This window comes from Salvia hispanica, chromosome 1 (assembly GCF_029641045.1).
Source record: "Salvia hispanica isolate PSC_SH4W2 chromosome 1, Shi_PSC_v1, whole genome shotgun sequence".
Taxonomy (NCBI): domain Eukaryota; kingdom Viridiplantae; phylum Streptophyta; class Magnoliopsida; order Lamiales; family Lamiaceae; genus Salvia; species Salvia hispanica.
In genome coordinates, this window is record NC_142692.1 from 20,704,617 (window position 1) to 20,848,795 (window position 144,179).

The 144,179-nt window shown below is 37.0% G+C and overlaps 11 protein-coding genes and 1 pseudogene across 11 annotated transcripts; 2 read left to right on the top strand and 10 right to left on the bottom strand.

The window, feature by feature from the left end:
* Positions 1-2,263: 2,263 nt before the first annotated feature.
* Positions 2,264-2,955, bottom strand: LOC125224453 (non-specific lipid-transfer protein 1-like). The gene is made up of 2 exons (XM_048127853.2): positions 2,575-2,955; positions 2,264-2,480 (listed from the first exon to the last, which is right to left on the bottom strand). The coding sequence occupies exons 1-2, from the start codon at positions 2,901-2,903 to the stop codon at positions 2,471-2,473; spliced, it is 339 nt and encodes a 112-aa protein (XP_047983810.2). The 5' UTR covers positions 2,904-2,955; the 3' UTR covers positions 2,264-2,470.
* Positions 2,956-9,370: 6,415 nt separating this feature from the next.
* LOC125224078 (non-specific lipid-transfer protein 1-like) lies at positions 9,371-10,211 on the bottom strand. The gene is made up of 2 exons (XM_048127425.1): positions 9,800-10,211; positions 9,371-9,643 (listed from the first exon to the last, which is right to left on the bottom strand). The coding sequence occupies exons 1-2, from the start codon at positions 10,144-10,146 to the stop codon at positions 9,634-9,636; spliced, it is 357 nt and encodes a 118-aa protein (XP_047983382.1). The 5' UTR covers positions 10,147-10,211; the 3' UTR covers positions 9,371-9,633.
* A 14,412-nt stretch (positions 10,212-24,623) lies between these two features.
* Positions 24,624-27,068, bottom strand: LOC125221053 (uncharacterized). Its single transcript, XM_048123182.2, has one exon. It carries the CDS (start codon positions 27,066-27,068, stop codon positions 24,624-24,626), a length of 2,445 nt encoding a protein of 814 aa, XP_047979139.2.
* Positions 27,069-34,356: 7,288 nt separating this feature from the next.
* LOC125219609 (non-specific lipid-transfer protein 1-like) lies at positions 34,357-35,105 on the bottom strand. Its single transcript, XM_048121631.2, has 2 exons — positions 34,716-35,105; positions 34,357-34,593 (listed from the first exon to the last, which is right to left on the bottom strand). The coding sequence occupies exons 1-2, from the start codon at positions 35,054-35,056 to the stop codon at positions 34,584-34,586; spliced, it is 351 nt and encodes a 116-aa protein (XP_047977588.1). The 5' UTR covers positions 35,057-35,105; the 3' UTR covers positions 34,357-34,583.
* Positions 35,106-46,409: 11,304 nt separating this feature from the next.
* Positions 46,410-47,300, bottom strand: LOC125224402 (non-specific lipid-transfer protein 1-like). Its single transcript, XM_048127799.2, has 2 exons — positions 46,881-47,300; positions 46,410-46,581 (listed from the first exon to the last, which is right to left on the bottom strand). The coding sequence occupies exons 1-2, from the start codon at positions 47,225-47,227 to the stop codon at positions 46,572-46,574; spliced, it is 357 nt and encodes a 118-aa protein (XP_047983756.1). The 5' UTR covers positions 47,228-47,300; the 3' UTR covers positions 46,410-46,571.
* Positions 47,301-50,796: 3,496 nt separating this feature from the next.
* NPU (ATP-dependent helicase/deoxyribonuclease subunit B) lies at positions 50,797-54,901 on the bottom strand. The gene is made up of 10 exons (XM_048120987.2): positions 54,715-54,901; positions 54,564-54,626; positions 54,428-54,483; positions 53,577-53,670; positions 53,324-53,384; positions 52,364-52,445; positions 51,948-52,003; positions 51,688-51,751; positions 51,492-51,573; positions 50,797-51,190 (listed from the first exon to the last, which is right to left on the bottom strand). Exons 1-9 carry the CDS (start codon positions 54,820-54,822, stop codon positions 51,510-51,512), a joined length of 648 nt encoding a protein of 215 aa, XP_047976944.1. The 5' UTR covers positions 54,823-54,901; the 3' UTR covers positions 50,797-51,190; positions 51,492-51,509.
* A 97-nt stretch (positions 54,902-54,998) lies between these two features.
* Positions 54,999-62,035, top strand: LOC148933413 (uncharacterized; annotated as a pseudogene).
* Positions 62,036-66,383: 4,348 nt separating this feature from the next.
* On the top strand, positions 66,384-70,351 carry LOC125222528 (putative serine/threonine-protein kinase WNK11). Its single transcript, XM_048125195.2, has 5 exons — positions 66,384-66,991; positions 68,112-68,759; positions 69,037-69,304; positions 69,375-69,671; positions 69,747-70,351. Exons 1-5 carry the CDS (start codon positions 66,905-66,907, stop codon positions 70,112-70,114), a joined length of 1,668 nt encoding a protein of 555 aa, XP_047981152.1. The 5' UTR covers positions 66,384-66,904; the 3' UTR covers positions 70,115-70,351.
* Positions 70,352-84,086: 13,735 nt separating this feature from the next.
* Positions 84,087-84,992, bottom strand: LOC125185102 (transcription repressor OFP1-like). The gene has a single exon (XM_048081580.2). The coding sequence runs from the start codon at positions 84,979-84,981 to the stop codon at positions 84,187-84,189; it is 795 nt and encodes a 264-aa protein (XP_047937537.1). The 5' UTR covers positions 84,982-84,992; the 3' UTR covers positions 84,087-84,186.
* A 4,146-nt stretch (positions 84,993-89,138) lies between these two features.
* On the bottom strand, positions 89,139-91,587 carry LOC125222058 (CBL-interacting protein kinase 2-like). The gene is made up of 2 exons (XM_048124466.2): positions 91,331-91,587; positions 89,139-90,901 (listed from the first exon to the last, which is right to left on the bottom strand). The coding sequence occupies exon 2, from the start codon at positions 90,558-90,560 to the stop codon at positions 89,250-89,252; it is 1,311 nt and encodes a 436-aa protein (XP_047980423.1). The 5' UTR covers positions 90,561-90,901; positions 91,331-91,587; the 3' UTR covers positions 89,139-89,249.
* A 126-nt stretch (positions 91,588-91,713) lies between these two features.
* Positions 91,714-95,196, bottom strand: LOC125222059 (uncharacterized). Its single transcript, XM_048124467.2, has 6 exons — positions 95,042-95,196; positions 94,219-94,292; positions 93,428-93,615; positions 92,844-93,041; positions 92,227-92,286; positions 91,714-92,050 (listed from the first exon to the last, which is right to left on the bottom strand). Exons 2-6 carry the CDS (start codon positions 94,289-94,291, stop codon positions 91,886-91,888), a joined length of 684 nt encoding a protein of 227 aa, XP_047980424.1. The 5' UTR covers position 94,292; positions 95,042-95,196; the 3' UTR covers positions 91,714-91,885.
* Positions 95,197-102,422: 7,226 nt separating this feature from the next.
* LOC125218803 (WEB family protein At2g38370-like) lies at positions 102,423-105,121 on the bottom strand. The gene is made up of 2 exons (XM_048120575.2): positions 104,871-105,121; positions 102,423-104,060 (listed from the first exon to the last, which is right to left on the bottom strand). The coding sequence occupies exons 1-2, from the start codon at positions 105,000-105,002 to the stop codon at positions 102,597-102,599; spliced, it is 1,596 nt and encodes a 531-aa protein (XP_047976532.1). The 5' UTR covers positions 105,003-105,121; the 3' UTR covers positions 102,423-102,596.
* Positions 105,122-144,179: the final 39,058 nt, after the last annotated feature.

Sequence of the window (144,179 nt, forward strand, 5' to 3'; positions counted from 1 at the left end):
AACCAAGATCCACTACAATTCCGTTGGTAATTTATTACCAGCAACATTTTTCTGTTGATAATTACTCGTGGACCATATTTTGTTGCTAATGTATTTTATTGCCAACGGCATTTGTTCGTTGATAATTACTTATGAACCATTTTCCGTTGCAAATTTGTTGGTAACATATTACTAGCGACATTATTCGTTGTTAATTAGTCGCTCACTGTTCGTCGTTGCTAATTTGTTGGTAATTTATTACCAACGACATTTGTTTGTTGCTACTTAACAATGAACATTAGTCTGCTATAATTCTGTTGGTAATTTATTACCAGTGACGTTTGTTTCTTGCTACTTACTAGTGAAAATTAGACCGTTGTAATTTCGTTGGTAATATATTACCAACGCCATTTGTCTGTTTCTACTTACTAGTGAATATCAATTCGTTGCAATATTGTTGATAATTTATTGCCAACGACATTTGTTTGTTGCTACTTAGCAGTTCAAATTAGTCTGTTGTAATTCCGTTGGTAATTTATTACCAACAACATTTGTATGTTGCTACTTACTAGTGAATATCAATCCGCTTCAATATTGTTGGTAATTTATTACCAACGAAATTTGTTTGTTGTTACTTAGCAATGTAAATGAGTCCGTTGTAATTCCGTTGGTAATTGTTTACCAATAACATTTGTCTGTTGCTACTTACTAGTGAATATCAATCCACTGCAATATTGTAAGTAATTTATTACTAGCAACATTTGTTCGTTGCTACTTACTAGTGAATATCAATCTGTTGCTATATACGCTGCTAACTATGACATGTGATTGAGGAATCAAAATCCATCATAAATTTGCTACTAATTTCGCTAGTATAATTACTAGCGGATATTCCGACCCCAATCCGCTACTAACAGCAACATACTATATCTGCTACCAATTTTCGCTGGTAAATTGACAGTTTTTTGTAGTGTAATAATTAATTGTTTTCTAGCCCTTCATATACAATCATTTGCCGTGACTGTATATTTGGTCAGTACACCGTTATGAGTCGGATTTGAAAAAATATTATAAAAAATAAATTAAAAAATTAGCAGAAGAAGATAAGTTCACTCGTATATACATCCTTGTTCCATTATAAACATATGGAATTTAGATAATTCAATCGTATATTCTTTAAGAATTAATTAACTGAACAAAAATTCATGTTTGTATAAAATCCTTCACTTGCTCAATTTTATCAATCTAATTCATTAGGTATTAGAAACGGATGTTTTAAGTTTTAGTTAACCATTAAAAACTTTGATATGCAGATCAACTAGAGAGAACTAAATCATCAAATTCTGTTTTAATATTGATTCAGTGAGCTAGTTTTTGTTATTTTTTATTTTAGCTGGGCGAGAAAATATATTGCAAAGAGATTATAGCATAAGAGAGTGCCACATGTTAATTTTTCATCTCATCTCAGTTGTACATACCTGTCATAATTTATAATTTATTCATGTTCAAGAGTATAATAACTTAGACCATCCATCTTTAATAGTATACTAAAATGTAAAATGGGTAAATCAGCGCCAATGGTACTTAATAAACACTAAAACAAAACCAAAAATCTTTTTAAATATTTTGACGTAAAAGAAGCATAATATATTATTTTTTTTAATTCTGTGTAAATAGTTAGAGTAAAATCATATCTGAAGTGACATATACACTAAAATAAATATAAATTTAGTGTAAATGTTCGAAGATGCTCTTAGCTAGCTGAACTTATATTGTTTGGTATATTATATGGGAATCGTCAATCTCGGGTTTAACTTAGCCAGATTCATATATAGGCCATAGCCAGCCCAAAAACTAATATTCCTTCTGTTCCACTCTAAGTGGAGTATTCCTAATTCGACACGAGATTTTATGTGGTACTATTATTTTGTAAGTAAAGTGGTGATAATAAAGTAAGAGAGTGGAAAAAAAATAGAAATAGTGATGTTTCTATATTTAGAAATGTGCATGTCATTTAAAGTGAGACATCTCAAATAGAAAATATATGTCACTTAGAGTTGTACACAGGGAGTAATTTAATTGATGTATATTGCTATGTCGAATTTTTTACTTTTTTAATGTTTGGAAATTGTGATATTACGTCGATTCACTTTCATAATAATTATTATTATTTTTTATTGACTTTGGATATACTGGTGAAATATTCACTCCTTGCATTTTTTTTTCTTTCGTTTGCTGCTAATTATAACTTGCCACATTTCCATTAATGTAGTACTACAAGAAATCAAAGGCAACAAGAAATATATTACTACCACCACAGTCCACACGTATTATTACAAAAGGCGAAATTAGTAGTAGTAGACAAATAAACCAAACCACCACACGTGTTATTACAAAAGGCAGAAATTAAAAATCGAAAACATAAATATTAGTTCTACATAACAAACCCTAATCGATTATTCCATACTCCGAAATCACACATTTCCACAACTCAATGGATACTGCAAAAACACACAACATTTATTAATAAACACACATATATATCTATAAAAAAATTATTAATAAATAAATTAATTAATAAATAAAATAATTTACCTGGTACAGTTAACGGAGAAGCTAATTGGATAGCCAACGTTAACCTTACACTTCTGAGGCAAGCTTGAAGCATAATTTGAGTTAACGCCCAAAGATTTGGCCTCAGATTGCAGACATTTGCAAAATTGCTGCTTCTTAGCCGCCGTGGTGGCGGCCTTGTTCAGCGTGGTAACGCCCTTGCAGCAGTTGGCGGGGACGTTACCGCCCGATTTCAGGTAGTTCCTGCACGGCTGCAGCTGCGTAAGCACCTGCTGGCAATCGTCTGCGCTGATCGCCACTACGCAAGCGCAGATAGCCATCACCAAGACAACCTTACTCACATTCGACATTCTTGAATTTTTTTTTTTGTGTGTTATGTTGTTGTATTGTGTGATGCTTGGTTGTGTTTGGGAAGAGATGGTTATATAGGGGATGTCAAGCCAGGTTTTGGTCGTATTACTAGTACAACTTCATTATTTTTGTGTGTAATCTATGTATGTAGGCTGATTAAATGTGTTAAGGGCTAGGGTTATTAGTTGCCCCTATATATGAAATAATGACTATTAGATTCTTTAATAAGTATGAAGAAAAATAACAAAGGTGTATGGTATAATATTTTCTCCGTACATCCTGTACCTCCAAGTAGGGATGTCAATTGGGCTGGGTTTGGGCCAATCCACTCGTGTTGTCGACTTATTTGGGTGTGGGTTATTCGGGATATGAATTTTTGGGTTATAAATTTTCGGCCTTAACCCTAAGTCTCTGGGTTTCGAGCTAACCCACGGGCTATTCGGGTCAAAAGTTATCTTATGTATTACTTTCTATCCAATCCAATATTCTAACTTATTAAAAAAACAGATTGTCGCAAATAGTAAAGTATCATCAAAGTGATCAAGAGAAAGAAAATAATGGCAATTGAAAATTGAAATAAAATATATAAACATATCGCTTAATTAGTAGCACACGTGAATCTGACTACAATTAAATGGAAATCATGCATTTCATTTAAGAGAGAAGACACACATACTTCATATCAATATTGTGTTTAATATTGATATTACCATATAATATGCTTCATATAAGTATATAATCCAAAATTTTAATTATATTTTTATTTTAAATGCTAAATCTATGGGCTAACCCACAACCCACCCGGGCTAGCCCCATAACCCACCGACCCAAACGGGTCAGCCCGTGTAGCTCAATTCTGCATTTGAGTTATGATTTTCCGGCCCTAACCCTATGTTTTTACCGGATATTCGGGTCAACCCACGAATTTCGAGGAAATTGACATCCCTACCTACAAACATTAGCTTCATAAGTGTATATAGTTTGTTACTAGCTAGCTAGTCGCTCGACCACATAGGTTTTCTAATTCAAAAAAAAGTTATATATCTTTATATATTTCTATTTCATCAAATTGTTATATATTTATGTTAAAACTTGGTATTCTTTTTTATTTGAAGAAATAAATCGAACCGTTGAATCATAGTACAATATTTGGTTATCTAGATTGGGTAATAGAGTTATCAAAGAGTTGTGCCGGCCCAGTCCGACCCATGTCCATTCCTGGCCTGGTACCTTTATATTAGGCTTGACCTAGGCCCATCACAAAAACGGGCCAAGTTGGGTTAAGCTTTTTCTATAAATTGGACTAAGGCCATCATGTGCCCACTTGATAACTAAGTTGATCTGGACTGAGCATAATACTAGTAATTTTTTCTTGCTTTTTAAATTATGTTATTAAATATTATAACTAATCTTTTTTAGGACTGTACTATTTATAGAATTTTATATATTCAAATGGTTATTGGGCATTGATACTAGATATACATGAATTACTAAATTATCGTTTAATATAAAAAGTACATATTCAAATTTATCTTAGAGCATCCACAATGGTCGGCAAGCGACCGGCTAGCCGATTCCCGGTGCTAGCCGGTACGCTCGCCGAACCATTGCAATCGACGAGCGTGGAATCGGTGAGAAATTCGGCGAGCGCTCGCCGATTAACGGGCGCTGGGCGATGCGCTCGCTAATGCGCTCGCCGCCATTGTAGGCTGGTGATCGGCCATCGAATTTTATTTTATTTTTAATTAAATTTTCGAAACACTATATATGCGCATTTTTCACGTCATTTTCATTCGCACCACTTGTTTTAACGAGTTTTCTCTCTCTCTTAATTTCTGTCCAAGAGCAACAACGCAAAATGAGTAACGCAGGTGGTAGTAGTGGTAGTAGTGATGAGGAGTACGAACGGCAAATGGACGAAGCATTGGAGGCCTATACGGAGGGTGAGATAGACTAGCTGCTACAAAGGGCTATGCAGCTGGCGGTACCTCGACCTCCATCCATTGTCCACCGCCGAGCAGTGATTGCTCGGGATCACGTAGCTGCACATCAGCGGCTATATGACGACTACTTCGCAGAGAAGCCGCGGTTTAACACCAACCTGTTCAGGCGGTGTTTTAGGATGCGCAGGGAGCTGTTTATGCGTATCGTTGACGCTTTGGAGCGTCGATATAAGTGCTTCCGCTTCAGGCACGATGCGGCTGGCAGACCCGGCCACACCCCTATTCAAAAGTGCACTGCGGCAATCAGGCAGTTGGCCTACGGAGGCGCGGCAGACATGTGGGACGAGTACCTCCACATCGGTGAGAGGTCTGCCCTGAAGTGTCTGTTCAGTGAGAGCGTCGTTGAAATATTCAAGGACCAGTATCTTCGAAGCCCTACCCCGACAGACTGTCAGGATCTGATGCAGATGCACGGGGAGAAGCATGGGTTCCCGGGGATGTTAGGAGGTTCCGCTGCCTGGAAGAGGTTCTACACCACCGGCTACAAGGGAAAGAATCCCACGATGATCCTCGAGGCCGTAGCTGATTATTGGTTGTGGATTTGACAGGCGTATTTTGGGGTAGCCGGGTCGAACAACGACCTCAACGTCCTCAACTCGTCACCCCTTTTCAACGAGCAGTGCTAGGGCGTCGGTCCGACCATCAGTTTTGTCGCCAACGGCAACCGGCATGATATTATTTGGCGGATGTGATATACCCTAGGTGGCCCGTCTTTGTGAAGACGATCAGATGTGCAAATGAGGACAGGAAGACCTACTTTGCGGAACGGCAGGAGTCGGCGCGCAAGGACTTGGAGCACGCATTTGGTGTGCTCCAGTCCCGATGGGCGGCAATTAGGGGTCCAACGCATTTGTGGCATGTCGACTGCATTGCTTCTATAATGTACGCATGTATTATCATGCACAACATGATAGTCGAAGACGAAGGTGTACAACTGACTAATTGAGCCAATGACGATGAAGCCGGTCCAAGCCACGGCGTGGCCACCCCCAACGTACGAAGGGGGGTACCTCACGATGAAGCCATCCGCCTCCAGGCACATGCCGACATGCGCCAAGTGGATGCGCATATACAACTCCAAAAGGATTTAATTGAAGAGTTGTGGGCGCGAAGGACTGCACGACGATAGTTTTTTTGGTTTTATGTATTTTTTTTATTATGGTAATTTTTTTTATTTTAATGAAGTTAATGAATTTTCCCGTATATGTGTCGTATGTTTAATTCTGCATTTTGTGTTTAATTTCATAAATTTAGTTGGTTTTTTTTAAATAGTGCTGATGATGTCCTATTGCTTGTCCAGTTGTTTGTCCTGATGATGTGGCAGGAGAAGAAATAGGCTAGCCCATAACTGGCCTATTTACCATTGTGGATGCTCTTATTGCATTTATTTAGTTATGATTGACCTTAATTAAGATGCTCTTATTGCATTTATTTAGTTATGATTGACCTTAATTTAATTAAGTAGAAGTATGTTAGGATTATGTCTATCCAAATTTCCTTAGATCCATATCCAAACAATACTTTTTGAGAATTTTGTCTCTTATTAAAATTTTCTCTTTCCTACATATTATATTGGCCATGCGATATTCAAACTTCTAGTTAAGGTAATTGACTAGAAAATTTGAGCTCTGATAAAATTGGTTGAGTGTCTGGAGTTTAGCTTCTGGTCTGATAAAACTGGTTGAGTGTCTGGAGTTTAGCTTCTATTTTTGCTTGTTTTTATTAAGTTGGTAGTTGCGGGTTTTTTCTAATGTATTCTTTGCTCGCTATTATTTGGCTTGAGTATTTTAGTTTATATAAAAAAAAACAACAAAACTAGTGGAATGTCTGGAGTGGTTAGCATTTATCTACAAAAAGTAAAACTTGCAATGAGATATTTTCAATTGATCTGTAGGAGTATGTCTATAATCCTGTTATTTAAAGTCTAGATATATTCGTGAATTAAACATGTAATTTCGGAAGTAATCTTATGAAATACCCATATTTTTATGTGACAAAGAAAATTCTGAATAACAGATTATAATAATGAGAAAATTTAAAAAACTGAGATTTATGCTCAGAATAATTTTATTCGGAATTGGATGCCATCATGTAGATCCAAAAACAAATCATGCAGCCCCATATAGCATGCATTAATATTCTATGGGATGCAATTAATGTATTTATCCAATTCATGTTGTTTTTGCAGGTTGCAATTGTATTTTTTTTACTTTTATATTGCTGCCAGATTTTGCTTATTGCTGAAGTCAAGGATTAGGATTGGTGGGTGGATATGTATTTATGTGAGTATGCGAGTGTAATTGTGTGTTGTGAGTGCGTGTGTGTGTGTTTAACTCTATGTGTGTAACTGTGTGTATGTATGTGTGTGAATCTGTGTGTGTCTGTATGTGTAAATGTGTTTGTATATGTAGGTGTGATTGGGTATCTTTGTGTGCAACTATATGTCTATGATTGTTGTAGAGTGTGCTACGTTTATTGTTTATGTAGCGTGTGAAAATGTTCAATTTTATAACTATTTGGAATTTTAATATTTTATTTTTGATATGGAATTCAAATTGTGAAATTGTAAGGAATTAGAATTGTAATTTAAATTTTAAATCCAGATATTTTGCGGTATCAAACATCAGATTTGAATTGAAGGCTCCTATTTCAATTCCACAACCTCAATTCCGTAACACCGAACGGAGCCTAAATGTCAATTATAAAAAATTTCGAATTTCCCATTACTTTTCGAGTTACTTAATCACCCTCCTCCATATTGTTACTTAAATTAAAATTATACTGTGCAGATAGTTTCACTTCTTACTTTTGTTTAAAATCCCAGTAGCAACAAATTAATGAATCAAACAGACATGCAAATGAAAATATCTACATAATCAGTAAAGTCTTTCTCTCACTTCATTAATCAATATGACAGTTCACATTTATTAAATTGGTCTTGATTGAAGGACCATATGTCCATAGCTGCTTTTGCAAAATCAAATTTTAAAATAAAATATTAGTTGTAAATTGTAATACTGTATCTATATAGTAAAATCCTTATCCCGCTTTGCAAAATCAAAATTTAAAATAAAATATTATTTGTAAATTGTAATATTGTATGTATATCGTAAGATATCAACATTTGATTTGGATTGATTTTAACTTAAAACCGGTAAAGAAAGAGAGATAAATGATAATGTAAATAGTGTTAACGAAGAGTGGATTATATATTATTAATAGTGTAATGTAATAATATAAGTTGTAAATAAAATGATGGATAAATATATTTATTTTTTAACTATTCCTAAATTTAAAAGTTTATATATTTTAAGAACGGATGAATTATATTGGAAAACCATTTTTATGCTATTTTATATTTATCCGTTTTAAATAATATATTCATACAACTGCTTAAGGCACTTGACAAATGAAAGTATATTTGGATTAATAAATTCAATTTCCAAATATTTTTATAGGATGATTTTTGAAAATTCATTGTTGAATTCATGAAATTAAATTTATTTTAAATTATAATTTGATAGATAATAGACCGGATAAAATAAGCAAGGAATACTATTCCTTATCAAAGAAAGACCTTTTATACAAGGGAAGAGAAAAATATCATAAGATGGAGAAGAACAATTTTCGAAATATCCTATATGGGAATTTTGATTTTGTGACAGAATATGGATAATTTTGATCTTATTATCTTCTTCTATTTATTGAGTTGTGTTGGATATAGCTACGGATATAATATAATGATATTTTGACACACATTATCTGATTATCTTCCTTTATTCCTCAAAGTCTTTTAAGGATTATTAGTAAGTGTCACTATAGTGATTAGTATTGATTTATCGTCTAACTTCATATTACAAAATTTTGCTTACTTTTTTTTAGTTTAATTTATTTTTTGTGTTCATGTTCATAAGTAATTCGAGTGTGTTGCTAGTTTAATATAAATAATTTCGCTATTCAAAAAGTGCAAAGAGTTCTAAAAGACCTTTTATATCGTATCGTAATAATAAGATATAATTTGAAGTAAATGATAACTAGCTAGTTTTATGTCAATAAACTTTATCAAAACGTGTCTAAGAAAAATATCAACTTTGGAATGGACGAGACACGATTACATAAAGAATCTTTATTAGCATAAAAACAGACATTTTGCTAATTAACTTTTTTCCAATTACATTTTTTAATATTTTCTAAAACTCATTAAGCCAAGAAATGAGACTCTTATTGTCGGACAAGGAAATATTAGTTAGAAGTTGTTAGGGTGATATAAGTTTGATATGAAGTAAATGATACGAATTCATGCAGACATATATTTATGGTTTGTGTTTTTTTGATGGAGAAATAGATTATGTCAGTATAAAATAAAATAATCTGCAAAACTGTGACCTGTAATTCTGTAAATTGAAATAGCAATAGATTATGTCAGTATAAAATAAAATAATCTGCAAAACTGTGACCTGTAATTCTGTAAATTGAAATAGCAATAACTCCATTAAATTTGATGAGAATACATAAGCGCAGACGTGACTCGATAAATGAAGGAGAAACTGACTCGATACATAACTAAAAAGGTGATGGGAAAGTTTTACTTTCACCCCAAGGTGAAATAAAACTTGCCAACTGGGTCCCAAAAACTCTTTATTCACTAAACATGACTATTTATTTTAAAGAAACATTAACGTAGACAACTCCTTCAAAATGATCTCTTCCAAATTCAAACTCAAATTCACCTCACCCTGCAGCAGCAACGACAATAAGTCAGCATTTCTTTTTCGACACAAAATTTTATATAGTGATAATAAAAGAGTGTTACATATTTCTTTTTTTAGAAATGTGTGACATATATAGTTAAAAAGGAAACGTGTCACTTTAAATAGGACAGAGGAAATTACTTGGCGCAATCGGTGGAAGGGCTAATCTTGTAAGGGATGTTGACACCACATTGCTTAGGGAGTCCGGCGGCCTTGTTGAGGTTGATACCGGAGTAGGAGCTCGCGAGAGATTTGAGGCACGTGCACACGGACTGGCGGTCCGGGGTGGTCCTGGCGGCGCCGTAGAGGCTCTTAACTCCGCCACAGCAGTTGCCAGGGGGGCCCCGGTTGGTTACAAAAGGGAGGCAAGGGGTCAAGTATGAGATCACCTGGCCACACCCGAGGGCCGCCTCAGCAGCCGGTGCGGCCGAGGCCACCAGCACGGCCGCGATGAGGGCCACACACAATGCCTTGGTCATGGAAGCCATTGGTTGATAATTGATGTGGTTTTGTTTTGAGTGATGAGAAGGTGAGATGGTTTGAGTGTGTGGAATTGGAGTGGTTTATATAGGAAAAAATTGGTGATGATTTTTGGGGTGAAAAATAAAATTATCTGTGGAAATGGGAAAGGTAGTTGTGTGGAATTAATGCTGCGTTTATTTGGGGGTACAAATTCAGGACTGCAAAGTCCAATTTTGAGGCCCTGACATTGGATAAATGTGTGTCCATACAATTTTTTAAAATTGGCTATTATTGATTCTTTTGAGATAACTCAAATCCTCAATTTATTGACTTGTGGTGATAGATTTTCAATCGGTGCGTGGAACTTGTTACGTGTTAGGCTTTTTTCCACTATTCGAGGTGGAATTTACTATTTGGGGTATACTATATAGTACTACCTTCATCTAATATATTTAGTTGGATATAAATATTATTGCATATAATTAATAAAATAAGAAAGAAAAAAAAATAATTAAAATATTATTAGTGGAGATTAGATATATATACTCTCATTAGAGTGAAATGAGTTTTGAAAATTAAAAAAAAATGCATATTTTTATAAAATAAACTGAAAATGAGAGATTTTAATTCTTATGAGACCGATTAAAAATAAAAGAGAACATATTTTTGTGGGATGGAGGAGGGGTGGTTTAGGGTTGGGTAAATGTCACAATTCTTATGTTAGGCAAACAAACATGTGACTATGGTCTAATTTTTTTTAATCTCGAGTCGGTGCAGAATAATACTGGTTAAATGTGTAGTTTTTTTACCTAGAAATATAAATAAATAAATGGGTAAATAGAAAACAGAAGATGATGGCTGCATGTGAGACCACATTTAATATGTCGATTCAGCATTTTGTTTTAAGATGGCATGGGGTGAAGATTAAATATATTCAAATTTAATTTAAAAAAAATGTAAAATCAATATTTTGCGATTTGAAAGTTAACATGCGTGCTCTGGCAGCTTCTGATTGCTTCTTTATTCCACGGACTATACATTTTTTAATTAATTTTTAATAAATATCTTTCGTATTAATATCTGGGTAGTAAACGCCTTTTAGTAGAAAATAGTCCAGCTACAAAAATTATTAATCATCGGAAGTTTCAAAAGTAACTAATGCGTTTAGGTTATAGACTTATAGTTGGAAATCAGAACTAGATTGCTGTATATTTATTACTCCATACCTAACAAATTATTCAAAATATATATTTTTCTTTGTCGCTTGATGTATTTTCCTTATATGTGTAGAATTTGGTGGAGAACGCATAGAAATTTGAAAAAGAAAACCTTTATTTGTTGGTCTGACACATTTTGTTCTTGGACTATTCCTTCCGTCTTACATTTGGAGTGACAATTAGTTATGGCACGGGTTTTAAAAAATTGATAGAGTATGTAATTAATGAAGTGAGAGGTGGAGTGTGTAATAAATGAAGTTAGTTGGTGGAAAGTGAGATGAGTAGACTTTTAGATTTTGATTTATGTTTTGGTTTATTTTTGTGTATATAATGACATTTGGGTGTAATTTGAGTGAATAATGGGATAAAATGTTATGTGCAAATATAGTAAATTCTAAATGTTACTCCAAATGTGGGATGGACTTTTATGGCAAAATGTCACTCCAAATTTGGGACGGAGGGAGTACTACATTCGTCAAAATTTTTTTAAAACGTCACGAGTTTTAATGCACAATTAATTAAAGTAGGAGAGCAAAATTGATAAAGTAAGTTAGAAGGAAATTTTTTTTTGATAAAGTAAAAGAGATGATGAGAAAAATTAGTGGAAATAGTGTTAGTGTATTGTGAAATCTACGTCCAAAAATAGAAGGATTCAAAAATTTCTATTTCTATGGTACGGCCCAAAATGAAAATAGTACTATCTATTTTTAAGGCGGAGGTAGTACTCCACCCATCCCCCATTAATTGGCATTGGTTGACATGGTGCGGGTTTTAGTAAATTTGTGGAAAGTTGATGGAAAAAAGTAGGTGAAATGTGTGTCCTATTTTTATATGTTAATTTTATAATAAAATGAGAGTAGAATGAGTTAGTGAAATATGAGATCCATTACCAAAAATAATAAAAAGTAATGGTGTCAATTAATTGGGGACGAAAAAAAGAAAAGAAAATTGGTGTCAATTAATGAAGGACGAAGGGAGTAGTATTTAAGTTGTATAGAATAATTAATGAAGCCCTTAAAGCCCACTTTATTCCCAAACCTGTGTCTTTTGGGAACGACATGTGTTTTAATGCAAAAATGGTAAATCATGAGAAAGATATATAGAGAGAAAAAGTGATTGGATTGTTATAAGTGGGGAATAGACCCACCTAATAAGAGAGAAAAGGAGACAATTTTTATAGCACAACAAAAGTATATGACGCCGATTATATATGATACAAAATTTGCAATCATATCTTTCCTTATATTATATACTTGCAGTTGGTTGTAGTGCTAATAAAAAGTGCATCTTAGTAATATGTGTTCAATTTGATTAATATATATGTAAATTGATATACAATATATTTATGTACTACAATGTAATGGCAACGTCTTTTATCATATGTCATGAGCAGACTCCATCAGTTATGGTCACGAAAATCTTAATCTATTATGTTTACAACCGCATCATATAACTAGAAGCATCGTGGCATTGCATAAATGCAATCCTATCCAATGACACAAATTGGGTGGAAAATTTAGGGAGATATGATACTCCTGTAACATCCCTAACCTGAAACTTGCATCATTTTGTATATTGGTATAGTTTATTTTGTAATTGCAGATTTATTTATAATGTTAATTGTAATAATTATATGTTGTACTCCTTCCGTCCCATAAAAGTTGAGTCGTATTCCTGTTTAGTTCGTCCCAATAAAGTTGAGTCATTTCCTTTTTTAACTAAAAACAAAACATCTAATCACTCTTACTTTATTCCATCAATTACTTTACTCTCTCTTATCTTTACTACTTTTTTCATCTCTCCTATTTATTTAATATAAATTCTTAATCTCCGTGCCCAAAAGTTTTGTATTAACTTTTATGGGACAGAGAGAGTATATATATATATAAGTGGGTATGTTTAGGTGTATTTTAAGTAGTAAATAAATAATTTTAAAGTTTGGGCATGTGTAATAACGTGAGTGTGTGCATGGACTAGTGTGATCTCATTTTCTTATATCTATCCTATTAGGTAATACAATAATAGTATTAAGTTTTTAGTAGTGCATGTGTGATGAGTATAGGTAAAGATAAGCCAAATTATTTTTTTTTATACAGCTTAAGTCGGCAGAACATAAACTTAACCTTATATATTTATATACGTGAGTGAGGTATTAGGAGGAAAGACAGAAACAAAAGTTCTTAGAAGAAAAAAAAAAAGGAGGCGAACAAAAGTTATAAGAAGTGGAAATGGAAATAGAAACAGAAATAGATTGATGATAAGGGGTAAATTAGTAGATGGAATTAGGAGCTTAATCAGTTAACCTATCGTATTCAGGTGTGTATTAATCACACTTTTAATTTTACATATTTTATGTGATTGATCGCTATGTGTTAGAGTGGAGTAAATATTTAGATTATATGATATGAATTTGATATAGTAGTGTTATTTGGAATTATTTTGTGAAATGTGATATGGATATGTGATTGGTGCAATGAATATGTGAGTGGTGCAATTAATATGTTTTTATATGGCATTAGAATATCTTCAATCGTTGAACTAAAGAGGATATGTGACAGTCTTGCCCTGGGTTCTACGGGTCAAAGAAAATAATCAAAGAGGGGCCTTCGTGGAAAGGTCAAATCAAAGAGGGGCCTTCGTGGAAAGGTCAAATATTTAAAAGGGACCTTCGGGTCGTATACAATGAAAATCCCAGGCAGATACCAGACTTGATTTGTCACAGAATAATGAGAAGGACGGAGAGACATATGCATATGAATATTAAATTGTTTATGATATTTATTACTTCCGGTGATATATGTTGGTGAATGAATGTATTTGATATCTGGGATTTGGAATTAAAGGTAGGGTTAAATACACTGAGTTGTGGCTCATATAAACCACTAATATTTTTCAGGAATAAGATATCAATGATGTGTGGGTTGATGTGAGTTACAGTTATTATAAGGGTTGGCGGCTGACGCGTTTTGGCAACCTTCTCCTCCTCATCATTGTTGATCGCTTTCATTTTAGTATTGTGATGTATGATTGTTGTTTGCCAAAATTGCTTCCACACACATGTATTCAAGCTTGATGCTCTAGTCTCACGCATCTGGTTCAAATATTTATCGATCGTCGTGAATATCTATAGCATATGTTGTTGATTATTACTCTGCAATTTTCCCTTCTGATATTAGTAGGTACTGTATATATTTTTCATTAAATGTTTTCTTATTTTGCAACTTCTTCTGGATGTTTCTCTTAGGATCTCATTGCCACTGCTGGGGCAGACTCGAATGCTGTAGTTTTTGATAGATCATCAGGCCAAGTAGTATCTACTCTCACTGGCCACTCAAAGAAGGTTGGCACTGAACATTGTCTTGTTTGGACTCTTTCATAAAGATGGATAAAAACATTCTTTGGTTCTTCTCTAGGTTACAAGAGTCAAATTTGCTGATAAGGTAATAGCTACCATGATTTCAGCCCATTTTAATCTCTTTTAATACAGCTCTATATTGGTACAATTTAGCTCATTGTTTCTCTCTTGTTTCATTGTGCCACTAGAATCACAACGTGCAGGGTCTATGAATCGCTCATTATCAGAAATTTCATGAACTTCCACTTCATCTTCTTGAAAAGCTGCATCTTCTTCTGCTTCTTTCATAGTGGTGTAACTAGGATCGAATTTCTTTGCTCGAACTTTGAGCACTGCTCGCCAATTTACCTTATCTTTTTTCTTGCTCGGAAAAGGTACAAAGTAAACTTGAGATGCTTGTTTAGCTAAGACGAAGGGATCATATTTCGAGTACTCCTTCAGTGTATTCACTTCTACAATTTTGTACTTCGGATGAACAATTGTACCACCATGTGGATGTGGAGTCGGATCAAACCATCCAAAATTGAACAAAACAACTTTCTTAATCGGTCTTGCACGATATTCCTGATGGGGTTTGGTGCCCCTTGCACAGCGGAAGACTTGTACAAAACAAATAAATCAGACGTAGGATCTATTTGACCGATTATGCGATTAATCAATTCACATGTTAAACAGATAATTGCATGCTAGAACGCAAATAATTCATGCTCAAAGAAAGTAAATCCTAAAACATGAATTCTACGGTTTAGAGTTACCGATTTTGATTCTCCAAAGAATCGTCGATTGCTCGCGCCTTCTCCACGTGATGATCTTCAATACTAGACCACGGATCTTCTGACTGGTTCCCGAACTGTATCTCGATATCAGGGTGGGCTGATCTTATCAAAATACTAGGACTCGAATAAAGAAGACAGAAGAAATCCTTTTGGGAAAAGGTGTGGAATTCGAAAATTCCTACAGCTGATGGGGCTGATATTTTCGAAAATTTCAGTAATGAAAATTGTGATTATTCTGTCTCCTTTATTCTCCTATTTATATTAAGTTCCTTTTGGGCCCAGACAGGGATCTATGGAAGGTTTTGGATATGGGCTCGCCCAATTAGCTTTTTACTAATTAAATTGAACCCACAATTTAATACAAGCTTATATTGGAATATTACGAGCAGCCACTACAGAAGTAATATTGAACTCTCCCCATCCAAATCCGAAATTACAAGTAATCCGGGTTTCCACTTTTATTATTTATTTCCCGCGCTTAAGATATAAATGTCCATTAATTAATTAATGTCTGCTATGGACTTAATTAATTAATATCTTATTAATTCCAAGAGTGGACATAGCAAGAAACATTTATTTATTATTCATAGAGTAATAAAACTCCAACTGGCCAGTTTTCCGAATAATAAAACCTTGTTCGAGCTCCTCTTGAGGACATTATCAAACGAGACTCACCTCGTGCACGTTTCAACATAATAGCAATCCTAGCACCGCTAGATATTAATCACCACTACCCAGTATATCAGGATTATTGGGTTGCGAAAAACCCGCACCATTTGATAAGTCAAAGTAGTGCATAATCAATACCGTATGCTCAATGCTAACATATGTAGATTAAGAAATAATATTTTATCAAGACCTAGTCTTTCAGTAGATAGCATAAAGATACGTCTTGCTGTTAGATCCGTTCAGTGCTATACCACACCAATGTCAAATTATTTCAGTAAGGCTTAGAAATATGCGGACTGACATTGCAACCTTTCACGATAGGTAGCCAAAGCCTATCTAGGTTGTGAAATTCTTCTTTTTCTTTTGCAAAGCATTGCATAGATCTGACCGTGTTACCTTAAAGTGGACGACGCCCACAACCGGTCTACTAAGCAAAAGACTTAGACTTTGTTTACTTCTTATGCATTTAAATGTTTGTAAAACATCTTATAAATGCACAAGCAAACACAATGTAATAATAATAGTGATTCTATTCGTGCGAGACTGCTCGAATAATACTGAATCAGGTTAAAAGTGGATTATAGAGTTTTACGTATACAAGCAAGATTCTATTCGAGCGAAACTTGCTCGAAACATGTTTTTCAGTATACCAAACCTAACAATCTCCCACTTATACTCAAAACATGCTTTCGAGTATACCCACTGCCAAAAACTCTCCCACTTATACACAAAGCAGGTATTGATTTTAGATATATCGAACTACCATTCATTTCACCAAGTGAAAGAAAAAATCTGCTTGGTTGTTCTCTGATAATATCTTTGTCACCATAATGTCTTTGCTGCGTACTTGATCTTTAATTAATTTCATCCCCATATGTGATTGTTTAGCTTAATAAACTCGTGTGTCCCTTGAGTTAGCCTTCACTAGAGTAATCAAAAAATAATACTCATAGGCATACTCAAACTTACGATTAAAGCTATTAGGAAGATATTCCTAAGGTAAACACATATTCAGAGGATGACTTACTCGATCACTGATTAGTCATAAAACTAAGACAGTGTAACCCCAAGGACATTACATGAATGACTGGTAAACTAGAATATAGTTACTAGTCTTTCTCAAGCACTAGGGTATATTCATTACCTCAATCAAAATCCTTTGCCATGGTTAATATGATATATACTTGCTATGTATAAGCATAACTAATATCAAACTTAGTACACATTATAGCATATATGAGACAACTATCTCCGAACTAGTCTCATAATTCTTGATCTCACTAAGTGTCAAACGACACTTGACTAGAAACAAGACAATTCCATCTTGAGAGGTATAAACCTTTTCATGGAATTTCTAATGCTTAAATGTTCCAAGCAATGTGTAGATATAGGATTCCTAAGAGAATCTCAACATTCTTTCTAGCAATCTTAAAAGGACTTAGATGCTAAGAATGTAATTAGTTTCTCTTAAATCATTTATCTTAAACTGGGTAGACAACCAGTTTCCTACGCCAGATGCCAATCTTAGTTGTTTGCAACTTTTGTAGATTTCATCATCGTAGAGTACCAATAATACCATACATAATGCACTTTCAACTTCCTTGTGCTTAAAGCACTGTTAAGGACACAAGTCAAATTCCAAATATTTGACAATTTTGATAAAATGCATATACTATGATTTAGATGCTTGCCTAAGACCACGAAGGTCTATATGAGCTTCCAATCATGCGTTTCTTGCCCTTAATTACATATCTATTAGAATGTTCTAGTAGATGATTTCCTCAAGACTTCTATTTATAGAAGGCTGTCTTGACAATCATAATACATACATTCTAATTTATGTAAGTTCTAATAGACAATAGGATCAAATAAATCCTGGCACAACGATAGCGAGAAGATAATTCTCTTTGGGCATAACCCATTGTCATTGTCTAGCCTTTTGAGATCCATATTTACACTTGCAAATATACTAGCTCCCACTGACTGACACAGCCTATAGGTAGTTTTGCAAGTCTTGTAAAACATGTTGTCTATCTTAGATTGTAGTTTGAAATCTATCACCTTTTCAAAGATGAATATCCAAATGAACCAATACTACATTGTAGTTAAAGGGATTATGTTCAAGTTGATCTAAGACTGAGTCTTACGACACTCTTAGACCCATGAACTTGTTGTGTTCCAGTGGAACGCTCCCACTACGATATGGTTCTTACAATCTTAGGTACTGAAGTTGATTTTATTAGTGCAAAAGTTTCTAATGGTATGACTTCTTGGTAATGTGGAAAATCCGATATCTCTCTCTTTATTTTGAGAGTTATCACGCTGTTAGGCTTGTAGTTCATCTCTTGATCTTCATACAAGAATTATATCTTTGAAGATTACAGAACTTATAACCTTACATCATTTGGGACAAACCTTAAAACATGCCTCAGTACTCAACTCCAATTTCTTGGACACTTTTCCAACACGTGTTGGAACAACATTCCACCTTGAGATGTGCTAGACTAGAGACGCTCTAGTCCACAACTCGTGTTTTGTAGAAGGTACTGATGTTGGTAGTTTCTTTAATGTTTATCCCATCAATGATAAGATTTTAATGAGTACAACTCATCACTTAATCAAACTTGTCTTAGAAAGACTTTGATTCCTTCTTACATAACTATCCCATTCATTAGATGAATGCTTGGATTCGTTAATGGAGATTAGACTCCCACTACTGATCATAACCCTTTGCTCGTCTCCTTATGGTGTAAACCATTAAGACTTGCTAGTCTTTCTATGTTGCACTTCTATAAGTATTCTGAATCTCTTGAAAAATCAAATGATTCTAACTCAAAGTGCATTAAACAGACTTTCTCAACTGTCAAGCTATTTAACGAAATGTTAAAATCTTGATAGTCTAGATCAGTTCGAACAATTTCTAAGTATTTTCTTGGCCTTAAGACTAAGAGCAATAAATACTTTATCATTCAATGATTAAGAAGTTGATGTGTTGTTGAATACTCAACCTTGTCGCAATTATATTATTTTAATACTATGATGCCTTAAGCATCAACCATAAAACAATAGTTGAGCATTAATAGCTCCCACTGCAACAAAAACCTAACTGGATCAAGATCTCTTATTTAGAAGTTGCATTGTCATGTAAGTCATTGTCCTTCTATAAAATAGGTCAATCCAACTCACAAAGCATCTTTTCTCGCTTTAAACAAACATTGATGACAATCCAAGCTCTCCCATTTCCATATCTAGTCTTTTGTTCAAATGAACTAGGACTTAAGAAAAATGCAGCCTTTATGAATTCGTCATCTATCATGTTACTTTCCTCTAATAGTAACACAAAGACTATTATTCTGAAGATTTTCTACTTTTCAGTTAAACCTTCTTATAGTCATTTCTTGTTACTTTAGGCGATGACTTGTGTCAGAAACTATTTAAGTGATCAAAAGATCCTCAAAACATTCTGTCACTTTAGGATATTCCAATCGAATCATCTTGACAGATTCTATTGATATCCATCTTTCATTGTCATTAACCAAGACTTGTCGAGCTACTTAAAGGAAAATAGCTTGACCTTATTCCTCAAAGAGTTTGTCAAGTACATGCATAATGCATTCTTGAACATTCTTCGTGGAATTATGTCGAGGAAATGGAGGACATGAATCATTTGAGTATAAACTTCAAGCTTTCAGCTATGAGAATCTTATCCACTTTCGTTTTCGGTCTACATAATTTAGGCATTCGAGTTTACTTTCTATAAGGATCGCAGACAAATATTAAAAGACATAATGAAGATTTGGCAAATAAACTTATTATCACATACTCATGCTCAATACATAATCACAAATAACCACAAAACAATTATGTATCTTACAACTGCAAAATTAATAAATTGTATCCTCCTCTGGAGGTTAATACGCATTAAAATTTTGACAATTTTACTGGTCACAACACCAACGCATCAATAGCTTCCTCCTCTGGAGGTTGACACGCCTAATGCTGCCTAAGCGCGACCATCAGATTTAGCATTACAGAATTTTATTTCTACAACACACTCCCATAACAATGTTCATGTGTTGATAACAAAATCAAGCTATCTCATAAATTCTGATTGAACCCTGAAACTCGCAGTTCCTTAGGATTATTGTCCCCACTCTGCAGGTGGCAATAATATTGGGAACCACTTTCTAGTTCATTCTATTTATTATGTGAGAAGTCTGCCCTTATGAACTTACTGTTTTCGTAGGATTATTGTCCCTACTCTGTAGGTGGCGATAATATTAGAAAATCAGCTTCACAAAATTTTACAGTCCAACCGATGGAGACCATATACAACGCACTTGTTGTAATCATCACTTAGATATTTTTATATGGTTTTTGCATAATTATCACATAAGCAGATAAAGCAGATAATCCACTTAAAATAGATAAACACCAAATAAACAGATAAATCCATCTAATGCATGGCATTTAAACACAGGATAATTATCGACAATTATTTAATCTAGTCAAGGGAGAATTAATTAAATAATTAATTTTTATATTGGATCATAATTATCCAATTACTGATAGGATTTATCAAGATAGAGTTAACTATCTAAATCCATTTAGGATTATTCAAGATTTTATTTCGATAAAATCAATCCTACAATTCAAGATAACGTTGATCTAAGATTATCATTATTTAAATCGTACTAGGATATTACTAGATAGAATCAGTTCCATCATTATCCATAAGATAAAAATAAAATCCTATCAACCAAGATTTATACAAATCTTTATTCTATTTAGAATAGACATCCAGAATATATTAAACATTTCTTAGGATTTCTTAGATAAATAAATTTATCTAAATTCAATTAAATAAGGATTTCTTATATATCATCTTTATCCTAATCTATCTAGGATATAAATCCATAAGATAAGGATAAATTGGATTAATACTTATTTTAATCCATCTAAGATTTGTCTTAATAGAATTAAATCTATTCAAATCTATGGGAATAAATAAATTAATATAAATGTTTATCCTAATTCATCTAGGATTTATCTTGGAATAAATCCATACAAATCCATAGAATAAGATAATATTATATTATAATCATTCAAATCTATCCAAGATTTATCAAGGAACAAATCCATATAAATCTATAAGATAAGAATAAAATATTATATTATCATTATTCAAATCCATCTAGAATTTATCTATGAAAAAATTCATATAAACTCATAGGATAAGAATAAAATAATATTATATTTATCTAAATCCAACTAGGATTTGTCTAGGATATATCCACATTAATCCATAGGATATAAATAAAAATTAAATTGTCATTATCCAAATTTAACTAGGATTCATCTAGGATTTAAATCCCTACAAATCCATAAAATAAGGATAAAATCTATAATTAATCCATGATTTAATACAAAATCAAATCTTATATAATATATAAAGTCCACAAGATATATTCAAATCTTATTTCCAAATTAATCCGGAATACTTTCCAAAATTAATGCAAGGGTTAGGAAACCCTAATCAAATTTGGAAAGCGAAGTCACGGAACGAGGTAATGCGACGTCAAACTCGAGGCCGGGAAACTGCCCGCGAAGAGCTCCCACTCGAATCACAGCCGCTGTTATGCTTCACGCAAACTGTCAAGCTCGAGAGCTTGAGCTGCCGATGCAGCTTGGCCAGCCTGACTTCTCCGACGCCGGCTGCTCACGAAGGTCGCTGTCTTTCGAGCCCGGGAACTGCCCACGAAGGGCTCCCACTCAGACCGCCATCGCCGCCTGCATCAAGCTAGCCTTCCCTCTCCGTCTCACGCATCCACCGAGCCTGACGTCTCCGACGCTGCTGCGTCGACGTCGCTCCGCTGGAGCTGCTGTCGCGTCTCCGGCGTCAGCGGTGCTGCTGCCTCGTGAAACCACCATTGCTGCTGCTGCGACATCTCCGACGTCGCTGCCGCCGTGTCGCAGCTGCTCCGGTGTTGCTGTTCACTGTTGCGACGCCTCTGGCGCTGCTGCTGCGTCGTCGCTTGTGCGACGTCGTCTCTGCAGCCGCCGGCGCTGCTGCCCGGTGATCTCCGACGCTGCTGCGTCGACACCTCTCCGCAGCAATTCTCCGCAGCTGTCGCGAATTCCCGACAATCTATTACCGAAGGCGGTGAACACGCAGCAGTTCTTGAATTTGCCGACTTGGAAATTTAGTTCACGTAAGGCAAATAATAAACAAAACTCATCTAATCCAAGTAATCATTGCAATATTGCAATGATTGCTTTATAAATGAATTAGATTCCACCGAATTAGTTTCTTCGATGCTTCGTGTTTTACGTTTTGTCAATTAAAACTAAACAACAAACAAACAAACACGCGGCGAAGAAATCATGCATTCAAGCAATTCACATAACATGAAATTAATTCACATAATCAGAGCCAAAAATTGGCTCTGATACCAATTGCTGGGGTTTGGTGCCCCTTGCACAGCGGAAGACTTGTACAAAACAAATAAATCAGACGTAGGATCTATTTGACCGATTATGCGATTAATCAATTCACATGTTAAACAGATAATTGCATGCTAGAACGCAAATAATTCATGCTCAAAGAAAGTAAATCCTAAAACATGAATTCTACGGTTTAGAGTTACCGATTTTGATTCTCCAAAGAATCGTCGATTGCTCGCGCCTTCTCCACGTGATGATCTTCAATACTAGACCACGGATCTTCTGACTGGTTCCCGAACTGTATCTCGATATCAGGGTGGGCTGATCTTATCAAAATACTAGGACTCGAATAAAGAAGACAGAAGAAATCCTTTTGGGAAAAGGTGTGGAATTCGAAAATTCCTACAGCTGATGGGGCTGATATTTTCGAAAATTTCAGTAATGAAAATTGTGATTATTCTGTCTCCTTTATTCTCCTATTTATATTAAGTTCCTTTTGGGCCCAGACAGGGATCTATGGAAGGTTTTGGATATGGGCTCGCCCAATTAGCTTTTTACTAATTAAATTGAACCCACAATTTAATACAAGCTTATATTGGAATATTACGAGCAGCCACTACAGAAGTAATATTGAACTCTCCCCATCCAAATCCGAAATTACAAGTAATCCGGGTTTCCACTTTTATTATTTATTTCCCGCGCTTAAGATATAAATGTCCATTAATTAATTAATGTCTGCTATGGACTTAATTAATTAATATCTTATTAATTCCAAGAGTGGACATAGCAAGAAACATTTATTTATTATTCATAGAGTAATAAAACTCCAACTGGCCAGTTTTCCGAATAATAAAACCTTGTTCGAGCTCCTCTTGAGGACATTATCAAACGAGACTCACCTCGTGCACGTTTCAACATAATAGCAATCCTAGCACCGCTAGATATTAATCACCACTACCCAGTATATCAGGATTATTGGGTTGCGAAAAACCCGCACCATTTGATAAGTCAAAGTAGTGCATAATCAATACCGTATGCTCAATGCTAACATATGTAGATTAAGAAATAATATTTTATCAAGACCTAGTCTTTCAGTAGATAGCATAAAGATACGTCTTGCTGTTAGATCCGTTCAGTGCTATACCACACCAATGTCAAATTATTTCAGTAAGGCTTAGAAATATGCGGACTGACATTGCAACCTTTCACGATAGGTAGCCAAAGCCTATCTAGGTTGTGAAATTCTTCTTTTTCTTTTGCAAAGCATTGCATAGATCTGACCGTGTTACCTTAAAGTGGACGACGCCCACAACCGGTCTACTAAGCAAAAGACTTAGACTTTGTTTACTTCTTATGCATTTAAATGTTTGTAAAACATCTTATAAATGCACAAGCAAACACAATGTAATAATAATAGTGATTCTATTCGTGCGAGACTGCTCGAATAATACTGAATCAGGTTAAAAGTGGATTATAGAGTTTTACGTATACAAGCAAGATTCTATTCGAGCGAAACTTGCTCGAAACATGTTTTTCAGTATACCAAACCTAACAATTCCACCTCCACAACTTCTTTCAAAATTCCATAGAAGTCATCCTCCTCATAATTGTAATTCGATCCTCTGATACATACCCCACTATTGACGGTGGATTTACTCTTCCCATAAGAGTATGTGTGGAATTTATATCCATTGACTATACAAACATTATAGCTTGTGACCTCGGTCAACGGTCCTTGTGACAGATAGTACAAATGACTATCATGAGGCAAGTTGTTTTGGACCTGTATACCAAAAACTTGGTGAATAAATTATAATTTTTTGACAATTAAAAACATATAAAACTAAATATTATAGAAAACTTACATATTCATTGAACCATAATGCATAGTGATCTTCTAATTGTTACTCTATCTGCGGCAAAGTTATTCCTGGATACGACTCGCGCAATTGCTCGATGAACATACTCCATTATTAAAAGAAATCAATAACTAAGTAACAAATATTTAATTCAATAATCGATTATTGATGAAATCAAACTTACTACTCAAATTCCTTCGCTTCTTGAGTATTAAGCAATATGTAAGTATGCGCCGCTTTGTACTCGGCTTCTAACAAGAATCGTGTTCGTCCCTTCTCAACACATCTGGTATCATATGTGAAAATCTGAAGCATATCTTCGGGGTGAGTAGATCCTCCCCCGTCGTCATTACGAGGGACATCTCTACCTCGGCAACGAACATGTGACTCGAAGTAATGTGTGCAAAAATGAGATGCTTCCTCGGTCAAATACGCATTACATATTGATGCTTTTACAGCAGCCTTTTTCTTAACATTTAACTTCAGTTTGCGCATGTACCGTTCAAATGGATATATCCATCCAAAATGCACTGGTCCAGCGATCAATGCCTCATATGCTAAGTGGACTGGAAGATGCTCCATTGAGTCAAAGAAAGACGGGGGAAATATCATCTCAAGCTTGCACAAGGTAACTACAATCGACTCACTGTATTTTTTCATATCAACCTCCCGTATCACTGTGGCAGTAAGATCTCTAAAAAAATTGCTCAACTCTGTCAAAGGTTCCCATACAGTGTGTGGGAGTAACTCACGAAGTCCAATCGGTAGCAATCGTTGCATAAACACGTGACAGTCGTGACTTTTCATACCGTACAAATTATGTTTCTTCTTATCAATGCATCTTGATAAGTTAGAAACATAACCATTTGGGAATCTCAAAATGTTGAGCCACTTGAGCAATAAATTCATATTTTCTTTGTCAAGCGTGAAATTAGCCTTATGATATTTCCCGTCATATGGCCATAGTTCAGGTCGTATGCCAAGCTCTTCCAAATCTCTTCTTGCATTGGCATTGTCCTTCGTCTTGCCTTCTACATTCATGATGGTATTGAAGATATTGTCGAAAACATTCTTCTCTATGTGCATGACATCCAAGTTATGACGAATCACATTTGTCTTCCAATACGGAAGATCCCAAAATATGCTTCGTTTATTCCATCCAAAAATCTTGCTCAACTTAGAGTTTATTTCCGCACCTTCATCAAATACTCTCTTGAATTCAAATTGTTCCAGATGATCAAGTATTTGTTCTCCATTTAAGAATGGAGGAGGACCAGAACGCTCAGTTATGTTCTTTCTAAAGTTCTTTTTGTCTCTGCAGAATCGATGATTTCTGTTGAGAAACCTCCTGTGGCAATCAAACCAAGTGGTTTTCCGTCCATGATTCAAGGAGAAAGCTTGTGAGTCCTCCATACAATATGGACACGCACGGTGTCCAGATGTGCTCCACCCTGACAACATTGAATACGCAGGGAAGTCACTGATAGTCCACATCAACGCTGCGCGTAGCTGAAAGTTCTGTTTTCTTGATATATCATATGCAGGGATTCCTTCGGTCCATAAATCGTTAAGCTCTGCGATCAGGGGTTGTAGAAACACATCAATATTCTGCTTGGGATTCTTTGGACCGGGCACAATCACAGTGAGAAACATGTATGGATTTTTCATGCACATCCACAGAGGCAAATTGTATGGAATTAAAATCACCGGCCATACTGAGTATTGTGAACTAGATTGACCAAATGACTGAAATCCATCTGTGCTAAGTGCTAACCTGACATTTCTTGATTCAGAAGCAAATAGGGGATGTGTCTTGTCAAATGTTTTCCAGGCTGCAGAATCCGCCGGATGACGCATCTCCCCTGAAGTCTGGGCGTGCTCTGCGTGCCATCGCATTGATTGAGCTGTAACTTCAGATGCATACAAACGTCTTAATCTTGGGCCCAAAGGAAAATAGTACATCTTCTTGAATGGACGACAGCCATTACCCTTAAATCTAGCATGACCGCAAACTTTGCATTCAGTCCTATTTTCGTCTTCTTTCCAATAGATCATGCACCCTTTCATGCAACAATGTATCTTGAGAACGGGCATATCTAAAGCCTGCATCTGTTTCTTGCACTGATAAAAACCGTTAGGCATACGATTCGGTTTCGGCAAACGCTCTTCCATAAACTGACACAACTCGTCAACAGCTCGCTGAGATAATCGATGTTCAGACTTCATAGTCATTAGTCGAGCATTTGTTGACAACTCAGAATAATCACATCTCGCCCACAAATCAGACTTAGACGCTTCTAACATATTATAAAACTGTTGCGACTCATTAATGGGGGGCTCTGGCATGTACGTAGGCGGAACATATTGCCAAGGCTCGTGAGCACTTGATTGTCCCCACGCATTGTGCACCATATGCTGGTATGGATTTGATGTTGTATCAAAATCCATCGATTTTGCCTGTGACGATGCTGCGACATCAGAAGATGCTCCGACATCGTAATGATATCTCCAATCATAATAATTCCGAGTAAACCCCTTCTTCACAAGATGCTCCCTCACCGTGTCCGTATGAAAATATTTGTTATTATCACAGCGTTTACATGGACATCTAATTTTCGAGCCATCCATTTTAGAAGGGTGTTGAATAGCAAAATTTATAAACTCATCTATTCTATCAATAAAATCCTGATTGAATTCTCCAGTGGGAAATTTTCTCTTATACATCCACTCTCTTCCCGGAATAATATTCATTTTCACTATCCTATCATAAATACAAAAAAAAAATCAAATCAAATCAAATAAAACAAATCGTTTTCCCCTTAATGAACTGTAAATCTAATTGAGATTTTATACAAGAGCCAAGTAGAGCCACTCAATTATCCAATGTCCTTTCTTTCTAAGCCACTAAATATATAATCCAGAGAGTTCAAGACTTTTACAAGTAATTAATTACACATTTTATCAGTATTTTTATTTGGAAGAAAATGGCTAACTAGATGAAGCTTGTTAGTTACTATAATAAATTGTTAATTCTAAATGTTGAGCCCGAGATTAGGTTATCACTATATGGGCCTAATTCCATCTTCTACAATAGCTAATGATGGAGTATTAATTCAGTTATTCCAATATTCATTTAAAATTTTAGCATTTCTCACCTTGAACAAACTATTTAAACCATAGAATTAAAAGAGCAAAAAATAAAAATAAAAATTGTACCTTGTAATAATAGGAAAATGGCAAGCTTACCCAACCACGAGCAATGAAACACGTTCAAATCGAAAAAATCGCTAGGAAGAAGGAAGAAAAGAGAAGAAAGAAGAAATGAGAATGGTAAAGAATGAGAGATGCAGCAGGTACAATCTGGATTAGATCTAATATTTGCGAGCACTAGAAAGTGTGCTAGCAATTTTGCGAGCACATTTGCAAGCACTATAAAGCGTGCTAGCAAAACAGCGACCAAATTGCAAGCCAATTAGTTTACTCGCATATTGTCGGCGATTGCGACCTAACATTATTTTGCTAGCACTGTGTGCTCGCAAATTAGCAAGCATAATTAGTTTGCTCGGAAAAGTTGTCGCAACTTATTTGCAACCATGTATTTTTGCATTTTGGTCGTTATTTTGGTCGCAATTCTGCCAGATTTTGCAAGTGTAATAACGTGAGTGTGTGCATGGACTAGTGTGATCTCATTTTCTTATATCTATCCTATTAGGTAATACAATAATAGTATTGAGTTTTTAGTAGTGCACGTGTGATGAGTATAGGTAAAGATAAGCCAAATTATTATTTTTTATACAGCTTAAGTCGGCAGAACATAAACTTAACCTTATATATTTATATACGTGAGTGAGGTATTAGGAGGAACGACGGAAACAAAAGTTCTTAGGAGAAAAAAAAAAGGCGAACGAAAGTTATAAGAAGTGGAAATGGAAATAGAAACAGAAATAGATTGATGATCAAGGGGTAAATTAGTAGATGGAATTAGGAGCTTAATCAGTTAACCTATCGTATCCAGGTGTGTATTAATCACACTTTTAATTTTACATATTTTATGTGATTGATTGTTATGTGTTAGAGTGGAGTAAATATTTGGATTATATGATATGAATTTGATATAGTTGTGTTATTTGGAATTATTTTGTGAAATGTGATATGGATATGTGATTGGTGCAATGAATATGTGAGTGGTGCAATTAATATGTTTTTATATGGCATTAGAATATCTTCAATCGTTGGACTAAAGAGGATATGTAACAGTCTTGCCCTGGGTTCTACGGGTCAAAGAAAATAATCAAAGAGGGGCCTTCGTGGAAAGGTCAAATCAAAGAGGGGCCTTCGTGGAAAGGTCAAATATTTAAAAGGGACCTTCGGGTCGTATACAATGGAAATCCCAGGCAGATACCAGACTTGATTTGTCACAGAATAATGAAAAGGACGGAGAGACATATGCATATGAATATTAAATTGTTTATGATATTTATTACTTCCGGTGATATATGTTGGTGAATGAATGTATTTGATATCTGGGATTTGGAATTAAAGGTAGGGTTAAATACACTGAGTTGTGGCTCATATAAACCACTAATATTTTTCAGGAATAAGATATCAATGATGCGTGGGTTGATGTGAGTTACAGTTATTATAAGGGTCGGCGGCTGACGCGTTTTGGAAACCTTCTCTTCCTCATCATTTTTGCATGTAGATAAACGTATAGTATATAGAGTGGTGAGAGGGTCCCACTACGGTTTAGAATGTTTGGAATTATGTACTTGATAAATGTTGGCTTTTGAAATATTATAATACGTGCGTTTTATGTACTTGAGGCGTGGGTTAATTTATTTAATATTTAAAATTTATTTATAATAAGTGCATATGTCATAAGGGTTGAGGTGTGACAATTCCACGTGAACTAGTTCTGGAACACATGTCCTGAATGAGAATGGGGCATATATTGTTTTTAGTAGTTGAAGACATTGGACCATCAACTATTAGTAGAGTAAGGAAGTAAGGTAACTCAGAATGCATTCCAGCTCTCTTCGGTCCCCGCATACTATTGAGACATACCCATGAGAAACATTCAATGTCTTACCCTCATACGGATCTTCGGCTGATTTTTCCCTCATTTCTTTTATGCTTTTTGATTTCTCTGACAAAGAGTGCATGACTGAGTCATTTGAATCGGAACTATCACTACTAATTACATGCTTGGTCCTATCCATTTTAATGCCAAAATTAGGGTATTCATCATTAACTACACCCTGCCCTGACGACCCGATATCATATGTTACCGTCTCTTGGGATCGTTGTTGTGCCCCTTCGAGATTGATAGCTTAAAATCGTTTGTTGAGTTTGTTTTGTGTAAATTAAGCTCTAAGTTAATGAATAACTTAGTGTGACTTATTTGAATAGTTGCTGCAAGCATATACTCCATTTGTCCATAATTTAAAGAGTCATTTTGACTCGGCACATGTGTTAAGAAATTGCTTGACTTTGTAAAATAAGTAAAATGGAGGAAGTGAGTGAAATGTGAGACCCATTTTTTATAGTATTAGTTTTATAATGAATTGCGAGTGTAAAAGGTCAGTGAAATGTGGGGTCCACATACCAAAAAAAGTAAATGGTTATTTAAATCGTTGACAACCCAAAATGACAAAAACGGTACTTTAAATGGAGGACTGATCGAGTATCTCGTATATATCTCCCAAAGTCGAATGATATTCATCACACAAATAAATAGTATGCTTCCACGTTAAAGTAATCTTATACTCCCTCTGTCGTGTTAGAAATGAAACGTTTTCCTTTTTAGTTTGTCTCATTAAAATTGAAACGTTTCCTAAAATGGAAACATCTATCTCTACTTTTTCATCTCTCTTACTTTACTCTCTTTTCATTAACTCACGAAATAACACTATATAGAAATCCGTGCCAATTCTCAAATGTTACATATTTAATGGGATGAAGGGAGTACACATTAACATTCATTCTATATACATTAACATTGATTCTCCTATGATCACAAATTTTGTAATCAACTCATCTTACGAAACCGAGTTATCACAAGGTATGCATTTGCCACACAGTAAGCTCATAAAGACAAATCAATTCTACCTATTTGTACTATTCTTCCATCCAATATAAAAGAAAACACAAACAATTTGTATTCTTAAGCATGCAATACATACACATATTTTCTCATAATATTTGAACAATTCAAATCCACTATATTCCAAACCCTAAAATTTAAGTAACACTAAATAATACTCCATCCGTCTCATAGTAGATGTCACACTTGAGAGATGACACGAGATTTTAGATGTTATTTTGTGTGTTAAGTGATGAGAGAAAATATAATTTTATAATTGATGTGAGAGAGAACTTTTTAATGTGTCATCTTTTGTGGGACAAACTAAAAAGGAAAGTGTGACATATACTATGAGACCAAGGGAGTAAAAATTGTTAGTAAATACCGAACATACCTTAGTTTTGTAAGATTCGTCAATATCTTTCTTGTATTTGTCCGAAAATAGGTTAATTTTAAATTTATTTCGCGAAATGGGTATGTTCTGCTAGGGGTCTTTCCTTTTAATCCACCTTAAGGGATTTGAGAGCTAAGAAAAGAGGCCTATTTAAGAACACACAGTTTCCAAACACACTTATTTTGAGAATTTTGGCCTAACATGGATCGACGTGGGTAAAATGCACACAACCACCCGCTGACTTAACTCAATCAAGCCTTGCGCAATTTTTAGCCATTTTAAGCTGATCAATCTCTTCCCTACTTCAGATATAGTCGTAATAATTCAAATCCTTTGAGATCTGAGCCTTTCCACACGTATAAAATGATCTCTTTGGCATATAAATATGTTCTTTTATTTGATATTATATCTTATCTTTGGTTTGATAGACAGAAAATCCAAGGATCCCCGCAAGGGAGGATTGAAGGCTGTCGTTTTCTTATCCGGTTGAAGATTATTCATCCACTTTAGTATTTTTTATGTAGAATATTTTTATCACGCCATATGTGGCTATGTTTTTAAAATACTTCTAGCTAGTACCTAGTAAGAAATGTTTTGAAATTTGTTTTCCAGAAAACTATACTCAAGCTATTCAATTCGTTCTATTGTGTTTATAATTATCTGTGTGATTTAAAAGACGTCTATCTAACATAGTTTTAGAATTTAAATAAATGAAATCATACTTGAAAGATATTGTGTAAATTTAAAATAAAGCCCACCTCATTTACTTAAAACCTTGACTTGTCGTTTCGTTTCGTTCTCGAATTGCGTGCGTGAAGTAACCCTTGATTTAATTCAGCCCCATCTTCCTTTTTCTTGAACGAACCACCCAAGTATTGCAACTAGAGCAGCCCAAACTCTTCATTCCTCTTTCCTCATCCGGATAAACCATCCCACCACCTTTTCAATTGAAATAACTAACTGGCCCATAAGTTTATTCCCAAAAATTGAGTCCAACTTGGTTTAAAAAATTTTGATAAGGGAAGGAGAGTGATTTCGAGAGGATATACACATCTATATATACTACAGCTTGTATTTCTGTTATGATTTGGTGAATTTAATTTGTTCCATGATGGTGCAAATCGTGGCTGTAGAACAAGATTTGTGAATAGATGATTTGGGATCATAAAAAAAATAGTTTTCCTCAAGAGAAAGAATTGAGCTTGATAAAAGTAAAAAAAAATTGTGACCCAATAGGGATTCTATCGACGAAAGGAGAAAATCAAACAAAATGTACAATTCAAACAAAATATTTTCCACTCTGTTTTATATTGATACAAAAACTTAAAGTTTAATATAAATCATATAAAAAGTTAATACATTTCATTATATTTGCTTGGAAGTCATTAACTTTTTATTTATATGAAATATAAAATGTTTCATCGTTTTTTATGTTGGTACACAAAATTTTATCATTGTTTAATATTAATACAAAATATTTAATTATTATTTCATATTTTGTACGTCAATTAGATAAAGAGTTGGTTGTTTCATATTTTGTACCTCAAGTAGATAAAGAGTTAATCATATTTAAACACGTATATACGATGGAATGTATTAAATTGAAATGCGGATCAAACATTTTGTATGATTGATGTAAATTTCAAACATTTTGTATGAATATGAAATAAATGTAAAATATTTTGTATGAATAGTGTAAATATTCTTCTTTACATTAGAATTTTAAGATTTCGATTCATTTCTTTTAATTAACCAAGTAAATATATGATTAATACAAATTTTGCATGGTTTTAAGATTTATATTTGGCCAATTTTGATTATCTTTCATGCAAAATATGTTCATAAATTATAATATTACTATTTAGTATTTTGACGTGTTTTCATGGATCATTTTTTTCTAGAAAAAATAAAATATTTAATCACTCTTACTTTATTCTATCACCTACATACTTTACTTTTTCTTTATTTTTCCTACTTTATTCTTCTCTCTTATTTTTCAAACATAATTTCTTAATCTCCTTTTCTAAAAGTTTTGACTCAATTTAGTTGGGACATTCCGGGGAGTACTATTTTTTTATTTTAGAAATAAATTTATCCTTCTAAATAGCTTTTTTCATTTGGAGTTTTTTACTTTTTGGAAGGGTGTATTTCCATTTAGAGAAGGTAAACAGATGATACTCCCTTCGTCATGGTCACTTTTCTGCACTCGTTTTATAAAAATGATACTCCCTCCATCCACAAGAATATGCACTCTTTCCTTTTTAGTCCGTCTCACAAGAATATGCACTTTCCAATCTTAGAAATTCTCTTCTCTCTAATGAGGTGGGTCTCATTCTCTACTAACAATATTTTAATTACTTTATCTCTTTACCTCTTTCTCACTTACCAATTTCTCATTAAGAGAGAGAATAAAGTAGAGAATACTCTTCTCAATACTATTTTATCTCTTACTTTACAATTTCTCCACTTTATTGGGACTCCTAAAGTGAGACTCCTAAAGTGAGACGAAAGGAGTATATATTTCTATATATATGCATTCCCTCCTTGGAAATGCTTAGGAATTTTCCAATCAATTAATTACTGCTCCCTTCATCCCACAAGAGCAGAGACATTTGAGACGATATGGATTTTAATGCATTACTGATAAAGTAAGAGAGATATAAAAGAAATAATTGGAGTATTGTCAATACAGAATGTGTCCTCCTTATTAGAGAACAAAATAACCAAAAATAGAAAGGGCTACGAAGCAAAATGAAATATGTCTCTATTTATATGAGACGAATTGAGTATTTTTTACGTTATTCTTTTGTACATTAGAATTATTTTTATGGGATTTATTACTTAATTATTACTCCCTCCGTCCCACATAATTTTATCCAGTATTCCATTTTGGACCGTCCCACATAATTTTACTCATTTCACTTTTACCATTTTTAGTAGTGGACCCCATATTCCACTAATTCATTCCTATTCATATTTTATTATAAAACTAATACTTTAAAAGTAGGACCCACATCCCACCAACTATTTCAACTCACTTTCCATTTCATTTCTTAAAACCCGTGCCGGATCAAAGTGTGTAAAATTATGTGGGACGGAGGGAGTACTACATATTTATTATTTATATCTTATAATTTACAAAAAGGTATTGCATAAATAATTTACTTAATTATTACTACTAGCAATTTGATTATTTGTTTACTAAAAAGTGTCGAGTTTGGCCTTCTTGATTTTAAGTACTAGGAATTAATTCAGATCACGTGTAACCTTCTCGTCTCGATCTCTAGTTTATTAGTTTAGCCTTCTTGATAGTATTTGTTAATTAAATTTAGATTAATTAAGAAATGCTAAATTAGTTAAGAATAATTTAGTAATTATAATACTACACAAATTTTTTATTGTATGTAATAAGAAATTAGAAGGATTAAAGAGATTAGACAGATAAAAAGCACACAAAGCAAGCTGATTTCAACATTAAGACAACAAATACATCAAATACTTAGACCCTAACTTTTCCCCCATAGGCATCAAATACTTAGACCCTAACTTTTCCCCCATAGGCAGAAGACAAAAACCCTAATATAAAACCTTAATTATTCTAGTAATAATAATTCTCCGTTGTACTGTCTTCTGGTCCGTCATTTGAGGAAAAGCTCCAATCTCTCTCCTAGCGAACTCTGCAAAATCAATTTTTTCAACATGTTGAAATAATAATTGAAATTATTCTAGTACTAATAATATTTTTGAATTATTTTAGTAATACTAATAATTGAAATATGTATGTTGTTGGGATGGTTACGTGGAGCAGTCAGTGGAGGGGCTGATCTTGTAGGGAATGTTGACGCCGCATTTGGAGGGGAGCGAGGCAGCGTTGGTGATGATGGTTGGGGTGGCGGAGTTGGCGACGGACTTGAGGCACGAGCACACGGTCTGGCGGTCCGGGGTGGAGGTGGCCTGGTTGTAGAGCGACCTTATCCCTTGGCAGCAGTTCACCGGTGGCAGCTGAGCTCCCCCGTACATCACGTAGTTGATGCACGGGGAGAGATCGGTCATCACCGTCGAGCACGACACCGCGGCCTCACTCTGCGCCCCTGCTACGGCCATCACTGCCAGGATTAGCATTATAGTGGCTTTCTCCATTGAATGTTTTCTAACTTCTTTTATTTTTTTTGTTGCAAATGTGGTGTGTAAGATATCTGAGGTTTGGTGGTGTTTAAATAGAGGATTTTTTGGTGGAAATGGTAGTACTATTACATTTATGAGTTTAGATAGATTTGTAGTTGGTAAGTAGTTGGATTTCATCAATGTGTTTATTAATGACATTAGCTGTGCTTTTGTGCTGATCGACTACCTATATTAAGATAAATTCGTACACTTCTTTTTTCAAAATTGTAAGTCATGTGCATGTTAATAATGGCAAAACTATTTTCGTTTATTCTGGCACAAGGGTTGAAACCCGAAGCCCAACGGTCTTCCACATGTTGGGTTACAAATCTATCACACGTTGGATGAGTGAGGAAAAGTGAAAGCAGTATATAAATGTTGTCTAACTCCAATTAGTTTGAGGCTTTGTGTGATGACCCAAAAATAAAACCGTGCAGACTTGGCTCAATCCAAAATGGAATACCAAATTAATGTGTAGTTAACGATCCAACAACTGGTATCAGAACCCGGGTGGCTCGGGTCAGGCCCTGAATGACCATGTTCAAGTGGAGCCAGGAAGACTCAAGTTTGAGTCAGGCCCGTAATGTCTCGATGTGTCGACTGTGTGTTCCCAATGTGGTCTCGGTTTGAAGAGAGGATTGTTGGGTTACAAATTTATCCCACATCGGATGAGTGAGGAAAGTTGGAAGCAATATATAAGTATTGTTCAACCCTAATTAGTTTGAGGGGTGACCCAAAACAAATCAATGCGCGTTTGGCTCCATCCAAAGAGACAATATCAAACTAATGTGCAGTCGACAATCCCAACACCACATACCTCGGTCCGACAGTATTGTGAGGAGTGCTCAAACTGGATACTCTAGCTGCTAAAGGGGAGAGTCGTTAACCCACGTCCTGTCAGAAGTCCATTTCCCAAGATTTTACACTTGTGCCCGAGAAATATTGCAACTGCACTACAATAGTGGGATAAATAAATTAAAATAGGATCATTAGTCCGTAAAATTTTGAATGTTCGGTCCCATATTATTTTTCAATTGAATAAGATATTAGACGAATATGGTTGTTGATATGGATTGCCTTAACTGACGTAGCACAATTGGGCAAGAAATTAAATGATGTTGCACTATATATACATTCTAAATTTTTATTGGTTGATTTCAAAACGCCATAAAAATTTATAGTTCTAAGAACACCACCTAGATTTTAAATGTTTAATGCTTATATGCAAAATTTTGTTGAAATTCAAATATATATATAAGAGAAATGATATGCTACGTACCTTATGTGAGCTTCTTATATGAGCACCATTCTCATTTGACACACATTTAGCATTGTTCGTTTCGATTTATCTAGTTGGTTTTACTCTAATACATAAAAAAATGTTATTACAATTTTTAATTTCACAAAACTCATAAAAATCAAAGATCTTTTTGCTCGATTTCTCTATAATTTCAAATAAATTAAATAAATGAATAAAATAATAAATCAAGCTTTAATTATTGAATTTAATATAATAATTGCATATACTTTTCGGTAAGTGGTAGTGCTATAATTGTAAAGGTGTAGAAAAAATCAATGTTTTTCCGAGAGAATGTATATATTCGGCCTAATTATTAACAGGCGAAGCTATACGTAGAAATAATAGCACAATATTATTTTTCATTAAAGTGATGATGATATGCTATAATTCCTATGGCCAAATTATTTAATAGTATTATTTTGTCCTGATTAATATTCATAAATGATCTATTTTTCGTATTTATTATATTAATTTTGTTTTTCTAGCATTACCCTCTCTAACATTAATACAATGGAATTTATTTTATAGATTATGAATATATAAGGCCGTATATGACCGATAACTTTTCCCGAATTATTAATCGATTCATTTAGTCCTCTAATTTCATGTTGACCGTCCACTTCGAAGACGGAAATTTTTTGGATTACAACACAATTAGAATGGTTATTTACCTCTCTTGCGTTGCTACATACAAATTCGATCAATCATGTTATTTAAGTAAGTTTATAATGTTTAGATCATCTTCAACCTTTTATATGAAACTTTGATTGATTTTAATGTAATATCACATTAAAATGGTGATTTTACTTCAATCATTTACATCAAATTCAAATTTATTTTAGTGCAAATATCACATCAAATAGTAATTTTACTCCAACCATTTACACTGAATTCAAACAATATTCTTTATCCACTACATTTTTATTACTTTCACTCTCAAGCTTTTTATCTCTCTAGCTCCCTTCTCAAATGCTCATAAACCTTATCAACATTACGTGGTGGAAGAAGTTTCAATGTACATGTTCTCTCTTCCAATATATAGGTGTACTCATAGGTGATGTTATTTTTGACCGCATGGTTGTCACACTCCCATGGTACCGAAGGAGCACGTGACAAACATTCAGTGGATCTATAGCGCAAAGAATGTCACAACCTATAGTATCAATCTGAAGAGGTACTGATACATCCACGGGTGTCGAGCCTCAAGAGTCACTATTACGCTGTGAGTTGTGGATAGATTGGGGCCCAAGAAGAAGGAAAGGCCATGACAAAGAGCTAAGATGTAGCTTGAGAAGGATTCAAACAGTAATTGCCCTATTGAGATGACATCCAAACGCTCTACTAAAGCCACAATGTCTCCATCTTTGAAAGAGCTTCTCGTTAGTATCTTGCACACTTCAATTGGAGTTTGGTGGAGAGAGTTAAGGTTGTTTTACTAAAGCCGTGCATTAAAGAGCAGGTACTCCAGAGAGATCGCGCGGCATGGGCTAAATGAGGGAGGAAAAACGTCCGGTCGGGCGTTTAGAATTTTTTTAGCCAATTACTCCAAAGAGTTTACACGGGTCGGGCGAAACGAGGCGTGGGAAACGCCCGGTCGGGCGATTTGCACTGTCTTGGCAATTTTTCCTATTTTGAACTCTTTTTCTTGAGTTTTCAACGCCAATTACAAATGAGATATTCCAATTACACTTTGAGGAATTAAAATTGTATCCCCTTTGTGAGTGTCCTCCTTTGAGTGGATTTATCCAATTTCTACTTTGAAAGTTGTTTGTTTCCTTATCTTTAATTAGATCAAATATACGTATGCATCCATAGCTTGTGTATCAATGGACTAGTGGAGCCATAGAGTGATATAGCATGGTGAAAGTTCTCTAGAGGTGCTTCCATCTTTTTGGTTGAGGTTTTGAGGTAACAACCTTCATTACTCCTCTCATGCACTTTTTCCCTTCTCTAAACTCTCATAAATTAATTTTGGATCTAGTTTTTGTGGATAGATCCACCATATCCTTATTTTGTTTGGCTCAATTATAGATCAATTACAAATGGACATATTTTGAGTTATTAATATGGATCTAAATCATATAGATTATGATCCATTGACCCAAGATTTATACCCTTTGATGATGTTTGATCTAGCAATTGAACACAAAAAACACAAAAATAATAAAAGGATAGGGTGGATCTAGCCTTAAAAAACTAGACCCAAAATGACTTGATGTGAGACGAGAGATGAAGAAATGTGAATTTGATATTAGCTAAATCCATTGATGGAGAAAACAACTCTAAGCAATCTTCAACATACTAGATTCAACTAATGGCTCCACTACTCAAAGGAATTCACAAACCCTTGATGCATACCTATACTTGATCATACTTGATTGAATCAATTGATGATCAAGCAACCTAGTATTAGAAGTTAGATAAAAACCCTTAAAGGGGTACAAATCTCTCAAGCATCTACTTACATCAACAACTAGGAATAAAATGAGAAAAGGTGCTATTTAGGCCCACAAAATCTAGTGATGCGTCATTTCACCCGGTCGAGTGAATTGTGAGGTGCAAAACGCCCGGCCAGATGTTCCTTCTGGAACATGGACTCTACGTGCCATTTCACCCGGTCGGATGATTTCAGGGTGAAAAACATCCAACTGGGAGTTCCCTCTAGAATCCCCCACATTTTCGCCAGGTCAGGCGATTTTCAAGGGCTAAACGCCTGACAGGGTTTTCCTTCTGCCTCGCCGTTCCTTGCACCCTCGTTTGGCCTTCATTCTTAAACAGGATCCTCATCGTCGGCTCCTCTGTCTTCATAGACTCCTCCCACATGGCCTTTTGAATGAAAGTTGAAAGCCCCTTTCGTAGCCGCCTCGCCATGGACCTCGTCGTGGGTCCTTCATGTAGGATTGCATCATTTACCCTCCAAAACCACATTTCTCTAGACATTGAAGATCATGTGGAATAGGATTCTCAACCACCTTCAAAGAAAGTATGGCCAGAAATCGCTCGCTTACCATGTTGGCATCACTTCTACCATCGATCATTACCAAGCATATCTTGGCACCATTGGAGTCTAGTCAGGGCTCAAGGTTGGAAGAACTCCAGTCGGCTTGCACTCTTCCTTGGCTTCATAGCCAAAGCCTTCACACTCGATATCTTGAAGTTTCTCATTTATACTTTAAATCACACTTTGAATTTGCACCATTAATAACTCAAAAGAACTCTTCAGGGAGACGATATGATGAGATGTTCTCATCTCCAATGGTGGAATACGACTTTTCGTATTGTCACGATCACAATATCGGGAACTAGATCCTCAACTGGCTTCACACACCTCTTCTGGTGATCATAATCTCCATTCCTTCTATGAAGAGGCTCTTCTTGAAGCCTTGAGACTCATTCTCCGTGCACCTTCTACCAAGTCTATCATTATAGCCCCTTGATTCATAAGCATCTATATCATGCCTCTCTTGGCTAAATCCTCTTAGAGCTCATAGTTTTGACGTCACTTATTTCGATCCTCCAACTCAAGTTCACCTCATCCCCAAGTATCCCACGATAACCTTCTTGCACTCTCTAATGGCCTAAGTTTCCAATTAAAGTTTTTAGTTATAGGAATGATCCTACACAAGCACTAAACACAATAGGAACTAGTCTAGGTGAGGTTAGCAAAATCACAACTCACACATACAAGAAAGGAGGATATACAAGAAGAGATCGGCTCTCAATGGTAATCCCTACCCCAATTCACTCACAAATGCCACTCGGAAGAATGTTTAGAATATAGTACGAGATAAGATCACTTACTCTCAATATGCAACTCCCAGTTGATGGTACTTGGATCAATCAATCATGGTAAACAACCAAGCAAGTAAAACCAATAATGTAGAACTATTAAGCACATGATTTAGCTAAAAATTCACTAAATTTTGGCTGAAACTTTAAGAATTTTTTTTTATAGTTTATCACCCTCAGGTTGGATTAATTTTTGCAAGGAGCTTCAACAACAAGTCATTCCAAAGGAAAAATTAAACCCAAGAAGTCATATTTATAATTAAAGTATGATTTGCAAAATTTTCTATAACTATGCGAAAACATGGCATAATTTTCAAACGATCAGATGACTAAGCAAATGGATATATTTTTGGCTCAGGTTTGCAGGAAAGTAGATCACACATTATAGATAATATAAATCGAATTTCAGCTATATCCAAAAACATTAACCAATTCGATCAACTATCCAAAATAGGCTACAAGAAAACAACAAGGGTAATGTTAAAGACAAAGAGAACATAAATCAAACACTTACAAAGCAACATATGACTCTAAATACCAAATGATCAGCCACCCCACTAATCGACCCGGCCTGGGTGAGTCTCATGTTCTCGGCTACCTCGCTAATCAACCCGGCCTGAGTGGAGACTCTGTCGGTCTTGGAAGCGTCAATGCACGACTTTCGTAAAACGACCATAAATCTCTCCATCGAACTTCGATTGAGGCGTGCAAGGTACTCAAGCGAAACTCTTTCAAAATCTTCAGTCAAATCACCCAGCCTGAGTGAAGAGGTTTGGATCCCACCGGGCCAGGTGAAGTGGTTTCGATCCCACTCGGCTCAGATGGAGAATCGATCGACCTTGGACACTTCTATGCGCAACTTTCATAAAATGATCATAACTCTCTCCATTGTACTCCGATTGAGAGATCGGTGGTCTTAGAAGAGCGTTTTGAAATCATCACGATAGGTTGGGTTACTATTTCACTACAACAAAAAAGTCGTTAAGGACGTTTTTTAATTGCATTTAAGAATGGTAATTTGTGTTTCTAAATATACCACCAACGCTTCAAAAATCGTCCTTATTATTGGCGTCCCAACTAAAATTAGAGGACGCAAATAAAAGCGTCCTAAACACAAAAGATTAAGTTAATTTATCATTATTTTAAGGATGCTTTATTTTGCGTCGTTAATATTATTATTTTAAAAAAAAATCCAACGCAAATATTTGCATCTGGATTTATATGTCCCTAAAAAGTACTCTCTTTGTCCCATTAAAAATGAAATGTTTTCCTTTTTAGATTGTCCCATTAAAAATAAAATGTTTCCTAAAATGGAAACATCTCTATCTCTATTTTTTAATCTTTCTTACTTTACTCTCTCTTCATTAATTCACAAAACAACACTACATGAAAACTCGTGCCGATTCCCAAATGTTGTATATTTAATGGGACAGAGGGAGTAAGTTTTTTGTAGTGCTTGAATGATGCTCCAACTGCAACTTAGCTCCGTGGGTAGTTGCAACTTAGCTATTTGGCATGGTTCGGCTTCTTTTCTTGGGCCTCAATCTATCCTAGGTTTACGTCAGGAGTGAATCCTTTGATGCATGACATCTATGATCGTATCACCGAGTCTGGTGAAAGATCTATGTAATTTTTTGAGATAAACGTTTTCATTTGGAGCTCTACCTTCCCCTTATAAATGCGTGTCCCTTAGATTCTTCTCTACTTTATTTTTTTTTATTTTAACTGTTTAATTATTTTTTTTCAGAAAACAGGTATTAAAAAATGATGCAACTATCTTATAATGAATGGAGTATATCATATATCGTCTCACACAATCATAATACAATTTCCACCACCACCCACCATATTTACGGGTCATGAGGAAATCACACAAAATACGAATAAGAAGCGATATCAATCCCTTCAGGTGTTTGTTTTATTATATTTTCTTCGTACATGTTTCTACTTGTTATGTTTTTCTCGGTCTTCTGTCGAGAGAGAGCTAATTCTGTTGGATTCTTGGATTTTATAGTATCAATTCAAAGGGATATAATCAAATGCAAACTATATATATTGTACAAAATCTAAACTATGATCTGGACCGTTAGAAAATGCCAACATATAATAAAATAGCATCAATAGAAAATATCAACACATTGTCAACGGTTGAGACCGTATTGATATTTTGTTGATATTGTATTGACATTATGTTGATATCAAAAGCTTGAAATTTTACACTGTATTGACATTGTATTGAAATTAAATTAAAAATTTTAAAATTTGTAAAATATATAGAATTTGCATTTTATCATTATCCTTTATTCAAATGTTATTTAGATTATTAAGTCAATGTTCTATTCGAAAATTTTACTTTAATTATTCTTGTATTCAATGCATGTGGTGGACTACATCTATACATTAGTCTACGCGTGTTAGGCAATAACTCAGGGGAGAATTGAATGAGTATAATGATTCATCTCTCTCACTTATGGAGGTTCAACAAATGTAGGCCACAGTTGTGTATGAACTGTGGGACACTTGGATAACGTATATATGCTTAAGCATAGTTCGACAAAAATCAAATTTTACCATGTCGTAATGATTTTCCATATGTATTTAAGTCTCAAAACACAAAAGCAACCTCTTTTGACAATTTTATCTTTTTTAAGTAGAACTTTCCATACATTTTGCAAAACTTAAGTTAATAATGTTCCATTTGTTGTAATTTTTCAAAAAGATTTATGATATCTTTATTAATTTTTTTAGAAAGTTTGTTATTTTTATATGTACGAAGTTAACTATAATTTTAAAGATATGAACAATCTCTCTTATATGAAAATTGAATGCAATTTTTCAATTTTCGATAGTTAAAGAAACAAACAAAACAGAAGTTATGATGATGTGCAGTGCCATTTCCCACTTGTGAAAGTTTATTAACTGTTCACTTGTAAATTATTATTATATGTGAATATACTTTATATTTTATGATTTTCTTGAATAAGCATTTACAAGCCATATATTAAATTCTATAATTTTAAATTTAAATACTCTTCCATCCCATAAAAATATGTACACTTTCCATTTTCGGCCGACCCAATATAATACTATGAACATTTTTATTTATAAAAAGTTATCACAATTTATTAGTCTTATGCATCAAGTTATTTTATACAATCATCAAAACATTAATTTTTACTATACTTCTCTTCCTCTCTCTTATTTTACCAATTCTCGTACCATATCATATGCTTATATTTGTATGGGATTGAGGGAATATAAAATTTATCGAGACAAACCAGCTAAAAATTCAATAAACGCAAATATAAAACAAATTGGAAATTAAATAAACTGTGTGTGTATACATAGTTATTTGGTTGACTAAAGTCAAAATGGGACACCATTGTCTAACCTTAATTTTGAGAATAATTATTGTATTTTGCTGGTGCTGTCATATTAATTACGCATAGAAGTGGTAATTAATGCCACGCTGCGACTATTAATTACAGTCGCGGATCCAGGACTCATAAACGGAGGGGCGAAATGCATATTAATAGGTTGGTTTAGGACAAAAATGACATTTTTTTCAATTTTTGGGGCGACGTCGGGGCAAACGGAGGGTCGGACATGGTAAATTTACGTCCGGCTAAGAAGAAATTAGTTGCACGGAGGGGGAGGGGGCGACCCCCCATCCGCCACTGATTAATTGTATGATTATGAATTCACCTAACTAATGCTTGCCACCCTCCCACGTGGAATTAATTATGTTGGAGAAATATAATTTCTTCACATTAAAATTTTCAGATAAATCTCTACCGCTATATATTGAGAAAAGGTACAAGCCATTTTTCAAAGTTGCTTTACAATAGTTTAAAAATCGAATCAGCAAACAAATTTATAAACCTATATATTCATGTTTCAATTGATCGAACTGGTTGAATCAATAGTCATGCCAAAATATTATAGCATACATTTATTTGTATGTATTCATTAATATTCAAAATTTAATAAAGGATAACCAGAGACGAAGCCAGAAACTTTACGTTGGGGGCCCGAGGCTTAGGTATTTTATAGTGTTGGCATCGTCGAAATTTTTTTTAGCATCAGCAATGGAGAATTGCAAAAGATATAGTAGATGAATAATGGGAGGAAAAAAAAAAAGAATGCATAATAGATATTAGAATTATGCTAGTACTATATGTGCTTATTATCCTTATAAAACAAGGTGCAAGTAAATTAGAGTAATATAAAACTAAAAGTTGGATATATGCAAATAAAATAACAGTTAGAGTAAAACTATTAGACATAAAAGTGTAAGAAAATAAAATAAGGATATTTTTTTTTAATAGGTAGAAGGATTTGAACTTGGAAACAAAAAAATATACTGTAATTAAGAAACTAAAACAAATTCTTGGAAGTAAAAGTGTAAAAATAATGATTTGTTACTTAATGAATTGAATTTTGGGAATATTAAACAAACTCCTAGATATAAGAGTGTAAAAAATAAATCAAAGAAAAAAAATTGAATTTTAGGCTAAGGGGGGGTCAACTTGGGAGCATAAACATGCAAGTAAATTGTGCAAAGGATAAAAAAATGAACAATTTGCTGGCTTAGGGATTCAAACTCGGGTAGTGCAAGACAATGACTTGGCCTAAAACCAACTGGGCTACTCACAATCTTTATCTTTGTAATACTAGTATATATATAATAATTGTATAAGCTAGGGGGCCCAGTGGCCCCCCAAGCCCCATAGTGGCTTCGTCACTGAGGATAACATATATAGCTAATTATAAAATTAATTACTCCATAAAATATGAAACTTAATTAATTACTTTATATATAAATCATTTTTTTTAATTTTGTAATTTACTTTAACTCGTGAATTCTTTTATTAAATTTCAATTTGTTCAATCATTACTACTTCTTATACTATTGTGTCCGTACATAAACATATATAGGCGCAGAGGCTCTTCAAATGTAGAGGAGTGTTATATTGCTAACTCAATACCTAATTGCTAACTACAACTAAATAATAGCCATTAGATATTCAAATTAAGGGCTTAGATTAATGTCAATACGATCAATAAAAAACGTCAATAAAGCCATAGGATTAATTCCATAAAGTATCAATAGGGATATTAATGTCAATTAACTACATATTTAGTTATAACTAACTTTTAAAAGAAATTCCAAAACGTTAAATTCATATAACATATATCAAATTAAAGATAATTTTATAAGGATTCCAACGATATCATACATGCATATGTTCCGACGTCAAAATTTGAAAAAAAATTCAAAATTTTTTCAATTTTTTCGTAAAGCTGAAATGTCAACATACTATATAAAATATGTCAATATAATACATGTAGAATGTCAATATAAGCAATGAGTTAACATTCTTAAAGTATTGTGTTGACATTCTCAAAGCATTGTGTTGATATTTCCGAAACACTATATTGACATTTTCATCTAAAAGCCTAATTTGGCGTTTTTTTATCTTTTTTGATTTTATTAATAAAAACGAAAATTACACGTGGCAAATTGTAGACCACACGTTTTCTAAAATCCTATGCCTTAAATTAGTTGTAGTTAGCAATTAAGTGATGAGTTAGCAATTAATCACTCCCCTAAAATGTATTTGTAAAATTTATAATTAATTTCTACTGATTTTATTGAATCCCATCACTTTTAAGGAATTAAAAATATTGCTAAATAAAGTAGAAATAATTAATTTTCAACCAATTTTATATATAATTTCAACCAAGATCGTTTTATCTGAGTACTTAAATTAATATATCAGCAAATTATTGAATGAAATGTATTGGAAAAATATTCATATTAGGTGTCGCCTGTGTCGTCATAAACTGTGGACAACTTTACAGCTATAACCAATTAACATAAATGGCTCACTCACACAGATTCAGGGCTACTTTACAGCAATGTCAAAAATATTTTGACTGAATTTTGTATTTATTGATTGAATATTATATATTTATTGAATTTCTAATTTATATTGATTGTGATTCTATAAGGTGACTTGAGTTCATAATATATTGATAATAATATTAAACGTAAAATTAATAATCATAACATACCATAGTAGATCTACGATTAAATTCAAATACAGATTCCATATAAATCAAGATCTTCCGAGCCATGATCAATTAAATTAGTTTGATAAAAAATATTTTCAAGATCACTTATAGTATTAACATAGTACTTTTTTTTAATCCCGCATAAGTAATTGAAACAAACTATAGAGAAAAATGGATATTTTCGTAATGAGATAGTATAAAACATAGGTTTTATATAATCATACAACAAAATTTAAAACGCTAGGAGCACCATATCATTATTTTTAAAAAGGGCAAACAGGGGATTTCACTTCATCTGAAGTCTAACACGATCACACTCCATATTCAAATAACCCTGCAAAAGAAAAACATTTTAAAATCATTCACTAGAATAATCCAAATAAATAACACAAATAAATAGTTGCCTTTGCATATTGCTTGATTTTGTGAGAAAAGTAAATGAAAAAAAATGTGATATATATTAATTTTATTAAAGATTGCAAGTGTAAAGAGTTAATAGAACGTGGTTCGTATAGCAAATTTTTTTAAAAAAATAAATAGTTCTATAAATCGTGAACAATTCCAAATGAAAAATTAGATAGTTCTTTAAATGGTAGACGAAAGGAGTATCATATTAGTATAATATATACACACCTTGAACAGTCGGTGTTAGGATTGATTTGGTACGGTATATTAACCCCACATTTTCGTGGAAGCCTCGCAGCGTTCCCCAAATCTATAATCCCACGCATCGATTGAGCGGCCGCCACCAAGCATCGGCATGCCACGCGGCGGTCGGCGGTGGTTCTGGCCGAGGACGCCACCGCCCTAACCCCAGCGCAGCACGGCGACGTTATTACGCCGCCGCGCAAATACCCTAGGCACGACCCTAGGTTATTGCGAATACGGTCGCACGATACAACCGCCTCCGACTCGGGTGACAATAGTGCAACCATCACAGCCAGGCACACTAGCATCCGCGCATGATTTTTCACCTCCATATTTTTAAATATAAAACTAGAATTAAAATAAAATATAATGTGAGATTGTTTCAGTAGTGCTATAACAATTTATGTATACATGAATAAATTTATAGGATGTCGTCAGTGAACTCTTCTGAAGTATAGTTGGTAGTTGAGGGAAATTTAATTTATTGCGTTTGACTATTGTTTCAATGTGTATAAGGTTACCATGCGACACGTGTTGATTTTTTGCATGCATGCAAAAGACGATAAAAAAGTGCACGTTAATCGAGGTCTATGTATGTACGATACAGTCGGTAAGAAATCATTATTGAGGACAAATTATTTTAATTTTGATAAAAATGTGAGGAAATAAGAAAGGCTTTAGCCTCTCTTTTTCTTTCCAAGTCCTTTTGGCTTTTCATCTAAGGTAATCAGTATAATCTACTGTATGGTTTACGAGGACTCTTGCCAAAAATTTTATGTGGTCTCTTCTATTCACGGTACTGTGTATATTATTCATAATAATATGCATACTATTCACAACATTATTCACGGGTCTTTTCATTTGCAGAAGTATGCTCCGAGAATTGGAGTTTTCCCAAAATAGAGCACCAGTCTTATGAAAAAGCCATAACTCATCTTTGTAACATCATAAATTATACACTAAATGTATTTTGTACTTGTGAAGAAAGTAGGGCCGGGTAAATATATCGAAATACCGCAATACCGCACTTACCGTACCGAAGTTATACCGAAAAGCGGTATACCGCAATTTGCAGTACGGTATGATACCTTACCGCTAGACTACAGTAAGGTAAATGTATAGATTCTCATATACCGTGGTATACCGCGATATACCGCACATTCGTTATATACCGACTATGTGGAATCATACTGTTATTAATTTATACCGAACATATGGTATATATCAAAAAAATGGGGTATTTACCGATTATATGTATTTATATATTTCAATTATATATTAATATAAATAATACTTAAAATTAACAATAATTTAAGAAATAGAAATTAGAAACCCTAAATCTCATATTGGGATCATTGCAAAAAGAAAAATCATTGCAATATGCAGTTTAAAAATAATTTACACGGAGAAACCTCCTCTAACTCCTAAAAAGAGAGGCGGTAGCCATATTGGGATCATTGCAAAAAAGCAAGAACGAAAATGGGTGATGGTAGTTTAAAACTAATTGTGATATACAACTTTTGTTGATTTAAATCTTATGAACAAGATTTGATTGTGATGGAGTTTTAATGTTTTGGACATTATTTAAATAGGTGAAATTTTATTTTAAATATTTGGTTATAAAATATGATTTTTTTTATATGAATCACATGTATAATGATATGTCATACCTTATTTCGGTATACCGTACTTGGTATGCCATACCTTATTTCGGTATACCTTAAAAGTACGGTATACCGAAATATGGTGTGGTATATCGCATAAATGGTATGGTAACGGTATCGGAAATTGTCATACCGAATTTGAGGTACACCGCAATGTCGTATACCGAAAAATTCGGTAAGATATAGATATGACATTTTATCATACCGCAATTTGAGATACGGTATGCGGTATGACATTCTCGATGAGGTATACCGTACCGCACCACCCCTAGGAGAAAGGACTCTTATATCTCTCACTTGTGGACAAACGGCTCTTGTATCTGTAAATGGTCATTTAATTTCCATTTGAGTTATAATTGTACACGGACAATTATTGATAACTTGTCGTATTTCTTGCACTTCAAACTCTGAGCAAAATACTTTCTCTCATAAGTATTTAATTAGCAACTAAAACTTATCAAGGATTTTAAACCATATTAAAATGGTACTTGACAAAATTACAACAACTTCGAAAAGACAAAGACTTGATATACTTATTGGTAGTTGATAAATATCATTAAGGGAATGAGGTATTAATGGTTGGGTCGTTATTATCGGGTCAACCTAATGTCAAGCCAATCCAAACCAACCTGAAATCATTACGTTCTTATTGTGTCGGTCTAATAGGGACCCAAATCCAATAAAATTTGGCTCAAACTCATTGACTTTGTGCGTGTTCGTATCGAGTTTTCATGTCGTATTGAAAATTTTCAACACCGTTAACTATTCGGTACATTCGAATTGATGGCACGATAACAAACCGAACTTAATATCACACAATAAAAACTTGGTAGCACCCAATAATATTTGAAATCATTCAATTAAAATTTTATCACATTAGAATCTAAATAATACTACTACAATTTAAGTATGATATGGTGTATACTTTTAAATAACTAAAATAATAATATTATTTTTTAATGGGTATCCAAATCTCCACAAACTCAACCCGAAACCATTACGTGCTTATTTGATCGATCTGATATGGATCCAACACGAATAAGGCTTGTCATAAACTTGTTAACTTCCAGCATATTCGCGTCAAATTTTCGTGTCAATCTCCAATCATTTACACCAAACTCAAACTCATTTTTGAGTATGTGTCACACTAAAAAGTAGTTTTACTCCAACCATTTACACCATATTTAAGTTTACACCATTTTTGAGTATTTGTCTAACAAAATTTTGGAGGAAACATCATATTTGGTGTTATTCCATTCAAAAACCCATAAATGAGTTTGCGTTTGGTGTACGGTTGGAGAAATTATCTACACCAAAAATGAGTTTTGGTGTATGGTTGGAGATGTTACTATTCTAATTCCAGTCAACCCATTCCAGCCAAGTTAATTGCTACTCCCTTGTCCCTAATGTGTATCCTACTTTAACTCAGCACGGATTTTGGAAAATATAATGGAAGTGGGTTAAAAAATTCGTGACATATGAGTCATATTTTTAAAAATTAGTATTGTAATAAAATGAGTAAATAATTTAGTGGATGTGAAATCCACTATCAAAAGTAGTAGAAATGAAGTAACAATTAATAAATGACAAACTAAATGAAAAACTATGACACATAACAGAGGATGGAGTGAGACTCCCTCTGTCCACCATTTAAAGAGTCATTTTATTGTTTTGGATTGTCCACAATTTATAGAATCATTTACTTTATTCTACTTTTATTATGCGGACCCAACATTATAAAACTAATTCTCCCTCTATCTCATTAAAAATAAAACGTTTTTCTTTTTCGGGTTATTCTATTAAAAATGAAATATTTTTTAAAATGGAAACATCATCTCTACTTTTTCGTCTCTCTTACTTATTCTCTGTTTAGTAACCCTCAAAACAATACTACATAAAATCTCGTATCAGCAACTAAAACAACATTCTCCCTTTACTTTTCTTTACATAGTAAAATAATTTCTTGAAATCCATACTAAGTCAAAAGGAGTCGTTAAACGATGGATGAAGGGAGTATTTTGATGTTAGTTTTATATATTTTAATGTTCAATTTTATTAAACGTAACGTTCCCAACGGTAAAAAATTGTCAGAAAATCTGCTCATGCTCATCAGTCATCAATATTGCCCCATACAATCAACATTTTCTTATATATTTGCACATAATTATATTTTCAAATACTACTATTTGTTGTTTTTTCTCCTGCATATTTTACAGAATATTGCACCACAAACAAGATAACTCAAAACAATCTTGTATTCAAGGGCATCGTCACATTACAAATGTAGATTAAGTTTCAATAACAAAGAAGAACACATAAAAACATTTTCCAAAAGCGTATATATTTCTTTACTCCATATTCATAATCATCAATTCATCGTCCACAAAATCCTAACAGGAAAATCTTATATCACAAAGGAATAATTGAAGTTATTACCTTCTCCGTCAAACCATTTTTAGACAATGCCCGTATTTTAATCTATTCAATGACTAGATTTTCTTGGCACAATTTTGCTCGCTGCATCATTACCATATACTTTGTGTCACAAGGCAGACCTCTCGATCCCTACACACTATGTTAGCTCACACTGCTCACCATATGACTGCAGTAGACTATGTCAACCCTGCACGACTGCAACGAACATAGTAGAGGTGGTACGTTAAGGGAAAAAGTCGAGATCACCTTGTGAAGGACTGAATGTAAAGAACTTAATCAGTTGATAATTGATATATGATGGTTTGTGGTCGAAGAGGGAACCAGTGGCAGAAGAAAGATGCTTATGAGAATATCCTTATCTTGGCTTAAATGCATTGAAGTATATTCCACAAGAAATGTAGGCTAGCTACCCTTTGAAACTTCTTGAAAATTGCAAATTGCATATTCCAAAGAGAAATCAGAGTGTCAATTTTTTGTTAATTACAGAAGAATGCACCTTGTATTTCAAGAAAGGTCATTCAACTTTAGCAACACCTCCAGCAGGCATGCTACTTTCAGCTACTGTCTCCTGCACAAACCTAGACGCAGCAACAAAAACAATTGCAGAAAACAACAAATTCAACATCTAATGCCTTAAAAAACCTGGTTGCAAAACCAAATATTGAAGGAGACATGATGAAGGGAAAACATACCTTGCCAGTTTATCTTTTGATGATTGTAAGACATAGATTGAGAGAATGAAAGAAAGCATCAGCCCTGGTTCAAAATCAATAGAATTAGAAATATGAAAGATCAATTATAATTAATATAATCGAAATGCAACAAGAACGTCAATCTGGCAAAATCTAACAGAATGCTCTACCACAGAGCAATAACAAGTCAAGGGCACCACTGAGAACAAGTTAAGGAGCTGCAATGAAAATTATATTTATTTCAAAGAAATGTACTTTACCTGATCCAAAGAGAACATAAAATCCAGAAGCCACATCCATCTCGGACTGCTCCTCCCTATATCAAGGAGAAAATAATAACCAACACTTTCTTCCTTAAGATTAAGCCATCAAGATATGAATCATGGAAAATGCTCTAGATCATGGATGCTGAAAACAAGCAAAGATTAAAGTTGAATTCTTCAAACTATAATCAATAAACTTTTGAAAACATATTCATGAAGTATATTCCCATCCCAACAGCTGCTGTCCATGAATTTCTACAGCACAATCTCCAGAAAACCTAATTCAAGAATACACTAAATGCTTTTTCAATATTTGTCACTGCTCGCAAGATTCAAATGCGAAGTTTGAACCATCCAAGTATCCAACAAACTAATGAAGTGATGATACTCATGAAACAGATTCAAAAACATACCAGGTGTATCTGACAAGAATATGTTTTGGCCATACTTGCTGATCCCAAAATTGTTTACGGATGTCGGGATGAAGTTCTACATCTATTCAATGTAAGAATTGATGAGAAACTTCATAATGTAGCTTTCAAACAATTTGATAGAGAGGACCGGATACGAAAACATGCAAATGTAAAATACAATCATAGAAGATCACAAAATTTCTCAGTAGGGGTGAGCAAAATAATCGAAACCGGATATCTAAACCGAACCAAACCGAAATTTTGAAATTCGGTTAGGGCGGAAAAAAAAACCAAAAACCAAAAAACCGAATTATATATATATTCTATTAATTTAATATTATATATATAATATATATATTCTTTTAATATATTATATATAATATGTATTATATATATTATATTAATTTAATATTTTATATATATATTTTTGTTAGTGGTATATATAAATAAAATATATTATATACATATATTAATATTTGTATTTTTTTCGGTTTTTCAAAATTACTTTGGTTTTTTCTGTTTAGTTCGGTTTTTGAAGTTTGGTTTTCGGTTTTTTGGGTTCGGTTCGGTTTGGGTTTTGAACTAAATTCAGTTTTTCGGTTTAGGTAAAAAACAGAACCGAAACCCGAATGCTCACCTCTACTCAGTGGCATCCTTACTCAGACTGGAAGGAATAAAAAGGAATAAAAAGGAATAAAAGAAAAACAACTCTGACAAGGTGACAACTGAAAAAAGGACAGAATACAGAATGATTTAAGAGTATACTTTAAATCCTAGAAACAGAAAAATATTTAGCATCATCAAATAGATAAGGCAAAAATATCAAACTTCAGAACAAATACAAGCAAACGGCCCTCTGGTGAAGTAGCTTAAAAGAAGCAAATGCATATTTATATGTCAAGTTCAAAGATTCACAGATTTGTAACTGAGGGGTGAAGAAAGTTAGAAAGAATAGCATACATTTGTTTGGCATATCTACAACTTTTGACGAGACACCAAGCAAATCAGCTCCTGAGTACCTCTGGAAAGAACATGAAATTTCATTAGCATAGGAACCTCCGAAATAATCCATAAGTAACCATCAGTATACACCAGCTGAGTGTTCTCTGAGCTAGAGAAGAGGCACTGCCTATTTAGTTTGACAAAAAGAGTACAAAGGGATAGATATCCACAAGTCAGATTTATGAATATTTCCACCCAGTCAAGGTCTTACCAGATGCATCTCAATCATTGGGACTTCAGAACTCTTTCGGTTGATAACAAAAAGCCAAGGAACATAAAATTTCTCTTGACCAACTTGAAATGATCTGCACATCAATGACTCCGGAAATCAAAAAATGAAAACTGACTCCAATGTTGAGTTCCACAAATTTGGAATAGCGTATAGATTGAGAGTAACAGCCAAAGATATTAACATGATAACAAAAGTATCATCAACAGGACAAACTTGAATGCCAATGTAATAGTCTTGGAAAGACACTTACTATCTACCAAGTTTACGCTTAAGATCAAAAACATAAGTTTGATTATAAAAACAAGTTCCATTCACCACTCCAGACAACAGTTTGACTGAAGCAGACTAATATCTACTACTCCTATAACAGGTTTGGATATCAGATACTTGGCCAAAAAAGAAAGCACCATTCACTCAAAACTCACATTGTGTAATCGCATCATATCACAATCTAAAATCTGCCTCATGGATGAAAGGTTTCTATGACAATCCAAAAGTAAGGACAGCCAACCATGACAACAAGATTTTTAAAGGAAGCTGATTTTTATTCCAAAATCAAGACAGTTATATAATCATAACTCGATATCAGATACAAGCTGCTGTCTCTAGCCTATGTTAAGTATATAATCATCAATATTCATTCCAACGATGGCTTCCGAAATAAATCATAATCTTATAACCACACAGTTATATTTGCATACTCAACATCACGCAAATAAAGAAATTCAAAAGCTTTATCTTCAATACATCTTTCCAGCACAATTTACACTGAGAGAATACCAAACCATGAGACACATTCCATTCTAAATCAATCAGAACTGGAGCCATACATTTTGTACGGATCAGCACCAGTATATCCAGTGGGCTTAGGTATAGGAATCAACGCCTGCAAAGAAATTTGAACCAATAATCAATAATACTCATAAACAGATCCTAATTTCAAATTAAAACCCTAATTGAACTGACCTCGCGATTAACCGCGAAAATCGGGCAATGTCTACCGATCATGTCGTGCCAAACTGTTCTGGACTGGGGATTTTACAATTTAGAAGTAAATCAGATTGGAGAATCACGAAATCAATCAATTTTCATAAAAATAAAGAGGGTGAGAAATTACAGCGTGATATTGGCCCATTCGACTCATAGGAACTATATCCCCGGGTCGATAAGCAAGTGAACTCGGTATCCCCAAACTCAGTAAGAGGAGAAACAGCGCCGCCGCCATTGAAGTTGAGGAGATTCCAGCCAAGCCTTCGCCGATAACTTTCCAATTGAATTTAATTGACCACTGGAATTGGTCGATGTGGTTTTCATTTTTTAGAGAGATGAAAATAATTATTGAGTAAAAAATAAATTTATTAAATGTAAGATTAATTTTAATAGAAAGATCAAATGTTAGATATGAATTTATCTTTAAAGACATATGAAGTACTACGAACCTATTTTTGGGTGAATATGAGTTTTATTAATACTCCATAAGATTAATTTTATTTTCATAAATTTGTCACCTATTAATCACTTGTGAAGCTAATTGATCAGGGTGAGATACATAATATAATGTACATAAACTATTGCGAATAATTGTAATTTGAATGTTTTATTTTATTGTTTTGAATATGTAATTTCTGAAAAAATATGGAGTATCATAAATGTAGATGTACGTAAACAATCTTTCAAAAAACCAGTTAATATTATCATAAATTGTTGGATTGGGAGCTTATATTTTAGGTCAATATATTTTTACCCCAATTAAGATTTATTTTTTTAAGAGTGGTATTTTTTAGATATATACTCCCTCCGTCCGGCTAAGATGACACATTCTTTGGCCGGCATGAGATTTTATGAGTTATTGGTTAATGTATTCAATTGGAGAGAGAAAAGTTGGGTGTAGGTATTAAAATAGAAAGAGAAAGAAAGATGAATATTTTAATAAGAGTGAGAAAAAGTGGTTGAATGTATTAATTGGAGAGAGATAATTTCCAAAAAAAAGAAATGTGTCATCTTAGTTGAGACAAACTAAAAAGGAAAACGTGTCATCTTAAGTGGGACGGAGGGAGTAGTATTTTTTAGAAGCATCTTAACATAGTTGATCCTCTGAAAGAAATCAATAATCTTGGACACAGTGTCAGCAAAGGTATGCATTGTTTCATTGCTTTACGGGGATACAAAGATACCTATTTCGTTCGTCTTATAATATACAACTATATACTGTTTTAATGTATAGTGATAAAAGTATCGGTAGAAAGGATGTGTATTATTTCTTGATGATTTACATTGTACACATAGTATCAATATATAGTGCTAAGAATTCCTATACATGGTAAACCTAATTAGCATAATTACATTGATTACAATCTTCTATCTTTGGTAAGGAAATACTCTCGTGTATCTCCCGTCTGATATTGTGCAATCTTCTCCAACACTCCCCCTCAAGTTAAGCAACGGGATTTCCGATGCTCAACTTGCACAACAATACTTCTCGAAATAGCTTCGAGTTCACCGCCTTGGTAAGGATATCTGTCAGCTGATCTTCAGATTTGACAAATGGCATCTCTACTATCTTTGCCTCAATATTTTCCTTTATGAAGTGTCTGTCTACTTCGACATGTTTAGTCCGATCATGTTGGACTGGATTCTCCGAAATGCTAATAGCCGCCTTGTTGTCACAAAATAACTTGCACGTCTGAAATGAGTGCAAGCCTGGTTCTCGCAGAAGCTTCCTCAGCCATAGTAATTCAGTCAGTCCACTTTTAATCCCGCGAAATTCCGCCTCTGCACTAGATAGTGCCACTACTTTCTGTTTCTTGCTTCTCCAAGTCACAAGATTCCCCCCAACAAAGGTAAAATATCCTGCAGTTGATTTCCTATCATTCGGATTACCTGCCCAATCTGCATCAGTAAATCCATGTATTTCCAAGTGCCCATGTTTCTCAAATAGAAGTCCATGCTCTGCTGTCCCCTTCAAGTATCGGACGATCCTTATAGTTGCTTCCCAGTGTTCCTCTTGCGGTGCATGCATAAACTGACTTACTATTCCCACGACGTAGGCAATGTCTGGCCTAGTGTGAGATAAATAAATCAATTTCCCAACTAGCCTCTGATATCTCCCCCTGTCCGCCAGTTTTGCTTCATTTTTCATCTGTAATCTGTGATTTTGGACCATTGGAGTCTCTGCGGGCTTACAGTCTAACATCCCGACTTCTGCCAAGAGGTCGAGTATGTACTTCCTTTGATTTATGAAAATTCCCTTCTTCGACCTCAGCACCTCTATTCCCAAGAAGTACTTAAGGAGTCCTACATCCTTCATCTCGAATTCGGTGAACAAGTTTTTCCTTAACTCGGTCATCTCCTCTATATCATCTCCAGTGATAATCATGTCATCTACATATATAATCAGACAAGTAATTTTACCTTCTCTCTTCTTGATGAATAGTGTGTGGCCGGAATTGCTCTGTTTGTATCCATACTTCTTCATCACCTCCGTAAACCTTCCAAACCATGCTCTTGGAGATTGCTTGAGTCCATACAACGTCTTTTTCAATTGGCACACCTCCCCAACCTGGAACTCATTGGCAAAACCGGGTGGAGGCTTCATGAACACTGGTTTTGGTAGCTCTCCATGCAAAAAGGCATTGGTCACATCGAACTGGTGAAGCGGCCAATCCTTGTTAGCGGCAATTGAAAATAACACTCTCACAGTATTAATCTTCGCCACAGGTGAAAAAGTCTCATCATAGTCAATACCATAAGTCTGGGTGTATCCTTTTGCCACAAGTCTGGCTTTGTACCTTTCTATCGTGTCGTCTGGCCTTCGCTTTATAGTGAACACCCATCTGCACCCAACTGTCTTCACTCCTTCAGGCAACTTGCCCTTCACCCACGTGTTGTTCCTCATTACTGCTCCCATCTCTGTGATCATAGCATCCCTCCAATGTTTGTGTTTCATCGCTTCCTCTGCCGATTGTGGAATATCTTCTTCTTCATACAATGCGGCTTCAAAGGCTCGTGCCATTTTAGCCAAATTCCCTTGCACGAAGTTTGCTACTCCATAACGGCTCTTCTTCCCAATCTTTTCGGGAGAATACTTCTTTGGTGGGATTCCTCTTGTCGTTCGATAAGGAAGAATACACTTCCCAGTGTCACTGTCCACTGTGTTGTCTTCTCCTAGAGACTCTGTACTCATAGGGTTAGGAGAAACTTTATTTTCATTGGGACTTGGTTCAGGGATTACCTCGGTGATTACCTCGGATATCATTGGAGGAGGATCTATGGATCGCGGATGAGATGACTCTTGTGGTAAGACTTGCTCGGCGGCAATGACAACTGGTTCTGTTAGATCCTCAATCGAAGAGTTTGGAAGTGGCACAACCCAACTTAGGCAGTCCGATGAACTACCTGGTTCACTCTCCCCCTGACTACTAAGGTAGGTGTGGTAGAAGAACTCGGTTTCTAGGAAGTTACAGTTCATGGTGGTGGTGATTTTTTTGGTGTGGGGGTCGAAGCATCGGTATCCCTTCTGGTTTATCCCATACCCAAGGAAGACACATTTGGTTGCACAGGGTGATAGTTTGGTTCTCTCGTGTTTCAGGATATGGACATAGACGGTGCAGCCGAAAACTTTTGGGGAAAGGTTTAGGTGTTGAGGAACTTTGGTCTTTGTGGATAGGATATCAAGTGGGGGTTTTTTGTTGAGAATTTTTGTAGGAAGTCGGTTCATGAGGAAGACAGATGTGGCTATGGCTTCGGGCCAAAATTTTTTGGTACTTTGGATTCTATCATTATGGCTCGGGTCATCTCGAGGATTGTTCTATTTTTCCTTTCGGCTATCCCATTCTGTTCTGGTGTATAGGCACAAGATGTTTGATGGATTATTCCCTTGTCTTTACAAAACTGGGTCATTGAACTGTTAAGGAATTCCCTCACATTGTCTGACCTAAGGGTTTTGATCGTGGTATGGAATTGGTTTTGAATCATTTTATAGAAAATGATAAATTTTTCGATAACTTCAGATTTATGTTTTAAAAAATATATCCAAGTCATTCTAGTGCAATCATCCACAAATATCACAAAATAACGAAAACTTCTCCCACCAGTAATTGGTGCAGGACCCAACACATCAGAATGTATCAAGGAAAATATAGAATTCATACGAGTGTTCGTAGGTTTAAAAGACTGTCTATGGCTCTTGGCCAAAACACATGTTTCACATGAAAAATCAGCAGGAATTGAAATGTTTGGGAAAAGAAGTTTAAAGTAACCAGGAGAAGGGTGTCCTAGTCTTCGGTGCCACAGCCAAATTTCTTGTTTCGTGTATCCGTGAGCCAGCATCGCATTGCCATGTTGAACTATCTCATCCACAGAGTAAAGTCCTTGCTTCTCAGTGCCACGCCCAAGAATCCTCCTCGTCTGAATATCCTGTAATATACAAAAAGTGGGGTGCATCAGAAGTGTACAATTCAGATCTCTAGTCACATGACTAATAGACATCAATCTCTGAGATAATGTAGGAACGTGTAAACAGTTCGACAAACGGAGTGTAGGTGATATATCAATGGTTCCCGACCCAACAACAGTAATCAATTCTCCATTTGCAGTCTTAATATATGTATCAGTGACTGTAACATAGCTACTAAAATCATCTCTATCGGGGGACATAGTGTCTGTGGCTCCACAATAAAAAAATCCAACCCTTAGTTCTCGTTCTATCATCATTATAAACATGGAATGCAGCGGAAACATTTTCTAGAGGTGAAAAAGGGTTTTTTGATACAAAACTACACATATTTGGGTTTTTTCGGGATTTAATCAAAGTCTGGTGTGGTATTTGATATTTTACAGAATCTGGGGACCTCAATTTATTAGGGTGGGGTGCATTCTGAAATAAGCATTTTTCATGGGGGTAGAAAATATAATTAGGCAAATACATAGGGTTTGGTTTAAAACCAAACCCTTTACCTCCAGCACCGGCGCCGCCCCTCAGCTCCTCCGCCCTCTCGGCAAAATTGCCGACTCCCCGCACGCCGCCACCGCTGGTTGAAGCTCCCGGCGGTTTCCCTTGGTCCGTCGCTGCTGGTTCTCGGTTTCCAGCAGCGGATTGCCCCCTTTCATTCACGGTGACCGCCATCTTCGCCGCCGCCCGTTCCTTCTGTTTCTCCTCCCACCACTCCGGGTATCCGATTAAGAGAAAGCATTCCTCCCAGGTATGCCTCGGTTTCCCGCAATGAGAGCAAACCAATCGGGATTTGTCCGGCCTGCTTCCCGATCGGTGAGTAGCTGCAGTGGGTCGCGGCGGTCCACGAGAGTTCGGATGGTGGCTCTGGGCGGCGAGACCGCTCCCAATCCCTCCTCCAGATGTCGAATTGGCTCCTCCGCCGTCGGTGTCAGTGGATTGAGAGGACGTGTTGATGCTCCTTCGGGCAGCTTCTCGTTTTACCCAGCCGTAGGCTTCTTCAAGTGATATGCCTGATTCATTCTTGAGAATGTCTCTCCTGATTGAGTCATACTCTTGATTCAACCCTGTTAAGAACTTGATCAGCCACCTGCTGTTGGAGACAACGAAGACGCCTTTGTCACACCACGTGATTGGCTACTTTTGGCAGCGATCAATATTGATCCACAGCCCCCCCATTTATTTTCCGGTAGTATGTCTCCAGATCGAGATTTCCTTGTCTAATGTTAATTGCTTTCTCTTCTAGGTCGTACGTGAGATACGGATCTGCCTTACTTTCATAAGTTACTCGAAGGCTATCCCACAACGCCTTCGATGTTTGGTGATGTGCAAAGTCGGCGATAATATCGTCTTCGATATTGTCGATGATCCATGAAAAAACTACCAGATCGTCCTCCTCCCAGTCATCGTACCCCTTGCTTCCGGGTTCAGGAGGCTCCTTCCTGATGTACGAGTAGGCCCCTCGGCCTCCTATCTTCACCTTCATCAATCGTGACCAGATTGGGTAGTTCTTTCCGTTTAGTTTGAACGCGATGGTGACGTTCTTGCTGTTCCTTAATTTTGGTGTTGTTTTCTGATCCGTTTTTGTATCCTCCTCGGTGTCTGACATTGTTTCTGATATAGGATTTGATTTCCGTGGTTGGTTTGGCTATGGGGGTCGAGAATTTGGTATATTGGCTATGATGATATTGCTCTGAGTCGAGATTGAACCTGCTTTGAGGCCATGATAAAAGTATCGGTAGAAAGGATGTGTATTATTTCTTGATGATTTACATTGTACACATAGTATCAATATATAGTGCTAAGAATTCCTATACATGGTAAACCTAATTAGCATAAATACATTGATTACAATCTTCTATCTTTGGTAAGGAAATATTCTCGTGTATCTCCCGTCTGATATTGTGCAATCTTCTCCAACATATAGCCATCGAGTGCATTGAAATTAGTTAATCTGATGTGTTTTTGTACAGGAAACTTCTACGGGATACGCAGTGCGTTCTCTTATGGTGCTAGAAAACTTGCACTGATACTACAACGGCCTGAAGATTCCATGGCTAATGAGCTTAAAAAATTCTTCGCAAACACCGTGGCAAGACATGGAGGTGGACAAAGGCATGATGTTCATGATTTCGACAAATTGATATTAATCAACAGGCCTATATCTGCTGTTCCCTTATCAAACGTTGGGTTTTGTAGACCTGATAATGTTGATCAATACATGGATGAGTACACCGTATCAACTGCAGATTGGTAGTCTAATTTGGCCAAAGATGTACTTCAGGGGTTTGTAAGGACATTAGACAGAGAAAGCAGATAACGAAATGGTGGCTCGTTAAAAGAGTCTGTAGTTGCACTTGAAAGGGACCATGGCAATCATAGCACCTTTGCTCTTGAAGGCCTTAAAATTTGTGCGGATTCATCGATATCTGAAACTCCAAGCGTAGAAGTGAGTGTCAATGGAAGCGAAGATTCGTAGCCACGAAGAAAAGTCGTCCTTTGTGTCAAGCCATTCAAATCATGTGGAAATTGACCAGTGCCACGAAAGTATGAGTGGATTGGCTGAATCTTTAATTTCTTATGGGAGATTATAATTGTTACATTCAACATTTGCAGCATGGTCGATGGTGCTATGACTTTGGCTTAGGTAGGCATCCTTTTTGCCCATGCCTCCTCCTTTGCCAAGCGCCCTATACCCAGAGGAAAGTCTCGTTCCTGTAATACTGTAATACATTATAAACATAACGGATTCTCCCATCATCATAACGGCTTTCTTCCTAGTCCAGCTATGTACGACATGCAACCCGTACTTTTGCCAGCTGTCCCATTTGCGTGGGAGGATGGGCAAAAACACCGTGGGAAAGGAACATATTTACCAAATGTGGTAGGCTGTTTTGTTATTTTTGCCGAATATGATATTTGTATATACGAGTATAATAATTGTCGTTGTGCTTTGTGATCTTTTGCAGAATATGCCGCCCCAGGTTTATAGATATCCGGCTATGAATGTAAGGAATCCGATTCCACCAAGATACACGCGCCATAACAATGTGGGAAATATGGAGCCAAATATGTTCTACCTTGGCAGCCATGACCTCTCGCAGCCCCTTGACAAAACTGTGGCTGCTAGTAGGCCTGCTTATTCGGCCGGTTCCGGTTCTAACCGGACCGGTTGACCGGTTAACCGGTTTTAAATTTTCATAAATTCAAGAACCGGAACCGGAACCGGAACCGATCGGTTCTGGTTTGGAACCGGCCGGTTAAGAACCGGTCGATTCCGGTTCCGAACCGGAACCGATGTGTAATTTTAATCCGAATTTATTTATAATTTTAAATAGTTCAATACTAAAAAAATAATAATCCAACATCTAGAATTATAACAAATAATACCTAAAAATTAAAATAAATACACAAAATATAAATCAACAATACAATAACATTTATATATGGATAAGAGTGATGCCAAGTGTAGTAGGTCGGGTCGGACTAGTTTATGTTAGCAATTTTTTACTAATACAAAAATAGGAGTTCTAAACTTTAGCAATTTTTTTTTAAAAAAATGAGTTTTAAAATTGAATTTCATTTTCCCTTTTTTGGCTAAACATAGTATTCATTGGAATTTCCAATACTAATTGATATTGTTGTGACTATTTGGTTTATACCGGAACACTTAATAAATTATTCACAAATATGTTTAAATCGTATGTTAAATGAATTGTTACATAAATTTGTAATAAATATATCATATGAAATGATATTGTATTTGTATAAGTTCTTTTGAAAACTAAAAACAAACTTATGATGTTCTACTCATTGTAGTTAGTTCATAAAAAATGGATTAGGAAAATAATTGTAGATTTAAAGTATCACAGATTAAACATTTAAATCTAAAAATCACTCAATGTTTCAAACTATTTTACTTTAATTCAAAATTAATTCAATAAATTAGATTTTTTAGTATATTAAATTATAAAAAAATAAAATTGAATTATAATCCGGTTAGGAACCGATCGGTTCCGGTTCCGAACCGGAACCGGTGTTATTTAAAAAGTTGGAACCGGAACCGGATTTTCCGGTTCCGGTTCCTCAATTAACCGGTCGGTTCCGGTTCTGATTCCGGTTAACCGAGAACCGGAGAACCGTTTAAGCACCCCTAGCTGCTAGTGCTAGCTCGTCCGACAGCTACCCTCCTCATCAGACCGGGCATCTTAATGCAAATGGCGCGTTCATTCATCGGGAGGGCATTGAAGTTGTTGAGCTAATTGGACATCCACCACCCGTGTCAGTAAGCAGTCAACCACAAATGGCCGTCTCTTCATCTCCCAGAACTCTGCCCGGGGCCCACAAGATGCAAACTGCACTGAGCTAGCTCGTATTTTCTTCCAAAGATACCCCAATGTTTTGTGTCTTGGCCTTGTGAAATTGTTGTAACGTGAAAGGTTTTATGTTTATTTTTTAGTGTCTGTCTCTGTGGCAACTTGTTTTGACCATGGTTTGGCAACATAGTTTTAATCTAAGGTTTTTGCATAGAACAGTTTCAATCTTCTTTTTCTTTTACATCATATTTTGTGTAGTTTATAGTCATCACCATTGTTGTTGATTATGTCAAATGTTGTCGAAGAGGATGAATGGTTCTCTTTCCTGAAATTATAGAAATTGTCATTATTCTCAATCCAATTGTGTGTAAATTATAGAAACTGTCATAATTCTCGATCCAATTGTGTGCTTTTTTGTACTGTGAATAGATATTGCAACTGTCACTTAAAGAATACTTCTTTGTTTGTTATTTTGAGATGTTTGTGATTTAAAATTCCATTCATTTTTTTTTTCATTTTAGGTAAAGGGACTTACCATTCTCCTTAACTCATTACACTTACATTTTAGTATTATCAAATCAATACAAAAGTAGAGTACATTTTTCACTAATTCACTTTTTTCGCAAAATTAAACAATTTCATAAAATTCGTGCCGCGTCAAAATGAGATTATAAATGGCGGATGAAGGCGTAAAATTCACTAACATATATATGTGATATATGTGGTTAAAGTTTTTCCCAAGTTTTAAAAGCATGGAAATTGCATCCATCTACCATGACGTTATTTATTTATAATTTATGAATAATTCAATTCAAATATCATACAGTTGCAGAAAATTAATTAAATTCAGGTGGCGACACATAGATCTCTGTAGGTTTTAAAGTCAAACACCGTGTCATTTTCGACTTATAATTTTAAAGTAATTTCAGTATAAATTAATATGAGTTGGTCTGTTTGAGTTTTGAGGGGTTAGCCATCATTCTCATCGTGACATAGTAAATTTACTATTTTTAGTTTCCCAGTAATTGCATTATTGCGTATAATATTTATTGCTCTTGTTTTTTTATTTTAAATGTTGACTGCGAAAACAATTTCAAATTTTCTGGCAAAAAATATAAACTGGAGTAATAAAAATTGGACAACAAATCCAAAATAATTTACATTAGATACGAGCATTAAAAATGTTATCATGAATGATATATTCTTTTACAAAAATGTAGATATTTTAATTAATTACTAGCAATAAAGACATACTAGTACCTTGTAATAATAGCTTTTCTTTTCCGGTTATATATATATATATATGGGAGCACTAGGGTGCCCCCTTATTTAGAGTCACAACGTACATCTAATCTGGTGCTGCCATGTGGCACAAAACATGCAATATTTTAAACACAAAAATGCAATCTAGTTGTACATGCATTTTCGCAGATTGCATTTTTGTTGTATGTAAATTGCATTTTATAGTGTTGAGTTTTGCATTTTCACATATAAAAATGCAATCCGTCTATATATAAAATGCAATTTAAACAGTCAATATCTAAAATGCAAAACTGAATGATAAAAAATGCAATCTGCATATAACAAAAATGCAATCCGCCGAAATTCATTTATAACTTCTACAAATGCGTATTGCATTTTTCTGTATACAATATTGCATTTTTCGTGCCATGTGGCAGCACGTGGTTGGATGTACGTTGTAACTTTAAAATTAGTTGTTATAGTAGTACACCCCTAGTACACCCCTATATTGCATTTAAAGTTGTAATATTGCATTTTTCGTGCCATGTGGCAGCACGTGGTTGGATGTACGTTGTAACTTTAAAATTAGTACACCCCTATATATATATAGGGATGTACTAGTATAACAACTAATTTTAAAGTTACAACGTACATCCAACCACGTGCTGCCATGTGGCACGAAAAATGCAATATTGTATACAGAAAAATGCAATACGCATTTGTAGAAGCTATAAATGAATTTCGACGGATTGCATTTTTGTTATATGCAGATTGCATTTTTTATCATTGAGTTTTGCATTTTTGATATTGACCGTTTAATTTGCATTTTATATATAGACGGATTGCATTTTTATATGTGAAAATGCAAAACTTAACAATAAAAAATGCAATTTATGTGAAAATGCAAAACTCAACACTATAAAATGCAATTTACATACAACTAAAATGCAATCAGCGAAAATGCATATACAACTAGATTGCATTTTTGTGTTTAAAATATTGCATGTTTTGTGCCACATGGCAGCACCAGATTGGATGTACGTTGTGACTCTAAATAAGGGGGCACCCTAGTGCTCCCCTATATATATATATATATATATATATATATATATATATATATATATATATATATATATATATATATATATATATATATATATGCACTAGGGTGCCACCATAGATAGGATAACACCATACCACCAATATAGTCCGTTAGATCTCGTTTATGGACGCCTAGGATTAAGTTTCGTGAAAAAACACGGGTTTGCAGTGTACAATATTAGATATTGCAGTCTACTGTATTAGATATTGCAGTGGTGGTAAACTGCAATATTGTTGTTGTAAGACTGCAATATTTAATGAACAGCACTGCAATCTGGTAACGTAAAATTAGAAATTTCCTATTTTACCCCTCCGTGTTTTTACACGTAGCAGCATGACAAGCACACGATTTTCAGATCCAATGGCCTAAAATGGTGGTATGGTGTTACAATAAAGATGGTTGTCATCTTAATACATCCCTATATATATATATTCATACTCCATAAATATATACAAATGCATGCAGGCCCCTCTCAATTATTGTGAATTTAAAAATAAATTCCATTTAAAAAACATGACCCAAATAATCAACGTGGCGCACAACACTAGAAAACTGTTTGCGTATGATTATTACTCTGACTCTGTCTAGTACTACTAATATCTTATTTAATTAATTTATAATAGTTAAAATTAATCAATTTATATGTTTTCCTTCACAATATAATCATACAATCAACCTTGCAATCTTTAATTTCAACTCCAAAATTTTTGCCTAAAAACACACCTATTCTCTCTCTTGAAAAATCTGTGAATAGATTCTTGTCTGAACCACAAATGGTGCTACACAAACGTGGCCATAGATTCTTCAAATTCAGAGCTTTGGAGCCCCACTTTTCGATTATTTCCACTTTTGAAAATTGATTATATTCTCGATCAATCTTATTACATCTTCAACAGTGTTGTTAGCTTTTTTTTCCATTTTTTTTCATCTTCAAAAGTATTTAATTTGTGTGAATTGAAGCAAATGAATTACGAATTTTCACGTCAAGATTTGGGAATGGGTTGGATTATGCTGAGAATCGACTACTCACGGCTGTTCTGGATTTTATTTGGCGTCTTCTCCTACGAAAATCACGAAGGAAAACCTCGGATTTTTTAGCGCAAATTAACTCTCTTGTTTTTTTAGATTTATATTAATCCGAGTGTGTGTTTGTTTTTATATCATTTTAGTTGTTTTTGTATACATATATTGGTGAATTATGTACAAAAGTGGAGGCGTTGAAGCTGCCATGGATGATGGAGGGAAGCTTTACGTGGAGATGGATCCATCGGAGAGATACGGCCGTGTAAGTTTTTTCTATCTTTTTTTTACTGTTTTTATGTATATTTTCTGGATGATCTGTTTTAGTATAAAATAGTTTTCACCGTTGCCAATCATCATAAACAATTTCTGTTTTTCGATCTGATTAAATTAGAATCCTTTTTATAGTTCTTCACCATAAAACTGAATTATTTTTTATTTGTAAAAAAATAAAAAATTTTAACGATCATGTTATGGTAGACTCCAATTCAAAACCTTTATTGTTGAGCATTAATTATTTTACCACTTGACTAAACTAGACTAATACATAGCTGAAATATTTTCTATTAGGAAAAAAGTTTTGGTCTGACTTAAAAGAGCAAGTTGACGACAAACAATATACTCCCTCGTTCCCTGAAAAGTGAATATTTGATTTAGTATGAATTTTAATACATAATTAGTAAAGTAGGAAAAATAGAATAAAAAAGTAATGAAAGTATTATTAATAGACAATGAGTTCAATTTTATTAGAAAGAAAATAGTTTGTAAAATTAGAAAGTTCATACTTTTAATAACTATAAAAAATTTAGTTTATATTTTTCGTGTACAGAGGCTAACATCATTGAAAAAAATAATCTAAAGTTGCAAAAATAAATATATCTCTCGCATCAATATTATATATGTATATTTCTAACATCATATTAGTGTGGTGAATGAATCTATCCGTTTATTGACTTTATCGGTTTATATATATATTGGGCCGAATAAGAAAATATTTTAATTTTAAAATTGTTCACGCGTGACACTTTTGTTCACGGTTGGTAAGAAGTACTAGTATTTATATCATTTAATATGCCAATTAAACAAATAGACGACCGCGATACACATAATCTAATCAATAAAATGAACTAGTCCGCTGCACATAATTTTGGCCTTGGCTATGTAAAAGATAGGACATAAAATAAACAAATTTTGAAAACTAGTTGATATATAGTGATGAAAACACATAGTATTATAAAAAATGACTGAACGATGAGTAATTGCAGAAATCTCAGTTTCTTGAAAATATAAACAATCGTATTAATAAAACAGTTTTCAGCCTCGACTGTTGGAATTGGATCATATGCTATTTACCAAGTCTAGTTGAACAATTTATATGGATGTAGTTGAAAGAAGTTCTTGGAAAAGGGGCAACAAAGACAGTGTATAGAGCATTCGACCAAGTGTTGGGAATGGAAGTGGCATGGAATCAAGTTAAACTAGACAACATGCTCAACTCCCCTGATGCCCTAAAAAGGCTCCACTCCGAGGTTCACTTGCTCAAATCCCTCAACCACCCTTCCATCATCACCTTTCTTGCTTCTTGGATTGACACCCGTCGTCGAACCTTCAACTTCATCACCGAGTTGTTCACATCCGGGACCCTACGAGAGTACCGGAGGAGGTACACGCGCGTGACCCTCGGGGCCATCAAGAATTGGTCGCGCCAAATCCTCGAGGGCCTTGAGTATTTGCACGCGCATGACCCTCCAGTCATCCACCGCGACCTCAAGTGCGACAACATCTTTGTCAACGGCCATTTAGGACAACTCAAAATTGGCGATCTCGGATTGGCAACCGTTCTTCGTGGCTCTCAGCATGCGCATAGTGTGATAGGCACGCCCGAGTTCATGGCTCCCGAGCTCTACGAGGAGGAGTACGACCAGTTGGTCGATGTTTACTCGTTCGGGATGTGTGTTCTTGAAATGCTCACTTCTCAGTATCCTTACAACGAGTGCTCCAATCCTGCCCAAATTTACAAGAAAGTAACTTCGGTAAGATTTACACACATAATTACTACTGCCTTCGTTCCACAGTAGTACAATTATTTTATTTTTATGCACTCGTTTTGGAAAAATGATAATATAGTTAAAATGAAGAAACAGTAAAGTATAACAAATAATATGTTCTGTCTTACTTTACTCTTTATTCACTATAACTATTTAGTAGTATCATTATTCCAAAGCACGTGCAGAAAACAAAATGACTCTACTACTGTGAAACAAATGAAGTATAATCCACTCAAAACATTGACATTGTAATCCAAAACAGGGGAAGCTTCCAAAGGCCTTCGACATGATCCAAGACGAAGAAGCACGAAGATTCATCGGGAGATGCTTGCAGAAGGCCCCCGATAGACCATCAGCTACCGAGCTATTGAACGATCCGTTTCTTTGCAGCACTGAAGAAGCTGCTTCCAACATAATCTTGTCTCCGGGCTCCCTCCCGTCTCCTCCTGTGACCAACATGACCATCACAGGGACTATGAATCAAGAGGATGACACCATCTTCCTCAAAGTACAAATCTCTGATAAAAAAGGTATGGATGGAATTCTACAGAACTGATCAATCAACATAGTTTCACACTTATGTGGAGGACAATGTTTCAGGCCCTCCAAGAAACATCTTCTTCCCTTTCGAGATCACAAGCGACACTGCCCTCGACGTTGCAAAGGAGATGGTGAAGGAGTTTGAGATAACGGACTGGGAGCCATCTGAGATAGCCGGCATGATCCATAACGAAATCACTCGCTTGGTTCCATCGTGGAGCAACATCGAATGCACTCCCGACGAGCAAGACAATAGCCCACACCACCCTCTCTACACCACCTCCTCATCCCATTCCTCCTCACAAGCCTCCCTCCCGGATCTTTTCTCCTCCAACGACGCTCGAGATTGGCTTCAAGGTACACATAGGCATACCCCTTCACCACTTACTCAAACACGATGAAGTTGTAACAAGAAACATTAATATGGTACAGACGAAGGTGATGACACGAGCTCTGTTTGCTCGGACAACTACACCAATCTCAGCTACGACGAAGAATGTGTGATAAACACCAACAAGGAGGTGATCTGCAGAAATAGGAGTAGCCAAAAGTGCACGAGATTCGGGCCAGAAGGGAGCATGAGCAACGGCCTCGACTGCAGCTCAAAGACTCAGCAGAGGATGATGCCAAGGACAGCGTCGCTGGTGGACATACGCAGCCAATTGCTGCACAAGACGCTCGTGGAGGAGGTGAACAAGCGACGCATGTTCAACACTGTCGGGGCGCTTGACCAGGTTGGATACAGGCAGCCGGATTGTCAAGCCAGGAATGGGAAATCAGTGAGTAGGAGGCGAGGTTGAATGTTGAAATTTGTCAACAACATTCAGCAGTGTGGATGTTTTAAGGCTTTCTATGGACTAGTGTGTTTTATTTGGTGTGTCATCTGATTGTTGAACATCATGTTCCTCTGATGTAAAGCATGCTATAGACATTATACAAAGATAGCATGGTGGCAATGCGTGAGAGTTTGCAATAAAAGTTTGTGTAAGATGAACATGTATATATAGGGTTGCATATATATCAAAACTAGTTTTAAACGCTAAGCGCCAAACACATTATTTGTAAAATAATACTGAGTTCATTATAACTTTATTTATAGTTCATTATAGAAAATTCAGAGATTTAAAAACAATGACGTCACCATACATAATTTAAAAATCCAGAGTTCATTATAATGAATATTATAATGATATTGTTCGTCGGTTAAGACTTGTTTGACATTGATCACATTCTTGTCAATATATAAACATACTCCCTCCGTCCCACTATATGTGACACATTTCTTTTGGGCACAGATTTTTTGGTAGTGGTCTTTAGTGGTTAAATGAAGAGATAATGAAGTCCGAGTGAGAAAAAAATAGAGACAAAAAATAGGAGAGATGATAAAGTAAAAGTGAGATATAGTGTTTATTTTTTGCGTAAAAGGAAATGCATCACTTAATAGGATGGTCCAAAAAATAATACGCTTCACTTGCGGTGGGACCCGGGGACTATTTTTTTGACTCAATTAATAAGAGAGGTATACCTGAATTTTTAAATAAAAACCATATGTTTTTGGTAGATGTATATTGCACTTTGAAATGCAATATCTTGTCACAAAACAAGGTTGATATGATACATCTTTTAGTAGTAGAGATGCAAAGGTAAATTTAATTAGACTATGAACTAGCAAATTGAACTACTAGTATATAATCCATCTTGAATTTTGAAATAGAATTAAGTAAAGTAATTATTTCCTGTTTATTGAGGAATATATACATCTCGAATTTCAAAATAGAAGTAATGTTCATTTCCTGTTTATGGAGGACCAATGCAATTCGGCGCCATATTTTGAGGCAGTCAGTTTTAAGCTAAAATTTGAATTATCAGTTTTTCTGGTGAGGAGCATCCACTATAGGGGAGCCACGGCCGGGCCACGCCAGAGCCGCGAGCCGCGGCTCCCTATAGTGACGGGGATGGGCGGCGGGGGGGGGGGGGGGGGGGGGGGGGGGTGGTGCCCACGAGAGCGCCACGATCGTGGCCCGGCCGCGGCTCTTGAGCGGGAGCCGTGGCTCTCCTATTGCAGCAGCCACGGGCCGCGGCTCTCTCTATTTTCTGACTTTTTTTTTTTTAATTCTCCAAGTATACACATTTTTTTACCTTGTTCCTACACAAATTCTATAAATATACCCATTTTTAATTAAAATATACACAAAATGAAAAAAAATAAATTATTTGGTGGCTTGGGCATGTCCACTGTAGTGTAAAACATGGGCGTTGGTGGCCCGGCCACGATTTTATGGCTTGGCCACCAATGTCCATGTTTCCCACTATAGTGGACATGGCCAAGGCACCAAAAAGTTTAATTTTTTTTCATTTTGTTTATATTTTAATTCTACTACAATAAAAGTTATTGGATTATAATAATTGAAAAAATGCATAAGAACTAAAATTAAAACAAAATCTTCGTTGTATTATACAAAGGGGTAAAATTATACAACGAAAATTTTCGAATTCTCATAAACTACATTCCCAATGCATATCACGCTCTACCCCTTCCTCCCCTACGATTCCAAACCTCTTCGATCATATCAGCCTGCAGTGTCGTATGTGATGTTTCCCTCCGCATATCGGCGAACCGTTGGATCAAGTATGCATCACTACGCGGTACACCCATCTGCAATGGGGCGGTTGCAACACCGTGACTCGTACTTGCACCCTCTTTCGGTGCCCAGTTCTCTGCAGAATATCCTTCGTCCTCTATTATCATATTGTGCAATATGATACATGCATACATGATGGAGGCGACTGTTGGGACTACCGCAGCGGAAGACACGGAAACCAAACAGGTCCTAGAACGGATCTATTTAGGTGATTATGCATTCAACTCCAATTTCATGCAATATTCATAGATCTATAGATATAACATCAAATAAACACATAATCATGCAATTTGATGTAGATTCGATTGTTACCTCATAGAATCGAAGTTGCTAGCTGCACCACCCGGAGATCCTTGGTTTATCGACCGTGAATCTTCCAACCTATTCCCTAGTCCTTGATTCTCCATCCGTGTGGGCGGATCTTAGATAATCAATAATAGTCTTGAAGAGATCTAGGAAAACCCAATCACAAACTCAATATTGTCTTGATCTAATCCTATGAATTAGGATGGAACAAGAACAAAACAAAAATCCTAATTCTCCCACGTGCCAAGGCACGAAAACCGAGGCAAGGAGAGAGAGAGAGAGCCGGCGACGGCTACTAGGGTTTGGGGAGGAGTGTTGTGAATGAATGGTGTGCTAGGGTTTCCACATCTCATCACTATTTGTAATGGACTTGTTGGGCTAGGTTGGGGATCCATGGAATGACTTAAGTGTTGGGCTCACCCATTAGATAAATTGCTAATTAAATCAAATGACCCATGATTTAATATATTATCAATGGAATATTATTTTGTTCCACTAAAGAATAATATTGCACTCCCACTTAAATTACCAAATTACAAATAACTTGGGTCCATTTTATTTTATAATATTTCCCGCGTTTAAGATTATCTTGATCCATCAATTTAATTCTTTTGTCTGCTATGTGACTAGAATTAAATTAATTCTCCAAAGAGTTTTTCTAGTTTGAAACTTTATTTATTATTCGTGGAATAAATTCCAACTGCGCAGTTTTCTGAATAATAAATTCCTCTTTCAGACACCTCTTGGGGATCACCCCTTAGGGATTTAATCATACCACACTGGGCACACGAATTCTATGAAATAATATTCCAATACCTTCATGTTATTCAATTACTACCACCCAAGATATCATTAACTTGAGTTACGTACAAACTCTCACATATTGATAAGTCAAAGTGGCGTTTGATTGAATAAACAATATTGATATTAATATCATAGACTAGAAAATACTAAACTTTCTTGAAATATATTCTTTCAGTAGATAGCAATAAAGAATACATTTCGAATTAGATCCTTTCAGTGCTTTACCACACCGGTGTTACTAATCTCATCTTAGGTAAGAGAGAATTATCACAAACACCGCAACCGTTCCAATAGGTAGCCAAAGCCTATCTAGGTTGTGAATACGTTTTTCTTCTTACTAGATCTGGCCAAGTCCCCTACTGGAAAACTCATGAGGAGATTCATCGAATTTCCCTACTTGACCTTCTTAGTGAAAAGCCTTAGACTTGTTTATCATATTTCAATAATAAACCAGTTATATTATATTATTATTCTCATAAATAGGTAAACAAGTGGATGTGGCGTTTCTCGTATACATGCATAAGCTGACTGTACAAAGGCATGTACGCTCGAAGCATCTTTTAGTATACAAACCCCAACAGCGACATCATTATCGTGCCATTGTCGAACCGGGCACCGTAGAATGGCCCATCGCGATTGGAGGACACCAAAAGCACGCTCAACGTCCTTCCTAGCACTCTCCTGTTTGTCCGCGAAATAGGATTGTTTCGGCCCAACCGGCTGCCGGATCGTCTTGACAAACACGGGTCAACGAGGGTATATCCCATCGGCTAAGTAGTATGCCCTATTATACTGCGTCCCGTTGGCAGTGAATCTGACAGTCGGACCCTCACCCTGACACTCATCATTGAAGAGATGAGACGAATCCAGCACGTTGATGTCGTTGTTCGACCCTGCGACACCAAAATATGCATGCCAGATTCGCAATCGGTAGTCAGCAACAGCTTCCAGTATCATTGTTGGGTGTCTCCCTTTGAATCCAGATGTGAACTGCCCCTTCCAAGCAACCGGGCAGTTCCTCCACTCCCAGTGCATGCAATCGATGCTGCCCAACATCCCCGGAAAAGTATGCACTCTCCCGTGCATATCTATCAATCTCTGGTACTCATCGGCAGTTGGCTTCCGTAGATACTCCGGACCGAAGATGGCCTGGATACAATTACAAAACTGCATCAGCGTCGTTAGGGCCGTTGTTTCACCCAACTGTAGGTATTCGTCGAACATATCAGCGGGTCCGGCATAGGCAAGCTGCCTAATTGCAGCGGTACACTTCTGATATGTCGACAACCCGGGTCGGCCGCTAGCATCACTGCGCAATGTGAAGCACCTATACCGCTGCGCCAATGTGGTCGCTATACGGATGAATAACCGTTGCGACATTCTGAAGCGGCGACGGAAAATATCTGCTGGGTAACAGGGGTTGTCGCCAAAGTAGTCTTCCATCAACCGCTGGCCTGTCTGCCCCGACATGGTCACGGCAGATGGTCCGCCGATGATAGAACGGGCGAACAAACGCCGCCGCCGCCTCCTCCTCCTCTTCTGCTTCCCGTTGCATCTCTTGAACGAGTTCATCGAACTCCCTATCCACCAATTGTTGGAACTCATCGTCGGAACTCAATTTTCAAACGCAGAATTGGTGATAAAATGAAAAGAGTGGAGATTGGAACGGTGTAAAAAATTGGGAAAAAATGGATATATTCATAGAATGAATAAAAAAAAAATTCGAAAATAGGGGAGCCACGGCTCGTGGCCAATGCAATAGGAGGGCCGCGGCTCGCGCCCATGCACCGCGGCCAGGCCACGATCGTGGCGCTCCCGTGCCCCCCCCCCCCCCCCTCCCCCGCGGCGGCTGCCCACCCCAGTCACTGAAAAGTAACTCTCATGTCATGCCATAAAATTAGACCATATATTGCACATTTAAACAAATTATACTGTACCACTTTGAGCCTCCGATCCATCTTTTCTTTAATTTGGTGAATTTAGCTCCCTTTTCATGACTACTGGATTTAAGCTCAAGAATTTAGTCTACATATATATATATATATGAGTTGACTTGAGAAAAATTAAAATTCCATCGAAATATTTACTTTCCAATACGCAAATGTAGTGTTGTTTTAATTATAAGTTTAATAGTTAAAGAATAAAGTTGAATAGATAATAAAGTAGAAATAATGATATATTAATTTTCATTTAATAAAATATTTTATTTTAATTGGGATGTTTCTTTAAAAGAATAAGCCACTTCATATAATCATATGAGATAGAGAAATTATTATTTTTTTGGATAGTGACGATTTTGGTGTATCAATTTTTATTGAATCTAGAAATGGGGAGTAGGTTAAATCGGCTGAGGGGAAATTCAGGCAAAAGACTTTTGCTTTAGACAATCAAGCTATTTCTTTGTCGGATAAGATATAGATTCTAGAGTGAACTATAAAAATTGTCTTTGGATAATGGGGTTTGTATATTTATGGTATTTGGTAAAAATATAAATCATAAAATTTTTATACCAATAAAGAATTAATTAAATTTGAGATATTATTGCATTATTTTTTTTATTTTTTTTTCTTTTCCACTTTTTAGATTTAAGGAATATTTTGATCTCCTATTCATGTCTCTCATTTGTTTTCAATTTAATTTAATTTTAGATAAATATTCAATATTCATATCGAACTAAAGATTATACTCCCTCCGTCCCACTTTAGGAGTCTCGGTTGGAATATTTCATAATTGGTAATAGGCCCCACATTCCACTCACCTTTTTTCACTCACATTTTATTATAAAACTAATATATAAAAGTAGGACCTACATTCCACTATTTTTTTTCATCAACTTTTTTTTATATTTCTTAAAACTCGTGCCGAACTCAACCGGGCCTCCTAAAATGGGACGGAGGGAGTAATAACAAGCCGAGCGTATAAACTAATCTAATAAAAACTACAAATACATTTCATATGAGCATTATGGCAAGATCTAGTATTTATGTACATCAAAATATATTTTTTCATGAATCTTAAAATAAATATTAGTAGGATGCGTCTTTATAAATTTTATTATTGTACGATATTTATTTTAACAAGTCGGCTTCAGTTTTGTCCAAAAACATATATGCACAGAGAAAATTTTATAAAATTTATTTTCTTTTATTCTAACTTTGAATTTAAAATAATATATATCAATTAAAAATTATATTTAATTTGATGTGTATTTAATATTTATTTTTTAAACTAAATGAAATGAGAAAATTTAAATAAATACAAAGTGGGAAAAGAGGGAAGGGATGAGAAAAAAATATAAAATTAATAATAAAATAATCTTTAAAACTAAAAAGTACAAAGAAGTGCACAATAATGAGAAAATAGAGCAAAACTGCCTCTAGAAACCTATGATATGGAGGTATTGAAAATGTATAAATTCAATTGTCCGGAAATCTTTGATTGTAGTCCACTCTAGATTCTGTATACTATTGAGTAAAATTTTCACTTACACGTTTTCTTGAATTAAATATTGAGATATTGTGTATATTGTTGATGCGATACTAATATTAATGTATATTTGTATTTCTTGTCCTCGCACTCACGTATAATGATATACTCTCTCCGTCCCTCAACAATATACACTCTTTCCTTAATAGTCCGTCCATAAGAATATGTATTTTTTAATTTTGTAAATCATTTTCTTTTTAATGAAGTATAACTCATTTCTCACTAATAATACTTTAATTACTTTTACTCTCTACTTCTCTCTTACTTTACTAATTTTGCATTAAAACTCGTGTCGAACCCAATGTGCATATTATTCAGGTACGGAGGGAGTATATTGTAATCATTGTTAATCACTAAGTTTGATTTTGATTTTTATCTTAGGATATACACGTGAGATTATATACATAAGAGAAACAATTATTTCGTAATCATGCTATTAATCTCTAATCATTCTCATTATTGGTGATTTGAAAGATGGGAAAAGTTAGAAATGACATACTATAATAAATGAATTATTTGGTGGTTATAGTGTTTCGATCAATCAAATTTTTTCTCACTTTCGGTAATTTACTCATCCGTTAAATAAACAATTTTAACTAGGCATACTTGTTGATTTAAGTGTGCATAAATTAATGGAGAAATTTGGTGAATGAACATAAGTAGACAAATACAGAACTACTACAAAACAAACTACTCAGTCACACAGGCTAATCGGCTATTTTTATTTTCCTATTTGCAAATTAGCTAAATATTATTATTATTATTATTATTATTATTATTATTATTATTATTATTATTATTATTTCCTAGACAGTAAGGATCCTCATTAAAACTTCGTGTATATGTAATTTCATATATATGTGATTGGGTACATGAGATCACTACCAAATAACTGTAGAAATCAATACTAAAATCATACTTCCTCCTTCCATGAATTAAAAACACCTTTTTACTCGACCCGAACTTTAAAAAATTACTGTATTTTGATTATATAAACAAATGACTGAAAAAGTTAAGTGAATGTTAATTTTACAATTATACAAGTATAATTAATGACTTAATAGAGTATGAGGTTCAGTTATTAAAAGTAAAAAAATAAATTGATCTTTTATTAACAGAAGTCCAAAATCCATATTTTATTCACCAATGAAGGACGTATAATTCTGTTATCTGAATGTAACACTGCATTTAGTGATATGATGTGAATATTATCACAACAACCAAATATTTCGTAAAATAAAAGCCATGGATTTACTTGGATTTGGATTGACTTTATATCTTGATGGTGGTTGTAGGTTCCCCTTGTTTATTTCTAAATTGATAAAACATGTTCTGTGGTGAGGCGATAAAACATTTTAATTAGTTGAGTTGTCGTGATCAACAAACCCACAAAAATCTATTGACACAGCCTACAAGATCTACTCACTATGAACCCTGCTCTTATATTGGTAGTATACTATATACTCCATCTGTCCACAAACAATAGATCACTTTGTGTATGACACGAGTTTTAATGTAGAATTGATAAAATAAGAGAGAAGAGAAAAAAAGTAAGAGAGAAGTAGTATTAGTGGAATGTGTGATAAGAGAGAAGGAGAAAAAAGTAAGAGAAAATGAGAAAAAATAAAAGGGAATCTTTCCATAAATGACTATGATCTATTTTTTGTGGATAGCCAAATATGGTAATTATGATCTATTTTTTATGCACTGAGGGAGTATATATAAAGAAACATCAGTTTTGAGACATAGTAGAATATAGGCAGGTAAAGGATTAAATAAAAATCTATTTTATCTACATTAATTGAATGCAATTTTATTGTTGATGAATGTAAACCTAGATTTGATCTAACATAAAGCAAAACTTTTACTATTATTTTAAGTGCAGTTAATTTTTACATCATGTCTAACTTATAGTAACGCAGAAGAAATTTTTGCCTAGCCATATAAAATTACCCAGTATAATTTGATTGTTTGTTAAGGAAATATCAGATATTTAACTTCGTCATATTTTGTGTGGACACATGGATGTTTTAAGGAGTCACATTTGGTGTAGACACGGATTTTAAGAAATATAAAGAATAATGAGTTGGAAAGTTAACAGAATATGAGATCTACTTTTTTTATATTGATTTTATAATAGAATGTGAGTGAAGAGAGTTAGCGGAATGTGAAATCTACTTATAATTTATGATTAAATTAAAATATGATTATTATTGTAGAACAAACTAAAATAGCTCCTATTATGAGGACGAGGGAGTATGAGCAGTTTTATGAGAACAAATGTCTACAAGTTAAGAGAAAGGGAGAGAAAAGGATCAGACAAATGTGAGTATAATTTATTCAAGGAGCAAACCAGAATCTACGCATTGTGTCGTGTCTAGATAAGAAAAATCTTTGGTTTGACTATAATCTCTTTTCCCTGTGACGAAACGCCTTGTCCTCGCCGACGCCATCCATATATATTATACGTACACATATTTCATTTCCACCGCAATGATTTTTATTTAACTAATTCAGATGCCTAGTATATATATACTTGCCTAGTTGGGGCTTCACAACTCTTTAGTGTTAAGCTTCAAAAAAATTACAGCCTTTGGATCTTGGAATTGAATGGTTGTGATCAATGCATTATTAGATTATAATGTTGCATTATTAGTCGTTGTACATTATTAGAATGAAAATCTACATTATTATATTATAATGCTACATTATTAGTCGGTTTACATTATTAGAATGAAAATGTGCATTATTAAATGACACGTGACATTAATCTAACCGTTAGATGACAAAATCGTGGGGCTGAGATTCAGTTGAATATTTGAACAATATATAGAAAAAGGATATGAATACATCCCTACTTGCATACAATTTTTTTTATCTTCAATTTTATTATTTTATACTTAATCTGTTTTGATAAAAATAAAATGTTTCTTTTTCGAATTGTTACATTAAAAACATATGTTTTCAAATAAAAACAACACATCTCTACTTTTTCATCTCTTATTTTATTCTCTTTTGCTTAAATCACAAAGCAGCACTACTTAAAATTTCGTGCTGAAAAGCAAATGTTTCATTTTTAATGGGACGAAGGGAGTATTTACCTTGGTTTGAGTTGAAAATAGCAAATGTCAGTACATAATGCACACATTAACGTAAATATATTTTTTTAGTAATTACCAAGGGGCCATCGGTGGGTCCAATAACTATTCTTCGCACTGATTTATAGGCACCTCAATAGGTGGGACAATTGGCCCAAAAATTTAGAGTTGCTCCGTATTCAAAGACAACGATGGATTTCCTAATCATTTGATTAAGAATATTGGTCACTATTTATTAAAACTAAACTAACTATAAGTATATCATGTAGAGATAGTATAGCTAGTGCTCATATCGGAATATTGAATCATGGGGAATAACAATGCTACCTAGCAATCATAAGCAAGCGTCATATACTTAGTTGGAAACACGGGTTTGGTTTAATTTTTATAAAACAAAAAACAAATAAATAAGAAGATAATGTAAATAATAGTGGTTTGAATTTAGGAGAACAAAGAAATTCCAGATATATGATTTTACTATTTTAATTTATAAAATACTACTTCCTCCGTCCACCAAAATTTATCCCATTTTTCCATTTCCGTCCGTCCCCCAAAATTTGTCCCATTTCACTTTTACCATTTTTGGTAGTGGACCTCATATTCCACTAACTCATTTCTACTCACATTTTATTATAGGGGTTTAGATTCGGCCGGTATCTAACTGAACTGGTTTATCAGTTTTAAATTTTCATGAATCCCAGAACCAGCCGGTTAAGAACCGGTCGATTTCGGTTCGAACCAGAACCGATTTGTAATATTTAATCCGAATTTATTTGAGTAAAGATTTAAATGATTCAATATTTATCATCCAATAACTAAAATTTCAATAAATTAAATACTTAAAATTCAAAAAAAACTCATAACAATACAAACCAACAAGACGACAATATTTATCATTCAATATCTAAAAAAACAACTCCATAATCGAACATCTAAAAATATAACAATTAATATCTAAAAATTCAAATAAACATATACCTAAAAATATCCAATACCTAAAATATTCATTAAATCAATATTCAAACAAAACAAACCAACAATATCAATTCCTAAACAAGCCAATAAATAAACAACAATGTAAAAAAATTCCAAATCAAACCGACGACAATATCCAAATTAAACCAACAAGATCAAACAATATCTCAAAATGAAAATACAAAATACTCAAGTGATTAAGTCACTTGAACTTGACTCGGAGAACTTCAAAGAATGAAACTTTAAGGGAGGATTAGAATTAGGGTAAATTTTAATTTAGGTAATTACTTTTTATTATATTAAAGTTAATTTTTAATTTAGGTAATTACTTCTATTAAAGTTAAATTTTACTAAAGTAATTACTTCTTATTATATTAAAATAATATCTGAAATTAAAGTACTAATATTATTTGGTTAAGATTATTAGTATAATAAAATATAAAATAGAACTGAAATTAAAATGCAATCCGGTTCCTGGTTAAGAATCGGTCGGTTCCAGTTCCGGAACCGAAATTTTTCAAAAAATAGGAACCGGTACCGGAACCGTAACCGATTTTCCTGTTCTCGGTTCCTCAATTAACCGGCCGATTCCGGTTTCGGTTAACCGAGAACCGGAGAACCGATTAAGAACCCCTAGGTGTTTATGTGGATCGATTTAATTCCCACTTAGAACATGACATATGAATATGTAGATTACACATTTAATTCAGATACTCCCTCCGTCCCAAGATAAGTGACTTGTATTCCTTTTTGGGGTGTCCCACTATAAGTGACCGACCTATTTCCATTTTTAGCAAAAAGTCATCTCTCTTACTTTATTTTCCACCTACTTTATTCTCTCTTCTCTCCTCTACTTTTCCCTCTCTCATACTTTACTCTCTCCACTTTAACTTATTTAAATATCATTCCTTAAATCCCGTGCCCAAAAGAAGTAGGTCACTTATCTTGGGATGGAGGGAGTAATATATTAAAATTACGACATTAAATGTTACATAGATAATTATCCAAAGAATCGAAGTGACTTGCTACTTCTCCATGTGTCATGTTTAAATACTAGACCACATATCTTCAAATCTACATGATCTCAGACTCTAAATCTACCTTTCTGTGGAAAAAATTTGTTAGAGATTGAAAGATATCTTGAAGGAGAAAGACCAAAGATCAAGTACACAAAATAGTATTCTGAACATCACATTTGTAATACGTGCTGCAAGCATCTCCACGACAGAATGTATTGTACGAACCAAAACTGACCATGATTTTCTTATTGATTAAAGCAGGGATGAAAAGCCATAGTAAATTAAATTCTATCTGAGAATTGAGAAATTAAATATTGTAACAAGTTTGTGCTTAGAAAGTCGGCCTTGGAAATGTGATGAGGGCCAATTTTGCCCGAAATTGCAAAAATAAATTAAAAAAAAAAATTAGCTCAAAATTGATTATCACGAGTTTATAATATGTTCGACTTGACTTTAGTATGGCAAAACAATGCGACATTCATTTTTGAAATCAATGTTTTTAATTATTTATCATTGTTACTCATTTTAACATTATATCAAACTCAATTATTGTTATTAACTATCCCTAAATTTTGCTAGAACATCAGCTAGAATTGTTGAAAAGTAGTAGGAAAGATTGACAAAATATTTGTTAGATAACATACATTGAATAAAGAATACAGTTTCACCGGAGATAGTGACTTAGCTCATTTAAATTTGTGGGGACATAATCAATTGTAAAGTACTTGGAGAATGTATTCCGTCCAAAGATAATCTTTGGTCTAATCCTTTGTCAGAAAACTTTCTTTGTGGATTAATGTTATTACCATAACACTGTGAATAAAATTAAAATTTTTGTTATGCCTAAAATAATTTTATTTATGCAAATTAAGGTAGTAACATATTATTATTATATATATATAGAGAGAGAGAGAGTTAAGATTGATGTTAAAGCAAATTCTAATGCATAACTACAGACCAATTATTATCCTTAATTAGATGAAAAAATAGATTAATCAAATTATACCATAAATACATGATCTGTATTGTTGTGAAGTCTTGGTTGTACGTATCATGATCTAAATAAACGTTTGTAATGATTCTTTCTTTATTCTCAAAAAAACAATTACTATATGTTTTAAAATAAATGGTGTATGCATATTTTGGAAAGGAAAATAAAATCCATGAAAGAGCCAATTTTATCGCTTTTAGTTAATTGTTGATCATTGAATGGCCAATTTATTTTAATAAATTATACACATTTTTTAAATGAAAAGCTTATGGTTAGTAATGGAGTATCGTATGTACATAACTTAACCCAAACAGTTAACTTTAACGACCATTTTTTTTCAAATTAAAATAAGTAGTGTATGAAGATAATTTAGTAATATAAGTGTTGGTTGTATGCATTATGACCTAAATTTATTTATAATGAATCGATTATGACTAATATTTGAATAATGACTAGTCTTTGAATAATAACAAAGGTTAAATCACAATCATTAGATTTAGTGATCTAATGAATTGAAATAATGTACTTCCTATATGATTTAATTTATTGACGAACCTTTGGTAAAACACCGACAAGTTCAGTTATTTATATTTCGAATCTAACTTTTTGTGTACAAATCAACTCTCATCAACTTTATACAAAGTTGTACAACAAAGTCCAAAAAGCTTATTTAAGCAAATAATGAGTAGTTGAGCACGACAATTATTGACATTCTCGTGCTAATATTTTAACTAAAATATAGAATTTTCCACATATTATAATGGCTTTTCTCGCACTAAAAATTCAGCTTTATGTGCCATAACCTTTTTACCAAATTTAAAAGTTCGAACTAGACTTTCACTGGCTGCCCTTTTCTAGAGGTCGATGCGATGATATAAATATTAATCACAAATATATAAAAATTAAACATATTATCATGCTAGGTAATTAAGAATTAAATATACAATAATTAGGAACTTTTTATTGAATTTAAAATATTGCCTTTGTCTTTCACTGGCTTCATCGATAATCTTTTACTAACATTTAATGTTTGCACGCGTTCTTTACTTCAAAAAATATTGATTTTATAGTTCAAAATTTAATCATATAGTATACGATACATAATAATTGCCGAGGAAAAGCAATCCTTCACTTTTCGTTTGGTAGACGTTGCTAGGGGATATTTTTCGATCGATATGTTTGAATTTGGATTACAAAGATATGTTATAAAGTTATAATCGATCAAAATCATATTTATGAAATAAAAATACGAAATGCCAATAATGTATTGCACACTACAAAAGTTATTTTATCGCAAGGCAAATTCATATCCCTCGTGTATAAAATGAACCAACAAACATTGGTCATTTCTCCTCTCTTTTTTTTTCCTAATATTCAATAAATTTGTTGTATAAAGGGATTTCCTAAAATGGTAGAATAAGTCGACACAATTATTCATGAATTAGGGTATATTTGATTAAATCATACTATTAATAAAACAATATAGAATTTGTAAATATTTCATTAACATCAATTATGATTAATAAGAATTGCATAATTATGCACATATATTTATTTAAGACGGAGATGAATAAATTCAAACCAAATCTGTTTGAAGACGGCAATGATAAGATGATGATATTCATCGGAATTGAGAGAGAGATAGCAAGCAAGCAATTCTTCTAAATCACTCGACGCTCTTATGTTGTTCTCTAAAATCATCTCCACCATTGATTCTTTGAAATCTCGCCGCGGATCCTTTGATACCTTCACCACCGCCAAGCTCTCCGATATGCTCGAATTCGACGACGACACGCTCCGCCGCCGCCTCTGAGCCGCCCTGATCCGCGGCGAGTTCACGCGGAGCTTCATCCCCGACGGCAGCCTCCTCGCCGGGCTGTCCTCTTTCTCCGCCGCCGCCTCATTCTTCTTTGTGATGATAGGCGGGAGGCAGGGGCGAAGATGATCGTCGCCCCCGCCTCTGCAGTTGCAGTTGCAGTTGGAACTGCAACTGCAAAGTATGTCTGAGCCGTACTCTGTAAGGACAGAGGCTGGCTCGGACGAGGCAGAGTTTGTGCCCTGAGTCGTTGACAAGTCGTCGACTGACTCAGAGGCGGAGACATGGTGGGAAGGGCGGCGGTTCCGCTTCGTGCTCCTCCGCCGCCTTAACGACTTCCGCGGAAGATCGGGGGCGGCGGGCTGGAGTGGAGTGAGGTCTCTGGTGAAGTAGTAAGAATTTCGGTGGTCGGAATTGGTGAAATCCGGCGGCGATTGTAAGTGTTTTTTGTTGGGGTTGGGTGTGCGCTTGTTGTTGAACCAGGCCTTGGGGATCATCATGTCCAAAAATCTCAATTTGTAATTACCCATTTTTATGATCAATTTGGGTGTGGGGAATGAAGTGTTACCAAATGTAAGATGCTAGATATATAGAAAAGCTTGTGGGTTCCACATAAACACAAATTCTACCAAAAAGCAAATGGCTCATTCTTCCTAAATTTGCAATTATTTTTATTTCAATCACAAAATTAAATATTCCCTCCTTCAATTATTAAATGTTCCATAGTTAATCGGCTCAAATTTTAAAAAACTATTTAACTTTATAACGAAAAATGGATAGTAAAAATTACTATATTGTGGGTTCTATCTTTATATATTAGTATGAATTAGTAAAAATGTAAAGTACATTTACCAAAATTAATAAAAGTAAAATGAAATATTTATTGGCGGACCGACTAAAAAATTACATTTAATGACGGACGAATGAAGTGGTTTCTAAGCAATTAAATTTTTACTTTTTTTCTAATTCTTAATAAATTCTACCTATGCAGATAGATCATGGATATAGGGATAATTACATGTGACTATTTGAAGTCATTTTACAATGTTAATATAATTTAAATGAGAAATAAAATTGTTTAAGCCTCATACATGTTTCGTTAAACACACGTCAGGCTCTCGCATCGTTCCCCTATTTGTAATGCTGTAAAATATGGGTATATATTAATGGCGGATTTTTTTCTATAATTGCTACCTATATGGAATTTTTGACAATAAATCCAAGGCTCTATCTCATTAAGCCCGTCTCAAGTCTCAACAATGGCATTTCTAATGTTCATGTCCAACAATTCATCACACTTTTTATTCTACAATCAATCTACCTCACGCCTCTCTATTTTCTGTCTCACTTTCTCTCCCTTGCCATCGCCGCCGCCGAGATAAGAGTAGTTGATTTACTAAAATCAAATGGGTAGTTGATTTTCTACAATTTTGTTAGAAAGATTGGTTGGTTTTGGATATAGTAGTTGTTGATGATATTGCTTTGTAGTTGAATTTAGTAAATTAGTGATCAGTTTGAGTAGAGTAGAGCAGATTCGACGAGTTTATTGAATCGGCAGATTTGGAGAGGTTGAATAGGTGTGGGAATATTTCTTTAGTTAACTAATTAAGTAAACTTACACGCAAAATTAATTAATTTAACCTAGGGAAATTGGCAAAAAAAAAGCATAAGCTTTCATAAAAAGGATAGTATTCCTCACGAGATCTTTAAAAGTGGTATGAAAAGTCACAAACTTTTAGAATTGTGTGAATTCCCCACACTAAAGTTTCCGGCATAAATTTTTCCTAAGTGGAATTCCAAAGAACCTACGTGTAATAGTCGGAGCTTCATTCCATCTTGTGGGGAAGATGAAACTGATGATGATATAGATACTATATATAGAATCCGCTTCAATTCGCAACACTTAGCCACGACTCGTACTATGGCTATACAATGATAAAAGTAGCAAATATGAAATGTAAGTGTAAGACATTTTCCATTCAAATGGAGATCAAGTCATTTTATATGCGTGACAATGTAAGTACGTAAACGTAACTCAGTTGGTAAAACGTTTCTCCTTCGGCTTATACCAATCGAAAATCTTATATGATGTGTGAGTGTGTGCGTATTGTAATTAAGAAGATCAATTATTGGAGAATATTTCTTATAACAATTTGAAATAATAAGTCAAAACCTAACCAAAATCATGCAATAAAAAAAGGTAGGGTTATTTTCATATAAAAAATGATGGAATGAAAGATGGCAGGCATAACAAAAGCATGTAAAATCAGGGTGTGTCCATTTGCTGAAAAATGGAAATATATGGGCACAGACATACACGCAAATTGGTTGTCGAATTAATTATTCCCTTCGAAAAAACCTCTTTTAGGAAAGACAATTTATTGCGACATTTTTCATCTGCAAAAACATAATATTGCATGGCCTTGCTTTTCATGGCAACCTAGTTCTGAAACTAGCTAGATGGCTTTATTAATTTTCATGGCATTTTTTGCGTCAGCTTTTCGACTACTTTACAAAATGGATCTAAGAATTTTTCCTTTTTCTAGCTATGTTTTATCAATGATTTTTTTTAGTGGTCCTGATGAAAATCGTGTCGTTAGTGTATGTTGGATATGGCGTAAGAAAAGAGGATGGCAACCAAATTGATTACCAAATTATTGTTATTGTTATTGTTATTAAATATTAATTCCACTTGTTATGAAATAATGTAAAGGGGATTGATGGGAATTAGTCTTCGTGTTGCTTGCCAATTACAGTAATTTTGTGAGCAACGCCAATATGTTTGTGTTCTAATAATTAGGGGCCGTCCACTATTACAAGCACGTCGGTATGCCACGGATTTTAAGAATTGTAGTAGAAAGTAGGTGGAAAAAGATTAGTGGAATGTGATTCGATCCTACTTTTTTATACTACCTTCGTTCAAAAAAAAAAATAGATAAAGTTGTAAATGATACGAGTTTTAATGTACAATAGGTAAAGTAATAGAGAGATGGTGGAAAAACTTAGTGGATTATGAGGTCCATATTTAAAATGATGTATAGGATTAATGTTTGTTTAAAATTTTCTATATTTAGAATTTTTCTAATTTTAATGGAAGACCCAAAATAGTAAATTAGATAGTAAATTAGTCTATTTTTTTTAGACAGGTAGTATTAGTTTTATAATAAGATATGAGTGGAATAAAGTTATAGAATAGGAGGCAAATTACCAGAAGTAGTTACAAATGGGACATCTGGACATTTATTAGTGGACGAACGAAAATAGCGAAATGAGATGTTTATTACCGGACAGTGGGAGTAGTATTAATTTATTCAAAATTTGTCGATTTTTCCAATTATATCTCAAACTTTCTCGTTTATGAAATTATTCCACAACACATTTCCACCATTGTAACAATGGAAGAGCGTTTGAAACCTAAAATTATTATGAAGCTCATTATGGGCGTACAGGATAACCCAAATATAGAGTTTCAAAAAAATTTCCCTTTCCTTTTGAATTATTGAATTCATATACATTGAAAAGGTTCAAAAATAAAAATTTATCGATTTTTTCAATTTTAGTAATTCTGATATTTTAGGGAAAAAGGCATCAAAGAGTGGGATATGTAGTATTTATGATCAATATATAATTGTGTATTGTTGATGACATGTAGTGTATGGTTGCATTTGCATATTGTGATAGACTACAATGAGTAACTTGGTATGGGAATGACCTCAAAGGGAATGATTGCACTAACATTCATACATTGATTTTGGAACTCCATTTAATAAAACAACGCATATATCTTTCCATCTCTATTCGCATTAATGTCTCTCCAGCATAAATAAATAGTACTGCTAAGTAACTTCATGACAAATACCTTGCTTCATGTGATTCATGAGCATTCTATTCCGCCGAAAGAAAAACAAAATAAGAGTATGAATGAATTTGTAATAGACGATTACTAATCTGCCCTAAAAAAATCGGACAAAATTTTATGAAATTCAGATTTGTCCTTGACCTTAAGAGCATTCAGAAGGGGAGGGGGGGAATTAGTCTCGTGTTAAATATTGTCTCATATTTCAATTTTGCATTATTCATTGTTTTAGTTGTAAAATTGAAATAATACGAGACAGTATATAACACATGATTGCTTCATTTAAATTTATCCTTACGCCCCCAACGTCGCCCCCCCCCCCAGGTTCTAATGCTATACATATATCGAAGCCCGGTTTTCGAGGATCTCATAGGATATTTCGAAAATGTATAAATTGGTTAACGAAATTAAATATATTCCAAAATGCAATTAGACAGACAATAGATCAGATTAAAAAAAAAAAAAAAAAGGAGATGCTAGGCATAGTCTTGTACGGATTAAAGAATTGCTTTTTGTGCAGATATTTTTTTAGTAGACAAGGGCTTATTTTCGAAAAGCTCTTAGGAGGTAACAATGAGACATCTAACCGGGAAATTTATTTTCGAAAAGTTGAATATAACAACTAAGAGGACTCGTAGCCTAAGGTTTAAAAGATGTGAATAAGTAAGCAAAATAATTTAATAACTTGTTCATAATAATACATCCTGTTGTAAGAGGGAAATAGCCTCTATTTTTTGGGAGATCTATACAATACAGGATTACCATTGTATCTTCCTTCTTTTCTAAACAAGGGATATTTTAATTTTAGCTCCAATGTGAGATAAGTAGAAGTACTAATATAATAGGAAAATTAACATAAAAGGCAAACGCCTAACAAAATTCAAATCTTGCCAAGAAAATAAAGCACATAATAATATCTAAATCACAATCATAAAATCTAATTTAACATATCAGAAACTGAGTTTCCTCTGTCTGGTGCTCCCCTTGCCATGTCCAAACAATATCCTTCAAAGATGGCCTTATCTCCTTCTTCACCAGCTTCTCATACTCCAACGTATCTCCGTTCGCCTTCTTCATCTCGACTAAATGGAAATCCGGGCCGACCTCAAAGATCCCTGCATCGATGGACACCACCCCTTTTCTCCCTTCCCTTAATCCATCGAATCTAAGACGCCCTCCATCCTTCTTCGTCACCTTCATCTTCACGCGCGTGGCCACTTCCTCTAGCTTCGAGATGATGGCTTTGGCGGTCTTGTTGGACGTGAACTTGATTTCCTTTTTCGCCTCACTGCCCTCGAACAAGCCAGAGAGGTCAAAGCCAGCCGAGAGGGAGATTATTTCGAACGCATTCAGATTGGCGGGCTTTGATGGCTCAGCCTTCTTGTCCATATCAAGAATCGGTTCTCTCGTGCTGGTGCATCCGCTTCTCAAGAATTTCGATTTGAGACCTCTGCGAAACCAAGAATTCTCCATAATCTTGGATACGGAGATCCTTGTGTTTGGATTCGGATCCAAGATTTTGCAAATCAGATTACGCGCATCGGGTGTCACCCAGTTCGGACACTTGAACACCGCATTGCCTATTTTCCTGTACATTTCCATCAAGTTCGAGTCATGGAACGGAAGGTGGCCCGATAACAATACGTACAAGATCACACCACAAGACCAGATGTCAGCCTTTGCCCCATCGTATCCTCGTCCGCTGATGACCTCAGGCGAAACATAGGCAGGCGTTCCACACGTTGTGTGAAGCAGCCCATCTTGCTGCTTCGATTCCGCTATGCCACTCAATCCAAAGTCGGAGATTTTTAAATTACCGTGCTCATCCAGCAGTAGGTTCTCGGGTTTGAGATCCCGGTGGTAAACACCCCTGCTATGGCAGAAATCAACAGCTGTGATCAGCTGCTGGAAGACGTTCCTCGCAGCATCCTCCCTCATCTTCCCCTTCGCCACCTTATGGAAAAGCTCGCCTCCTCGAGCAAACTCCATCACGAAATAGATCTTCGCCTTGGTGGCCATAACCTCGTAAAGCTGCACCACATTCGGATGCCTAACGCGTTTCATCACAGAAATCTCTCGCTCGATCTGTTCCATCATCCCAACCTTCACAGTCTTCTCCTTGTCAATCACTTTAATCGCCACACTCTCATCATTCTTGATATCTCTCGCATGGTAGACCTTCGCAAAGGTACCTTGCCCGAGCAACTTCCCAAACTCGTACCTTTGCATCAATACACCCCCTTTACTATCCATTCTTATAACACTAGTTTGCCAAATAACTCAGCCGTACGTGCGAAACTTCAAGAAAGCAAAACCTCAACCGTCTTCACGAACATCATCATACGAGCCAATCTGCTTCCACGAATACCTAACCAGCGTCGTCTTCTCACAGACGGGACGAGGACTTAACTGTCCAATCTCATCGAAGACAAAGAAGGGCAGCTCGGATCGAGCTTCGACCAGATCAAAGTTGGATAGAGACCATATAGCCAGAAGGCACATCTTTCTGCATTCCCTGGTCTTTTGTCTTGAACAACAGAATACAAATTTCAAGGTTTCAAAACCCTAGATACGAATTAATTTGGGCGATTAACCTGAAAACAATCCCAAAATTTATGAGAAAATGGATCTTTCCATCAAAATTCAAGATTCTAGAACAAAACTCCCAGTCAGGCTTACAATTGGTGAAAAACATAAAAACCATTTTGAGGAATTATAATTAATTTTCACGAAGCTATAAAGGATTCAACAAGATCAAATTTTTTTCACAAATTGCATACAATCCTAACAAATTAAATCATCTACATTTCAACAAATAAAAGCTTTTACCCCTAAAAAAGGCTCTAATTGCATCCAATTCTCGGCTAACAATAATGCAAGGTTCCTAAATTACATCTAATATACAAAAAGGGAAATCACAAACAATGATTGGATCCGAAAAACAGTACCAAAAAAAAAGAGAATCTTGAAAAATAGGAGGCATGCATATAACAGAAATGGAATGAATCTGCATATTTAGGTACCTTTTTCAATTGGAAAATCAGTCTGAAAAGAGATGTAGGGCAATCGAATTCAAGAAAGAGGTTTGTCGTTTGGTTTAGAGTGTGTGTGTGTGTGCGCTTTTCTAAAGCTGGGATTAATATAGTAAGTGCAAAATTGCTAATCATCAATGAGCTGTTAATTAAAGGAAAATAATCTATTCTACGAAATTAGAGGGGAGTCATTACTCATTAATGGTTGGAATATTTTTAATCATACATGGGAATAAATTTTACGAATTTGTTTTTGAAACATCTTTATTTTTATAATCTCATGAATTTTAATACAATAAAATTAGCCTCCATTCATTGGAAATAAAAATCTTAAGATAACATGAATTTTAATATAAAGCAATTATCTCGAGAAGTGCAAAGCAATTATACTCTTATAAATTGTTAGAGAAAACACAGTTTGAACATGACAGAATGTGTGATATGATTTACAACATAGCAGAGTTCCGTTTAGTATGCACAATATAAACGGACGATTTTCTTACAGCATTGAAACAGATTTTTGAAAACTGGCGAAAACCGGGCAATCTAAGATGATGCGTGCATGGATGCCTCCGTACCCAGTGATACTTCCTCAGTAACCACTGCTGCTGAATCACAGGCATGTAGTATGGTGCATAGATCACTTGTTTCCAGGAACTGCTCGGCATTGATGAGGATAACAGGTGCATACTCGAAAACTAACTTCTTGCACTGCAAAAGAGGCACATAAGGCAAATCAATAAAATTTCGTGCTACTTAAAGTGCTTTCACTTAAATATACAGATTTCCAGAAAGACCAAGAATGGTGTTTGCTTGAGTATTTAACATCTTATATCATGACTATATGGTTATTACACAGATGAGTAGTAAGTTCCATTTAAAATTACCTTTTTGGCATTTTTACCGATAGAGTCGCACGCCTTCAGAAGCATCTCCAGTATTTCCAACTGAAAGAAATAAACATTATCAGTTCATATAATTAAGGAAGGTTGTCGCAGGACAAATAGTGAAAAGTATGGCAGTGTGGGGAGTAGAAATAACTAGCTAGATGCAAGCACTGTCTAATATTCAAATGCAAGAAGTCTGGAGCTTACCCATGGGGTATTATGGTAGTTTGGCATGCTGATGAATATGTTTTGCATATGAATATGAAAGGAGAAATATACTACTACATGAGATCATTTTTCTTCTACTAATAGAAATTGTTCAGGGGAATTACATAATAAGTTGTACTATTTGAGATTTATCTTGATCGATAGGAAGCAATCTGGTCACAAGTAAGGAAAGTATAAAAAGAGTCCAAAGAACGATTTCAACCTAACAAATTCCAATAGTATCTGCGCTTTCAAGAAATCGGACCTCAATCCAAGTAGACAACTAGCATATGGAATCAAAACATGAAGGAAATATATTTTGATTACATGCATGCAAGCACCGTGATCAGCAATAGAGAAGTGAATTATATTCCGTATAAGATATGTTGGTGCAATTTCACAAAATCTACCTCAGTGTCTGGATCTTTCAACTTCAGCAAAGCCTCTGCAACAACGGTATGGCAAAGATCACATTTATCTTTAGGGAGTTCTTGAGACTTGGAAATGCGGTCTTCACAAAGATTAACCTTTCGGCAGAAATCTTTAGCATTTAAAGTGGAAACCTCTAAGAAAAACAGAGGTGCATAATAGTCCACCAAAACAATGCACTGCAAGAATGATCACACATATTAGTGTCATGAACTGTTATTATATACATATAAAATAAAAACAAAGATATATATTCAGCACAAAAACTAGCTGCTGCAGAAACATAATCATAAGACAGAGAGTTCCAAATTTTTTTGAAGTAGACATCCCTTAATATTAATCTCATGGACTTTAATTTGCAGACAAACACTATCAGAACATTTCTACTATCTATTTTCATTCCCACAATGCTAAATCATCTTATGTTTCCAATAGCAGGATAAAGAAAGTCACGTATAGCACTACAGTAGATAGGTTATTGAGAGGGTAGAAATTCAACAAAATAGTCAATTAGTCATGACTTTCTATTTCAGCAGACAGTCATGCTTAACATATTTTCCAGTACCTGCTGCTTGAAGGAAGGTATCTTTGAGCAGGATTTGTGAAGAATAGTGATAATCTCTGCTTGGGTTTTATTTAGTGTAAGGTAACTAAGAGCCTCAGAAGCAAATTCTTCACACAATTCACAAAAATCTTCATTCTTGGTAACTTCTTGCACATAGAGAGCATCTGTCCTGTCATTTGATTGTAGAACTGCCACCAGAGGACCAGCATTAGTATTTGCCAGAATCTATTTCTAAAAATCCTAAATATGATACCTTATCTTCAGAAAATAGCCAACAGAGTAGAAATTGAATGAATCAGGCATTGAATGGGAAACAGATGTTCTCCCACATAAACTTTATCAATAAGGAAACTTGTTTTGGGAGAATGATTCTAGCAGCCAACAACTTTCCAAGGTCAAAACTTGCTAGTGTGGTTTACAACAATGATTTAAAGGCATTGAATCGCTGAATGTCAAGAAATTTTTTATCACAAGCCCTCTTGCAACTTGCAAGACCAGGAAGACGTCTCACACGTCCAAAAGATGGGAGAAAAAGACAACATCTTTTCGATAGTTTTAGAGTTACTACAAAGTGGAGCATACTTTTCGGTTTTTAGGTGTGCCAAAGATTCAAAGTGAGATGAATAAGCATAAAAAATTAAAAATTAAATCCACTTGTTTGATTAAATTGAGCTCACAAATACAATATGGCAAGATCATCTCTTCAATTTACACCAGCAGCTAAAACTTATAAACCAAGTACTTGATATAACCACCTTTAACAATTTCAACATTCTCGCCGACTTAATTACCTGTCAGGTCTCTAGCATTACAGCACCAGCAGCTGCTGAGCATGGCTAGAAGTAATAGTACCCTTCTATCCATACTGCAAAAACAATAATTGTTCACCCAAATTATGAAAGACAAATGGTAAAAAGGGATACATATCATAACTAGCACTAAATTGCCAGCATAACATTGGAGGAAAATCAAGACAAGCAAAACTTATGACTGAAAATTCATCGAAAGAACGAATTAATCAAAATTAGAGAATCTTTAGTTTCTAGACAACAAGCTCTTAAGATGTTTCCTTCACTAAAACCAATCTTTTCTCCAAGACTTGGATTAATCCTAAAAGCACTAATTGTTTGGGTAGTGGTTAGTAACTAACATTAGGAGTATTGCTTTAGCTACTAATCTTTTGGTTCATATAGTTTTGAAATTTCGTTACATTTGAAGTCAATCTAAAAATCAGCTTTGACCTTATGAACTGAACTGACGCAACATATGCTCCAAAATCAGCGTTGACCTTCAATAATTCATCTCAAATCGTGATAACAAACAAATTGACCAACAATTGTTCAATCAGCAGCAACAACAAACACAGCAGATTTTAATTTTTGAATTTTGGCATTGACCTAGAGACACAAAGACAATTCGCAGGTGATTCAAGCTGAGGCTAGTTCGATCAGCTCCGTCGAAGCAAAATCGCGAACCAGATCAGAAAAGGTATCGAAAATCATATTCAACGCGAATTACATATTATATTCCAGTCGTACTACACCAAAACAATTCAAAATTCACTTACACAAAACGAAATTAATCGGAAACAGAATCGCGAAATATCAGCCATACCTTATCTGCGAATTACAAGGGATGCTTTGCAAGGTCAGAGAGAGAGAGCTGCACCTGAATCTGAGTGTATTTCTTCAAGCAACGGATTTTTAAATAGAGATTTTTTGGATTGAATTAAATCATTCACTTTCCGTCTTCCCCAAACCGCAATTTTGCTGTCTACCGATGTCGACTAATCATATTCCGCCACGTACGCATTGATTTAATTGGTTCTCGATAATATTCGGAGAGTATAATATCTTAAAAAATAGAGTTAACTACGTAAATGGTACCTGATCTTTCACTTTCGCACATAAATGGTATCTGATCTTTATTTTATATCGTTTTTGGTACCTATAAATCACATTTTTAGTACTTGATGAAATTTTGACCCCAAAATACCCTCTAAACAAAAACATATTTCCATTTGTATCATTAAGGTTATTTTGGACATACAAAACTAAGTACCAAAAGTGATATTATACTATTATACTATTATACTATTATTATTTCTTCACTCATTTTTCTCACTCTTTATACTATTATTATTAATCAATATTAAAATTATTATTTTGATATTAATGTATTTTTTTAATATCATTCAAATATACTTAAGTATAGTTATAGTTATAATTATATTTAATTATTGTAATAATATTATTGTTATAATAATAAAAACTAGTTGTAATAAATAAATAATAATAATAATATAATTATTTAAATTATGAATCATATAATATATAATAATAATAATAATAATAATAATAATAATAATAATAATAATAATTATTATTATTATTATTATTATTATTATTATTTTACATTAAACTAATAATTAAAATCAATATATATAATCTCAATAAAAATTTAAAATTGTGAATTATATTCATAATGATATTAAGAGTTGAATATTTTTAGTTAGGTGTTTCAACATAAAATGAGTATAAAACAATTCAATACAAAATATTTAATTGATTTAAATATTTTAAATAATTAATTTAATTAGGTGTTTTATTCTTGATTTATATTATTATGAATGTAATTAGATGTACGTATAAAACACTAAAAATAAAGAAGAAAAAGAAGAGAAAAGAAAAAAAAGAAAACATAAACTAATGAGTAAAAGAAAGAAGAAAGGAAGATAAAATACTAAAAAGAAAGTAGAAAATGAAGAAAAAAGAAAGAAGGAGAAAATAAAGAAGAAAAGAAATAAGAAATGAAGAAAAATATAATCACATGTTTGGTATACTATTTAATGGAAATTTCCAAAAATATCCTCCATAACAAAATAATCACAAGTTTGGTACCTAAGGTTATTTTTGTCATTGGGTACCAAAAACGATATAAAATAAAGATCAGGTAGCATTTTTGTGCGAAAGTGAAATATCAGGTACCATTTATGTAGTTCACTCTAAAATATAAAGTGCACTAAATTAGTTTTTCCTATGTAGATATTATGATTTTTATTAGTAAAATATATGGAAAATGGATAAATTTAGTGGCGTGTGTGACTGGTACAATCATACGTGTTGGTGAACAAATTTTTGCCTTTATCCAAACTCCAAATATGGAATTATTTGAATGCGTTGGAAATTTTTTGTATTTTACGAAACAGAGATTGACTACATAATGCTGTTTTCCAAACTTTCTAAATAAGATTTCATCGAACTATCTAATTAGTAAAACAAAGACGCCATGCTAAGTCGATTTTTATCAATTCCATTTCGTCACATAAAATTACATATTTATTAGAAACATTTTTATCATATACTCCATTCGCCCACAAAAGTCATTTTAATTTGGCACAAGCTTCAAAAATTACTTGACTTTTTAAAAAAATTAAATGATGATGTGTAACTTATTTTTATAGTAGTAGATAATAGATCGTGAATTTGAAAAATTTGTGGAATGTGAGGTTAGTATATTAAAAGTGGAAAAAATTAAATGAATCTTTAAATTATGGATAACCTAAAATAGTAAAATATTAGTTTTTTAAATAATGGACAGATGGAGTATTACATTATTAATCATGTGAGTCCTATTATTCACTGACGTTATTTCAACTATTTTTCCATTTATCTTTCATATTGTACTTATTTCTTATTAAAACTTGTATCATCTCCAAACTTCAATATTTTTAAAGAGTGGAAAAGAGTATGATGTACTCCCTCCGTTCCGCTTAAGCAATCCCGACTACTTTTCTGCATTTGTTTTATAAAAATGGTACTCCCTCCGTCCCAGATAATTTGGGACACTTTAACCCGACACGAGTTTTAAGAAATCTAATGAAAAATGAATTGAAAAAGTTGGTGGAATGTGGGTCATGCTTTTAAAGTATTAGTTTTAAAATAAATATGAGTAGGAATGAGTTAGTGGAATATAAGGTCCACTACCAAAAATGGTAAAAGTGAAATAGGACAAATTATGTGGGACGACCCGAAATGGAATACTGGGTCAAATTATCTGGGACGGAGGGAGTAATAAATAGTTAAAGTGGAGAAATAGTAAAGTAGGAGAGAGAATAATGTAGAAAAAGTAACCGAAAGTGCTAAAACGAGTGCAGAAAAGTAACCGAAACTGCTAAAACGTGACGAAGGGAATATCATTCAAAATGAGAAACAATATAATGAATTAATCACCTAATACACAAATCACAACAATAGGGGCATATACGGTAGCCAGAGCGCTTCAAGGCATTTGCAGTAGAGTTGCTTTTGTCTAATTTGCAGCCACCGCATTTCGGAATGGGATCCCCTACTATGGAGGGGTGCACAAGGGTATTGACAGGACTCTAGAGTGCAGTGCGGTTTGTGCTGTGTGATATCACTCGATCTAACAGGTCCAGAGGATCCGACTAGACTTCAGAGGCTAGAAGATCATGAAACTATCAGAAAGGGGTCGTTGGGTGCACTCTATTCCTTCAAAAACCTCAACTCACTATACTACAACTTAGCACAGGGAAGTAAAGGATCGATCCCACGAGGACGAAGGTGCTACGAAACTGCATTTGAGGATGTTTTGGGAAAAGGGGTTGGCTGCTGCCACGCAATTTTGTGGGTCGAGAACTTAAAACTACTGGGTCTAATATATCAGAAGAACTTTACTCTACCTACTGGGTCTAAGAACTGGGAACGTACGGAACATACATGACTTAGAGAAATTGAGATATTTTAAAGTTCTAAAACAGCTGGAGTAAACTTAACTAGAAAGACTTTCCTAATTTGGACAGACAAGCATAAAGCGAAAAGCAAGACAAGTTTCCTTAAACTACCAGCGTCTGGAAAAGCATGCAGAAAAGTAAAAGAGACAAAGCAAATCGTACTGATAGGGTCTGGAGGATATGCAGAGAAAGTAAAGTACATGCAGAAAGATACTGACATAAAGCAGATCTGGTTCTAACTACCAACAACTTCATCTTCTTCGGGAATCAAACGAGAATAGCAGATAAAACAGAGTTTTAAACACTATGAAAACAGAGCAAACTTTAGATCTAGACTTAAAACAAAAAACTAAAGCCTAAACTAACAGATCTACGCTACTGGACCTAAAGGATGCAGAAACAGAAAGTAAATAGCTATAATCATGCACAACGTAAGCATCAAGCACCAAATATGCAAAACTTCAACTCTAAAACACCACGTTTCAACAAATCCAGACATCTCCATACGTAAATCTCCAACCTCCAACAACAAACCAACAGATCTCAGCTCCGAACATCCAAAAATAAACAAAGAACACAAGTAAAGGCAAGAAATAAGATTAACTCAGTGAGATCCAACAAAAGCAAACATAAACTTCCATAATAACTAGAAATGGGTCTGAATCCAGTAGATCAAAGTCAGAAACTAGAGTTACGAACTTAAAAACCACAAAGTACTTAAACGAAAGCAAGTAAGATTGTTTCTTCGCCTTCACAAGGCGGTGTTACACAGCAAAATAATGATGATAACGATGAGAACCACGGTGGCCAGAATCCTCCATGTCCAAGTGCGCAGCAGACGAAATGAAAATTTGAAGTGTGGAACTAGAGCTAGAGTTAGGAAAGCGTAGAAGTGGCTGTTCACGGTCTTTTTGTTCTTCAAGGTTGAGCTCCTTATATATGCGAGGCTCTGATCCCTAGGGTATCCCTCTGGTGATTTTACGCTCTTGCCCTTGAGTAAGACTCTTTAAAATAATTTGCTCTCGCTCCATTCTGCTCCTGGCGCCAACTTTTGATTCTCCCAGGTCTGAACAACGACATCTGATTTTTACTTCAATTCCATCTCTTTTGCATCTGCCAGGTCAGGTAACAGCAACTCCTGGGTCCGGCAGATTTACTATGCACCTGAACTCATAAACGCACATTAGCGCCCCAAATGCACAGAATTTTAACCCTAAATCGATGCATGAAACGAGCCTTATCAGGTATTATTGTTCCTCAAACTCTAATATTTTATTCACCAAATAAAATTAAATTTTTATTTAATAAAATAATAGGGTGTGTGATATGAATCAAATTGTAGTCCTTTATTGCATTGTTTTAACACATATTTTTAGGTGAAAATGGACTCATTTTGATATATTGTAGGACAAAAGATCAATCCATAAGAGAGAGAGGAGGAAGAAAATAAAGATCCGAATCTGAACAGTAATCAACCCTTCAAGATCAATTTAAAATGCTTCTTCAAGGCCACCATTCCATTCACGTTCGAAAGAGCTTCGCGTGGATACCTCGCACGCCTCAATCGGAGTCCGGATGAAGAAGATATGGCTGTTTTACGAAGACCGCGCATTGTAGTGCAAAACGCGCGGGCAGGCGAAAAGCGCCCGGCCTGTATGTCGCGATACAGAAAAAACGCCCGGCCGGGCATTTTGCACTGTGCAGATCGCCTGACCGGGAAAATGGTTTTGGGCCTGTTTTTTAAGCTCTAACTATTTAAATAGCTAGGGCACGACTTCCAATGGATCATTTGGTGGCTGGAGGCGATTTTTAGAGAGAGAAAGAGGCTTGAAGTCCATTTTTGGAAGGAAGAAGAAGAAGAAGAAGCAGCTTGAGGCTTATTCTTCCCTAATCTTGCCTATATAGTAGCATTTACTCCCCCCGTCCCACAAAAGATGTCACACTTTCCTTTTTAGTTTGTTCCACAAAAGATGATACATTTCCCTTTTTGGAAAAAATTATCTCTCACGTGAATATAAAATTTATATTTTCTCTGTCCATTTAACACACAAAACAAAATCTCCTAAAATCCCGTGATGTCCCACAAGTGTGACATCTTTTATGGGACGGAGAGAGTACTTGTTTTCTTGTATTGTTGCCCACTATGAGTGGCTAGATTTTAGGGATTACTCCTAGTTAGTTAGAGAAGCTTGTAAATATGAATCCATGATTGTGTTTTGATTGATTTCCGTATTTTGGTTCTTGTCTATGTGTTTACTTCAATCGGTGTTGGGTTTTTCTAGGAAACTTAATCCGGTAATGGCCTTAACTTCAATGTCTCTTTAACTTGAAGTAGGGAGCTAACATAGATAAAGAACTCTAGGCTAAAACTGATCAGGGGATAGTTCGGGGTGGATCTTGTGTGTTGAACGTTCTTAGAAGCCAATCCCGAGCTTACTATGCGACTGTAGGAGTGAGGGGTTGGTGAGTAGAGCCTAAGAGACGTGATCAGCTTATCCTAGGTGTAAAATTCCACGATCAGTGATCAGCTGCGTGAGAGCGTAAAATCAACACGATCCCGATAAATATTGGAAAGTAATTAGACTTTAGGATTCATGTGAACAAGCAACCCGAAACAAGCTAGGAGTAGTCTTCCTTCTTTATCGTGATTCTCTTGTATTTTTCCTTCTCGTTTCGTCTTTCACTCGCCTCTAGATCAAAAAAACCCAAAATTAAACTATTTTACCGCTTTTTAGTTAGGTTTACTAGTTTTAGCAATTAATCTCCTCCCTGTGGGTTCGACACCTTTTATACTGCATTGCACGTCTATATACTTGCAGATGTAGTATTTTTAGGGATTTATTACTTGTTTGTACTTAAATTGCACCCTAAAAATCACAACAGTATAAGGGACAACACTCTGCACCCGTGCACCCATCTACAGCAGGGGATCCCAGCCCCGCATTCGTGCTTTCATTGCAACAGAATTTTTGGAACGGTGACTTCCTTTTTAGTCCAAACCACGACGATGTTAATGCTACCCGATTCATGTCCCTCGCTGTAGTACTGTGTTTTTACATCTTCTTTCTTTTTTCTATGTTTTTATTATTAAAAATGTTACTATTATTATAACTATATTACTAAAATACTCTCTCTCCCATGTTAATTGATTCATTTTTCTATTTTGAAAAGTTCCATGATAATTGGGTCATTTTTATTTTTGACAAAATATAACTCATTATTCTCTCTTTCATCTCTCATACTTTATTCTCTCTTACTTTATTTATCATCTATTTAACACACTATTTTTAATCTCTATGCCGAAAAGAAATGTCTCAATTAATAAGGAACGGAGAGAACATTAATAAATTTAATTTAAAATTTTGTTTTTGTTAGTTTTTTTTATTCATATCTTTATCCTATATTAAATTTTTGGTTTTTATATTTCTTATGATAGTTTTCTATTTTTAAACTTTACATGTAGTATTAATCCATTTTACACTCCACTAATTACTTTCTTTCAAATAAATCATTATTAGTAATGTTAAATGTGGATTTATTACTATGTATCAATTGCTAATACTGTTTCTGGTGACGTTTATATCAAAAAAATATCCTATAACTATTGACACTAACTTGGACCTCCATTGTTAAAAGTCTGATTTCGCCATGGTTACTAATATATGTTAAAACTTTTTGAACTATTATTAATGCTAAATAGAACTGATATTATCATATAAATAATAATATCCTTTTTGAATAAAATAAAAGGGAAACTGAAAATGTTTCAACAAGACATAAAATCTGGATATCCAAGAAATGATATTGTTCTTAGTTCACATTTTATTTGATCCTAATTTGATCGCAGTCCTATATTTGCACTCGTTTCACTCTGCTTTAATATTTTAAACATTCTTCGTCTCTATATAGCTGAGTAGTATTTTTTTTTGGATTGTTCCACTGCAGCTTGAGTCGTATTTTATATTCTCTCTTATTTTACTGAGCGAAAATACATGCATACTTATGGTGGGATGGAGGGTGTATTAGTTATAATTAGCGGCGGATCTGGGGGCAGGAGGGGGCAGTCGCCCCCTCCGTGCGACTAATTTCTTCTTATTCGGACGTAAAATTATCATGTCCGCTCCCTCCGTTTGGCCCGAAGTCGTCCCAAAATTCGAAAAAAATTGTCATTTTCGCCCTAAACCAACCTACTAATATATATTTCGCTCTCTCTGTTTATCAATCCTAGATCCGCCACTGGTATAAAGAAGGTTAATACATGCATATATAGAAAGAAAGGCAAACATACATACAAATCAAAGATTCAATCATACATTTCCTAGAAAGCCATAAAGACACTCTCCCTCTTCTACCTCTTCTCAACAAATCTAACTTCATACATAACATGAACAACTCATAACAATCAGAGCGTCTCCGTCACGCGCTGCCGCGACGCATCGAACTCGCAGCTCCATTGCTCTTCTTCTTCTTGCTCTGCTTCGCCACTAGAAGGGAAATCCGAGCAAACCCGAATTTCTTCCTCTTTGCAGGCACTTCTTTGTTTTCCTTCCCACATTTCCTACCCGAATTCTGACTGCTACTCGGCTTGCTCAGCATTTGCCCGAGCGAAACCTTTCGTTTCCCAAAGACCTTGTTGTCTGCTTGAACCCCGTTCTCATAGTCCTCAGTCAGCAGCAGTTTCCTGCTCAGTATCTGCCCGATCGAGAGGGTCGGCTTCAGCACCGGCTTGAGCTCCTCGCTGCTGACTAGGCTCACGCCGTTGACATCAAGAAGGCGGGAGTCTTTCCTCTGCAGTGAAGGATTCTTGAACTTGGTGCAGTTGTGGACAGAACGTCGTTTGTGGCCGTGCTCGGATCTCCACACACGAAGCGCCTCTTCCACTGCCAGCTTCCCTTGATTCGCCGTCTCCACTCTGGTCAGTGCCTCTTCCAAGGCCTTCTTGCTTGTCTTCACTTCCTCCGTTGCTTCCTCGACTTTCTTTAAGATTTCTTTCTTCGACACGTGTGCCTCCTCAACCAGGAGCATCGTGCCCGCGACTCTGCCCTTGCAGGCCTCGTCTGCTTCTCGAGCTTTGGAGATCAACGAAGAATATTCCTCGAACGTGAGGGTCACATCAGAATCGGATTTGGAGGGGTCGGTGCAGGAGAGGGCCTTCATTTCCGCAAAGGCAACAGCTTCGGATGCTCGTGCAGCTTGCTTCATCTTCTTGGCCGCGATCAGCCTGATCTCCGCTGTCCTAATCTTCGCCTTTGTTTGCTCGATCTCAGACAACGCCTGTTGGACTTGTGTCCTTGCAGCCTCCCCAACCTTCTTGAACTGCTCCGTCTCCGAGCTCAGCTTCTGCAGCTCTCGCGTGATGTTCATCGGATCGTGGGCTTGTCCATCTTTGACCTCCTCGAGCTTCTGGCGTTTCTGGTTGAGCTCCTCCTCCAGACACGAGATTCTCGAGGTGTTTGAAGACAGCCTCTGACGAGTCCTCTCAAGGGACGCCTTCTCCCTCTCGATTTTCTTGTTGTAAGCATCAACCGTGGCTCGGATCTCAGCAAGATCAGTAGTCGTTTTCGTTAGGTTCAGCTTCGCCTGCTTCAGCTCGAAGAGAATGACACCCGGAGCCTCTGAGGGGCACAAGTCCTTTTCGTGTTTTCCCTCCTCTCCCGTTGCTCGATTCTTGGCATCACTCGTTGATTCAGCTTTGAGTGCTGCGTTGATCTCCGATGCTTCGTTGTGCAGCTTCAGTTTCAACTCCTCAACGATGTTTTTCGTGGTTTCGAGCTCCTTCAAGACATCGAGCGTCTCCCTCTCTTTAACTATAAGGTCTCTTTCGAGTTGTGCAGTTTGTTCCTCCAAATTGACAGCATCAACAACCACTTCTCTCTCGTGCTGCCATTCACAAAACTTGAATCAATCAATATTGCAAGAACCAAAAATGGAAAATGAGACATGAAGATTTTTTATGACATTCAAAAATAGCAACACAATCCATATTATGAGTAGTTATAAACCATAGATGAGTAGTTATAAAATGCAAACTGCATTCTTTCCTACAAATTCAAAGTATAATATGTGACCGTTAGATTTCAAGATTTGATATTAACAAACTCCAAACTAACTCCAAACTATGATGTGGATATTTAGATTTAAGATTTGATGTCAAATGACTAATAATGTCAACAAAAACGTTAATGACAATGCTAATATTGTGACATTTTCTGTTATCACTATTTGTTTCACATCAAATCTTGAAATCGGTCCATAGTTTGAGTTTGCATTTGATTACATAAGATGCATTTTCCCCATCATCTGGTTTGCAAGAAATTACGGAAACTTTTTTGCATTATAGTATTAAAAAAGTAAGGTGAATGTTTGTCCCCACAACAATTAAAGTGGCAATAACAAAGCACGTTCTGCAGTTGCAGTTGGTGATGCAAATCAATCCTACTTTGAAAATGGAAAAAAGTGGAAAAGGAGAAATGTGAATATTGACAAAACATGGATGCATTCAATTTCTTGTATTTGTATTACATCGATGCAAACTATGAACCAAGCCAAGATCTGTCATCAAAATTTGGACATACTCCAAATCTTGAATCTGAGTTTCTTCAATAAGCTCAATTAAGTGAAATAAAAATCAAATCTTTGAGTTGCATTCGTCATTTCAATTATCGAAATCAAAAAACACAGAAAGAGAACCTGGTGAGAAATGGGTTTCCAAAAAGCCATTCCGCCGAAGCGATTCGCGGCCTCCTTGACGGACTCGAACGGCGCCGAAGTGTCGATTTCGGCCCGGCCCGAATCAAGAATTGGGGGATTTTCGCTGGCCATTTTTGGGGAAGAGGAAAATGGGGTGTGGGTTTGTGTTTGGAGAAGAGTTGAGTGAGTGATTGTTGTAGTATGTGTGTTCAAAGTGGAGTACGAACGACTGAAGAAGGATAATAACGTTAGAAATGCGTTGGGTTTGGTGATGATGTCCTAACAATAAATAATTATAATTATCTTAACGTTTGGATTCTTGTATCAAAATAAATCCAAAATATAAATTAGTTTAAAATTTTGGAGTTGGATCACAAAGCTAGGAAAAGATTTGACACTTTTTGGTTTTAATTAACGAAGATGGTGATGTACTGATGTTCATTTATTTAGTAGATTACGATTGTATAACAAGAATATATCAACTTCATATTTTATTTGGTTAATTAATCTCAAAATGATGTTGTTTAAGACATTTGACCAAATTTGTGCTATTACACTTAAAATTCATAAATTTGGTCAAATGGAACAATTAAGAATTTTTGGAACTTTGTGAATTTTTATTTAAATTGAGAAATATGTGGAACAAATCAGAAATGGGTCATGATTTTATTGTCAATTAGTAACGATTTATTATTTAATCACTTTCTCATAGACAGACTATAGTTATGGGTAGAGTTGTACTCACTCCGTCAGCAGAATGTTGTTCATATTTGACTCAATACGAGTTTTAAGAAATGTGAAGAAAAATAAATGGAAAAAGTTAGTTGAATATAGATTCCACATGTATATAGTAGTTTTATAATAAAGTGTAACAATTTAGTGAAGGTGGACTTCATTTATCAAAAAAGAAAAAAATAATAAAGTGGACAACATTTTACGAACGGGTCAAAATGACAAAATTGACAAAATTTCACGGACGGATGTGGTATGTTTGAAGAAGGATTGTTCGGCTAAATATTTGATTTCTGCTATCTATATTGTGCATATTTTGTGCTATTAATTCAACAATTTATAATTTTTGTTGTTCAATCTTTTATTATAAATTGTTTGTAGAAAAGAAAACGGAAGTTGGTAATGAATTGCATAAATGAAATTAGATTTTGCCATCATCGAATTCTTCATACAAATTTGAAATTTGGATCCTCCTTTAAGGTATGAATATAAAATGAGTTGTCGAATTCGGCCCAAAAAGTGAACATAATTTCGTGGAGCATCATTGTTCGACCATTAACCCCAAAATTATGATCTGCGTAATAGCCGTTGTCCCAAAAACTTTTATTCAAAAACTTTTGTTCAAATAACAAAAGTACTACCAGCTTTTTTTTGTTATTTTCTTTTCTGAAAAAATTTCTACGAGCAGAGCTAATAATCATTTTGCCTCTCATGCTAGGATTTGGATGACAATTAACAGCCGTTTGAGGTTAAAAAGTTTGTAGGATTGTGATTATAATGCGTTATGAAATAGTATGAATGGACTATACAAAAGTAAACGTTTTATTTATAATTTTACATTAAAAATACTATTGCTATATATTTGAATTTTGAAGGACATTCACAAACACAATTAGTTTAGCCACTTTTTTTAATACATTCCTTAAAATTTACCAATATTATAGTAATAAAATTTATAGATTCTATTGCCAAAACTATTGGTAGCGGACCAAAAAAGAGTTTCATATACTACCCCCCCTGCTTCGTTTTAATTGACTTTTTTCGGGAAAGAGATGAAGAAAAAAAAAATTAGTGTAGTAAGTGAAAGAAGAGAAGAGATGTAAAAGAGTAAGTACTTATAGTAATTTTTTTAAAAATAAAAATAAAAATAATTCAATTATCTTGAAATTTTTTAAAATGAAAAAAGTAATTCAATTTATACCAAAACCGAAGTAGTATAATGATTGAATTATAGTACTTCATCCGTTTCATAATAGATGACAAATTTGGGTAATGACATAGGATTTTAGGTGATGTTTTGTGTGTTAAAAATATTATATTTCATTAATGTGATAGAGAATTTTTCTAAAAATGGAAATCTTAACATCTTTTGTGGACAAACTAAAAAGGAAAATGTGATATCTATTATGGGACGGAAGGAGTACGTAAAAATAAAAACACTTTTATAAGTATTATTGCATATATCATATCATTGATATGAAAGGGGGGACAAGCTTTTCACTTGCGTGTTCAAAATTTTGCATCTAGAGTTTCATAGCAATGCTATTCATATTGAATATCATACAGTTCATTTGCTGCTGTAAGAGTATATATATACTCAACAATAAAATCACCGATGTAAAAAAAATACTATATTTCAAGTTCTCATAAGATTCAAATATATTATTATCCCACTTGATCATCTAAAATTATGCAACTAGAATCATGGCTTTTTAAAAGAGAGGCCTATATTTATATATTATTTGTGGTCCTTATTTTTTTAAAATATATTATTATAACGTTTTTAAGTTTTGAAATGATGATCTTATCTTTTAAAAATATTATAGTACGTTTTTAAGTTTTGAAATAATATCATAGATTTTTGCATTTTCTAAAGTATTTTAACCATTTTCACTTTTTTTATTCAGTACTTTTTTGTACTTTTCCTATTATTGAATTGTCCTGTGTATGTCGTGCGTGTTTTTAAGCATTGCATAGGGATGTCAATCGGGTCGGTCCATCGAGTTTCGGACCAATCCCATTTGGATTGCGGGTTAATCGGATGCGGGCTAATCGAATTGTGATTTCTTTCGGGTTATAGAAGTTCAACCCTAACCCTAAAAGCTCGGTTTCAGGCTAGCCCAACGGGTACTACCGATAAAATTTATATGTGATCAATTCAGTAAATAGTTAATTTTGAGATATATGCTTAAACTCAAACATAAACATGATCAAATCTAATATTTGAGAAATTTCGTGAAATTTTAATGCATGTTTTAAAAATTTAAATATTTTTTGAGTGAATTAGTTTTTAATTTATTTATTACTCCCTCCGTTCCAGATACGACCCAATATTCCATTTCGGGTCGTCCCACATAATTTGTCTCATTTTACATAAACAATTGAAAGTTATTTTTTTAGTTATCTATATTGTAAAATTAATCAATGAAGTGTCGATTGAGGAGTCATAAAAGAAGAATAATATAAAATTTATCGGGTTTTCGGGCTAGCCCATCGGATTTTCGATTCTAGCCCTAACGGGTTGCGGGTTAATCGGGAGCAGACTAATCGGATTTTAATTTTATCGGGCTAGAACACCCTCCCTAAATTTGGCAGGTTCTTCTGATCAAACTATGTATTGCGGGCTACACAGACATCCCTTGCATGTATGTGAATGACTGTTTTAAGACATGTATGAGAAGTACCAGAAACTTGGTAATGTTGTTTTTTACTCCCTCCGTCTCATTCAAGATGATTATCTTTCCTTTTTTTTATTTGACTCAATCAAGATGATCACTTTCTAATTTTTGGAAATACCTCCTCTCTCATCTCTCCTCATGAAAATATTCAACTACTTTTTTCCACTCTATCTTATTCCACCAAACAACACTTCCTAAAATCCCGTGCCACTTAAGAATGTCGCTATCTTGAGTGGGACAGAGGGAGTATATTTTATGTTACTATTTTACTAATATTTAGTGTGTTTAATTGCAAAATATTTGGATCCAAAATGAGAATCGGTCGATGTTAATAGTAATTTTACAATTATTTTATACTCTTTTGTTCCATAAGAATATGCACTCTTTTCTTTTTAGTCCATCTCACAAGAATATGCACTTTCCAATTTTAGAAACTCTTTTATTTTTAATATGATGAGACTCATTCTTCACTAACAATATTTTAGTTATTTTTTCTCTTTATCTCTCTTTTGCTTTACTAACTTTGTATTAAAATCTGTGTCGAACTCAAAGTGTATATTTTTTAAAGACGGAGGGAGTATACCGAGTAGTCACTTGAGCGAACGTGAAGTAAGTTCTATAGAGATTCAGTTCTGCAAACAGGCACTGTGTTTGATATGAGATTCCTAGACTTACTAGTAGTTAAAAAAATTGACTAGATGACTCATTAAATGCTCGATTTTACGGATTATGAAACTTAAGTAACCAAGTATAAATTTTGAGTGATACCTAAGAGCATCCACAGTACAAATCGGTCAGCCATAGGCCAACCACTCTCTCTCCCTGCCACGTCAGCAGCAATAAAAATCCACCTGCCACGTCAACATTTACTCAAATAGGCCAGCCATAGGCCAGCCGCAATAAAAATAATTCAAAAACAACTACATTTACGGAATTAAATTTACGATTAAATTGCGGAATTAAATTTACGAGACATATACGGGAAAATTCATTCATTTCATTAAAAAAAGGTACATAGATAAAAAAAAATACATGATTTTTTTTTAAAAAAAAGGGCTTCCACACACGAGCCCCGCCACTCTCTACTCCTCGTCGTCGCCGCCGCCATCCTCGCTGCCGCCGTCCTCGCTGCCGCCACCCGAGGTATCTGAACCCGTGTCTGAACCCCTCCCACTAGTGCCCTCGATGCATCCAAATCCACCCGCATGTTTGAAAGTGCCTCCCGGTCTGTTCTTTATATTCGGTTTTCGTATGTAATTTGGAGTGTATCCAACTGATCAGGGAGAGATTCCCGACCCAGCTGAGTCGTTGGTACGACAACCGAGACCTGGCTTTAAACAAGTTTCCTCAACCCATTTCTACTGATTAGTATAGTGGAGGTAAGAGTCGAATCCCACAAGGATGGACGCGTTTAGATAACTGCGGTGACTTTCCTGGGTGTTTTTTGGTTAGCTACCACGCTTGGGTTGAGATTTTACCTAGGCAAGAAATAAAGGTGGTACTCTTCTGACTAGTAGGCGTGAAAATAACAGGCATGTGATGGTGTTCGTGAAAATAGGGGACAAGGTGTCTCAGAGGCATATGAAAAGTAGACAGTTACTAAAAGAGGAAATCTAGATAACAAGGTATATCTGGTGGCTGGGTGGCTCTCTGACAGGTCTGGACAGTACAACTGAAAAGTAGGGAACAAAAGCAAAAGTAACTTAAAAGTAAAGTGGTCCAAACTAAAGTTGATTTTGACGTTTTCTTCTTCACCAAGCATTGACAAAAATCAGATAAACACAAACACCATAACTGAACTTCAGGTTCATAACCTCAAACTCAAGATCCATTGATTAAAATGCTCAAACTTAAAATAAACGATGAAACTGCAATTTTACTTCTACTGACTGACATGCAAGGTGGTGATCACGGTGCAGAACAGAAACTCATGCACGAAAATTTGACTAAACATAACTACAACTTCAAATCGACAACTCCAGGTAAGAAAGCACTTAGAAATTAAAGGCAACAACTAGATCTAACTTTCCTAAGCAGAATGAAGCAAACTCGAACCAAAGCGACATACGAAATAGAAACTTCATAATTAAAACGTTGGAATTTCACAAAGTACTTCAAAAGGCAACATCGATGAGTGTTTGCAACAAAACCAACGACGAAAACAAGTAAAGATTAAACTAGAAAGCAAAATAACGATTGTTTGGCCACTCCCGGCGATGATACTGCTATACTACTACGGCAACTGGCTGGAACGGTGGATCGATGACTTCTCCGGCAGATTCTTGGACGTCAAGTGACCATAGCTGTGGCGAGGAACGAGAGGTTGGACAATGCTGAAGTAACTGATCTTCTAGAGAGAATTCTACTAAGTGTGTTTAGAACCGAGAACCAAGGGCCGAACTCTAAAAGCTTTTTTTTCTCTCTCTCTCCAAGTGGCTTCTTTTATAGGGAGGCTTGCCCTTGCTTTTAGGGTAGACTTCCTTCAAGTTTTGACTTTTATGCCCTTGTTAATGATCATCCCAACTATCCTTCTTCTCCATCTCGAGCCTTTTCTCTGGCATGCATCCTGGTCAGTATTGCACCCTTCTAGCGCCCTTTTCACTTGCGTCACCTGAATCGTCTCCTACTGACTTGGATCCTTTAATCCTGCACACTTGAGCAACTGTTTTGCAGATAATACATGCATTTCACGACATACTGACCAGTAACCAAGGCTCAGAATACGACTTATCAAACTGCTCACACTTACCACATGCTTGTCCTCAAGCGTGAAGACAAACAAAAAGAAATAAGTCGAATTCGAGCCTGGTTACTCCCCCTGACCGACTCTACCTAACTAGACTCAAGACTCTGACGCAAAGGAAAAGAAAACAAACAACGACACAAACACATAAAACATATAGTTAACTTAAACACATAGAATATGCTATATTTTCAACCACCCTTTCCCTCGAGATCAGGTGCAATCCGGCCTTAGGCAGCCTTGAACTTCCGCCGCCCCCCTTTTCTTCCCCAGTCAGTATATCTGCTTGTCAGGATCACCCAATTCTAGGTCAAACACTGGGTTCACTCAGTCACTCATTCCTCACAGGGGATGTTAGGACTGTCAATGCTAAACCACAGATGTTTCGGACTCAGATCTCACGTGCAGCTCCCGAAGGTCTTTAAGGCTTGTAACGGGGCTATTGGTTTGTAATGTTTGGGGCAGTTGTCCCTAAGGCTCTAAGGTTCAAAAATTCACTACTTATTTGATGAGGGAGAACTGTGTGCATTCGAGCTTCTGGCTAAGGCTTCTTCTTCGGCTGGACAATTTCTGACATTGGCTTCCAACTGGTCAGTAGCTTCCTTGTGGCTTCGCCACCCTTATTCGTTCTTCCTCCTTTCTCTTTTTGTGGTCAAGTATGCAACCATTTTCTTCGGTTTTCTTCCTGTGGCTTTGCCACCCTTATACCTTCTTCTATTTTTTTGGATCTGGAATTTTTTCAGATCGCTTTTCTCCTTCTTTCTTTGTCTTTCTTTTCTTCAGCTGGTTTCTTTTGTATGTCCTCCTGGGCAGTTGCCTCCTTGCCTTATGCCTTGCACGCACACAGTTCCAGTGGCTGATGGTTTATTTCTGGGTATAGATCAGGCTAGAAAATGGGGTTCTAAGGGTAGGGTTTTTTTTTTTAATTCTTTTTTTAATTTTTTTTTGGGGGGGGGGTTTCCTACTGCCTTCAGGGTTTGCTACACTCGGTCACTTTTCCCTAGACATCATGTGGTAGCCTCTCTTCTTTTTTATTCAGTGTTTAGTGGAAAGCAGTTCCACTTTGGGGCTTCTAACTCACCTTTTAAGAGGGTTTTCATGTCTGACCTAAGGGATGAGTTTTTCCTTTATACTTACATCATCTATACTGACTAGGGGTTACTGGAGGGGGTGGTTTCTGTTTTCCGGCATGCCTTATCTCCCTCAATTCCCCTCACCGTCAGTTCGAGGCGGTTGAGTTTTAAGCCCATTCATAAAAAAAATAACACATAATTCCTAGACCTAAACGAATAAAAAAAAACTAACATGTACTGACTCAAACAACACATATATACATGTCATACTGGCCATTTGCTCCCCCCTCTCACTTCACAAGTGTCTGCCCCAGATACGGGCTATGAAGTGAAAATTGGGAATGGCTAGTATGACAAACACACATTTACAACAAACATATATTATATCTAAAAACTTCTCACACTTAGACTATGCAATAGGCTAAGTGGGAGAGTTTCAGATATATACCTAGATTTATAAAACAAAGCAGAATTTTTTACAAACATGTTATATAAACATATAAACTCCTCACACTTAGACTACGCAGTAGGCTAAGTGTGAGTTAACATGCTTATGACACAACACAAAAACATAATAAAAAAAACACATGCACCGAAGTAGCACACCCTTTACTTCTCACACTTAGACTATTAAATAGGCTAAGTGTTATGAATGGGGTTTGCTCACAATTAATACACATAATTCTACCTATTTAACAAAAGTAAGAAAACAGAACTAAAAGAAAAACTTTAAAAAAAAATTAAAAAGAAAACTAACTGGTCAGTTTGAGGGGGAGGGGGGTCGATCAGACGTTCCTCCTGCTCCTCCTTGGCGCAGGGGTCTGTGCAGGTGGGTCCTTTGGTTCTTCTTCAGTGGGTTCCGGTTGGTTGTCATCTTCCTCCTGTTGTCCATCACCTTCTTCTTCCTCAGGTCCGGTGGGTTCTTCTTCCTGTCCTCCATGTCCGCTTGCTCCAGCTCCAGTGCTTGCCTTTCCTCTTGCCAATTCCTTTAGGATGCTCTCCATTAGGGTTTTCAGCTTCGCCATCTCTGCCCGTGATTGTCTATTCTCCTCAGCCAGCTCAGTCACTATCCTCTCCAGATTTTCTTGCCTCAGCCTTTGCGCTTGGTCGATCTGCCCAGCTTGCCCCTCCTGGCCTTGTTGTGCCCATCCCCCAGGGGCTTCTCCCATTGGGTAGAACTGGGGTACTCCTTCTCTGTAGTATACCAAGTTGGTGCGGACGAAGAAGGGTATATTGAACAGGCCAGGAGCGTCGACCATGTACATCGGAGATAGGTCTTCTGCCTCTGTGATGATGATGTTGTTGCGCATGAAAGCTCCTAGTATGTGGCAGAGAGACAAGTTTCTGGCTGGGTAGGTGGCTATCGGGTGGCATTGGTAGGCTGTCCAAAATCCTAAATGCAGCTTTCTTCCACGATTAGCGCACCATACCAAGTACAATTCGGTCATGGACGTTCTGGCAGCTGAATTACTCTGCCCCCAGCAGGTTATAGCCTAAGTAGAGTTGCACCAATCTCAGCATGGAATTGTTGAAGTGGGTGGATCTGGATTTAGTGGAGGCGAACTGGCCAGCATCGGGGTGGGTTAGCTCCTCCCAGGCTTCCTGGGGCTCAAATTCTATGTGTCTCCTCGGTACCCCCCTCTCACGGCTTCTCCAGTCTGGTCCTATTGCCTCCTCCAGGCTACACATACCCAGTCGCACAGTCCACTCTATCAGACTCATGGACAGTTCTCCTCCGAATATTCTAAAGGAAATTGACACATCGTCTAGGTCCGTAGTGACTTGGAACCTAAACGTGGTGAAGAACTCCTTTGCTAATCTCACAGATATCTCCGGGTCCTTATTCTCTAACAGCCATTCAAAACCCAATGCTTCCATACTGGCCAGGAAGGAATCACGAACAGATAACTCATCCAAAGAGGGTATGTGGAGTACCTTTCCGCATTTGACCTGCTTGCTACTGTCTTCCTTGTCGTCAAATGCGTCTTGAAGCTTTTTGGTGTTGTAGTGCTTCATGTCCTCCATCAGCTCATCAGTGAGCTCTACCCTCCACCGTCGGTACACGATCCTCTCTACCGGAGGGTGGACTAGTTCAAGGTGGTTGTCGGGGAGCTGCTGCTCATGGTATTCTTCTCCCTCTAGAGAGATATCACTCTCCGAGTCAGACTCCTCGCTGGAAGTGTAGTCGCTGTCGCTTACTCTCCCTCTCTCTTCCGGCTCTCTGATCACTATGCTGGCATTGGCACTGCGCTGTTTCTTTACAGCTTGTTTCTTCTTGACATGGGCTTTCCCTTTTCTTTTTCTTTCCTGGATGTACTTAGCTTCTTCGATTTCCATTGCCTCTGCTTCTTCGTCGGCTTTTGTTGAAACGTCCTCCTGGGTGGTAGGTTCGGTCACCGCACGGGTACTAGTATCACTTCTCGTCGCCTCCTCCCGACCTACTGACTCTGATGCGAGGTCCAAACCCTCAGCCACCTTGTCAGTATTCTCCTTCTGGTCAGTTGGCGTTGATGATACTGCCCCTGTTGCCATTTGGGTGTCCTCCTGGCTAGCTTTCGAGGGCTCCTCCCCAGGTTTTGTAGAAGTAGTCTTCTCGTCTTCGCTCGAAACCTCCACTGCATCTGCTGCTGTGTTTGCTCCTGCCTTGTTGGACTTCCACTTTCCTAAGCATCTCTGTGACACTCTTTGGGGTTTCTGCCTCTCTGCCTTGGGGTCGTTTTTCAACACTAGCCTCCTTTTTACTGGCTTGGGTTTAGTTACCACTGAGGCGTCCTCTTGATGTGTGTCTGGTTCTTGCCTCTCCTCCTTAGGTTGTTCAGCCTTTTCCGGTTGTTCGTCTGTCTTCTCCTCCACTGATTGGTGGACTACGCCTTCCGACTCTTCTGCTTCCGTGGTTGTTTCCCCCTTCCCTACTGCCTGGGTTGCGAGGTCCAGTACCTCAGCCACCCCTTCATTGTTTACCACGATCCTATCTCCCTTGCCCGAAACCGCTTGGAATTCATCATCCGTCATCAACCCTTGCTTTCTGGCCATTTCGTTCAGGTCTATCTCCTCCCGCTCTGCTTCATCGGTTGTGGCTTCAGTGACCGTTATCTCCTCTGCTTCACCTTTCTCGCTCTCGCTTGCTCTCCCTCCACTCTCCTTTTCCTCTGTTTCTCCCCAGTTGGGATCTTGATAGGCGGAAAGAGGGCTAACGTCGAGCGGTTCTGCTTGTGCAGTTACTGTTGGGGAGGTCTTTTCGGATGTCGGATGTGAGGTTTTTGGGGTGGTGGTAGGTGGGGTTACTGTGGTTGCTGTTGGGGTAGGGTTTGGTATCGCCGGCATTCCTCCGGTCAGGCTAAATCTTTGTTGGGGTCTTGTTGCCTTAGATACACTGCCAGTGCGTCTAATGGAACCATTGCCGGGATTTGTGTCGTCGGCGTTGGTTGTGATCGTTGTGGACTTGGCGGCTGCGATTCATCTGCCGTTCGGACTTCTGACGGGACTTCGCCGGTGGTAGATGATGGGTTGTTGGTTGCCTTTCTCTTTGCCATGGCTGTACCGGTGGTGGTTCTCTTTTTCCGGTAGTGGTTCACGGTGGTTTTCGTAGTGCGTGGTAGTGTTCGGAGTGGGATGGCGGTTGTGGGTGAGAGAATGCAGGTAAGGGTTTGTAAAGTGAAGGGAAGTAGGCGGTTGGGTGTTTTATAGAGGGGTGGGTAGCTGAGGGTTTTGACCGGTGGTAGGCGGTTGCCAGGTTGCGACGCTTCGTGTGGAAGGCGGTTGGGAGTTCTCGCATCTGATTGGACGTCTCCTGTCACGTCCCTGCTCCACGCGCCCTCCCAGTCTCTGCACTCGCCTGCAAGGCTGCAACCCGCACCAAAATTCAAATTTTACTCATCTCCCCTTTCTAAGTTAGCTAGAAATAGAAATAAAGCAAATAAATGGCTCTTTAATATAATTCAGAGTTTCACCCAAGTGGTATCCTCGTGGTCAGTACGAACTCCAAATTAATATTTAAGATCCGAAAAATCTTTTTGGGGTTTTTCTTTCTTAACTTAAGTTAAATTGCTAGTTATTCACAATATTTACATCATTACTAAGGGTATATAAAGTTTTACCTGGTCAATAAGCGCAAATCATATTACGTTGACCAGGTGGAACTCTAAACCCCTTTTCTACTGGTCATTTAGATGCTATTAAAGTGTAGTGGAATTTCTTCCACTACACGCATCTCTTCATTTTCCCTATATATTTTTAATCTATGTCCATTAACGACAAAAGGTTCAGAGTTAGGGATATTCCCTGGAATCTCGATCGCTCCATTAGCACGTAGTGCAGTGATAATGTAAGGTCCTGCCCATTTGGACTTGAGCTTCCCAGGCATTAGCTTCAATCTTGACTGGAAGAGTAGTACTTTCTGACCAACTTGGAGATCCTTGGTTCTCAGATTTTTGTCGTGCCACATCTTTGTTTTCTCCTTGTACCACATGGCTGAGTCGAACGACTCCAATCTGAGCTCTTCCAGCTCTTGTAGTTGTAGCTTCCTTTCCTCTTCACAGGCCTTAGCATCCACGTTAACCTGCTGAACTGCCCAGTATGCTCGGTGTTCAATTCATACTGTCAAGTGACACATCTTCCCAAAGACGATGCGATAGGGGGGCATCCCGATAGGAGTTTTTTAGGCTGTGCGATATGCCCACAGAGCATCCTCCAACCTTGTGCTCCAATCTTTTCTGGAGGAGTTGACTGTCTTCTCTAAAATGCTCTTTATTTCCCTGTTTGAGGTCTCTGCTTGGCCGTTGGCTTGAGGGTGGTAAGGACTGGATAGGCGGTGATGAACTCCGTACTTCTTCATCAATGCTTCGACCGTTCGGTTGCAGAAGTGAGTCCCTTGATCGGAGATAATTGCCCTTGGTACCCCAAATCGGCTGAATATATGACTCTTGAGGAACTTTAGATTCACAAGTGCTTGTGGCTTTGGCTTCTATCCACTTTGATACGTAGTCAACTGCCACCAGGATGTAGGAGTTCCCATTAGATGAGGGAAAATGACCCATGAAGTCCATACCCCAGATGTCGAACACCTCACAAACAATTACTGGAACTTGCGGCATTTCGTCCCTAGCGGAGATCCCACCGGTCAGTTGGCAACGGTCACAGCCCTTGCAGAACTCGTATGCATCTCTATTCAGGGTTGGCCAATAAAATCCGCTATCTAGTGTTAGAGTTTGTATACTAGAAATCACCTTTCGAGTGATTGAATACTGTTAAAACTCTTATTTTATTTTCCAAATGAATAAACAGATTATTTTTGTCATAATGTTGTTATGTTTTACATTTAATGGATTTTTATTGCATATTTAAATGTATAAGTAACTTAACAAAGTCTAAGTCTTTGTTTTAGTAGACCGGTTGTGGGCGTTGTCCACTTTAAGATAACACGGTCAGTTCTAAACAAAGAAAAAGAATAATTTCACAACCTAGATAGGCTTAGACTACCTATCGTGAAAGGTTGCAATGTCAGTCCGATTATTTCTAAGTCTTACTGAAATAAGATGACGTTGGTGTGGTATAGCACTGAATGGATCTAACAGCGAGACATTCTTTATGCTATCTACTGAAAGACGAGGTCTCGTAAATTATTTCTCAATCAATGTACGTTAGCATTGAGCATACGGTATTGATCATGCACTACTTTGATTTACCAAATGGTGCGGGTTTTTCGCAACCCAATAAGCCTGGTATATTGGGTAGTGGTGATTAGTATCTAGCGGTGCTAGGATTGCTATTATGTTGAATCGTGCACGAGGTGAGTCTCGTTTGATAACATCCTCAAGAGAAGCTTGAAATAAGGTTTTATTATTCGAAACCTAGCTAGTTGGAGTTTAATTACTCTATGAATAATAAATAAGATTTTCTTGCTGAGTCCTCTCTTGAAATAAATAAGATATTAATTAATTAAGTCCATAGCAGACAATAATTAATTAATGGATGTTTCTATCTTAAGCGCGGGAAATAAATATAAAGTATTGGAAACCCGAAGTACTTATAATTTCGGATTTGGATGGGGAGTGCAGTATTACTTCTGTAGTGGCTGCTCGTAATATTCCAATTTTAGCTTATATTAAATTGAGTTTAATTTAATTAGTAAAAAGCTAATTGGAGAATCATCAAGGTATAATGGCTGAACCTTAGAAGAGCATGTTTTAGGTTTCAATTAATTTAAAGCATGTTATTATTTGAGTTATGAGCATGATACATGTGATAATTACGCGAATAGAATTTGTCTAAATAATCCGCTAAATAGATTTGAATTATTATGTAATTGATTTATGTGAGCGCTTCCGCTGCCAACCCCTTCATCTAGCACCTTCCTGACAGTCTTCCTTGGCCCGAATTGTCCTCCACATGTCAAGGAGTGGCAGTGTGTTAGTACATCCCGTTGCTCCCAGTCAGGAACACATCTCCTAATGACCTGGTCGGTTCCTGTCTTCCATAAGTATGGGTCGTCCCAGAAATAATACTTTGCTTCGCTCTTGATCTTCATCCTCTGAGCCTTTGTCACGTTTGACACCATCGGTAGCTCTCCCGTTACTAGGTAGTTGGCCAAGTCCGCATACCAGGGTTCCTGTCCTACTTTCTCCTTGCCCTTGGTTGTTACGTCCTGCCCAGTAAGTCTCATCACTTCTTCCCAATCGATCTTCCTTGCGGAGAAAATCACTTCACACAAATGTTCTTCCGAGAATCGATCTATCACATCCTCACTGTTCCCTTCTTGTATTATTCTGCTCAAGTGGTCCGCCACTTTGTTTTCAACCCCCTTTTTGTCTTCTACCTCCCAATCGAATTCTTGTAAAAGCAGCACCCATCTGATCAGTCGGGGTTTTGACTCCTTCTTCGCAATTAGATACTTAATCGCCGCATGATCAGTATAGACGATGACTCTGGATCCCAGTAGGTACTGCCTGAACTTTTCGAATGAATAGACAACCGCCAACATCTCCTTCTCGGTGGTGTCATAATTCCGTTGGGCTTGATTCAAGGTCTTAGATGCATAGAATATCACGTACCTTTTCCCATCAATCTTCTGACCCAGTACGGCCCCCACTGCGTAGTCACTAGCATCACACATTACCTCGAAGGGGTGATCCCAGTTAGGAGCCTGAATAATCGGTGCAGAAATCAATTTTTCCTTAAGGAGGTTGAAAGCAGCCTTGTAATGCTCGTCGAAAACGAACTCCACCTCGTTCTGGAGAAGTCTGGTAAGGGGTTGGGCAATCTTGGCGAAATCCTTGATAAATCTCCGATAAAATCCAGCATGGCCAAGAAAACCTCTTATTCCTTTCTGATCAGTAGGGAAGGGTAGTTTGGATATGACATCCACTTTAGCTTGATCCACCTGGATCCCCTTTTCTGACACCACGTGTCCTAAGACAATTCCTTCTGTAACCATAAAGTGACATTTCTCAAAATTTAAAAGCAGACTCTTTGTTTGGCACCTTTCTAGTACCACATCCAAATGTTGCAAGCACGAGTCGAAAGAGTCTCCATAGATAGTGGAATCATCCATAAAGATCTCTATACAATCTTCAATCAAATCTGAGAATATGCTCATCATGCACCGTTGGAAAGTACCGGGGGCATTGCATATGCCAAATGGCATACGCCTATACGCATAGGTTCCAAACGGACAGGTGAAAGTGGTCTTATCCTGGTCCTCCGGGTTCATGTAAATTTGAAAGTAGCCACTGTACCCATCCAAAAAGCAGAAGTACTTCCTCCCAGCCAGTCGCTCCAGCATTTGATCGATGAATGGCAGGGGAAAATGGTCCTTCCTGGTTGCAGTGTTCAACTTTCGGTAATCTATACACATTCGCCACCCAGTAACTAGTCTGGTGGGCACTAGCTCATTCCTCTCATTCTTAACCACCTGGATCCCTGATTTCTTGGGGACCATATGGATTGGGCTGACCCATTCACTATCTAGTACCGAGTATATAATGCCCAGTGAGAGTAACTTCAAGATCTCCTTCAGTATCTCTTCCCGCATGTTTGGGTTCACCTTTCTTTGAGAATCTCTATGCGCCTTGGCTCCATCCTCCAGCCTAATGTGGTGCATGCAGACGTCCGGGCTTATACCTACCAGGTCCGTAAGGCTCCATCCAATAGCCTTCTTGTTTTTGCTCAGCACAGTTAGTAGTCTTTCCTCTTGCTCTTCAGTCAGCCCGCTATTGATTATTACAGGGAACGAGTCTTCCTCCCCAAGGTAGGCATACTTAAGGTTCGCTGGCAACTTTTTCAACTCCACTTGCGGGGGTAGTGTGTTTGTGGGTAGAGGGTTCTTCTTTGAATCCTCTTCTTGCTCTTGTTCAGCATCTGATTTTTCCTCCATACTGGCCGGTAGCACGGCCCCTACGGATCCTGCTAGTTCTGACTTCTGACAAAATTCTGTAATTGCTTCTTCGATCTCCTCGTCAGTTAACCCTCGGCTACTGATCAAATCACACCATGCAGCTGCTTCCACATCAGCCTGGGCATACACATCCAAGGTTTGGAGCTTTTCCTGCAATAATTCGGTCTCAAGAAATTCTTGGACTAAGGGGTCAATTACATCAACATAACATAGATTTTCAGAATCTATTGGTTTTTTCATGGCTTCATTGATGTCAAGGACAAATTTCTCTCCATTAAAGTCAATGCAGATTGTCCCCTCGGCCATATCCACAATTGTCTTAGTCGTTCTTAAAAATGGTCTTCCTAACAATATCCCGCTAGACTCCCTAGCTTCTGGTTCACTCATTTTTATGACATAAATCATAAAAATCAGCGGGATAAGTAAAGTTTTGTATCCTGACCAACACATTTTCTAACACACCCTCAGGATTTATACATGACCTATCAGCCAGTTGGATCAACACCCTAGTATTTGACAATTTTACCCCCTTTAACCGATTATAAATGGATAACGGCATAACATTGATAAATGCTCCTAAATCACACATTGCATGCTCGATTTTCACATCTCCAATTGTTATGGGTAAAGTAAACATACCTGGGACGGCTCTCTTGGGTGTTAGTTTCTCCTGTACAATGGCTGACGCTATTCCTTCCACCATGATTTTTCCATCCTCCTGGGCCTTTCCGGCTATAAACTCCTTTATAAACTTCCCCAGAGGGGGCAGTCTCACGGCTTGGAGGAATGGTATGTGAAAAGTCTGTAGTTGCGTAGAGTGTGTTCAAAAGGAAATAACAGGTTCCCTAGGTCCAGCAAATCCACTAGATCACGCGGTCTAGGAACTCGTTGGTCGCAGGAATATCCCGGTCGTCGGACACACAGAGCACTTCTTTCAAAAACCCTCAACCACTTTACTAAACCTAGTATAGGGAAGTAGAGATCGATCCCACAGAGAAGGATGCGTAATACTCATATTCAAGGATTTGAGTGTGTTTTTGGTGTTGGCTGCTGCCACGCATTTTTTTGGGTTGAGGAAAACAAATTAAACTCGACTTGGGAATCTTTAAAACTCCTAAGCTAACAGCTAGACCTAGGCGAAATTATAAGAGAACGTTGCAAAGGAAATTAACTGCTCAACACTTGATCTAAGAAAACTACTTCACTTACTAGACCTAGGAAACAAACTGACTGTGGGGACCATGACTGAAAAAGCAGAGTTCGTACGAAAAGCTGGCAGAATAACTAACTCTAGTACTAACTAACAGCGACATCGTCTTCTACAACCTAATTGCGTAAAACTCATAAGAAATTCAACATGAACGAAATCAAAACAGAGCAAACTAATTTTAAATCAAATTAATGCATAACCAACGAAGAGCTGAACAGATCTGCAGACGCTAGACGAAGCAAAACAGAAAACAAGAAGAAAACTCGAATCCATCTAACAGCTTTCTTTTCTCACGTCGAATCCAACCTCGGACGCTAAATCCACTCCGGATCCAAGCGTCCAACACGAACTCCAACCAACAGAAACACTTCATCACTTCAGATTCGAACAAAAACCTCCAAATAGTCAATAAACACAGATCTATCACTAAATTCCCATATGAAACACCACAATATCAAAATAAAACAGAGATTGACATAATACTTGTAAAAATAAACTTCCAACAGAGAGATCTACGTGAATCGACTTGAAATTCAACAACTAAACGCAAATCAACAAAAGCGAAAAGACAATAAGTATCATCAACAACCAGGTCGACTCCCAAAGTGAAGTTCGACAGCAAAAACGAGCAAAACAACTGAAATTAAAAGGAATTGTATCTTCGTCCACACTCGGACAGTGTTACCAACCGCGAAACTTCTAAAGAAAGTAACCTTTCGTACCCGACTACCCCAGATCTCCCATTCCCAAGTGTGTGTAATGTGTGTGAGCTAAGAAGAGTGTGAAAAAAAGTGTGTTTATGCGCGTTGCATGCTCTTCTATATATAGGCGTTGGAGTGGGGGCCCAGCGAGGTATAGATAAGACTTTGTTGCCCTCAGCTATTGACTCCTCTTTCACGCCTTCTTTTCTTTTAAATCCTGCTCACTTCGTTCCTTTCCTTCACTAGACCATCTCCGTCAGCACTTCCTCGATCTAGCGATTTTTCTTCACACACCTGGCTTAGGAAACGTGTTAGACCCAACAAATTATAACATTTTTAACATATAACCGATGCATGAAATTAGCCTTATCAAACTGCTCACACTTAAACCATACTTGTCCTCAAGTATAAAGACAAGAAAAGAAAAAGAATAAGGCGAATTTCAAGCAAGGTTATCTCTTGACCGACTCCTAGACCTAGACACAAAGAAAAACTAAAAAAAAATAAGAAAAACATACAAACACATAAACACATATACATGAGCTAGCTTCAACTTTTAGGCATCTGTCCCCACAAGATTAAGGTCAATTCAATAGGTTGCACTCCTCCAAATAGGCCCTTTCCCTTCCTTTACCTAGCTAATCTATCAGCTTGTCAAGATAGCCTTCTACTTACCCGATTGTTGGATTCACTCGATCACTCATTCCTCACCAGGGATGTTAGGATCGATTCTCTCTTAAGTTAATGCTACACCACTGAAGCGTCGGGTTATGAGAGTTCCTCCTTCCTGGGCCAGGCTATTATCATTCCTGCTTTCTAGACCATTTCCCCCTGGACTTCGTCCAGCTTATTCCTCCTCTTTTATATATTTTTTTTCCTTTTTATACACAATTTTTTTTTCTCTGGACTTCGTCCAGCTTATTCTTCCATTTCTCCTTCCTTCTGGACTTCGTCCAGCTTATAACGCCTTACCCTGGACTTCGTCCAGCTTATACCTTCATAACCCAATTCCCATTTTTTCTCCTTCATAGCTCTTCTCCCTAAGCATTCAGTGGTGGCCCTTAAACATGTGTTAGCTCGAAGTTATTTAAGGCTTATAACTCACTATTATAGTAGGGCTTCACAACTAAGTAAGTAGAGGAATCCTCCATCGTTCTCGCTTCACTCAGATTAACTAGCCTTATTTAAAGAAAAAGCTTCTAAGTTGAAATGCCTCCTATCTTCAATAACTTTCACTAAGGGAATCATGCTGTATTGTATCCACTGGCTCATGCGACAACACTTAAGACTTACAGACTCTTAATCATGCAAACAAAGGTAATGCATTGACTCCTCTCCCCCTCCCACTTCACTCAAGCTTGTCCCCAAGCCATCGTCGTGAAGGGGGGAACAGAGAGATCAATGCAAAATAACAAAACAGATTATAAAAACACAAACTTCTCACACTTAGACCAAGCAATGGGCTAAGTGGGAGAAGAAACACAATAAAACATAAAACACAAGAAAAAACACAACAAAATAGAAAATACAAACTTCTCACACTTAGACCACGCAGTGGGCTAAGTGGGAGAAGACACAACAATTATAAAACACGTAGATAACAGGAATAAATAAATAAATAAAACAAAAAAAAAAAACTAAAGGAACGAAAAATAAAAATTACTTGGTCAAGAGATGGTGGTTCACTTCTGGGGCTGGCTTCCTCACTATAGACTTTGGTTTAGGTGGGGCTGGAACTTGCATGGGAACGGCCGGGGGGATCAACTGCTTGAGCGATTGCTGCGACTGCCTGACGGAGGGACTGCTCTGAGTGGGCTGCCTGACTTCACTGCTGGACCCAGGAGTTGTCCTCGACTGGGTCAAGGGGAGCGTCTGCTGCAACCACTTTAACATCTTCATTGAAAGCTCCACCGCTTCCGTCATTCGCTCATTCTGTTTGGCGCACTTCACCGCCAAATCAGCAATGTTGCCCCTCAGGGTCTTCACTTCCTCCCGATTCCCCATCAATTCCTTCCTTATCCCACCAAGCTCCTTGATCATTTCTCTCCTCATCAACTGCATTTCTTTCTTCACGTCCTGGACTTCCTTGCGTAGCTCTTCAAACTCTTCACTTGGCATGGCTTCCTCGGCTTCCTCCGGCTCTGCCTTCACCTTGTCTCCCAACGAATAGAAGAGAGTCTTGGTGCCTTGAGTCTGCAGCAACCCCTTGTTGAAGAAATAATCAACACTAAACACCTCTGGGGTTTCGCACATGACTACCAACGGAGCGGCCTTGGCAATTTTCATTTCTATATTTCTCTGGAGGTAAGCGCCGATGAGGTTGCAGGTGTACATATGACGCGCAGGGTTGCTCGTCATTTGGTGGCACGCCTGCGCCAGCCAATATCCGAGGTGCACCTTAACACCTTTCGCCATGCACCATGTGAAGTAGAGGTCGGTAGTGGTGAGAGCTGAATTCGCGCTACCCATCAAATTATAGCTGACAAACGTTTGAGCAAAGCGGAGAATCCGGTCTTCAATGTGGGAGGCCTTAGAGTAGCTGGACTTAAACGCCCCCGACTTAGGGTGCGTGACCAGTTCCCATGCCGTCTGTACTTTGAAACCAGGCGTGTTTTTCGGCATTCCAACCATCCTGTCATTCCAAGCCCCCTCTTCATCCTCGGCCTGTGTAAACAACCCCATCCGCAGAGACCACTCCCTAATGCTCAACTCATACTCCTAATTGAAAAGCCTGAACGTGATAGAATCCGCGTCGAGATCAGTGGTATTCTTTAAACGAAAAGTGGAGAAAAACTCCCTTGCTAGATCCACTGGCACCCTCTCCTGACTGTGCTGCAACAGCCACTCAAATCCTATCGCTTGGATACAGGCGCGGAATTCCTTATCACATGCAATCATTTTAAGCTCCCTCGAGCTGTACTGCTTTCCTGACTTGGCCATCTTCCCGGCACTACACCTCTCCTTGTACACTGCGATCCTCTTCTGGTCGTCGAACTGTCTCATCTCCTCTAGCAATTCTTTAGTCAGCCAGATTTCTGGACGTCCTGGAATCGGCTCTTCTTCAGCTTCCTCAGAGTCATAGCTGGGTTCAGGGATAGGCTCGTCTTGTTCCTCGACAGAGGGTTCCTCGGTCACAGGGGAAAGGGTCTCCTCGACCTCCTGGACGTAGGGAGCTTTCCTAGACCGAGTGGATGAGGTCGCCGCCGCCTTTCCTTTTCTCGCCTTCTCCTTGGCCAAGCGGCGCTCCTCTGCCTCTGTTGCGTCGGGAACTAAGTCATCGACTTCGTCGAGGAGGCTCCTCCTGATGCGCCTCCTTTATGCCCTCTCATCAACCTTGGGCACATCTTCCTCCTGGTCATCAACCAGGTTCACAATCAGTTTCAGCCCTCCCTCGGGCTCCGGTACTCCAGTTGTAGTTAGATCTGATTCCTCTAAAAGCTTTTCTGGGGTTTCCCCCTCACCAACCAACATCGGGGTTGCCCCCTCAATATAAATGGGGTTCTCCCCCATGACATCTCCTGGGGTTGCCCCCTCTTCCACGAAATCAACCGGGGTCTTGTCCCCCGTCTCCATAGGGGTTTCCCCCTCAGCAATTCTCTTTAAAATAGGGGTTTCTCCCTCAGCAATTTTCTCTGAAATAAGGGTTTCCCCCTCAGCAACTTCATCTATCACAGGGGTTTCCCCCTCACGAACTTTATCAGAAACAGGGCTTTTCCCCTCACAAACTTCCCTACCCTCAAGATTAGGGTTCTCAGTTTCTTGTTTTTCTGCCTCCACTATGGTTCCGTCGTGAGTCGGTTCATCACCCTCCGACCGTTCCTGTGCTGCCCCTTCTTCCTCCGCTCTTTGTGAAGCGGGTTCCGCATGTTGAGATGTAGAATCTCACGGTCCTTCTTCAGGAAGATTCGCCGGTTGTTCAGCCGAGTCTGCCGGAATCGTCAGTGGTGGTGCGACTGGCGCAGACGGCATCAGGCTAGCGGCGAATAGGGCATACACCTCCTTTGCTTTCTCGACGCTCCCCACTTTCTGCGTCAACTCTGCCAGCAAGGTTGGGTCGTACACAGTGCTTTGGGTAGAATCCATCGGTGTAGATCTGAAAAATGAGAGAAAAACTGGTCGAATTTGGTTAGGGTTTAGTTTTTTTTAGAGAGTGAACGAAATTAGAGAGAAGGGAGAGTGAATCAGATTTTCGTCGATTTGGGGATAATTGGAGAGAGAAGGACGACGGTTGCTTTTCTGATGAAAAGATGGTGCGGTTGCAGGCATGATGTAAGCAACCGTACAACTTCCATAATTATCGGCCAGAATTTGAAATTCAAAATATCTTGTTCCCTCCTCGACTCCTTCCTCCAGACTTCCCTTGACTTCTTCCCTTAGGCTCTTCCCTTGCTAATTCCCTCGACCATGTCCTACATAACAAAGAAATGAAGGCTCCAGACTCCTAGGTCAAGGTTAGAGTATAAAATATCGGTTCCATTTGGAGTCTGGTGCTTCCAAAATATTTTTGGATTTTCTAAGTTTAAAAAGCAATTAACTATTTACACACTTTTTGTATTTCCGAGATTCCCTGGTTCAGTTTGTATTTTCAAAGTTGTTAACTTACTCCTTGACCCAGGAATTCATCGGAAATTTCCCCCGTTCGTTTTAGGCGATAGTAGGGAGTGCATGTAGTGGAACTTCGTCCACAACACACAACTCGGAATTATCCCTATAGACTTTCACTCTATGACCGTTTACAAGGAAAGGAACAGAGTTTGGAGCACTTCCCTGGATCTCCACTGCTCCATTTGCTCGGATGCCGACAATGGTATATGGGCCGATCCATTTAGACTTCAGTTTCCCTGGCATTAGCTTGAGCCGAGACTGAAATAGGAGCACCTTCTGTCCCACATGAAGTTCCTTGACCCGGAGATTTTTATCATGCCATAACTTCGTTCTTTCTTTGTACCACATGGCAGACTCAAACGACTCCAACCGAAGTTCCTCCAATTCTTGCAATTGTAACTTCCTTTCTTCTTCGCAAGCTATCGGCTTCATGTTCATTTCTTTTACTGCCCAGTACGCCTTGTGCTCAATACCAACATGTAAATGACACATCTTGCCAAACACAAGTCTGTAAGGCGACATTCCGATAGGCGTTTAAAAACTAGTTCTGTAAGCCCATAATGCGTCCCCGAGTCTCTTGCTCCAGTCCTTCCTTGACGGATTAACTGTTTTCTCCAATATCGCCTTGATCTCGTGATTAGAAATCTCTGCCTGGCCATTAGACTGAGGATGGTAAGGAGTCGACACTCTATGGTGAACACCATATTTCTTCATCAAAGCCTCGATGGTGCGATTACAGAAATGAGTTCCTTGATCCGAGACGATGGCCCGAGGAACTCCATATCTGTTGAAAATATTGGCCTTCAAAAATTTTGCCACCTCCTTCGATTCACATGTTATGGTGGCCTTAGCTTCTATCCACTTAGAGACATAGTCTACTGCAACCAATATATATGTATTCCCACAAGACGATGGGAACGGTCCCATAAAGTCCATTCCCCACACATCAAAAAAATTCGCACACTATCACTGGGACCTGAGGCATCTCGTCTCTTCTCGAAATTCCCCCCGTCTGCTGGCACCTCTCGCAACATTGGCAGAATTCAAAAGCATCCCTATTTAGCGGTGGCCAATAAAACCCGCTGTCCAAGACTTTCCTCGCTGTCTTCCTTGGTCCAAAGCGACCTCCACATGATAACGTGTGGCAATGAATTAACACATCTCTTTGTTCCCATTCGGGAATGCAGCGTCTAATCACTTGATTTGAGCACATTTTCCACAGGTAAGGATCGTCCCAAAAGTAATATTTAGCTTCACTTCTAATCTTCATCCTCTGGGCCCGGGAAATCTCGTCTGAACTTGGCATCTCTCCCGTGACCAAGTAGTTGGCTAAATCGGCAAACCATGGTTCTGCATTCAGTGTGCGCTTCCCCTTATCTGATTCCCCTAGACCGGTCAAAGCCAAAACTGCTTCCCAGTTAGGTGGTTTAGGAAATTCCTCCAGAAGGTACAAATGCTCCTCGGGAAAGGCATCGGGTATGGCCTCTTCTGTTTCCCCCTGATGTATTCTGCTCAAGTGATCAGCCACTCTATTTTCCGTTCCCTTCTTGTCTCTTACTTCCCAATCAAACTCCTGCAAGAGTAACACCCAACGGATTAATCTCGGCTTAGACTCTTTCTTAGCCAGCAAGTACTTAATCGCCGCGTGATCCGTGAAGACTATAACCCTCGACCCAAGGAGATAGGGTCGGAATTTTTCAAACGCGTATACGACAGCCAACATTTTCTTCTCCGTGGTGTCATAATTTTTCTGAGCCTGATTCAGCGTCTTGGAAGCATAGAAGATCACATAACTTTTTCCATCAATTTTCTGTCCTAGGACAGCTCCCACAGCGAAATCGCTCGCATCACACATTATCTCGAAAGGATGGCTCTAGTCTGGTGCCCTGATAATTGGTGCTGATATTAACCTATCTTTAAGCAACTGGAACGCCCTTTCGCATCCTTCGTCAAAGACGAACTCCACATCATTATGTAACAACCGAGTGAGTGGTTGCGCGATTTTTGCAAAATCATTGATAAACCTCCTATAGAACCCTGCATGGCCTAGGAAACCTCTCACCTCTTTTTGATTCGTAGGGTGTGGTAATTTTGATATCACATCCACCTTTGCCTTGTCTACTTGAATACCCCTCTCAGAGACCACGTGACCCAGGACAATGCCTTCAGTCACCATGAAGTGACACTTCTCGAAATTCAACACTAAATGCTTCTCTTGGCATCTCTGTAACACTAGCTCAAGGCTGGCTAAACAAGTATCAAATGAGTTCCCATATACAGTGAAATCGTCCACGAATATCTCAATGCATACTTCTAACAGATCCGAGAAAATGCTCATCATACACCGTTGGAAAGTTCCCGGTGCACTACACAATCCAAATGACATTCTTCGGTATGCATATGTACCAAAGGGGCACGTGAATGTGGTTTTCCCTTGGTCCTCTGGGTTAACATAGATTTGGAAGTAGCCGCTGTATCCATCAAGGAAACAAAAGTACTGTTTGCCTGCCAGTCTTTCCAGCATCTGATCAATGAAAGGTAAAGAAAAATGATCCTTCTTTGTGGCTTCGTTCAACTTCCTATAGTCGATGCACATCCTCCATCTTGTCACTAATCTGGTGGGTACCAACTCATTCTTCTCATTCTTGACAACCTGTATTCCTGATTTTTTTGGTACCATATGAACAGGACTGACCCACTCGCTATCAGGAATGGAATAGATGATCCCTAGAGCAAGCAATTTCAATACCTCCTTTAGGACCTCCTCTCACATGTTCGGGTTCAGCTTCCGTTGTGCATCTCGATGAGCCTTCGCACTTTCTTCTAAACAAATGTGGTGAATACAAAGATCCGGACTTATTCCCACCAAATCTGAGAGAGTCCATCCTATTGCTTTCTTGTTTCTTTTGATAACTTCCAATAACTCATTCTCTTACCCCTTGGTCAAGTTGCTGTTGACTATTACCGGAAATGTCTCATCCTCCTCCAAGTAAGCGTACTTGAGGCCCGGTGGAAGTGTCTTCAGCTCCTTTTTTGTTCCATTCGTCTCCTGTGGCAAGGGATTTTTGTCTGTAATTTCTGGTAAGGTCTCCTTCCCAGACCCAGGAGATTTTTCCAGACTAGCCACATAAGCTGATCCCTTAGATCTAGCTGATTCAGGGCTTCTGCAGAATTCCATAATGGCCTTTGTGAGTTCTTCATCTGTTAATTCTGCTGTGTTCATTGCTGCACACCATCCCACAACATCTTTGTCAATCGAATGGCTCAACTCCGAGTTGTCGATTTGTTCCTGCATCAATTCCGTCTCAAGATATTCTTGGACCAAAGGGTTAATAACATCAATAGCATAGAGATTCTCAACATCTAAAGGCCTTTTCATCCCCTCATCTATGCTAAAGGTATACTTTTCCCCATTATAGTCCAAGCAAATTGTTCCATCAAAAACATCGATAATGGTCTTAGCAGTACGCAAAAATGGTCTCCCCAAAAGTACCCCACTGGACGCAGCAGACTCATTATCATTTATCTTGATCACATAAAAATCAGCAGGATATAGAAAATCATGCACCTTGATTATAACATTTTCCAACACTCCTTCAGGGCAAATGCAAGTTCTATCTGCTAACTGGATCACTACCTTGGTAGCAACCATTCTTACCCCAGTCAACTTCTTATAGATCGAAAGTGGTATAACATTTATTGACGCCCCTAGATCACACATAGCATGCTCAACCTTGATATCCCCTAGAGAGATGGGTAATGTGAACATACCTGGGTCGGTGCATTTTGAGGGCATCCTTCTCTTTTGTATCACAGCAGACACAGTCTCCCCGATCACAATCTTCCCATCTGGCTTGGTCTTCCCTGCAATAAACTCCTTGATAAACTTACTGAAGGCAGGCATTTTCAAGGCTTGCAAGAATGGCAGGTTGATTTCCAACTTGCTGAAAATCTCCATGAGATCCTCTGTATCATCTTTTTTCTTCTTCGCCTCCCCACGATATGGAAATGGTTTGGCTCGCTTTACTGCATTTGTGGAAGTCCCAGCCTGGGTTTCATCAACTCCCTTGTTTCCTTCCTTACTCACTTCTTCAAGTTCGGGGTCTAGGAAGAACGGGTCCCTTGATCGAGGTAGGGATCCCCCTAAATCCCCTTTCTGGAGGTCTCCCTGAACAAGGATCTCACTCGTTCTAGCGCCTTCCTCTTGATATTTCTGACTCTGTTTCCCTTCATTAGCTTGCACATGCACTTCCTCATCAGTTTCCAACGTCGGCCCTTCATAACCCCGCCCCGACCTCAAGGTGATTTGACTAATGTTTGCTCGATCCGGCGGTTTGACGGTAGCAGGAAGTTTTCCTTCATTCCCTCGCATCTCATTCAAGGAAACTGCGATCTGAGAGAGTTGTTTTGCCATCATGTCCATGACGGCTTTATGTTCAGACTGAGCATCTTGTAACTTGTGCACCATGTCATTGTTGGAGTGTAGGTTACCTTGCATGTACTGCTGTGAATTCACTAGATCATGGACCATGTCATCCAAACTCCGTTGTGGTCTAGAGTTGAATTGACCAGAATTTGGTCCTTGACTTTGGTTCTGACGATAGTTGCCTTGATGATTGTTGTACTGGTTGTTCGACCCTTGATTTCCCTGATGGTTATTGTATTGGCTACCAGACCCTTGATTCCCTTGATGATTTGGTTGGGAATTCTGGTAGTATCCTTGATTATTTCTCTGATGAGGTGGCACAAAGGAACTCCCTGGATTGTTCTGATTTCTGTTTCCCCAATTAGTTTGGTCCTGATTCCTGTACCCCAGCTGCAATTGTCCCTCTTGACCTTTCCCTGACCAGTTGGACTGCCTCTCCGGAGGGTGTGCATAATTCGTGAGCTGAAGTGGAGGTGGCTGGCCTTGATCATGGTCAGTCCATCTGAAGTTTGGGTGAGTCCTCCATGGAGCGTCCCTCTGTCTTCCTTGATTCCAACTTCCATCGGGATTCCAACTTCCCATCGAATTTGCTTGAGCTTGACACTCCCCTTCGCAGGGCTGACTGTAGTATGGTTGAAGTTGTCTTTCCTCTTGACCAGGGGGTTTCTCAATTTCCACTGGAGCATGCGGATTGTATTTCTCAATTGCATTTAGCAAGGCCTTTTCCAGTTTATCGATCCTATCTTCCACCTTCTTGTCTTCTTGATCCATCACTGCATTAGCTGATCCTCTCCTCAATATGCTTCGCGGGTTATCATAGGCCTTCTTTGCCTCGATCAGTCTCCCCAAGGTTTCCCAAGCTTCACTTGCCATATTCTTGGTAAAATTTCCCCCGCTCGAGGAGTTCATCAAGTCCTTTGATTCAGGGTTTGCACCTTCGTAGAACAGATAGTAAGTCTCCGCTTCTATCATCCTGTGGTTCGGACAAGCATCCAACAGCCCCTTGAAACAGGACCAATAAGAACTCAGAGACTCATCGTATTCTTGTTTGCACTCCTGAATCTCCTTCTTCAAGGCATTCGTCTTGTTGGATGGAAAAAAGTAATCCAGAAATTCCAGTTTAAAATCCTTCCACGTGTTAATCGAGTTCGGTGGAAGCCTTAGCAGCCAAGTGTTCGCCTCCCCTTTGAGAGCAAACGGAATTGCTCGAAGATGGTAGTCCTCCTCTGTTGCCTCGTTGGGTCGCTTTTGAATGCTGCATAGTTTACTGAACTCGTTCAAAAATTCATAGGGGCATTCGTTCCTACACCCAGAGAAAGTAGGCAGAACTCCAAGTACATTTGTCTTGATATCGATCGACCTCCGTCAAGATGTGCGGTGAGCGACCCTATTTCCGGATCGGGATCTAGCAGATGAGCCATATCTGGGTCCTTCTCCTCCTCGGTCTCGGAATGCTCTGGTTCTGTTGATGACCCTGGGTTCTCCTCTGTCGACGAATTCCACTCCTTTTCACTTTCTGACTCGAACGAGAATGGATCCTCCGTCCTCAATCCTGATCTGGTGGTGATGGTAGATGTAGATTCCTTGATTCGCCACTTGTATTGGCCACTCCCTCATCCAGATGAGCTTGCCCAACTTCCAGATTGGAAGCCTGCTTTCATAAACTGTCAAGGAGAAAGAAAATAACAGAAATTAAAATATTTACTCCAAATCCTTAAATGAAATAACAACAAATGCCATCCATCCCCGGCAACGGCGCCATTTGAAAAGTCTGTAGTTGCGTACAGTGTGTTCAAAAGGAAATAACAGGTTTCCTAGGTCCAACAAATCCACTAGATCACGCGGTCTAGGAACTCGTTGGTCGCAGGAATATCCCGGTTGTCGGACGCTAAATCCACTCCGGATCCAAGCGTCCAACACGAACTCCAACCAACAGAAACACTTCATCACTTCAGATTCGAACAAAAACCTCCAAATAGTCAATAAACACAGATCTATCACTAAATTCCCATATCAAACACCACAATATCAAAATAAAACAGAGATTGACATAATACTTGTAAAAATAAACTTCCAACAGAGAGATCTACGTGAATTGACTTGAAATTCAACAACTAAACGCAAATCAACAAAAGCGAAAAGACAATAAGTATCATCAACAACCAGGTCGACTCCCAAAGTGAAGTTCGACAGCAAAAACGAGCAAAACAACTGAAATTAAAAGGAATTGTATCTTCGTCCACACTCGCACGGTATTACCAACCGCGAAACTTCTAAAGAAAGTAACCTTTCGTACCCGACTACCCCAGATCTCCCATTTCCAAGTGTGTGTAATGTGTGTGAGCTAAGAAGAGTGTGAAAAAAAGTGTGTTTATGCGCGTTGCATGCTCTTCTATATATAGGCGTTGGAGTGGGGCCCAACAAGGTATAGATAAGACTTTGTTGCCCTCAGCTATTGACTCCTCTGTCACGCCTTCTTTTCTTTTAAATCCTGCTCACTTCGTTCCTTTCCTTCGCTAGACCATCTCCTTCAGCACTTCCTCGATCTAGCGATTTTTCTTCACACACCTGGCTTAGGAAACGTGTTAGACCCAACAAATTATAACATTTTTCACATATAACCGATGCATGAAATTAGCCTTATCAGTATGGTGACATCCAGCTTTCCAAAGATTGACATGAAATCCACAGGGTTTTCCTTCTTCCTCTTCGTCACAAACCGATATGGAAACGGTTTTTCTCCCTTAGCCTCTCCAGTTAGTCCTTGTGGACTTTCCTTTGGTGCCTCCTGGGTTTGAGGTTCCGATGTGGGCATTGCTCCTTCTGGTTGCTCATTTCAAGGTTGTGTTTCTCCCTCCTTTCCTTCCGCAGTAGGCTTCTCGTTTAGAAAGAACGGATCCTCCATCTGAGGCAGAGGCCTCTTGAGTTCTTCCGCTGAGATGGTGTCGTTCAGCACCCTTTCCTTACTAGATTCCCCAATAGGGTTCTTGAGTTGAGGTCCATTATAGGCTGTTCCGGACCGCAGTGTAATCTTACTCACATTTGCCTTTTCAGGTACATGGACTGTAGACGGGAGTTTCCCTGAGTTCCCTTTCATTTCGCCCACCGAGTTAGCGAGCTGGGCCAACTGCCTGTTCATCATATCCATATTTGCCCTATGCTCCTTCTGGGCACTTTGCATTCCTTGCATTGTTTCATTACTGGACTGCAAGTCGCTTTTAATGCTTTGCTGCGAGGCAAGCATCTCTCCCATCATGTCCTCCATGGACCTCCTCGACCTGTTTGGGTGATGGAATTGGTTCGAGCCCTGGTGCTGGTTATACTGGGGTGGTGGGTTTGACTGGTAGCTCGAGAAATTTTGTTGGTTTTGGTTCTGTGGGTACTGATTATACTGGGCAGGAGGGTTGTACTGGTCGTGGTTGTTCTGGTACTGATTTTGGTTTTGGTTGTGGCTGTTATGTTGAGGCCCTGGGTTAAATTGGTTCTGGTTTTGGTTCTGGTTATTTCGCTGATGGGGTGGCACATAGGCAGGGTTCGGGTTCTGGTTTTGAGGGTTTTGGTTCTGAGGATGCTGATTTCTTCCTGCCCAGTTGGACTGGTAGTCAGGGTTTGTTGGGCCACGGTTGGAATTTTGGTTCGGGTGGGGGTTGGGTTGATTTGGAGCCTGATTTTGGTTCTGATTCTGATTTCCATCTCCCCATCGGAAATTTTGGTGGTCCCTCCACGGTGCATCCCTCTGCCTACCCGGAATCCAATTGTCGTTGGAATTGTAGTATCCTGCGGCATTTGCTTGCTCCACATCTGGCGAGTTATCCGGCTGATCATATGGTAGTTCTAGGGCCTCTTTGCCTCCAGTCGAAGAAGGTGGTGGAGTGTTCTGCTTGATTGCAGTCAGCAATTCCTTCTTCAATTCCTCCATCTTCAAATCCATCCGCTCCTCCTGGTCAGTAGCCGAAGCACTTGCTACCCTTTCTCTGCTGTACCCATCCCTTGCGTTGTCGTACGTCTTCTTCGCATTTAATAGCTTGCGTAACACCTTTTTGGCTTCACTGACTCTCAACTGGGTGAAATCGCCTCCAGATGATGAATTCGCCAGATCCTTGGTTTCCTTGTTCATCCCTTCATAGAAAGTGTGGTGCACCTCTATCTCCTTCATGCGATGGTTGGGGCATGACTCCAGAAGACTCATGTACTTCTCCCAGTACTCGCTCAGGGTTTCATCATATTCTTGCCTTATGCACGATATTTTCCTCTTTAATGCACTTGTCTTTGAAGACGGGAAAAACTCGGCTAGGAAAACTGACTTGAAATCGGCCCATGTATTGATAGAGTCGGCTGGCAGGCGCATGAACCAAGTGTTGGCCTCTCCCTTTAGGACAAAAGGTAGGGCCTTCAGTCTGTAGTCGTCCTCGCTTGCTCCTGCTGGCCGCCTCTGCGCCTTACAGATTTTGCAAAACTCATTTAAGAATTCGTATGGTCCCTCGTAACTCTTCCCGCGGTACGTCGGTAGGATTGCAATCACGTGGGGTTTCACATCACAGGCGGTCTGGCCTGGGGTGACCACTATGGCTTGTGGGGGATCTCCGTCGGCGTGTGCGGTAAGCGTTGCGAGCTCGGGATCGTCCTCACCTTGGTCAGCCATTCTCACTAGTGTTCTTACTGGTTGGGGTGGGAGTTCCGGGAGTTGGTACTCTAGAACTTCTTTCACCTCGTCGCTGCCCGTGCCTAGGTCGGACAGTGCTGTCGACAGGCCAGAACGAGTGGTAACGAGTATTGTTCCTCGGGGAAGTATCCTTGGTCTCCACTGGCCAGGAGCCGAGCCACTTCTCATAAACTGAAAACAAAAAGAAAAGGAAAATTATAAACAGTATGTACACCAAAAAGATCACACACAATAACAGGTATGAACGCCATCCATCCCCGGCAACGGCGCCATTTTGAAAGTGCCTCCCGGTCTGTTCTTTATATTCGGTTTTCGTATGTAATTTGGAGTGTATCCAACTGATCAGGGAGAGATTCCTGAGTCGTTGGTACGACAACCGAGACCTGGCTTTAAACAAGTTTCCTCAACCCACTTCTACTGATTAGTATAGTGGAGGTAAGGGTTGAATCCCACAAGGATGGACGCGTTTAGATAACTGCGGTGACTTTCCTGGGTGTTTTTTGGTTAGCTACCACGCTTGGGTTGAGATTTTACCTAGGCAAGAAATAAAGGTGGTACTCTTCTGACTAGTAGGCGTGAAAATAACAGGCATGTGATGGTGTTCGTGAAAATAGGGGACAAGGTGTCTCAGAGGCATATGAAAAGTAGACAGTTACTAAAATAGGAAATCTAGACAACAAGGTATATCTGGTGGCTGGGTGGCTCTCTGACAGGTCTGGACAGTACAACTGAAAAGTAGGGAACAAAAGCAAAAGTAACTTAAAAGTAAAGTGGTCCAAACTAAAGTTGATTTTGACGTTTTCTTCTTCACCAAGCATTAACAAAAATCAGATAAACACAAACACCATAACTGAACTTCAGATTCATAACCTCAAACTCAAGATCCATTGATTAAAATGCTCAAACTTAAAATAAACGATGAAACTGCAATTTTACTTCTACTGACTGACATGCAAGGTGGTGATCACAGCACAGAACAGAAACTCATGCACGAAAATTTGACTAAACATAACTACAACTTCAAATCGACAACTCCAGGTAAGAAAGCACTTAGAAATTAAAGGCAACAACTAGATCTAACTTTTCTAAGCAGAATGAAGCAAACTCGAACCAAAGCGACATACGAAATAGAAACTTCATAATTAAAACGTTGGAACTTCACAAAGTACTTCAAAAGGCAACAGCGATGAGTGTTTGCAACAAAACCAACGACGAAAACAAGTAAAGATTAAACTAGAAAGCAAAATAACGATTGTTTGGCCACTCCGGGCGATGATACTGCTATACTACTATGGCAACTGGCTGGAACGGTGGATCGATGACTTCTCCGGCAGATTCTTGGACGTCAAGTGACCATAGCTGTAGCGAGGAACGAGAGCTTGGACAATGCTGAAGGAACTGATCTTCTAGAGAGAATTCTACTAAGTGTGTTTAAAACCGAGAACCAAGGGCCGAACTCTAAAAGCTTTTTTTTTTTCTCTCTCTCCAAGTGGCTTCTTTTATAGGGAGGCTTGCCCTTGCTTTTAGGGTAGACTTCCTTCAAGTTTTGACTTTTATGCCCTTGTTAATGATCATCCTAGCTATCCTTCTTCTCCATCTCGAGCCTTTTCTCTGGCATGCATCCTGGTCAGTATTGCACCCTTCTAGCGCCCTTTTCACTTGCGTCACCTGAATCGTCTCCTACTGACTTGGATCCTTTAATCCTGCGCACTTGAGCAACTGTTTTGCAGATAATACATGCATTTCACGACATACTGACCAGTAACTAAGGCTCAGAATACGACTTATCAATGTTCTCGAGCATCGAGTAGAGGAACCTCTTCTCCGTGAGTCGGTTGCGGCCTTTCACTCTTGGAAGACCGCGAACATCCGTTCCTCCGTTTTTGCACGCGAGAATAAGGTGTACGCGCGTGGGGGGGCGGGTGCCGAGATGACCTCCTGGGGCGATAGGGGGGATCCTCCCCTCGCTACCCGTTGCGCCCGCTTTTGGTCAACAGGGCGAGGGCGACGATTAGAGGATGGAGGGGACAAAAACTCATCAGCATCCGGGGGGAGGTCGTGGGATCCGCCGCTGCTGTCGGTGTAGTCGCCGGAATAGTTCAACCTCTGCTTCTTCAGCCATCCAGCGTCGCACCCCGCCCGGAACTTCTCGGAGTCCTTCAGCAACACATAGCATTCCCAGAAGAGGAACTCCTTATACTTCCCCGGCAAGGGGAACTGACTCTCCGCTATCCTTCAGGCGTCCTCCTCATTCTGCCCACTAGTCAGCTGGCGGAGGGCGTTGGCGTACAACCCCGAAAATCAGCCGACCGCGGCCCTAATCCGTTCCCACCCCTTCCGGCACTCCTCCCCGCTGTAGTCCTTCCCATGCGGGAAGTTCCTCCTGTAGGCTGCTCTAATCTTCGCCCACATGTTGACGACCCGCTGGTTGTTCGCAACCAGCGGATCATCGCAAACCGACAACCACCCCTTGGCCACGCCGGCGTACTCATCCTCCGTCCACTTCCTCCGCGCGGGGGTGTCGTCAACACCGGGCTGCGAGGACTCGCCGACCACCTTGCCCTTCCCCTTGGCCTTCTTCTTCTTCGGCGCGGCCCGACCCGCTGGAACGGGAGTGTCCGGCTTCCCGAGATCGATCCCCATCTCATGCAATGACAAAAGGTCATCGCCAGTGAACTGTGTCTCCACTGGGGTCGACGTGTGAGATGAAGCCGTCAAAAAATCAAGAGAGGGACGATAGACCGTGTCCCCCTCCCCCGGTGGCCCCTGCATCCCGGGATGCATACCGTGATGCATCCCTCCCTGCCACATCATCCCCATCATCTGTTGCATCATATGCTGCTGCAACTGGGGCATACCTCCCCACCCCGGCGCTGACTGCCCGCCGCTCGCCTGCACCCCGCTCGGCATCCCCCCTGGTTCCCCCCCTGCATCTCCCCAGGCGCTCCAGTCATCATCCCCATCAACTGTTGCCAAGGGACGTTAAACCCTGGGCGCATCTGCCCGCCCATCTGGCCCCATCCAGATCCCACGGGTACCGTGGGAGTATGAGAGCCGCTCGTCGCCGGACTTGACTCGTTGTTGTTGTCCATCGCTCGATGTTGCTCTTGTACATAAATTTAGAGAGAGGGAAAACTTGTTAAAACAAGTGGTGCAAATGAAAATGAAACTAAAATCGCGTATATATAGGTTTTCAAATTTTTTTTTTTTAAAAAAAAACAAAAATTGGCGCTGGCCGATCGACACGCCACAATGGCGGCCAGCGCACCCGAATCGGCTAGCCCACGCCGATTTTCTCGCCGATTCTCAGCTGGCCGGTTGCAATGGTTCGGCTAGCGACGCAAATCAGCTAGCCGCTATTGTGGATGCTAATTATAACAATTCTCACCAAGTACAAACTTCGTGTGTTTACTGTTGATGTATTGGTATGATATTTGATTTAACATCAATTATATAATGGCTTTGTGTATGTGGACATAGCTAAACAATTACAAAATCTTCTAGGACGTTACTACTAGGACTAGAATTATTAGTGAAATACTACCTCCATCCCACATTAAGAGTTACATTTTACCATTTTTGTCTGACCCACAATAAGAGTCACATTTTACTTTACCATAAATAATAGGTAGGTCACATATTCCACTAACTCACTTTATTCACATTCTATTATAAAACCAATATAAAATAATGGACTTCATATCCCACTAGCTTTTCTGACCCACTATTATTTGCATTTCTTAAAACTCGTGCCCACACAAAAGGTGACTCCTAATGAGATGGAGATAGTAGATACGTACTTGAAATCATGTTTTGTATTCAAAGATGCATGTCCTCTAAACCAACAAATCGACCCCCTCCACTGGTGGTCAATGCATGATAAAGAGTTTCTCATATTCGCATCAATGGCCAAATATATTTTCATCGTTCCTGTTTCCGCCGTTGCCGTTGAGCAAGCTTTTAGCATTGGTGGTTGCTTTTTGGATGAAAAAAAGAGCATACTCTCCTTGAGAACATGGAAATCACTGTGTATGGTTGGGCAAAGGCAGACTTCATACATCAAGAGCCAGATCATGACACTCGTATAGAAATTGGCATAGAATAGTTTAGCGAGGACAAGAGAGGACATGGCCCCGCCCATGAAGCACTTTGATTCGAAATGCCAAATAGGCAAGTCAAGTAAGAGAACTACATGTGAGGTTTGATTCTTCAATTAAATTGTGGATAACTAAATTTAAATTTAAATTGAGCACAAGATTATTTTCCTCCATTTCTTTTTATCAAACTATGTAATCGATAGTCTAGTCTATAACATTTTCTACATTCTACGTGCTCACTTGTAAATCGTAATATGTGCATTGTACACCTCCAATTCAATAAATTGCCAATTTTTCTCGACTTGCTTTAAATTTGATTTACGTGTATTATCTTGTTAAAGTGTATCATATAAGTTTCACTTGTATATTTAAAACCTACAAATCAACAAGAAAAAAACAAGCCCGAATCTCCTAGCGATCACCGGTTTTAATTCGCAACCAAAACTTACAGTGAAACATTTTTTCCCTCCCCATCTTTCTAAATTTTTGTAATTCTGGAACATAATTGAAATTTAACCAATATTATTCATTCTAGTATTATTTTTTTAATTTTGTTATATACTTTAGTTTTACTTATCCTTCTTACTATCTTTATTGGATTGTGAAGCGAGTAATATAGTAGCAGATCCTGAACCGCAAATGAGGGAACGGGAAGAAATGAGAACAAGAAACGTGAATGTGAACGAGAACAAAGGTAACTTGAACGTGAACAAGAACAAAGGTAACTTGAATGTGAACGAGAATGAAGACGAGAGTTGTGTTCAATACCTTCTAGTTCTAATGTGAATCTTCTAGATTGAAGACTCATGAACTTGCCCCGGACTTGTTCTTGTAAATAAACCCAACGAATAAACAAGATAAACCAAGAAATGGAACAAGAAAAATGGATAAAAGGATAGAGGATGGATTAGTGTTATGATTTAGGTGAAGAACAAGAAAGAAATCCCAAAGGCACTTTCACATACAAACACCTAATGGCTCCACAAACTAGCAACACAAGAACTAGCAAGCATACCTTTACAATCAACCTTAGCCCGGCAAAAGATATAATGCAACCCGAAGGAATTTGATAAGTCTTCAAAAGATGAAGAAGGTGAGCTCTCAAATATGGAGAAATTGTCTCTTACAAATATTCAAAAGCTGAGAATGAAAACCCTACAAAAGAGTATTTATACTAAAACAAAAGTAATAGGGAAAATAGTCTTTAAGAGCTTGAAAAATGACATTTTCGGGCAAAACGCCCGGCCCGGGCGTTTTGGGGCCTTGCCCGGGCGTTTTCTCTGTCGCCGGGCATTTTTGGCAACTCTGTGCGACTTTCGTCAAACGGCCATAACTTCTTCATCTGAGCTCCGATTGAGGCGTGTAAGGTACTCACGCGAAGCTCTTTTGTCGATGAAGATAATGGTGGTCTTAGAAGAGTATTTGGACACCATCTTCATAGGAAAATTCTGATTTGAGTCAGACCTCTGAATCCGGCTTGGCTCCTTGCCATATCTCCACCTTCTTTTCGGACCCCAATCAACCCATGGCCCTCGATGTCGTTGCATCCTATGATTGTGAATCCCCGGATTCACATCAAGTTCAGCTCCGAATCGATAGTAGTAACACATTTCTACTTAACTATCATTCGCCATGTTTGTGCAGTTCTCTTGTGCTCTAGAATTTAGTCTCAAGTTATCACCTAAAATGTAAGTTTGTTAACCATATAAAAATGTGAACCAAATTATATATTCTATACGTCAGTTTTTTATGTTTTCTATACATTTGAATCTTCACTTTTTCTCATTTAAACTTACATCTTATAAAAAGTCGTTACTCTAGGAAATGAGCTAGCATTAAACAATAACAGATTTAAATTTCAAATTATGAACTAGAATTTATATATTCATTTTCAAAGTTTTAATTAATTACTAATAATAAATAGTCATGATTATTGACAATTAAGGTATATAGATGGAGTATTAAAAAATTGTACTTTTGCATTAACCTAAGTTTATGAAGTACTCCCTCCGTCCCAGAGAAGTTGGCATACTTTGAAAATGACACGAGATTTTAGGAGGTTTTGTTTTGTGTGTTAAATGGAGAGAGAAAATATAATTTTTATATTCATGTGAGAGAGAACATTTTCCAAAAAGGAAAATGTGACATCTTTTGTGGGACAAACTAAAAAGGAAAGTGTGTCAACTTCTTTGGGACGGAGGAGTACTCCATATAAATGAGTTAAAGGGCCTTATTTTAAACAATTATTGGCACTAAACAATCAGCCCAATTTGATGGCCCATATTAACCAATTAAGAGGGAATCTAAATTCTATCAAGTCCTTTAGCGCCATTTATTTCCTATATCTACTACTTCCTCTCTACTTTTTCTCTTCTTCATTGTTCAACAACTTCTGCAGATCAGGCCTCTTCTTCCACTCATTCTTTTCTTCTCCCTCGTCTTTCTTGATTCTACAAATTGGAAGGGGGCGACCATGGTCCTCCTGGTTAAGGGACGGGGCAACAACCCCCGAGCATATACTCTCTCCGTCCCTAATAAAATAGACAATATTTGGAATGACACGGGTTTTAATGTATAATTGGTAAGTAAGAAATAGATAGAAAGAAAAGTGATTTAAAGTATTGTTAATGAAAAATGAGTCCATCTCATTAAAGAGAGAATTTTTTTCTTAAATGACTTATTTCTAAGGGACATTCTAAAATGATAATTGTGGAATACTTTTTAAGAAATGAAAGTAGTAAAATATTTGCCGCTGATATAATTTTAAAAAACTTACCTGATATATAAATTTAAAAAAACAATAAATTAGCTTTCTCATCGCGTTTTCAAAGAGTTTACCAAGACTCGAGATCTAATAAACAAAAGTACTCTAGATCTTTATTTATCCCACAAGTTAATGTCTAAACAATTATGGCTTTGGACTATTGAACCATATAAAATATTTGAATATTTGAACCAACAATATTTTGGTGCATAATTAGGCGTCACATTCAATAATAATGCACCCGTCCCCAGACATGGATCTAAGGACCACAACATTTATAATAATGATAATGAAAAGAATTCATTCATGACATCTAACATTTCCATACGATTTATTGGGAAATTGCATTAAATCTGGGAAATATATACAATATGAATATACCTAATATTTATTCAATATTATCTAGGCCTACTTAACCGGTTCTCCGGTTCTCAGGCTTGAAATCAAAACTGGAACCGACCGAGTAATTGAGGAACTGGGACCGAAGAGCCAGTTCCGGTACAGGTTCTAAAGTTTTTAAAAATTCCAGTTCCGTTCTACCCGGAACCGACCGGTTCTTACCTGAAACCAAATAATATACTCCCTCCGTCCCAAGATAAGTGACTTGTATTCCTTTTTGGGGTGTCCCACTATAAGTGACCTATTTCCATTTTTAGCAAAAAGTCATCTCTCTTACTTTATTCTCCACCTACTTTATTCTCTCTTCTCTCCTCTACTTTTCCCTCTCGCATACTTTATTCTTTCCACTTTAACTTATTTAAATACCATTCTTTAAATCCCGTGCCCAAAAGAAGTAGGTCACTTATCTTGGGACGGAGGGAGTATCAATTTTAGATTTTATAAAATCGAAATTTTGTACTAAAATTTAAGTATGGTAATTAATAGCAATATTTGTCAAGGTTGGTTTTAATTCTTTAGTTTTACTGAATGTATTCTTTTGCTACTTTGATATTGCTTAAAATAAATGCTAGCTTGGGTTGACCATATGAGTTTCCAATTTATGTGTTTGGATATTATACTTCATCGAGGAAACATGCGAAGGAAATATCATATCTCTGGTTTGACATCACAGACAACTCGTGAGCCAACGGGAGGATCAAATTTCTTTATACTACTATTACTTAGAGGAGATGGTGTGATTTTTGCTTAATCTAAGCTAAATCTGGTGTTGTTAAATTAAAATTAGGGTAAATAATATTCCCTCCGTCCCACATTTGGATTCTCA

Excerpts from the sequence above, each read along its gene's own strand:
- LOC125224453 (XM_048127853.2), bottom strand. The coding sequence starts at position 2,903 with ATGTCGAATGTGAGTAAGGTTGTCTTGGTGATGGCTATCTGCGCTTGC.
- LOC125224078 (XM_048127425.1), bottom strand. The coding sequence starts at position 10,146 with ATGGCTTCCATGACCAAGGCATTGTGTGTGGCCCTCATCGCGGCCGTG.
- LOC125221053 (XM_048123182.2), bottom strand. The coding sequence starts at position 27,068 with ATGGATGGCTCGAAAATTAGATGTCCATGTAAACGCTGTGATAATAAC.
- LOC125219609 (XM_048121631.2), bottom strand. The coding sequence starts at position 35,056 with ATGGAGAAAGCCACTATAATGCTAATCCTGGCAGTGATGGCCGTAGCA.
- LOC125224402 (XM_048127799.2), bottom strand. The coding sequence starts at position 47,227 with ATGGAGGTGAAAAATCATGCGCGGATGCTAGTGTGCCTGGCTGTGATG.
- NPU (XM_048120987.2), bottom strand. The coding sequence starts at position 54,822 with ATGGCGGCGGCGCTGTTTCTCCTCTTACTGAGTTTGGGGATACCGAGT. Across the intron at positions 51,752-51,947 it reads TTATGTTCTCTTTGGATCAG|GGCTGATGCTTTCTTTCATT; the intron begins GTAAAGTACATT and ends ATTTTGAACCAG. Across the intron at positions 51,574-51,687 it reads TCAAAAGATAAACTGGCAAG|GTTTGTGCAGGAGACAGTAG; the intron begins GTATGTTTTCCC and ends TGCTGCGTCTAG.
- LOC125222528 (XM_048125195.2), top strand. The coding sequence starts at position 66,905 with ATGTACAAAAGTGGAGGCGTTGAAGCTGCCATGGATGATGGAGGGAAG. Across the intron at positions 66,992-68,111 it reads CATCGGAGAGATACGGCCGT|TTGAAAGAAGTTCTTGGAAA; the intron begins GTAAGTTTTTTC and ends ATATGGATGTAG. Across the intron at positions 69,672-69,746 it reads CGCTCGAGATTGGCTTCAAG|ACGAAGGTGATGACACGAGC; the intron begins GTACACATAGGC and ends AATATGGTACAG.
- LOC125185102 (XM_048081580.2), bottom strand. The coding sequence starts at position 84,981 with ATGGGTAATTACAAATTGAGATTTTTGGACATGATGATCCCCAAGGCC.
- LOC125222058 (XM_048124466.2), bottom strand. The coding sequence starts at position 90,560 with ATGGATAGTAAAGGGGGTGTATTGATGCAAAGGTACGAGTTTGGGAAG.
- LOC125222059 (XM_048124467.2), bottom strand. The coding sequence starts at position 94,291 with ATGGATAGAAGGGTACTATTACTTCTAGCCATGCTCAGCAGCTGCTGG. Across the intron at positions 93,616-94,218 it reads TAATGCTAGAGACCTGACAG|TTCTACAATCAAATGACAGG; the intron begins GTAATTAAGTCG and ends CTCTGGTGGCAG. Across the intron at positions 92,287-92,843 it reads TGAAAGATCCAGACACTGAG|TTGGAAATACTGGAGATGCT; the intron begins GTAGATTTTGTG and ends TATTTCTTTCAG.
- LOC125218803 (XM_048120575.2), bottom strand. The coding sequence starts at position 105,002 with ATGGCCAGCGAAAATCCCCCAATTCTTGATTCGGGCCGGGCCGAAATC. Across the intron at positions 104,061-104,870 it reads GGAAACCCATTTCTCACCAG|CACGAGAGAGAAGTGGTTGT; the intron begins GTTCTCTTTCTG and ends TGTGAATGGCAG.